Source organism: Aquarana catesbeiana, linkage group LG09, assembly GCF_042186555.1.
Source record: "Aquarana catesbeiana isolate 2022-GZ linkage group LG09, ASM4218655v1, whole genome shotgun sequence".
Lineage (NCBI taxonomy): Eukaryota > Metazoa > Chordata > Amphibia > Anura > Ranidae > Aquarana > Aquarana catesbeiana.
In genome coordinates, this window is record NC_133332.1 from 78,293,073 (window position 1) to 78,437,251 (window position 144,179).

The window sequence follows — 144,179 nt, forward strand, 5'->3', positions numbered from 1 at the left end:
AAACGAAATTTGCGTCCTTTTCTTCCCACAAATAGAGCTTTCTTTTGATGGTATTTGATCACTTCTGCAGTTTTTATTTTTTGCGCTATAAACGGAAAAAGACCGAAAATTTTGAAAAAAAATGATATTTTCTACTTTTTGTTATAAAAAAAATCCAATAAACTCAATTTTAGTCATACATTTAGGCCAAAATGTATTCGGCCACATGTCTTTGGTAAAAAAAATGTCAATAAGCGTATATTTATTGGTTTGCGCAAAAGTTATAGCGTCTACAAACTAGGGTACATTTTCTGGAATTTACACAGCTTTTAGTTTATGACTGCCTATGTCATTTCTTGAGGTGCTAAAATGGCAGGGCAGTACAAAACCCCCCCAAATGACCCCATTTTGGAAAGTAGACACCCCAAGGAAATTGCTGATAGGCATGTTGAACCCATTGAATATTTATTTTTTTTGTCCCAAGTGATTGAATAATGACAAAAAAAAAAAAAAAAAAAAATATTTACAAAAAGTTGTCACTAAATGATATATTGCTCACACAGGCCATGGGCCTATGTGGAATTGCACCCCAAAATATATTCAGCTACTTCTCCTGAGTACGGGGATACCACATGTGTGGGACTTTTTGGGAGCCTAGCCGCGTACGGGACCCCGAAAACCAATCACCGCCTTCAGGATTTCTAAGGGTGTAACTTTTTGATTTCACTCTTCACTGCCTATCACAGTTTCGGAGGCCATGGAATGCCCAGGTGGCACAACCCCCCCCCAAATGACCCCATTTTGGAAAGTAGACACCCCAAGCTATTTGCTGAGAGGCATATTGAGTCCATGGAATATTTTATATTTTGACACAAGTTGCGGGAAAGTGACACTTTTTTTTTTTTTTTTTTTTTTTTTGCACAAAGTTGTCACTAAATGATATATTGCTCACACAGGCCATGGGCCTATGTGGAATTGCACCCCAAAATACATTTAGCTGCTTCTCCTGAGTATGGGGATACCACATGTGTGGGACTTTTTGGGAGCCTAGCCGCGTACGGGGCCCCGAAAACCAATCACCGCCTTCAGCGTTTTTAAGGGCGTGAATTTTTGATTTTACTCTTCACTGCCTAACACCGTTTCGGAGGCCATGGAATGCCCAGGTGGCACAAACCCCCCCCCAAATGACCCCATTTTGGAAAGTAGACACCCCAAGCTATTTGCTGAGAGGCATGGTGAGTATTTTGCAGCTCTCATTTGTTTTTGAAAATGAAGAAAGACAAGAAAAAACTTTTTTTTTTTTTCTTTTTTCAAATTTCAAAACTTTGTGACAAAAAGTGAGGTCTGCAAAATACTCACTATACCTCTCAGCAAATAGCTTGGGGTGTCTACTTTCCAAAATGGGGTCATTTGGGGGGGTTTTGTGCCACCTGGGCATTCCATGGCCTCCGAAACTGTGATAGGCAGTGAAGAGTGAAATCAAAAATTCACGCCCCTTAGAAAGCCTGAAGGCGGTGCTTGGTTTTCGGGGTCCCGTACACGGCTAGGCTCCCAAAAAGTCTCACACATATGGTATCCCCGTACTCAGGAGAAGCAGCAGAATGTATTTTGGGGTGTAATTTCACATATTCCCATGGCATGTTTGAGCAATATATCATTTAGTGACAACTTTGTGCAAAAAAAAAAAAAAAAAAAAAAAAATTTGTCTCTTTCCCGCAACTTGTGTCGCAATATAAAATATTCCATGGACTCGACATGCCTCTCAGCAAATAGCTTGGGGTGTCTACTTTCCAAAATGGGGTCATTTGGGGGGGTTTTGAACTGTCCTGGCATTTTATGCACAACATTTAGAAGCTTATGTCACACATCACCCACTCTTCTAACCACTTGAAGACAAAGCCCTTTCTGACACTTATTTTTTACATGAAAAAGTTTTTTTTTTTTTGCAAGAAAATTACTTTGAACCCCCAAACATTATATATTTTTTTAAAGCAAATGCCCTACAGATTAAAATGGTGGGTGTTTCATTTTTTTTTTTCACACAGTATTTGCGCAGCGATTTTTCAAACGCATTTTTTGGGGAAAAAACACACTTTTTTAAATTTTAATGCACTAAAACACACTATATTGCCCAAATGTTTGATGAAATAAAAAAGATGATCTTAGACCGAGTACATGGATACCAAACATGACATGCTTTACAATTGCGCACAAACGTGCAGTGGCAACAAAATAAATACATTTTTAAAAGCCTTTAAAAGCCTTTACAGGTTACCACTTTAGATCTACAGAGGAGGTCTACTGCAAAAATTACTGCCCTCGATCTGACCTTCGCGGCGATACCTCACATGCATGGTGCAATTGCTGTTTACGTTTGACGACAGACCGCCGCTTGCGTTCGCCTTAGCGCAAGAGCAGGGGGCGACAGGGGTGCTTTTTTTTTTTTTTTTTTTTTTCTTTATTATTTTTTTGCTTTTTTATCTTATTTTTAAACTGTTCCTTTCATTTTTTTTTTTTTTAAATCATTTTTATTGTTATCTCGGGGAATGTAAATATCCCCTATGATAGCAATAGGTAGTGACAGGTACTCTTTTTTGAAAAAATTGGGGTCTATTAGACCCTAGATCTCTCCTCTGCCCTCAAAGCATCTGACCACACCAAGATCGGTGTGATAAAATGCTTCCCCAATTTCCCAATGGCGCTATTTACATCCGGCGAAATCTAAGTCATAAAATGCTCGTAGCTTCCGGTTTCTTAGGCCATAGAGATGTTTGGAGCCACTCTTGTCTCTGATCAGCTCTATGGTCAGCTGGCTGAATCACCGGCTGCATTCTCAGGTTCCCTGTTGAGACAGGAGAGCCAGAGAAAAACACGGAAGACGGTGGGGGGGGGGGGCATTCCCTCCCACGGGTTGTAAAGGCAGTCTAGAGGCTAATTAGCCGCTAGGATTGCTTTTACATGAAAGCCGACCGCTGGCTGAAAAGAATGATACCAAGATGATACCTAAACCTGCAGGCATCATTCTGGTATAACCACTCAAAGTTGTGAATGGCGTACCTGAAGACAAAAAAATGGTTAACAATAAAGCACAGTAAACAATAAAGTATAAATAATTACATACCTGAAAAACAAACATGATAAAACATAATAACAATAACAATAACAATAAAACACTGCAGAATAGAATACAGTAAAAAAAGAGCAGAACAATAGAGAGAGAGAATAGAGAGAGAGAACAATAAAACGACAACTATTTTTTTTTATTTTATATATATTTTTTTTTTTTTTACACTTTTTTTGTAACTAACTTTTATAACTGTAACCGGTTCCAGGTTCGGGTCTCTCAAAATGCGATGGCATCTTGGGAGACCCTGTGAAAGTGTGCCTAGTCTGTGCAATGCTGTACCCTACGCTAATACTCAACTAGTGTATGGTAGCGTTCAAAACATTCACCAATGCAAAGACCAGGATTGTCAGGACAGAAGGGACAATAATAGCGGGTGTCACGCCTATATCCGCGTTTGCTGCAGACACAACATCTTTTTGGGGGGGGTTCGTTGGGTAGGGGTACTCGGGAGCACATAAAAATGCCTCTCATGCAGCCGACTGCATTTCGTTGGGGGATGTGAATGGGGGAAGTACGGGCGCTGCAGAAGTGGTGGGTTCCCAATTAGGATTGGCGAATGCAGCAGGAAGGGCACTATGGGCACGACGGGCCTGTGTTTGTCTTTTTGGTGGCAGCGGGACACTACTTGTGCTTGTCACCTCACCAGCTTGAACTGCACTTATGGGACTCGCCACGTCACCAAGTGTTACTGCAGTGCTGGTTTGACTACGACCGGGGTGTACTAGGCCGCTGGTGCTTGCCAGTTCAATAAAAAGCTTCCAAAAAAACTGTTAGCGATCGCAGGGATCAGGCCTGACTCTGCAAACGCTGCAGTTATGCGTTTAGTGTTTTGTAAGTGACAGTGATCGATCGATACTGCACTTGGGTGGGCTGGACTGGGCCGGGCGGAGGGGCAAAACGCAGGTGCTAGCAGGTATCTGGGTTGATCCCGCTAACACTGCGTTTTTGGGAACCCTAAACTGCTGGGGACGCTAGTATAGATCTGATCTGATCGGATCAGATATTGATCCGTTCAGATACTATACCACTAAAGGAGGCGTATGCTGCGTGCGTGGGTGTTAGTGGTACTGGCGCTAACCTGACGCTGCCTGGGGCCGGTGCTTGCTAGTTCACCAAAATGCTACCAAAAAAACTGTTAGCGATCGCAGGGATCAGGCCTGACTCTGCGAACGCTGCAGTTATGCGTTTAGTGCCTTGTAAGTGTCAGTGATCGATCGATACTGCACTTGGGTGGGATGGGCTGGGCCGGGCGGAGGGGCACAACGCAGGTGCTAGCAGGTATCTGGGCTGATCCCGCTAACACTGCGTTTTTGGGAACCCTAAACTGCTGGGGACGCTAGTATAGATCTGATCGGATCAGATATTGATCCGATCAGATACTATACCACTAAGGGAGGTGTACGGTGCGTGCGTGGGTGTTAGCGGTACTGGCGCTAACCTGACGCTGCCTGGTGCTTGCTTGCCAGTTCACCAAAATGCTACCAAAAAAACTGTTAGCGATCGCAGGGATCAGGCCTGACTCTGTGAACGCTGCAGTTATGCGTTTAGTGTTTTGTAAGTGACAGTGATCGATCGATACTGCACTTGGGTGGGCTGGGCGGAGGGACAAAACGCAGGTGCTAGCGGGTATCTGGGCTGATCCCGCTAACACTGTGTTTTTGGGAACCCTAAACTGCTGGGGACGCTAGTATAGATCTGATCAGATCAGATATTGATCCGATCAGATACTATACCACTAAGGGAGGCGCATGCTGCGTGCGTGGGTGTTAGCGGTACTGGCGCTAATCTGACGCTGCCTGGGGCGACGCATATCACCGCCGGGCGATCAGGGGGCTAAACCTTTATTAGGTAATAAACGGCGGGTGCCCTGACACTATAAAAAATAAACGAACTAACCTGCGTCACCCGTAACGGTTATACGGTGATCAGTGGTGAAAGGGTTAACTAGGGGGCAATCAAGGGGTTAAAACATTTATTAGGTAGTATATGGGGGTCCCTGTCACTATAAAACGCTGACGGCGAACCTAAATATTTACCTCACTAACTAGCGTCACCAGCGACACTAATACAGCGATCAGAAAAATGATCGCTTAGCAACACTGGTGACAGGGGGTGATCAAGGGGTTAAAACTTTATTAGGGGGGGTTAGGGGGGTACCCTAGACCTAAAGGGGGGTGATACTCACTGTCCCAACACTGTAACTGTCACAAACTGACACTATGCAGTAATCAGAAAAAAAAAAAAAAAAAAAAAAAAAAAACCTGCTGGTGTCAGTTTGTGACAGGGGGGGGGGGTGATTGGGGGGGGATCGGGGGGCGATCGGGGGGGGGATCGGGGTGTTTTGTATGCCTGGCATGTTCTACTGTGTGTGTGTGTGTTGTGCACTCACATTGATGTCTTCTCCCCTCGGCGCTGGAACGGAAAATACCGAGCCGAGGGGAGATGACATCATTTCCTTTGCTGCTGTTTAGCATACAGCAGCAAAGGAGTGTTCCCATTGGCCGGCGGCGATCGCGAGGGGGGGGCCACGAACGGATGGCCTCCCCCTCATCTCGGATCGCCGGGGAACAGAACGGGACCGCTTCGGGCACCGGGGGGGGGTCCGATCGGACCCCCCACCCGCGAGAGGCAAATCACGTACATGTACGTGATTTTGCCTGCCCGTGCCGCCTTGCCGACGTAAATCGGCGTTAGGCGGTCCTTAAGTGGTTAAATACTTGTCACTGTAATTTCATATTTATCACATACCTGACGAAGGGGTCTTACGTGACTCCGAAACATTGCACTACTCTTTTGATGTGATCATGTATTAAATAATTTGCTTGAACGCTTCCTTGTTGATCCACGGTGTGCTGACAAACATTTTCCTTATTTCTTCAGTGTTGTCACATGAAAAGATATAATAAAATAACAAAAATGCAAGGGGTGTACTCACTTATGTGAGATACTGTATTTCTAAAGGTCCTATTGACATGAAATGGTCACCACATGTTGGCAACAATCCATGCAATCCATACATACAAAGAAACCAAAACAAATAAGTTCAGAAATTAAGTTATGTGTAATTTCTGAACATCAAATGTCCTCTATAAATGGCTCATGAACTAAGCATGATCTTCCAAGGCTTTCTGTAATGTCATTCTGCTTGTCATGTGTTTTCATTCAAAATTCTGGAAATTTACCTTTTTAAGCATTTTAGGTATGCCTGTCAGAACAATGTAGGATCCGGGTCTGGGCCTTCTAGGAGTAATGCAAAGCATGACAAAATCCAACTCAATAAAGCTACAAATTCATTAAAAGTTCCCAAGTCAATGAATTTAACACACCTGAACTTTTTTGACTACTTCATTATTGTGGGAATTTCAGATGTTCCAGAAATGCAGGTCCCAATCTTCCTTATAGTTCTCTTTATCTATCTTATCACTTTTGGTGGTAACATGACCATTTTATCATTGATTTGCCTGGACCAACGACTTCACATTCCTATGTATTTCTTTTTGGCCAACCTCTCCATTCTGGACATGGCTTCCTCCACTGTGACATTATTTAGGATTCTTGCTAGTTTCATTACAGGGAACGCCATGATTTCATACCAGGCTTGCATACTTCAGTTGTATATTTGGGCATCGTTAATTGGACTTGAACTCTTGATATTGACAGCCATGAGTTACGATCGATATGTGGCCATATGTAATCCACTGAACTACCACATGGTCATGAATCATAGAGTGTCGGTTCTTTTGGCTGCAGTCTGCTGGTTGTGGGCTTTTCTTGAATGTCTACCACACACTATTATTGTTTTTAACTTTTCTTGCTACAAATCTAACAGGATTAACCACTTCTTTTGTGACATTCTTCCATTAAAGAACCTTACTTGTAGTAGCACAACACTTTTGAGTCAACTGATTCTTGCTATTGTGCTCTTCCATTTGTTTTTCTCCTTCCCCTTCACTTTCATACCTTATGTTTTCATAATTACCACAATACTGAGGATCCCTTCCAGTGTTGGCAGACACAAAGCCTTCCACACATGTTCTTCACATCTGACAGTAGTCATCCTTCTCTATGTGGTCCTTCTCTGTCAGTATATGACACCAATCCAAGAAGCTCAATTGAACTCCAATAAACTTTTCTCTCTGTTCAACACAGCTGCTGTCCCAATGCTAAATCCATTGATATATAGCTTAAAAAATAAAGATGTGAAGTTAGCACTTAGACGAGAAGTAAAAAAAGTTAGAGCATTCTTTAACTATGATAAGCTAAAATGACATATTAAGGGGCTATTGTGAGGATAGAAGTATGGTAGCTGCAATTATGTTAACCAACTTTGTTTTAAATAATGTAAGTGACATTATTTTTTTATCCTTATCCTTCCCTCACTTCTTAGTGGGGCACTGACCAGAACATGCACTGAACTTGCAAACCAGAAATTTTACTTTCAGGACTTATTCTGAGTCAAATATTGACTACGCAATAAAAAAAGGGGCGTATGGAAGACTACACTAGAGCTTGCACTTCTTAGAAATAACAAAATATCTATGGCAACTCCATTATATTTACCTTTATAATTTAGCAGCCAAGATTAGAATACTGGCTACGTGCTATACTGTCACAGTTAATGGGGTGATCAATTTAATGAGAACCCTTTGAATATAGGAGACTGCTCATGAACATACACAAGAAGACCATCGCTAATTTCATACTTTTCTAAAAACTTTTTAAGCTCTGTACAATAGTACACACCACAGCATGTCCATGGTATTTGAGTTTGAAAGATTCTTCCACCGCATTGACAATAGCCATAGTAAGATATGGGTCATTCATATATTGACTGAACATTAGTTGTTATATAGATAACATCCTATGATTCACTGAAGCAAAATAATTAAATTCATGGTAGTCAACTATTAAGAAGGCATTCTGAGCCAACATAAAACCCATACTACATAAAATGTGCTAAAGTAGGTTTGAAAACGATTTTATAACATATCACGTGCAAACAATAAGTAAAAATTTTAGAGATGCAGTAAAATGCAAAAAAACAATGGATCTAGAAAACATTTTGACACCCAACTCCAGAGAAATTGTTTTTAAAATGTTGTTGTTTTTAGCGTGAAGTGGCTAAAATCTGATAACTTTATTTAGTTGTATATGTCATTACTTTGGAGATTTGTTCTTACTTCATACCTATTTTCATGGGAATCAGAGAGAACTGGAAGTGAGGGGGGATTTCCCTACATTCTGTTTGAAAGGTTTCAAACAGAATAGGAAGTGAAAAATAAAATATATGTGTTTTCTTGTAAAATTAGAAAGTTCAAAGCTTTTTTATTACTCTCTCTTTTCCAACAAAAGATATTTCCCCTCACTTCCTGTCCAGGGGATGAATATAAGACAGATCAGGAGCAGAAAAGAAATATCCTCTATGTGTACACAGACATTTTAAGGAGTGACACTGCCTGGGTTAAGTAGAATGGTGCAACTCCATCACAAATGTAAGCTGGCTAACGTGTATTCATTTAACACTGAATGTGAAAGCTATAATAATCTTAACATTTAAAGCTGAGCTACAGGCAGTTATTAAAAGAAAAAAATAACAGTAATGAATGCAGTTATGTATATATTTAAAAAGAAATCATGTATTTTAAATGGAACAAGTAAATATCTGAATTTGACTTGTGTCAAGCCTTTTATAATACCCTGTCAAGCAACACATTTGTGATCTTCCTCATTTTACTCGGAACTTGACTGCTGAATGTTCTCCTCCCCGGCCCCTTTTTTGCATCGCCATTTTTCAAAATTTAGGCGTGTGCAGATACACTGCTGGCCTCTGACATTTTTCTAGAACCTAGCAGAGACTGGTGGTGCAGGTTTTTTAAAAAGTAGTTAAAATACTAAGTAGTAGCCATTTTTAGAAGTACAAGTTTTATTCTATATTGTGTTATTCCTTATGTTAACCGATGTGTCATTCCCAATAATTTGATGTTACTATTCACTTCCCATTACCTAACAGTAATAATTAGTAGGCCATCTTGACATACAGTACAATGTTTATTTAATCATGTATACCAAAAATATACTAAATGTATACTATTACAGGTTGTATCATTTTTACTCATGTCATATCCTCATATGTATTCATACTTCAATGTTTATTAGATAACTATTTATTAAAATGCTTTGGAGACTTACATAATAGCCAGTGAAGAATAAAAATATGTTCATGAATACTTTGCTTAGGTGGAGTGCCTTTTGGTCTTAATGTAGTATTTTATTTTTGTAGATACACGGTATTGGAAATGTATATGCATCAGCAGTATCTTAAGAATTATAATTACGAATAGTCCTATCACCAAGGAAGGACTAGCCTGGAGAGGAATATAGCACTGGACCAGTACTAATAAGATATGCTGGTCTGGTGGCACTGAATGGAGATACATTATGATTCAGACATTGATTAGACCCGGAACTGTAGTATACCTGTTCCCTATTTAGGCCTGTGATCACATTGTCTGGCAGAGTGAAGTCTGTAGGCTCCAATTACCTTTGCAGTTGTCATATAACTGAACCAAAGAGACACAATATAAATAGATGCTGGAAGGTCTAAACAGGTTTGTTATAATAGACAATGTCTTTTAGGCGCACTCGCCTTTTACCAGCCCAGCAATTTATGAGGTTCTATGGCGCAATCTGCATGGTACACATTCTTTAACTAACAGAAATCCATCTCCCCCATTAAAGCGCTAAACCTGACCAAGAGTCACACATCACCAAAGTAAATCAAATGTTTTACAAATACAGTAAGAAATGCAAATTGCTTATCCAACTTTCAGTTATAGACATTTACTATTTCATAGAGAGGCTTAAGCATTAACCACTTCAGCCCCGGAAGGATTTACCCACTTCCTGACCAGGCCATTTTTTGCCATACAGCGATGCGTCGCTTTAACTGACAATTGTGCGATTGTGCGACGTTGTACCCAAACAAAATTGCTATCATTTTGTTCCCACAAATAGAGCTTTCTTTTGGTGGTATTTGATCCCCTCTGCGGTTTTTATTTTTTGCGCTATAAACAAAAATAGACCGACAATGTTGAAAAAAAAAGCAAGATATTTTACTTTTTGCTATAATAAATATCCCCAAAAACGATATAAAAAAACAAATTTCTTCCTCAGTTTAGACTGATATGTATTCTTCTACATATTTTTGGGGAAAAAAATCTCAATAAGCGTATATTGATTGGTTTGCGCAAAAGTTATAGCATCCCCAAAATAGGGGATAGATTTATGGCATTTTTATTACTAATTTTTTTTACTAGTAATGGCGGCGATCTGCGATTTTTATTGGGACTGTGACATTGAGGCGAATGGATCGGACACTTTTGACACTATTTTGGACCATTGACATATATACAGCGATCAGAGCTAAAAATAGCCACTGATTACTGTATAAATATCACTGGCAGGGAAGGGGTTAACACTAGGGAGGGCGATCAAGGGGTTAAATGTGTTCCCTCAGTGTGTTTCTAACTGTGGGGGGGTGGGACTGCCTGGGGGAGGAGACCGATCGCTGCTCCTAAGTACTAGGAGCAGACGATCTGTCTCTACTCCCCTGACAGACCGGAGATCTGTCTGTTTACATTGACAGATCTCCGTTCTGTCCTTCTCAGGAGCAATCGTGTGTAGCCAGCGGCCATCGTGGCCATCAGCCATGCGCATTGCGTCCTATGTCACGCGGTAGGCGCTCGCCCCCTATACTCCTCAAAGCGCCCGCTGTACAGCGGCGATTCATGCAGGAGTGTTATTCTGCCGCCGTCTAACAACGGTGCGTGGTCGGTAAGTGGTTAAGATAATGCAAAGATCATTAAGGACACATTTGAGCATAGATCATATAGGTAGGTCACCAAGGGCCATGGACTATTATGTCTGGATTGTAAATGTATATCATGCCTGCCATTCATCTGGGTCCTTAGTGTGACTTCCCAGCTGTTCCAAAATACAATAGGGTAGATTTACAAAGGGCATATAGACTGTGCACTTTGCAGGTGCAGTTGCACTCATTTTACCCAGAGCTTAGTGAATATTGTGAAGCTTCACTTTGTAAAGAATACCCAATGAAATGCAAGTAACACATAATTGGATGATGGAAATCAGCAGAGCTTTACCACATTTACTAAGCTCTGGGAAAAATTAGTGCAACAGTCTATTTGCCTTTAGTAACTCTACTCCATTGTTTGTGAAATTAATAAACTGCTGTGGGTTCATTCAGTTTGCACTGCTATTTTGAAAAAGCCAAATAAGCAGAAAAGTGATTCTTTAATCAGGTTTTTGAACAGAGAACAGTATCCAGCTAAAGGTTAAGTAGTGTGTATTTTTAGGAAGTATAGATTTTGTTATTATTGTAATGTTTACTTTCAATTAATCCTTCATTTGAATTTCATATGTTTTTATGGATTTGCATAAAATATACACATTTGTAGATTAACCACTAGAGGGAGGCCTTTTACTTTAATTCAGGGGTGTCAAATTCAATTTAATCACGGGTCGCATCAGCATTATGGGTGCCCTCAAAGGGCCAGTTGTATCTGTAGGACTATATAATTTTATCCAGAGCTTTTTTTTCAGAAATTGGGTGCAGGAACTCAACCATGCCTCCCTGCCGAACCACAACAAATGGTGGGTGTGGCCATTTCACAGTGTGATGAACAGTGTGAGGATGTTAAAGGGGCAATAAATAAGAAGAGTGCATTATGTGCAGCGTTCAGGGATGCGCTACATACTGAGTGCAGGATTCAGGGGTGCGCTATGTACTGAGTGCAATTTCAGAGGTGACCAATACACAGTGTAGAGTTCAGGGGCGTGCTGTGTACAGAGTGCAGGGTTGAGGAGTGCACTACATACAGAATGCAGGGTTTAAGGGTGTGCTATGCACAGTGTGCAGGTTTCAGCATTCTTTCACAGGCTGTCCATTTCTCACTTCAACCCCTCCTCGGTTCTGACCTCTGAACACAGAGAAAGTCTGTGTTTACAAGTGACAGTGGTGAGCAGGGAGCTGGGCCAGAGGTAGTGGAACAATAAAAAAAATCCCTGGGTGTGAGGGCCACATGAAATGGGCTGGTAGGCCTTGTGCTTGACACATGTGCTTTAGTTTGTCAGCTTGTTTCATTAAAGTGTTTGTAAAGTCTTGTTTAAATAACAAACATGGTATACTTACCTGCTCTGTGCAGTAGTTTTGCACAGAGCAGCCCAGATCCTCCTCTTCTCAGGTCCCTCACTGGCGCTCCTGGCTCCTCCCTCCTGCCGGGTCCCCCCAGAGCAAGTAGCTTGCAATGGTGGCACCCAAGCAGGTGAGCTCCCATTCTTGGGCTCTCTGTGTCCATATACACATGGACCTGCAACATGGCAATACCCCCTCCGTCTCCTGATTGGCTCACTGGCTTGCTTACTGGCTGTGATTAACCACCACCGTGTCATATATATATATATTTAATAATTGTTTATAAAAAATATATATATATGTTTTTATAAAAGAGTAGGAAGTGTACAGAGATAAAATTATTTATATGAAGGATTAATTCAATGTGCAGCAGCAAAGGAAGAAATGAGTTATTCTCCAGCATGGATCAAGGGCCTGCTCTGTTTGCCAATCTAGCAGCAATCAAACCTACATAGATATCAAGACCTACAGCAGAGATTTAAAGAGTAACTCCACTTTTGCTGAGAAGAAAGCTATCAACTCTGGGTGATCAATGCAAAATGAAGGTATTTGTACAAACGTTGTTACATGTTCCTGCATGCTTCTGCTCTGAAGAAAAAGCTGATTGTCTATTTTTTTTCCAAATGATTTTTACTAAAGTTTTTCAAAGATACATAGAGAATAGAAAGAAAATCATACATGGATAGAGCATAACACCAATCCACGTAGGTGCAAAATTAGTCACACATCATTACAATTTGCGTCAGTATTGCTTATAGTATCCAACATCAAATTAACAGGTTAAATACAATGCCTGCAGGTTACATAGAGAAAATGTGTGCTATAGGAATGTAATTCTGTATGGAATAGTTTTAACACACGTAGGCAGTCCACAATAATAAAACATTTAGCCTATATAAGAAATAGGAGGAAAGTGTATATCCTTAGATTGTTTTTATGTATTAACTATTTATTTAACCTTTAACCACTTGCCTACTGGGCACTCAAACCCCCTCCTGCCCAGATAAATTTTCAGCTTTCAGTGCTCTCAAACTTTGAATGACAATTACACAGTCATGTAATACTGTACCCAAATTAATTTTTTGTCCTTTTTCATACAAATAGACCTTTCTTTTGTTGGTATTTGATCACCTCTGGGTTTTTTATTTTTTGCGCTATAAATGAAAAAAGACCGAAAATTTTGAAAAAAAATTAATTTTTCTTTGTTTCTCTGATAAAATTTTGCAAATTATTAATTTTTCTTCATAAATTTTGGCCACAATTTATACTGCTACATATCTTTGGTAAAAATAACCCAAATTAGTGGATATTATTTGGTCTTTGTGAAAGTTATAGCGTCTACAAGCTGTGGTGCAAATCATAAAAAAATTGATCACACCTGATGTACTGGCGGCCTCTCATTTCTTTCGACCCTAACAAGCCAGGAAAGTACAAATACCCCCCAAATGACCCATTTTTTGAAAGTAGACATTCCAAGGTATTTAGTAAGATGCATGGTGAGGTTTTTGATGTTGTCATTTTTTCCCACAATTCTTTGCAAAATGAAGATTTTTTTTTTCACAAAATTGTCATTGTTATTTCTCTCACATGGCATGTGTATACCACAAATGACACCCCAAAATACATTCTGCTACTCCTCCTGAGTATAGCGATACCACATGTGTGGGACTTTTTCACAGCTCAGCCACATAGAGAGGCCCAACATGCAGGAAGCACCATCAGGTGTTCTTGTTGACTACCTATTACACATTTGAAGGCCTTGGAGCACCAGGACAATGACATGTGACACTAATGTGGCACTGATGACAGATGGCACTGATACATGGCACTGATGACACATGACACTGATGTGGCACTGATGACAGATGGCACTGATACATGGCACTGATGACACGTGACACTGATAACACTGATAACAGATGGCACGTGTCACTGACAGGTGGCACTGATGACAGATGGCACTGATACGTGGCACTGATGACATGTGACACTGATAACAGATGGCACGTGACACTGACAGGTGGCACTGGGGACAGGTGGCACTGGAGGCAGATGGCACTGGGGACAGATGGCACTGATAGGTGGCACTGGGGACAGATGGCACTGACAGGTGACACTGTGGACAGATGGCACTGACAGGTGACACTGTGGACAGATGGCACTGACAGGTGACACTGTGGACAGATGGCACTGATAGGTGGCACTGGGGACAGATGGCACTGACAGGTGGCACTGGGGACAGATGGCACTAATAGGTGGCACTGGGGACAGGTGGCACTGGGGACAGGTGGGCATGTGTGTTTTGTGCTAGTGTGGCACTGTGTTAGTGTTCAAACACTCATGCTGCAGCTGCAGGTGGGTCTCCCTCCTCACACGCGGTCTCTGTGTGAGGAGGGAGAGCTGGCAATGAGAGATGATCTCATATGTTTACATATGAGATCATCTCTCATTGAACACTTCGATCAAGTGCTAAATGGCCGCTGTGATTGGCCATTTAGCACAATCTGTGATTGGCTGTGTCCAAGGGACACGGCCAACACAGATTTTCCCCTGATGCGCGGCCACAGCGGTGCGCAGGGAGGAAGTAAACAGGAGGACGTCCAGGGCCGTCCTCCTGGCAATTGAGCGCTGTGATGTAGCCGTCTTTCGGCTATAGCGCGGGCGCGTAGTGGTTAAACATCAGTGTCTGGCACTTGATGCATATAGGGTTGTATATACTCAGAAGAAGTGAAGAAGAGTAAAATGAAAAAACAATTAATAGAATAAACAGAAATTCAGGTTTCCGCTGCACAGGGCTTAAGGGACTTTATAGTAAGCACGCCATAATTGCCAGCGGGTTTCAAACTGCTGGGACTTCCCATCTTTATATGACAGTAATTGTTCATATTTACCAACCTTATTGACCCGGGTAAACACCTCTCTTATGCTTGGGATTTCCTTAGTTTTCCATTTTTTTCAATATTGCTGCTCTAGCTGCAAAAAGTATGTACATAGCTATTGGACATAGGGAGCTAGGGATTGAAGTAGAGTTGATACTGAGAATCGCTTTTTCTATATTTGGATCAACAATGAAACCTGTGACTTGAGAGATCAGTTTGAATATCTCTGCCCAAAAACTGGGTAGGTGAAGGCATGACCATACCATATGTGTCAAGGTGCCTACCTGTCCACATTCAAACATTCATTAGTGGGGTAGGGGAAAATTTTGCCATTAGGTAGGGAGTAAGATACCATCTTAGATGGAGTTTCTGGGCCATTTCCCAGTAATTTGAGCATTTGGAGTATTGATAATTGCTTTTAATTGCTCTGCCATTGAAAGTCAGAAAAGGAACATCCCAGTTCTGTCTCCCATTTATCCAAATGGAGGTTTTTTGTCAATGTGGATTTAGCATTTAGCAGTTCATAGAACACAATAATACGTTTAAGTTTAGAGTCTGTTGAGTTCCAATAGGACCATGCCCTGACTGGCATTTCAACGGATGAGAGTTTATTAAGATTTAATATAGATCATAGTCTAATATAGGAAAATTATTCATTAGTGGGTAGGGAGTATTTTTGGGTCAAGATTTTAAATGAAATTAAGCGTCACATATCACATCTTCAATGGTATGTAGACCCTTGGCTATCCATTTAGAGAAGGAGATGTCTGGTGTTATAAACTTTAGCGAGTTGAGGGGGATAGGAATCCTTTTACTTTTTGAGGAGGGGTCATAATGTTTATAAACGTATCTCCAAGCTTGTAGCCCTGCTGGAATGGTAGGGTGATTTATGGATTTTTCTGTTTGCAATACCAGTCAAACCAAGAATCATTGGCTGTCTGCACGAATTCCGACTGAGTAAGCATGTCCACTGCTGTGGGTTTTCTAAAGGTGGAGTCATTAACTTTCCGTGCTTTTTTGTGATCAAATGTCAGCTTTATATTGCGATCGTTAATATTAAGTTCATCAACAAATATATGAAATTCTGCCTCGGTTCCCTTCCAGACCACCAAGATATCATCAATATTCCTAATCCAAGAATTATTATGTAGCACAAAGTTTAGCAAATCCAAAATAAATTTGTTTTGATGTTTTGATTGTTGGAGATTATCCACATAAGGTGGCACGCAGAGCCCCAAACCTTTCGGACATGCTCACTCAGTCAGGAATTCGTGCAGACAGCCAATGATTCTTGGTTGACTGGTTTTCCTAAAACCATTGGAATGTTTGCGTAAGATCACTGACAGATCTGCAAGTTTGTTGAGCGCACTGACACTTTTTCCAACACAAACAATGGCAAAGTTTATAAGATCAAAAGCTTAATTAATTGTGCAACCACGAAAGTGATCTATAGCCTACAATGCTCTTGCAATAAGATTTACATACTAAGTGCCAACTCCATGTACGCATTGGCGAACACCTGGGTGACATCCTACATAAAGAACCTAAGAGTCCCTTGGCCCAGCATTTTCTCCTTCACCACCAGTCCTACCCGGATGGACTGATGCTTAAGGGGATCTATGCCCTCAAGCTTAGCAAAAGGCGGGGTGATTTTGATAAGGTACTCCTTCAAAAAGAAAAATTCTGGATATATAAATTAGATACTTTGATGCCTTATGAACTTAACAAAGAGATGAATTTACAGGTATTTTTAGACTAATTATTGTTTCCCATATGACATTTGTTTTCAAATATTACACAAAAGAAAAAAACTTTTTTCCAATAAATTTCTTTCAATTTTTGTAATCAATCATTGTCTCCTCTAGCTTTTTCCAAACTTTGTGTCCTCGTGTGTATTAACACAGTTATGAACGTTTTTATATTATACACGATTGAAGCATATGTCAATTTATTTATGTCCTGTATATTGTGTTCTATTTGTTTACCTGATTAAGGCTTAGTGTTTTATGTTATTTTTATGTTATTTGTGTTTTGATTTCAACCAGCCACATCACTGATGGTTTATTTTGATATACATCCTTCTTTCTCTATGAATGGTACAATGTATTCATCGTCTCATATAAACAAACATGGTTAATTGATCTCCTTATGGGAAGACAGAAACTGAGTCATCACTGGTATTTATACCTGTCTCAGCCAGGGGTCGCTAGTCCTGAAGAAGCGGGAGTTTCCCTGTGAAACTAGTTGACGTCACTCCCCCTCCATGTGAACGTCTGTCTCGCAGAGCATTGTTCATCAGCGTTCAAGATCCATGGCACGGCTGTTTATTGGCATATAATACGGGACACGGTTTTCCTGGTAAATTCTATCCAGCTGACACTCTAAATGGCCATTTCATCATTCATCCTTTATCCACCTTGGATGTTTTAATTCACAAGTCTGGACATAAGTGAATACTGTGGCATAGAGATACTGATTGATACACAAAGTTTTTCCTCGCTCAGCTGTTTGATATCCAACTTTATGTGAACACCATTGCTTTTCCATCGTAAGTAGAATGGACTACTTAACACAGCAGACCGCGGCAAACTACCTGTAGCATATCACTATCTACATTTTGGGTAAGGTAGATTATAACATATACCTATCCGCTATACCTCTGTTACTTAGACTGTTTGGTTTCTGCTAATAACGATCGCTGTGCAGGCTATTTTCCTGTGTCCTATGGACTGCAATATATATATTCTTGTGCTCACCAAATGCATATCCATCTGCTATAATCTAATATGCCAATACTCTTTTGCCGTTTACCCTTAACAGCTTCATATAGCCCACTTTATTTACAATTTTCAATCGAACGATTTTGAATGACTCTGAGATATATTATTTTTTGCTGCCATTTTTTTATATAAGGATTACCTGGTTCCACGTTTCAGGCTGCCACATTGCTTAAATCTATTTAGCATTTCTATGGGCCATATATTTATGCACATGCAGTGAAGACATTCCCCCATATGTTTGTCAGTCTGTTAGTTTGTCTGTATTTGTCTGGTCATTTGACAGTGTTGTCATTGGAGAGGTAATGGTGGAAGTTATTGATTTTATACTTTATGTAGTAAATTACTGTGTATTTATACATACAATAAATTTCTATTTTTGTTATAATTCATTAGTTATTTTTTAAGACACTATGGGGGTTATTTACTAAAGGAAAATCCACTTTGCACTGCAAGTGCACTTGGAAGTAAAGTCGCTGTAGATCCGAGGGGGACATGCAAGGAAAATAAAAAACAGCATTTTTGCTTGCACATGATTGGATGATAAAATCAGCAGAGCTTCCACTCATTTCAGATCTACCCCTTAGATTTAGAGTGACTGCACTTCCAAGTGCACTTGCAGTGCAAAGTGGATTTGCCTTTCATAAATAACCCCCTATATCTCTGTGGTTCTCTATGTGGTATCTTTTCTACGCCTTTTGTCCTTTTGGCGTAGCTTCCCCTTTTTCATTGCATGGTTAGCCACTGAACCCCACCCATCATCAGGGTGAGTAGATGATTTTCTGTTCTTTTTCATTGTTTACTTTGGTTTCCAGACCCATTTTTTGTTTTTTCCTAAAACTAACCATACACTGATTGAAATCCAGTTGGTTCAGCTGACATTGTGTTATGCCGCGTACACACGATCGAACTTTACGGCATACTTGGTCCGGCATACCTGATTTCGTCAGACAATTCGATTGTGTGTGGGCTCCAGCGGACTTTGTTTTCTCAAAAGTTTGATGGACTTAGATTTGAAACATGTTTCAAATCTGTCCGACGGACTCGAGTCCGGTCGAAAAGTCCGCTTGTCTATATGCTAGTCCGATGGACAAAAACCGGCGCTAGGGCAGCTATTGGCTACTGGCTATGAACTTCCTTATTTTAGTCCGGTCGTACGTCATCACGTACGAATCCGTCAGACTTTGGTTGATTGTGTGTAGGCAAGTCCGTTCATTCGGAAAGTCCGTCGTAAAGTCCGTCGAAAAGTACGCCGGACAAAGTCTGCCATAAAGTCCGCTCGTGTGTATGCGGCATAAGGGATATGTTGGAAAAGTTTGCTCAGTCAATGGTTGCAGCCAATGAGCTGCAGCTGCTGATTGGTGTATTCTGACAGCGGCGAGTGCTACGGCCAGAATACAATGTCCCATCAGTGGGGATTCCTCCATCCACCTCATTTGTGCAGGTGGAGGAATCTGTTTTTTTTTTGTTTTACTCATTCAGCCCTCTTGCTGAAAAAAAATAAACTAACCATGTACGGTCAGACTAATACCCTTCCAAAACATTGCTCTAGTTACTTAAAACTGCAATCTTACCCAGCCCACTGGGATTATACTCCTCAGTGATTGAACAACTGTTAAATATGCAGTTAGCTCACTTCAAACTCTTGGCATGGCAAACTGGATACATCACAAAGGCTGACAGATAGTGAAACATGGGAAAACTAGAGCACAGCTAAATGGGCAAATATGGATGCTGACATGGCACTTATACTTAGAAAGTTATTAAAGAATAATAATTAATAATTACAGAAAAATTACATATTCCTGATATGTGCATGTTATACCATGTATTTGTATGAAAAAGTATCCAGTTCTCTTTGTATTGCTTCCTTTGTGTGAAATACCTGGGGGTTCTGCCAGTCCCTCTGCTTTCCTTTTAAAGTCTGACCACACTAGCCATGAGAGCTCAGCATGGTCAGTGTTATAGCTGTGCTGAGAACGCACTCTGCTCTCCTCCAATAATCAGACATGAGCTGACATGCCCCCTCCCTCCTTCCCCTGCACAGCAGTGTGCTGCTGCTTCTCCTCCCCTAGCTCTCTAAGCTCCTTATGCAGCTAAGAACAGAGATTATGTGATCACATTTTAAAATGAATGGGTTGTTTTACAAGGTAAGGGTTTACATATACTTTAACCCCTTCCCGCCGACCGCCCCTTTAAGGGTTCTAAAAGCTGGGAGGTGGGCTTTCGGGTCATGTGACCACTGTGATTGGCTGTCACAGCGGTCACAATATCGAAAAGCTTCTGATCGCTAGTATGCATTGGGAGCTCTCCAATACACGCCATTACCGTGCTGGGAGCTCACAGGGAGTGCGCTCTCAGCACGGTAAGTAGTATTAACAGGGCCGCATACATGCGGCGGCTCTGCGTTAAGGCTTACCCACCAAGCAGACACATATATGTGTGCGGTCAGCGTTTATGGGTTAAAGAAATTAGGCTTTTGAAACTTGAACAAATATTGATAGGTTTATTTACATTAAACATCACTTTAACATGCATAGCTAAAGAAAATCTTTGAAAACATTACAGCTCCTCTTTAAAGATAAAGTAAAAATTAATTGAAATGTACATTCATTCATGCCATTTGATGACTTAAAACTACTATTAATAACTTTAGAAAAGTATTTTTTTTGTTTGGATAAATCTGGATAAATCTTGGATAAATGAACAGATAAGTATTTTTATAGATGCAAGGACATACAAATATGCAGTAGAAAACAAGGTGATAACACAAATAAAAAAAAAGCTGTAGTTGCTTTTTTATGTCCATGACAACATTATAAAGAGGTGATATAAATAGAGATGTGTGGACATTTTTATGTGTACTTAATACATTGTTACTGTCTTGATGCAAACCTTTGCACCTGCCTTGATTACTTTCATTCCACCCACTCGGCAGCACATGCCTACTTTCCTTTTACTCTTTCTGCCATCCATTCAGCTGCAGAAACCAAGAAAAGGAAGAGCAGAATTACTGTAATTAGAGCTCACACAGGAGGGATGAAGGTTAATATGTTGTGCTGGGGTGGGGGGGAATTTAGGCAAACTTTTTGCTTGCCCTGAATAGACAAAGCACTAAATGTTTTCTATTGGCATCATACACATCTTGGCATCAAATTTACAAATATTACTTCCTCCTTCCCCATTTTGTGGTTTTACAGAATGCCAGCCTTCGTCTCATAGCTGATTTAACATCTTTGTTTTTTAAACTATAAATCAAAGGATTCAACATGGGAACGGCAGCAGTGTTAAACAGTGAGAACATCTTCTTTGCATCTAGTGAGCCATAAGTTTTCGGTGTCAAGTACTGAGAGACAAGCATGATATAAAGAAGAGTGACCACTGTTAAGTGGGAGGAGCATGTGTAGAATGCCTTTCGTTTGCCAGTGCTGGAATGAATCTTCAGTATTGCAGAAATTATGAAAATGTAGGAGATGAAGGTGAGAATAAAAGGGATTAATGTTACGAAAAAAGTCTTTGTATAAGTATCATCATCTCCAAGAACGAGGTGTCATTGCAAGTCATTTTCATTAATGGTACCATGTCACAGAGGAAGTGATTGAGTTCTTTTGTAATGTAGCAAGTGAAAGTTGAGTAAGTTAAGACAGGTGGTAGAACTTGTACAAAACCCATCAAATAACAGCCAGCAACAAGTAAAGTACAAACTCTACAGTTCATGATAACATGATAACGCAAAGGGTTACAGATGGCTAAATAGCGATCATAACTCATTGCGGCCAAAATTAACAGTTCATGACCCAATGTTGATGCAAAAATGTACATCTGAATTATGCATGCCAGGTATGAAACAGTGTGATCACCAGTTATGTACATGAGAAGGAGCTTATGTAATGTGATGGTGGAAGAAGACAAGTCCACGATGGACAGGTTGGCCAGGAAGAAGTACATAGGAGTATGTAGGTGATTATCCAAGCAGATCAGAGAAAGAATGGTCATATTACCGCCAATTGTGATCAGATAAATAAGTAGAACCAGAAAGAAAAAGACGGTCTGGAGCTCTGGTATGTCAGTGATCCCTTTAATAAAGAAAAATGTCAATGTGGTCTGATTAAACGGACCTGAAAACATGGCCATATTCTTTATTCTAGAACACAAGAAACATTAAAAGTTAATAACTGCTAAAGTTAAAAACTAAATTACATTACAGATGCATACAAAGGCTTACTCTATGGAGAATAATGACTGAAAGTGTCTGAGCAGTAGGAAGGGAGTCAATGCACACTGATTACATACTGATTTAAAATAGAAGAGGAGGAATTTTAAAATACTTTGGAAAAATAAAAATATATACTCTCCAAACCATCTTCTCCCCTCACCAGCTGACATAATTACTGATGAGTTCTTCTCATGAACAACCTCATTATTATTTTTTTTTTGGAGAAGCCCCGTTTACTGGAATTTTCAAACTCATATTAGATTGATATCCACATTTGTAATCTTTAAGCAGTAGCTTCTGCTATCCCATAGCCCATCTCTTCTACAACCATTACCATGTTCTCAATGAGCAGCAGTAGGCTGGTTGGCAAATATAGGGATTTTGGAAACTTCCTCAGTGAAGGAACAGGAATATTGTAGAAATCCAGGGCAAAACAAAAATATAAACATGAGTACAGTGCAGTCACACAGAAAGCAAGTACAGGTGCACAACAGATTAAAAGGAGACAGAAGGAGGCACCAGACTAATGCCCCGTACACACGATAGGATTTTCTGACGGAAAATGTGTGATAGGACCTTGTTGTCGGAAATTCCGACCGTGTGTGGGCTCCATCACACATTTTCCATAGGAATTTCCGACACACAAAGTTTGAGAGCTTGCTATAAAATTTTCCGACAACAAAATCTGTTGTCGGAAATTCCGATCGTGTGTACATAAATCCGACACACAAAGTGCCACGCATGCTCAGAATAAATTAAGAGACGAAAGCTATTGGCTACTGCCCCGTTTATAGTCCTGATGTATGTGTTTTACGTCACCACGTTCAGGACGATCGGATTTTCCGACAACGTTGTGTGACAGTGTGTATGCAAGACAAGTTTGAGCCAACATCCCTCAGAAAAAATCCATGGATTTTGTTGTTGGAATGTCCGATCAATGTCCGACCGTGTGTACGGGGCATAAGTGTAGCAGGTTAGCATAAAAGGGTTTATTAAATGCCAAATGGCAACTTACATCAATATAAAAAGAAGGCGACACATCAATATGTCTGTGGCAGAGGTATCTTATTTATCGATTTTAGACTAGTTTGATTAGTATGGTGTGTGCAATATTACTGGGCCCTTAAGTGTATATACTTGCATGTATCTTATTGCTTGATCTGATATACTGTATATCTATATATGTATTGCATTATATGCTGCCCCTATAAATTGCCAATCAGCATTTAATAAACCCTTTTATGCCAACCTGCTGCACTTAGTCTGGCGCTCATTTATGTCCCCTTTTGTTTCTGCAGAGTCATTGACTCACTCTATGGGGAGCTGCCACTGATGTTGCTTATCTTTCCCTGCTGACATGTCAATGGACTTATTATAAATGGACATTTAATAAGGATGTTTAGCCCTTTAGGTTCAATCAACCTTTCCTGCACCATTCGATTTACTGCCTATAGAGTCTACTCACACCACTACAGTGTGTTTACTTATATGCGTGTGACTGTTTTGATGCCATTCAAGTTGTGTGAATCTGGGGTAAAAACGTTGATAAATAGACCCCTTTAGTATTAATTATATTAAGTACATTTTATGTCTATGCCCAAGGATATGTTGATAAATGATCTTTGCTGTTATTATATCAATGCAATATTATTTTCTTTCTTATTTCTCATTTTTAACTGTATGCCACACAATTTGCTTTAACAAAAACTGCTCTTTGACCTTAAATCCATTAGAACTACACTATATTACAAAAAGTATTGGGACTGCCTTTACATGCACATGAACTTTAATGGCATCCCAGTCTTAGTCCGCAGGGTTCAATATTGAGTTGGCCCAACCTTTGCAGCTATAGCAGCTTCAACTCTTCTGGGAAGGCTCTCCACAAGGTTTAGGAGTGTGTCTATGGGAATGTTTGACCATTCTTCCAGAAGCGCATTTGTGAGGTCAGGCACTGATATTGAAGAGAAGGCCTGGCTCGCAGTCTGCGCAAGGTGTTCTATTGGGTTGTGGTCAGGACTCTGTGCAGGCCAGTCAAGTTCCCCCACCCCAAGCTTGTGCATCCATGTCTTTATGGACCTTGCACAAAGTCCTGACCTCAACCCAATAGAACACCTTTGAGATGATGATATAGAGCGCAGAATGCGAGGCAGGTCTTCTCTTCAACATAAGTGCCTGACCTCACAGATGTGGCATCATGTTATTCTTCCGCAGGGACAGGGAAGCTGGTCAGAGGTGATGGGAAGATGGATGGAGCCAAATACAGCGCAATCTTAGAAGAAAACCTTTTAGAGTCTGCAAAAGTCTTGAGACTGGGGCAGAGGCTCACCTTCCAGCAGGACAACGACCCTAAGCATACAGCCAGAGCTACAATGGAATGGTTTAGATCAAAGCATATTCATGTGTTAGAATGGCCCAGTCAAAGTCCAGACCTAAATCCAATTGAGAATCTGTGGCAAGACTTGAAAATTGCTGTTCACAGACGCTCTCCATCCAAACTGACAGAGCTTGAGCTATTTTGCAAAGAAGAATGGGCAAAAATGTCACTCTCTAGATTTGCAAAGCTGGTAGAGACATAACCAAAAAGACTTGCAGCTGTAATTGCAGCGAAAGGTGGTTCTACAAAGTATTGACTCAGGGGTCTGAATACAAATGCCACACTTTTCAGATATTTATTTGTAAAAAAATCTGAAAACCATTTATTATTTTCCTTTCAATTCCCAATTATGTGCCACTTTGTGTTGGTCTATCACATAAAATCCCAATAAAATGCATTTACATTTTTGGTTGTAACATGACAAAATGTGGAGAATTTCAAGGGGTATGAATACTTTTTCAAGGCACTGTAATTCCTGGTTTAGAGGTATGCATGTGCACGCCCTCTCCTGACCTTTGCTGTGATTGGACACCTTCCCTTCAGCTTGTGTTTGTCAGCAGGTTACAGACAATCATTTAGGTTGTATACCTGCTGATTGGCTGTGGCACAGATCTGTGTGTTTGTAAAGATAAGCTCTGGCTGGATTTCTCCCTGCCATTCAGAAATGAAAGCATAGAGATAAACCCAGCCAAATCAGCAAGTAAAAGCAGCACACCTACACTTGCATAAACTTGTTAGGCACACTTGATTGCCCTCTTGATCACCCCTGTCACCCAGCCAGTGCTATTAGTACAGTAACAGTGTACAGTATTATCACTGATCACTGTATTAGTGTCACTAGCGATATCAGTGTCAGTTAGTTAGTTAGTGTCCCTACCAGCCAGTGTCAGTTAGCATTAGATTGCCTGCCACACTATCACAGTCACACTATAAGTCACTGATCACTGCCATTACTAGCATAGTGTCAGTAGGGATCAATATCTTGATCACAATCAGAACTATACTAGTGTCCCCAATAATATACTGTCATCAAAAATGCAGTCTTAGCAGGATCAACCCCTGACCACTGCCAGCACTTGCGACATGTAGCAAAATACATTTTGGTCTACATTTATGAAGAAATTTGATTTTGTTGGATATATTGTATATCAGAAAGCAGAAAATATAGTTTTTTTTTTCAAAATTTTCAGTCTTTTTTCGTTTATATTATAAAAATTAAAAGACCCAGTGGTGATCAAGTACCACTAAAAGAAAGCTTTATTTGTGTGATAAAAATGATATAAATTTTATTTGTGTACAGTGTTGTATGACTGAGCAATTGCTAGTTAAATTAGCACAGTGTTGAATAGTAATAAATGCTGGTCAAGAAGGGGGTAAAACCCGCTGGAGGCAAAGTGATTCATTAACTAAGTTTACTTACTTATGATAACAATCTTCTTTTTAATGGTTTTGTACACTCTCGTTGGTCCGTCCTACCCATGATCCTACTGTATTTTCTTTTAAAAAAAGACGTCATTGGTGGTAGGCTCCTTTCTTCCCATTCTCTATTTCGGCCCACTGATGATTTCTGCACTGATGATTTCTGCAATGATGATTTCTGCACTGATGATTTCTGCAATGATGATTTCTTCACTAGATCTTGCACAATTTCCATTGTTTAAGAAGTGTTTGGTGGTGTGCTTTTTTACAGAATATAGGCAGTCTCTGGGTTACAAACAAGATAGGTTCTGTAGGCTTGTTCTTAAGTTGAGTTTGTACGTAAGTTCAAACAGGTACATTTTTTAAATGTGTAACCCCAGCCCCAAAAATAAATTTAAAGTTTATCAGAGCATAGGGAAGTGTTTACACCTCTGTAATGTTTGTTTTACTGTCCGCGCCCCTGTTCAGAAATTTTCACTTTACATTCTGTTCCTGTGACAATTGGATTTAGAAAATTTGGGGTTGTTGTGGAAACACAGATTGGCGATAAAGCTTCAGTGGAGACACCTTTTTCCCATGATAACTCTTACGGGAGTGAATTTCCCCTCCTAGGGGTAGATTTCCTCTCACTTCCTGTTTCCTCCCTTCATTTGTAAGTCGGATGTTTGTAACTCATGGACTGCCTGTAATAGGTATAATAGGAATAATAGGTCAGATCTGGTATAAACATGCTCTAACCTTAAACCTCAAGTAAATTTATGTGATAAAGGCAAAAACAAAAAACACATTGAAAATGGTATGTGATTTGAGTCCAGCAGATACATGAGAGTATGAAAGCTATACATTTGGGACTGCATAAGATCATAAAGCCATCCTCATTGAAGCTGTGCATATTGGGTAAGTGGCAACTACCTTTGACTTATAGAACAAGGGTTGAGGGTTCAACTCCCAGCTTGGACACAATCTGTTGAGAGTACATTCTCACAAAAAAAAAAAAAAATACTGAATATGGTGGATACTGTTCCTGACCTTGTTCTGTACACACCTGTACATGTTTGCTTGCTATTATGATTATTCAAGGGCTTCATTTATTTAGTAAGTATGCAGGTCGGGAGTGCAGGCTTTCCTCTGACCTCTCTAGCTGAATGCCCCCCCCCCCCCAGTCAAGGGGTTCCAGTAGATATTATAAAAAATGTGCAGCTTTGTAAAATGTTTATTGTTTTTATGAACCAGAAGCCCAGAATCCTGGCCAAAAAAACTCCCAGATAGGAACCCCTGTGTCCCAGCTTGTTACTAGGATATGAAAAACATTTATACTCACTCCCAGGAGCAACCACCAAGGTTTCACCATCCTAGCAACCAGGCAGGATGTGGGGGGGGGGGGGTCAATATGGCCTACAGGTATGGGGCCCCAGGGGTGGGACCCCTTGACTGTTTAGGATATTTTTGAAAAAGGTGAACTTAGCTTTTAAAGATCATGTTTTTTTGGAGCACACCTTTTCATATTATATATATGCCCAGGTGCTCTGCAGCAGAATCACATCAATAAATATTCATATATTTGTGGAGTCTCTCACAGACTTAAAGCAGGAGAATGTGTCCAAAGAAGAGAGAATATGTCATAGGAAGTGTTTATTATACCTTATGTTTCAGTGGACTGCAGGCAATCTTTGTCAAGTCCGCCTTGACAAGGAGGGACTGACCTCCATCAGAACGTACTTTTTGTATAACTATATGCTCATATATTTTATGCCATTGTAAACAATATTCCTTATCATCCATCTTTCTTTAACAAACAAGCACAGCACATTTCACAGTTCTGCATTGTTGAATCGTTCATTTCTTTTGTGGCTCTGCATTCGGTAAGAGGACGTTTCAGAGCTGCAATGGAAGTCAATGCTGGAAAACGTTCCTGTGCCAGGCACTGGGAAACAGAAAGCAACATAACAATCTGCAGCTATCACTGAATACATGTCATGGTCTGAAGGCTGAATGGAAGAGTATCTTCTCTCAGGATGAGTGCAACTTATAGTATTTGCACTGTCCTAGTGAGAAAATGCACCCATACCCCCACCCAGTCCTTACCTGATCATTCCCATTTTTTACCTTATTACATTATCCTAAAAGTTCTGTTGGAAAAGAAAGTCACATATGAATAAGTTATCATTCAGACTCACAAAGTACAAATAACTGATCCACTCACCTATTCAGTCAAGTGGCTGACTCCTTGTGTGTTTCTGATATAATTCTCCCTAGTGCTTTATAATCATTTAATCCTGGATATTGTACATACAGCCCCATGAAAACTCTGCAGCCCAGTATTACAGTCACTCTGAATATTCTCTCATCATTATATTTTCCTTCAAATGTTAGGGCACTGGTGTATTGTAAATTCTGCACTGATAAAGGATTTGTTAATACTGATCTTTTAAGTATATGGGACTGTCTTTATTTGGTTGCGTGTTTAAGTCATAATACCTTTATATTGCCATTGCTCTGAGATGCAGTACATATATATAGAGAGAGCTGGCTATATAATTAATCCTTTGAGTATTACGGTATCTGTAGAGGTTGGCAATCCCATGCACCTTTTTACTATTCAATTAAATGTTAGACAAAAGCTAATGATGGCAAAGGACAATTCACAACTAACATCCCAAGTAAAGCAAATCTGTATATGAATGAGATTTATCTGCCAATTTTTTTTTTTTTTTTTTTGCCCGTGATTGCTAAACAAAGGTATGCTGCACCATATTTTGTAGGGCAGCCCATTAATTTCACTGAGCTGCCCTACATGTGACAAATGTGGCAAGCAAGTTCATGCACCTTTTTGAGCTTTGAGCTTCTCACATTTATTTATCTTGCGTTTTTTTGCGCAAAAAAAAAACTCCTCTTGCTTGGTGCATTTGGGGAATTCACAAAGTTCTCTGTGAAGCACTTAGGACGTGGGCTGTGCCTGCAGTGCCACTTGCAGTAGGGCTAATATTGAGCAAAGTCTATAAATGAACCTTAACCAATATGCATGGAAGTATGTAAAAGTATTAAAAAACGTTTATTGGACCTACAAGGCCACATGAACAAAAACAAAATTGGCTAAAATGACATGACAACGCGTTTTGCTCATCTGAGCCATATCAATACCTTCCGCTGCAACTCCGTGATGTCATCTCTGGCTCCCCTCATCTGGAGACTGTGTCCTCATCCAGCACTCATTTCAGCCTTCCTTCTGACCCCTGCACAAGTGGCGCCACACCTGCAGCCGAGGGCTATTACAATCCATCGTACCAGCAGGTCCTGACACACTGCAGTGTTATAGTGCATGTTCCCACAGCCAAGGATTATTCCTCTCACATCTCCATCTGTGGGCAAATAGGCTGACACAGCCACCAGATTGTACTTTGGGGCAGTTGGGTTGCTATCAACATATGACCAGTTATTGAAAAGGAAAAAGGGGTTTTGGGACTTTGTATGAAGCAAGAACCAAAGGGGTACCTGCCTCCATCCCTGTCATTGATTTATAAAAAGGAAGAGAGTGAGAAGTGGGACTTTATATGAAGCACACAGCAGCAAACAAAGAAGTCAAGTGACTGGAAAGTTATGTTTATTTATATTCTATGATCTCTTATAGAACATTTTTGGGCATGAAACCTCTGAACAATAAACTTTTTATCACATTCAAGTTACATAATGATCCACAATCCAATAGACATTCATATATATCCCAATACGCTGACGACCAGGATGACTGTTGAATGCTAATGGGGTTCAATACATACTCTAAATAATCTATGTTTATGTTTATCTTAGGATCCATCTATGAGGTGTGATCCTGTATGGTGAGACTTATGACTGCTGATTATTGTTTTTATTATTGTTTAACCCATGCTGTAATGACCCGGCTGCTGTGTGTGCCTTGGTACAATCAGGGAGGTTTGTCCTCGTATGACTGTGCCTCTAGGCCGCACTTGCAGCCTCGCTATCTTCAATGTTTGAACTTATGTCTAAACACTTAATCATTGTTGTCGGGCTTGACCTGCCTTTGGATTCGGGTGGCCAGAGGTTTCTTTTTTCCCCTTAGCGGGGGACATGCGTCTCTCCATTGGGAGACGTGCCTTCAAACTCTGGATGGCCCCTGCTCTCTCTTCCCTCATTGGCAACATTGAGCCGCCCTGTATGCGGGTCACGGGTGCCGCGCGCGTGCGCTATTGTGCACGCATCGTGGGTAGGACGGATCAGGTGACGTAGGTCACCAACGCCAGCCGGAGCACCGACGTGCTCCTGATTGGAGGCTCTATAAGGACGCGTTCATGGCGGCCCTCAATTGCAGATGGCTACCACCCGGGGACACAACTCCATCCAGCACTTGCAAGGTAGAACTTTCAATCATGTCATCCTGTATTGATGCTTTTTCCCTCTGTTCATGATGGCATGTGCAGGAGTGCTCCTGCTTATATCTACTATATTCCTTTTTTAGGTTAAATCTGCAGGGGAATTACCACTTGGCAGTGTCCTCAGTGTCAGGTCTGCCTGGGGCATAGTCTACCTCCCTATCATTGGTGCAGTGTGTCTGGTTTGAACATTGTTCCGGATCCCCGGCTTTTTATTCTTTATACGCCATTTATTGGGTGGGTCCAATTTAAAATGTTTAAATGTTTCCTAATTGTTTTCCTCTTTCTGTCCTTCTTTTCCTTTTTCCCCCCACCCCCCCCCCTTCTCCCCTTTCGCTTTCCCTTCTTTTTGTCATGGGGCATTTTTGGAGTAGCTCCTAACATCCCCCACACCTTCATCACTCTAGACATTCATATATAATATACAAACACAATTGGCAACTGATACATTTATATACATAGCCATGATACGGTTGGGGCCTAAATGGCCTGAATGACCTTCCTAGATTCCTCTCAAAATAAAAGGAGGGGGGGAAGGGGTAAGACAACAGAATTAATGTGGTGAATTGTTATAGGCATGAGTTAGATCATAAGAAATCTTGTTAGTTCATAATTGAAATGATAGTGAGAGTTGAGGGCTCAACACATTTCACAGCCTTATAGCCGCTCATCAGGAGCACAAACATTGGAATAGATCTAGAAATAGAGAACATACATGTCTAGATAGTCTCGTAAATTATGATTTTGGAAAATAAAAACTAAAAAATGGGGGCAAAAAATAAAAATTATATATAGAAAAGATTCTAAAAGGTTGTAAAAATAGAGAAGATATATTCTGGGGTCAATAACCCCCCCCCCCCCCGTTGCATCCAACTCACATCTGCATCCATGCACAGGCGGTGCGGTATGGAAGATCGCAAATTCACTGCAAAGCATCACCTCCAGGTGCTGTGGTTGCTTTCGAGGGCAATGACAACCAGCACAGACAAGTCCAAGGTGGGTGGGTGTGGGTGGATGACACTAATGTAGGGTGGGAGTGGTAACCCCAAAAAGGGACCTATGTGAGGAAAATTAATATGGTATAGATATATATATATATATATATATATATATATATATAGTGTGTAAAAAATAACAGTGTAGGTGAAGTGCAAAAGTGAGTGGGTGGGGGATAGAGATGGATAAAGGAAATGGAATAGGAGTGGAGAAAAAAAAACAGGAACAAGGATGAAACAAAAATGCAAAGGCACACAAGGAAAACAACTGGGAAAGTGAATGGTGGAAAAGGATTAATACCTAATGTTGACAGATGGAAGCCGTGTGATCCATTGAAGTACACGTGGTCCAAGGTGGGGAGAGAGAAGTGATGTGTGAACCGACTATGGAGGATGCCTATATAGGTGCACTGCCACAACCCTGCCCCCAGCGTCACGCAGGCATACACAACAATGAAGAGAGGAACACTTTCACCTGGGAGGCTCAGCTGTCCAGCGATTAGCGTCTACCCAACACTCCAGTGTGTTAGCTGGTGTGTGACACTATGCCAGTGGTACAGCGCCACAAGGGCACTTTGCGCTCAGCGTAAACAGCGTGACGTCTATACGCAGGGATCGTGCGTCCACCCATCCCGCGTCACAAGGAGGCAGGGAAAGGGGGGAAACCCACAGTGTGCATCGCAGCTTCCAGATTGGAGGCAAAGACGGGTGGATCACCTAAACCAATCACACAGCCACCAATGTGCAGATGCAGAGCCAAGATGAAACAACCAAGGGGTGTAAAGGAAATTAAAATACATTAGCCTATATAATAGACTTGTGGCGGTGCACCTATATAGGCATCCTCCATAGTCGGTTCACGCATACATCTCTTCCCACCTTGAACTACGTGTACTTCAATGGATCACGGCTTCCATCTGTCAACATTAGGTATTAATCCTTTTCCACCATTCACTTTCCCAGTTGTTTTCCTTGTGTGCCTTTTGCATTTTTGTTTCATCCTTGTTCCTGTTTTTTTTCATCTCCACCCCTATCCCTTTTCTTTTATCCATCTCACTTTTGCACTTCACCTTCACTGTTATTTTTTACACACTATATATATATCTATATATATAGATCTATATATATATAGATATATATATATAGATCTATATATATATAGATCTATATATATATATATATATATATATATATAGATCTATATATATACAACATATTCATTTTCCTCACATAGGTCCCTTTTTGGGGTTACTACTCCCAGCCTACATTAGGGTCATCCGCCCACACCCACCCACCTTGGACTTGTCTGTGCCCGTTGTCATCGCCCTCGAAAAGCCACCACAGCACCCGGAGATGATGCTTTGTGATGAATTTGCAATCTTCGATACCGCACCGCTGGTGTGCGGATGCAGATGTGAGTTGGACGCAACTCACAGTATCTGCCACTGTGTCGCACTTTGGAAGCTGGATGATCCCTGCTATATTGGCAGTCCTCCAATCTATATACTATATATGCTGGGGTCATTGCTATATACACCAAGGAGGATCAATACATAGAGTAGGGTGGTGTGCTACACAGTGGCAGATACTGTGAATGCTTCATACCCCAAGAGGGGGAGAAAACTCCGGTGAGTGCAACCACAATCAGAGCACAGATAAGACACGCATGCTGTGATCACCCTTGGAAAAGTGGAAATTATCAACACTAATTTTTTCACCAGCACAGAAGCACTTTATTGTTATTTATCAAATGGGACTATATATAGTTATATTTGTCTAAACGCATGCTTTATGGGAGTGACTTGTCCCCCTTTGTTTTGGGATTTAAGTTTACAAATTTACTCTATTTCTAAGAATTAATTTCACCTAAGTCATGAATTTTGTATAATCAATTCTATCAAAATCACCACTTTTGTAATTTTTATGCACAAATTATATATTATTTATTATTCATTTAGTATTTATCACACATGGAATATTGTTAAGGTTTAGACATCACGTTCAACATAAGGGAGTTGATGCATGCTTAATGCATCAACGAATGGCCACTAGATTAACATTTTATTTTGTATATTTATGTTTATTAGCATGTATGTGATTAAGTGCACAACACATTAGAACAGTGCCACATCTACTTCACTTTCTTTTTATTCACTTACCCCACCTAGTGGTAGCAATCAGTAGAGGCAGCAGTTCTCTTAAAGTGGAGTTCCACCCACTTTTACAACTCTTCAGCATCCCTCACTAAACTGTGCACTGCAAACGAATTGGATATTTTAAAATTTTTTTTCTCAGCACCTACTGTATATCTGCTGTATTCATTTTTCACTTCCTCCTCCCTAGCCGTGGCTCATCGCATCATTTCCTGTTTGCATTGTCTTCTGGGAAGGGGCGGCAACTTCCTCTGACACTGCCGTTGCTATGGAAACCTGACCTGAAAAATATTACACTGCTTGTGCTGCACTGAGCATGTACGAGATCTGCAAGGATGAGATCCAGGAAGAAATACAGTCTGGCTTCAGATGCCCACACTTAAGATGGCCACGGCCTGCTGTAAGTTTATAAAATAACAAACTACTGCTATAAACAAACAAAACAGACCTTAGTTTACAGACTAACTTTAAAAGAATACATTAAGCTTGTGTATTATATGGGTATTTTTATTTAAAAAGTATAATTTTGGCCGGAACACCACTTTAAACCATTTATTTAACCCAATTTTTTCTGCTAGCACTTATTCCTTGCGCGAAATCACTTACACTCTCCTCCTGGTGGGACATTAAAAGCAGGCGGAAGATCCATAACTCCCGGTCATGGCCCTTTACAGACTCTTGGGGGAGGGGGGAGGCATGCTGGATGATGACGGTAACAGGGGGTGATTTAGCAGTACCTGGAGAGATCTCCACAGAATATGGCTATAACCCCCTAACATCCCCAGCGGTTGGAGATGGTCTGCTTATGCATAGTAGCAACTATCAGATGTATTCAGATCAGATGTATGTAGATGCATTTCACGTTAGCATCCACCTCTCGAATGCCCCATTCTCCATATAACCAGTGGTTCCATACAGTATCCCCCATTTCAAGGGCTAGGGGGGTGACGATAGCCTTTGGGAAAACGTGCCGCCTGACCTCTATGTCAGTACAAATGGACCCAGAAGGGTGGTTTCTACTCGTTAAGGGCATACTGCATGGACACTGGTATACGTTTGCCTCTATATATGCATTTTCACACAGTGTGTTTTATGGCCAAGACTTTGAAACTCTTGGAGAAATTTAGGGAGGGATTTGTGGTTCTGGGGGGAGATTTTAATGTTACCCTAGATCCCAGATTAGAAAAGACCATTATCCTTTAAAGCCATTAAATATGTATAACAACTTTTTCGTTCCATTCACCTGGTACATAGCTGGTGGGTATTACATGCAGAGAAGAAAGACTACAGCTATTACCCCAAAACTCATAATGTTTACTCCCGGCTTAACCTAAACCTAGTGAACCAATACTATCTGAATTATGTGATATCTGCCACTATTGAATCCATAACAGTCTCTGACCATGCCCACCATCACAATAATTTTTCTCCCGGTATCTGGGGATCATCGGGAGAGGACGTGGCGATTAAACAAGACTTTGCTGGATGATAGACAGATATCAGAGGATTTACTACATAAATTGATAGAGTATTTTGAAATAAATACATCTGAGGAAGTGTCAGAGCAGACGGTTTGGGAAGCCCATAAGGTGGTCATTAGGGGGGAACTAATAGCACATGGCTCATGTGTTAAAAGAGAAAAACTGATAGAAATTGAGGATCTATTGGAAAAAATAGAGGAGTTGGAGATAAAACATAAAGCTAATCTTGACCAAGATTATGCTACACATCTGGAGGCACTAAGAATAGAACTCTCAGGATGCCTGGTTCGAAGAGCCAAAGAAAAGCATAGACATTTTGCGCAACGTTTTTATGAACAAGGGAATAAATGTGGCCGATTGCTGGCCAGACAATTAAAAAAGCAACAGGAACTAGGTCATGTTCACAATTTATTAGTTACTGATAAACAGGTAGTGGATAGTGGATAAGTCTATAGCTGGGGAATTCCATTGATTTTATACAGATCTATATGACATACAATCAACCGCTTTGAGAGAGGAGGAAAAGAGGAGGGTGGAGGAGATTAGGGAATATCTTATGGACTCTGCCCTACCAGCTCTGAGAATCGGTTGTTGAGAATCTGGAACGACCAATTACCGTTGAGGAAGTGAACAAGGCAGTAGAAATCTTGCCAATGGGGAAAAGTCCAGGACCATATGGCATAACAAACGCATATTATAAGAAATTTATCTCAATATTGGTATCTCCTCTGTGTAATTACCTTAATAAAATCACGGCCACTAATCCCTTATCTTTGGAGGCACTGTTGGCATATGTGACAGTTCTTCCAAAAACTGGGAAAGACCCACAATATTTTGCTAACTATAGATCCATTTCACTTCTCAATTCAGATACCAAATTATTAGCAAAGATTCTAGCCCTCCGACTACAGGATCATATAGAACAACTAGTCCATTTTGACCAGACAGGTTTTATGAAGGGTCACGAAACTAGAGATAATACCATCTGGTCCCTCCATATCCTCCATTGTATGGAAAATGGACCTGATAAAATCCAGAGTGTAGTACTATCAATGGATGCAGAAAAGGCATTTGATAGAGTGAACTGGGGGTTCATGATGGAAGTATTGAAGGAGATAGGCTTGGGGGGAGCCCAAGGGCCAGAATCAAGGTAAATGGTACCCTCTCAGATTACTTCGATTTACGTAAAGGCACCAGGAAGGTGTGCCCTCTCTTAAATTGGTGCCATGATACCACAAGTAAGGCATGGGTCTCACTGGAGAAAATATTAGTGGGTAGAAATTTAGCAGGGGCACCCTGAATTCCAGCTGCATCCAGGGGCCTCTCAAGGTGGACATCCCCGCTAACACGGGGCTGTTTATCGGTGTGGGGCAGAATGAATAAAACTGGTAAATATTCTCCCCGTGTATCCCCATTGGCCCCACTGGAGGGATACCCTTGGTTTCCCCCCTGGAGAGGAGGTAGGAGTTTTAAGCCTGTGGGGATCAGAGGGGAATACAACGTGTGCCAGGTATGCCCCACGAGGAACCTTGTCTCCCTTTACGGAGCTGGTGTCATCCCAGGGGAGCATACCTATGGCGAAGTGGAGATATCTCCAAATGTCAATATTTTATATAAAATTAGAACCCCAACTAAGGCCCTTGAGCTCTCTTACTACATTTGAGACTTTGTGGATGAACATGTCAGAACCCAATGATTTGCTATCTCGAATGTATAAGATAGTTCTCAGTGGTCAAAACAGTCCAACCCCTTATTTTAATAAAGAATGGGAAAGAGAGCTAAACTACACATTTACTTCATTACAAGTTAAGAAATTGGTACAATCAACACACTTTACTTCTATAAATTCTTCCACACAAGAAATTTCATATAAGTTTATGGCCAGATGGTATCGAACTCCAGCAAGATTGCCACAGATATACTCAACAGCAAAGGGAGAGAAAACAAAAATAAATGAATTTCCTTTTTATTTTACACACATATATACAGTGGGGATGGAAAGTATTCAGACCCCCTTAAATTTTTCACTCTTTGTTATATTGCAACCATTTGCTAAAATCATTTAAGTTCATTGTTTTCCTCATTAATGTACACACAGCACCCTATATTGACAGAAAAACACAGAATTGTTGACATTTTTGCAGATGTATTAAAAAAGAAAAACTGGAATATCACATGGTCCTAAGTTTTCAGACCTTTTGCTCAGTATTTAGTAGAAGCACCCTTTTGATCTAATACAGCCATGAGTCTTTTTGGGAAAGATGCAACAAGTTTTTCACACCTGGATTTGGGGATCCTCTGCCATTCCTCCTTGCAGATCCTCTCCAGTTCTGTCAGGTTGGATGGTAAACGTTGGTGGACAGCCATTTTTAGGTCTCCCCAGAGATGCTCAATTGGGTTGACAGGTGCTTTCTTGATACCATTTATTGTTTTAATATTTACAAAAAGAAAAACTCTGAAGACCAGGGACTTAGATGGCAGACTTAGATGAGAATATCACGGCTTTAGGAGATAGGTAAAAAAAGGTTTGCATCGGTAAGAGGGTGGGAAGGGGTTTTATTTTTGTCCAGAAAAAAATCTTTTATCGTCCAATTTTATTTTGCAATGGCTTTTTCATTTTATACATAATTAAATATAAAGTCTTGGCACTACAGATTATGATTGTTCTGCATTGTTTAGCCAATGATGTTACAAAATCCCAGCCTACGCCTTACAGCTAATTTAACATCTTTATTTTTTAAACTATAAATTAAAGGATTTAACAAGGGAACAGCTGCTGTATTGAACAGAGAGAACATCTTCTTTGCATTCAATGTTCCCAATGATGTTGGTGTCAAGTACTGGGAGACAAGTGTGGTATAAAGAAGAATGACTACTGTTAGGTGTGAGGAGCATGTAAAAAAAGCTTTTTGCTTTCCAGTGTTGGAACGGATACTCATTATGGTAGATATGATAAAAATATATGAGACTGAGGTAAAAAGGAAAGGGAGTAACGTTATAACAAAGATTCCCTGGATTAGAAACACAATATCCAAGACAGATGTGTCATTACAAATGATTTTTATCAATGGTATCATGTCACAGAAGAAGTGGTTGATCTCATTAGAGGTGTAACATGAGAAGCCTGAGAAGATGACAACAGCAGGGAGGACTTGTATTAAGCCCATAAACCAGCAGCTGATGGCAAGCAAAGAGCAAACTCTACTGTTCATGACCATGTGGTAACGCAATGGGTTACAGATGGCAACATAACGATCATAACTCATTGCAGACAAAATTAGAAGCTCATGTCCAATCAAGGATGCAAAAATGTACATTTGAGTTATGCATGCTGGGTATGAAACCATGTGATCTCCAGTTATGAAGATGACTAGGACTTTATGCAAAGTGATGGTGGAAGAAGACACATCCACAATGGACAAGTTGGCCAGGAAGAAGTACATGGGGGTGTGAAGGTGACGATCCAAACAAATGAGTAGAAGAATGGTCATGTTGCCACCAAGGGTGATTAGATAAATAAGTAGGACTGTGATGAAGATTAAAATCTGAAGATCTGGTGCATCAGTGATCCCTTTAATATAGAAAAATGTCACCAAGGTGCGATTAAGTGGACTTGAAAACATTATTTTGCTCTTCGATCTAAAAAAAAAAAGAAATCATATGTATAATTATATATATACAGTATATACAGTGGGGACGGAAAGTATTCAGACCCCCTTAAATATTTCACTCTTTGTTATATAGCAGCCATTTGCTAAAATCATTTAAGTTATTTTTTTTCCTCATTAATGTACACACAGCACCCCATATTGATAGAAAAACACAGAATTGTTGACATTTTTGCAGATTTATTAAAAAAAAACTGAAATATCACATGGTCCTAAGTATTCAGACCCTTTGCTCAGTACTTAGTAGAAGCACCCTTTTGATCTAATACAGCCATGAGTCTTTTTGGGAAAGATGCAACAAGTTTCTCACACCTGGATTTAGGGATCCTCTGCCATTCCTCCTTGCAGATCCTCTCCAGTTCTGTCAGGTTGGATGGTAAACGTTGGTGGACAGCCATTTTTAGGCCTCTCCAGAGATGCTCAATTGGGTTTAAGTCAGGGCTCTGGCTGGGCCATTCAAGAACAGTCACAGAGTTGTTGTGAAGTCACTCCTTCGTTATTTTAGCTGCTTAGGGTCATTGTCTTGTTGGAAGGTAAACCTTCCACCCAGTCCGAGGTCCTGAGCACTCTGGAGAAGGTTTTCTTCCAGGATATCCCTGTACTTGGCCGCATTCATCTTTCCCTCGATTGCAACCAGTCGTCCTGTCCCTGCAGCTGAAAAACACCCCCACAGCATGATGCTGCCACCACCATGCTTCACTGTTGGGACTGTATTGGACAGGTGATGAGCAGTGCCTGGTTTTCTCCACACATACCGCTTAGAATTAAGGCCAAAAAATTCTATCTTGGTCTCATCAGACCAAAGAATCTTATTTCTCACCATCTTGGAGTCCTTCAGGTGTTTTTTTAGCAAACTCCATGCGGGCTTTCATGTGTCTTGCACTGAGGAGAGGCTTCCGTCGGGCCACTCTGCCATAAAGCCCCGACTGGTGGAGGGCTGCAGTGATGGTTGACCTTCTACAACTTTCTCCCATCTCCCGACTGTATCTCTGGAGCTTAGCCACAGTGATCTTTTGGTTCTTCTTTACCTCTCTCACCAAGGCTCTTCTCCCCTGATAGCTCAGTTTGGCCAGACGGCCAGCTCTAGGAAGGGTTCTGGTCGCCCCAAACGTCTTCCATTTGAGGATTATGGAGGCCACTGTGCTCTTAGGAACCTTAAGTGCAGAAGAAATTTTTTTGTAACCTTGGCCAGATCTGTGCCTTGCCACAATTCTGTCTCTGAGCTCTTCAGGCAGTTCCTTTGACCTCATGATTCTCATTTGCTCTGACATGCACTGTGAGCTGTAAGGTCTTATATAGACAGGTGTGTGGCTTTCCTAATCAAATCCAATCAGTAAATTCAAACACAGCTGGACTCAAATGAAGGTGTAGAACCATCTCAAGGATGATCAGAAGAAATGGACAGCACCTGAGTTAAATATATGAGTGTCATCGCAAAGGGTCTGAATACTTAGGATCATGTGATATTTCAGTTTTTCTTTTTTATTAAATCTGCAGAAATGTCAACAATTCTGTGTTTTCTGTCAATATGGGGTGCTGTGTGTACATTAATGAGGAAAAAAAATGAACTTAAATGATTTTAGCAAATAGCTGCAAAATAAAAGAAAGAGTGAAAAATTTAAGGGGGTCTGAATACTTTCCGTCCCCACTGTGTGTGTGTATATGTGTATATATATATATATATATATATATATATATATATATATATATATATATATATATATATATACATATATGATTGTCTGCCCAAGAGGGTTAAGGCAGTGCTGGAAAATAATGGTGGCCACACAAAATATTGACACTTTGGGCCCCAGTTGGACATTTTCACTTAGGGGTGTACTCACTTTTGTTGCCAGCGGTGTAGACATTAATGGCTGTGTGTTGAGTTATTTTGAGGAGACAGCACATTTACACTGTTATACCGTATATATATATGCAAAAGTTTTAGGCAGGTGTGAACAAAATGCTGTAAAGTAAAAATGCTTTCAAAAATATATAGTTTGATTGTCTATTTTTATCAATTTACAAAATGCTAAGTGAGCAAACAGAAGAAAAATCTAAATCAAATCAATATTTGGTGTGACTACACTTTGGCTTCAAACCAGCATCAATTGCAGACTTTGCACACTTGCACAGTCAGGGATTTTCTAGAATTAGAGAGGTGAATGATTAATCAATTATACCAAGCGGCAGGGCCATCTTAACAGCATCATGGGCCCCTGAGCAAAGTAATGCAATGGGGTCCCTACAAGCCTGTCCCAATTTTCGCACCTACTCTCAAGAATTAAAGTATAAATCCTCACTGTGCACTACATCGCAGCCTCACTGTGCCCAACATCGCAGCCTCACTGTGCCCAACATCGCAGCCTCACTGTGCCAACATTGCAGCCTCACTGTGCCAACATTGCAGCCTCACCGTGCCCAACATTGCAGCCTCACTGTCATTGCAGCCTCACCGTGCCCAACATTGCATCCTCACTCTGCCCATCATTGCAGCATCCCCATGCCTAACATTGCAGCCCCACTGTGCCCAACATTGCAGCCTCACAGCCTCACTGTGCCCAACATTGCAGCCTCACCATGCCCCCATTGGAGCCTCACTGTGCCCCTTGCAGCCTCACTGTGCCCAACATTGCAGCCTCACTGTGCCCAACATTGCAGCCTCACCATGCCCAACATTGCAGCCTCACTGTGCCCACCATTGCACCCTCACCGTGCCCAACTTTGCAGCCTCACTGAGCCCAACATTGCAGCCTCACCGTGCCCAACATTGCAGCCTCACTGTGCCCAAAATTGCAGCCTCACCGTGCCCAACATTGCAGCCTCACCGTGCCCCTATTGCAGCCTCACTGTGCCCCTTGCAGCCTCACTGTGCCCCTTGCAGCCTCACTGTGCCCAACATTGCAGCCTCACTGTGCCCAACATTGCAGCCTCACTGTGCCCAATATTGCAGCCTCACTGTCATTGCAGCCTTACCGTGCACAATATTGCAGCCTCACTGTGCCCAACATTGCAGCCTCACTGTGCCCAACATTGCAGCCTCACTGTGCCAACATTGCAGCCTCACCGTGCCCCCACTGCAGCCTCACTGTGCCCCTTGCAGCCTCACTGTGCCCCCATTGCGGCCTCACTGTGCCCCCATTGCGGCCTCACTGTGCCCCCATTGCGGCCTCACTGTGCCCCTATTGCAGCCTCACTGTGCCCCCATTGCAGCCTCACTGTGCCTCTTTCAGCCTCATTGTGCCCCCATTGCAGCCTCACTGTCCCCAACATTGCAGCCTTGCCAGGGATGGAGGAAGAGAGAGGGTGACTGGAGGAAGAGGAGAGTTGGGGATCACAGAGCATGAATAGCATGCTGTTACAGCTTACATGAAATTGCCTCTGCTCTGCTCGCCATCACACACATCCCTGCCTCCTCCTGACCCTGTGCCTGTGATAGACAGAACACTTCCCAGTATTGAACCTGCATTCTCTCTATCACAGGCATGTGGTCAGAGGAGGCGTGGCTGTGTGTGACAGCGACCAGAGTGGAGGCAATTCTAATAGCCAGAATATTCCAGAAACTGGCAGGATCAGCCATGTTTTTTACAGCTTCCAGAGGGGCAGGATAGACAGCACAAGCACTGTGCTGTTTAAACTTCTATAAGGGAAAAGGTTTTCTCTTTTTTTTTTTAAGGGTTACAAACACTTTAAACTTTACTAAGATGCTGGTGGGCTGATTCTCCCGAATGCTAAATACTACTTCTTTGCATCTTCGATTATGCATATAGCATGTTGTGGAAAACTAGATCTCACTGTATTTATACTGAACCTCCTCATCTTAGTGTTTTCCCATAACTCAGGGCTCAGCAGCCTTGATAAACCGTGGTCAGTTTACAGGGGGAGGGTAGATATTGTCAGGATCAGCCAGGTATTTTACAGCTTCCAGAGGGGCTGGTTAGACAGCACAAGCACTGTGCTGTTTAACCTTCTATAAGGAAAAAGGCTATCTCTTTTTTTTTAAGGGTTACAAACACTTTAACCGCTTGCCGACCGGCTCACGCCGATATACGTTGGCAGAAGGGCACGTACAGGCAGATTAAAGTACCTGTATGTTGCCCTTTAAGAAGCGGTCTGCGGGCGCACACGCCGACCGCGACCTCTGTGAGTGTGATCGCGGGCCCAGCGGACTCGATGTCCGTGGGGATACCCACGATGGAGAAGCAAAATGATACCCCAGCTCCACTGCCAATATGATGATCTATGAACTGTGAACAGATGCTCTAGCCAGGACGTTCAGGCCCCAAAATGCAGTACTTGAATCAGAAAAGGGCTGGCGACTTGGATGCTCTTGAATAAAAGTCCTTTATTGGGTTACATGGGTACACGGGTACAGGCTACGCTGACACGTTTAAGCTAAGAAGCCTTCATCAAAGGCCTTTGATGAAGGCTTCTTAGCAGAAGCGCATCAGCGTAGCCTGTACCCGTGTACCCATGTAACCCAATAAAGGACATTTATTCAAGAGCATCCGAGTCACCAGCCCTTTTCTGATTCAGATACCCACGATCGTCTCACGGAGAGGAAAAATGGGGAAATGCTGATGTAAACAAGCATTTCCCAGTTCTGCCTAATGACACTGACACTGATCACAGCTCCCTGTAATGGGGAGCAGTGATCAGTGTCGAGGCACACATAGCCCCTCACCCCACAGTTAGAATCACTCCCTAGGATACACTTAACCCCTACAACGCCACCTAGTGGTTAACCCCTTCATTTCCAGTCACATTTACACAGTAAATGCATTTTTAATTGCACTGATCACTGTATAAATGTGAATGGTCCAAAAACCGCACCAAAAGTGTCCGATCTGTCCACCATAATGTCACAGTCATGATAAAAATTGCTGATTGCTGACATTACTAGTAAGAAAAAAATTATTAATAAAAATGCCATAAAACTATCCCCTATTTTGTAGACGCTATCACTTTTGCGTAAATCAATCAATAAACGCTTATTGCGATTTTTTTTACCAAAAGTATGTAGAAGAATACGTATTGGCCTAAGCTGAGGAACAAAAATGTTTTTTTATATATTTTTTGGAGATATTTATTATAGCAAAAAGTAAAAAAAAGCGTTTTTTTTAAATTGTCGCTATTTTTTTGTTTATAGCGCAAAAAATCAAAACCGTACAGGTGATCAAATACCACCAAAAGAAAGCTCTATTTGTGGGGAAAAAAGGACGTCAATTTTGTTTTGGAGCCACATCGCACGACTGCTCAGTTGTCAGTTAAAACGACGCAGTGCCGAATCGCAAAAAGTGCTCTGGTCTTTGGGTAGCCAAATGGTCCGAGGCTTATGTGGTTAAGCTTTACTAAGGTGCTGGAGGGCTGACTGTCCTGAATGCTAAATACTACTTCTTTGCATCTTAAATTATGCATATGGCATGTTGTGGAAAACTAGATCTCACTGTATTTATACTGAACCTCCTCATCTTGGTGTTTCCCCATAACTCCCCTGTACTGAAGCATGAAGCAGGTTGATTTCATCCAAACACAACACACCCACTTTACATATGCAGGAACAGACCGTGCATGATGAAGGTTTTACTTACTACTCAACATTGTAGGAAAAAAACACTTAGGCCCCTTTCACATGAGCTTTCCGATCAGGTCTGCTTGTCAGTTTTTAGACGGACCTGATTGGATGCTCCATTCACTCCTATGGAGCGGCGGATGTCAGCGGCGACATGTCCGCTGACACCCACTGCTATCCGATCTCGTCTGTGAAATCCAGATGGATGGAGACCCTATTTTCCATATGCCTGGAGGATCGTATGGGACCCATAAAGGAGCTCTATCCCTCAGCGGATTGATCACCTGCTGAACAAAGCGGAGTCCGACAGGTGAACCCCCCGTGTGAAAGGACCCTTACCCTAGGGTCCAGAAATTGGTGGGTTTTGGATTATAGTATCAGCATGGCATTATATATGTGTTCCAAATCTATTTTTTTCAACTCTTTAAGAAGAATATGGGATTAAATTTTTTTTTCAGTACTTACAGTTACTCTACTGGTGCAATGTAAACTTTGAAAGTCCTTAAAGTCTTTGTTTCCTCAACTCAGAATCTCACTCAACTTTTAATTCTGCACAAAACCTATTGAACCCCACAAAATCAACACCAATGAGCTAGATGTGAGGTAGAGCCAGCTACCCTGCTACATATGCAGTGGAAATGTCCTAAACGATTTAGGTACTAGAGAGACATACTTGATACCATCAATAATGTATTTTAAATGAACCTATCCAATGACCCTACAGGATATATATTGAGTAGATGACAAAGACTTTACTACACAAATACACACTACTATTACCCAACTACTATTTATTGTACAGAAACCTATAGTTAAAAATAAATATCTCCCACTCCTCCTACATTTAACCTATGGTAACAATCTAACAACACTTACACTCAAATGGAAAAACTTTTAAACCAAAATAGGGGTAACCCATCACAATTTGGGAAATATGGTTGGGAGCTCCAGGTCTTGTACCTTCACGCTTAATTTTTCAAAGACTTATGTCAAGTGCTGTTAACAATACCCTATCCACTAGCACATGAATATTACTACTGCACATTAAATGAGGTAATAAAGATATGTGGTTTTATACAATTTGTGTACAATATTTCCAAACCTGTGGAAAGTTTTACATCTTAGATGTACATGGCAAGAAAACCTATATTGTCACTATGTAAGAGTATATCCAAATCTGAATGGAACTGATCTGTCATTAGTTTTTTAGTTTAACATGTTGTAGAGGGAGAGCTATGTGGTGTGGGGGTTGGGGGATTTGATTTATTTATATGTATAATGTAAAACTTGTAAAACATCAATAAAAGAAACTACCAGATATAAAAAAAAAATCACTGAGCATTTAATCACTTTCAAAATTTTGGATATAATTGTAAATATACGTAAGCTTGACATGATTTAATTATGAGTCATGTAACACTTTAAGATTGAGCACTTTATGCAATTCGAACTTTAAAGAGGCATTATATAAATGTAGATAGGATAACTTTTCTATGGTGAGCAAACATGTATTTTTCATCTTCATTTTTAAATCTTCACTCTTTCTCAATACCTCAGTTAGAAGATTACAGGCCCGAGGGCACAATTCTAAATTGCCTCCCAAAATACGTACAGGAAAAAAAAATTGTTAGTGAGATAAGGATTAATTGGGTAGCATAGGGAGCGATTTACTAAAACCTAGTGCACACAGAATCTAGTGCAGCTGTGCATAGTAACCAATCAGCTTCTAACTTTAACTTGTTCAGTTCAGCTTTGACAATAAAACCTAGAAGCTGATTGGTTACTGTGCACATCTGCACCAGATTCTGTGTGCACCAATTTTAGTAAATATCCCCCATAGTGTACAGTAATGTATGTTTTATGTAGTTATATCTCTTATCTTTTTCTTTACTAAACAGAAATTCATCAATGAGGTATTATACCAAAACACATCAAAGCATTTACCAATGATTCCAACTTATTTAATATACCCAGTGAGGTTTTGGGACACATATATTTGTAAACCTTTCTATAGTGACCAGCTCATGCATCCTGACCATCCTGCTTACAGCATTTTGTGTGGCAAAAGAGCGCTGAAATGCTTACTTATTCTGAAACACATGTTGTTCTTGACTCCCACACTTGAATGAGCTCGGAAGACTGATGTTCAGGCAAATTACTCACTTCAAACTTTATTCTTTTTCTAACTATAAGCTTAGAGATGCAGCAGTGTATATGTGTATAGTGTGAGAAGTTGGTCAGGATGGAGGGGGTGACTAATAAGTATCCTTACTCAATTGCTAATTTAAACAGAAATTGTGTAGACAACATCATAAATACCATAAAAACTATAAGTTTGATTTACTAAACGAGTAGAGGCTGTTTATTTAGGGAGATGTAATCTAAATAGACTGTCTTCTTAGCTGGGTAAATAAGTTGAAGCTATGATCACCAGGAATCTATGATGATCATCACGAACCATCCAATCATGTGCAAACTAGAACCATATTTTCCTTCTTGCACATTCTTGGGTCTTGTGAGCAAAGCTGAGCTGAGCTAAGTGAAAATTAACTTTGCAAAGTGAACAGCCTCTACTTTTTTAAGTAATTCAGCCCTAATGTTTGAAAGGAAAATACAATATTATGTTAGTTGCAGAGAGTTTTTGCATAAATTATACTGATTCACTTACCTGCTACGTCAGGTAGCTGATTCATTAAAATTTTCGGCTTTTTTTTGTACCTTTTCTTCTAATGTTGAATATTGTACCAACAGCCCCATGAGAACAACTAAGATCAGTATTAAAGTCAGACTGGATATCCTTAGCTCTATCCCTGGTTTTTATATAATCTAATTACTATTATTTGAATGTGTTTTAAATATTAGCCTTTCACTATCATTGAAAGAGCAATTTTGCTGTTTGAAATCAATCTACACCCAAGAAATCCATACTTGCTTGTTACTATGTGATTGATGTGCCTCCTTATATACTGTATGTATGTATGTATATACATCTGTATACCTTTAATTAATCCATTGAGTATTTGAGTGTTGTTGCATATTGATCCCACAGGACATATCAGAAAAATAAAAATGGCAACTCTTTTATTTTCAATTTTTTTTAGCAAAACATATTTCTTTATTTTTATTTTGCCTTTATTATTTCATAAACACAATGTACAGTATATAAATGTATTTATTCATGTAGAAAGCCATTTTAGCCTTCTTTAGATGCAAAAAATACATCTTATTAAAGATTTCTGTACTTAAGCCTCACTTCCTAGAGACTACAGGCAGCCATACCAACACTAATTGTGCAGGCACAAAACTAGTCCAGAGCAATGGTGTGCCACAGATGATGGATCGAGTGCATGTAGACACAACGTAGTTCTGAGAGGGTTGGGGAGATCAGCCGCAGTTAGCTGAAAAATAATGGATGGTAAAAAAGGGGAAACAAATGGCGGAATCAGTGCTGATCAGATTCTTGCTCAAAACAGAAAAAGAGAATAACAAATACAATGTCATGGCTGACTTTTTGGGATGCTATACAACATGGTTGCCTGTTGGGGTTGCCCATTCCGCATAATCATCACAACAAAATTTTTATAAAGGAGTACTAGGAGTGTACAGAGATACAATTATTAATATGCAGGGATGATGACTCAGGTATGACATTTATCTCTTATACTCTCCTCTTTCATCACAATGTATTGTTTTTTACTTGCCAGCTTATGGAGTTAAAGCTCAACTCCAAGCATATACAAAATGCATAAATTAATGTAGCTCCATATTTGTTAATACATCATTAATCACATTTTTAAAACAAAAAAGCAGCATACGTACAAAATTTAACTTGTGTTCAACCTCTTACAGTCCCTGAACAGCAGAACTCAGAGGAGAGAGGGAGAAGCAGCACAATCAGTTGTGCTACAATGCTCAGGTGGTAAGAAGGAACATACATAGAAAGAAAGAGCAAGGATACAAACTTGAGTTCAGCAGAGTGCAACTTCTCTTTTCATGGTCTAGTCATAGGCTAGGGAAAGGTGAAGACCTGTATGTGTCATTTAACTACAGCAGAGAAAAATGAAGTCTCCTGTCCTGTCTGATAGGGCTGTGTGACTGAGCTGTGTAAATCATAGGAGTAGATGGACAAAAACATAAATCCTTTAGCAGGTGAAACAGCTGCTATGCATATGTTTCATTTTTATTTTTTCTGTTTGCCCAGCGTTCAGCTTTAGTTATTGGATAATTACAGCTGTAAGAAATGGGGACATGAAAACCTGATTTAAATTAAAACAAATAAGATCTGTGTCAACAAAAGACTAATAGCTTGCTAGCACATTAAGTGGAACTGAATGCAAGAAGCTGTGCCCAAAGGTAGGTAGGATACAAAGGACTAGCCACCAGTATTGCCTTGTTCTGCACTGCACCATGCCTTGTTCTGCACTGTCTCTGTGCTGAAGCGGCCATCCTGGTAAAGGCAGGGCTTTGGTTCCTCACATCAGAGCTTGCAGCAAGGAGAATGGTGAGCAGCACAATGGCGTTATTACCAAATCTCACTTTATCTTGAGACTAGCGCTAGAGGATGCAGTGCCCTAAGCTGGCCATAAATTATACATTTCTCTTATTCAATTTCCTTTGGATTAAAGCGGAGTTCCACCCATTTAAAAGTCAGCAGCTACAAAAAGTGTAACTGCTGACTTTTAATAATCGGACACTCACCTGTCCCAAGATCCAGTGATGCGGGCAAACAAAGCCTCCCTTCTTTCCCCCTCCTCTCTGCGGTGCCGGCATCACTACTGTGGGCGCCTGGGGTGGCTTTACAGCCAGGCATGCATTGCACATGCTCTGCGCGCAGTGATTGGCCGGGCACTCTCCTGGGACCCGTGACATGTCCCAGAAGATTGCAGGGAGGGAGGGTGAAGAGGTGAACTTCCTTTAGGCGCCGCGGAGCCCCGGGAGGAAGTGGGAGCAGGATGCCTCTAAAAAGAGGGTATCTACCCCCCCCAAAAAAAATGACATGCCAAATGTGGCATGTCAGGGGGTCACCGTCACTTAAAGCGGAAGTTCAATTTTTGGGTGGAACTCCACTTTAACTTATAACTATGTAGAGCAAGGGCCTGCCTGATTGCAAGTTACAAGTTGAAAGTGTTTAGATTTTACCTCATATTATATGCTTTTGGTAAATCTAAAGGAAAATTGTACAAGAAAATTGCATAATATATGGCCAGCCTTAATCACACAGTGCAGTTATACAGCTTTGAGACTGTAGACACAAAAGTGCCTAGGCACCACATCAGAAAGGGCTCTGCTTTTTCAAGAGGATTTCCAGAAAAAAAGTAATTTTTAGGGGTACCACCTAGGCCCAATATCAATTTTTGGCTGCTCCTTATAATATAGCAAATTTTCACTTTTTGAGCTCAGGACAGCTCTAGCACATGTAGCACAGCATTGATTATAATTGCATTATGTGACATCACAGTCAGCACAATTCCCAAATACATACATACAACTCTTTAACTTTAAACATTGTTCAGCCAATGATTTTACAAAATCCCAGCATACGCCTTACAGCTAATTTAACATCTTTATTTTTCAAGCTATAAATTAAAGGATTTAACAAGGGAACAGCTGCAGTATTGAACAGAGAGATCATCTTCTTTGCATTCAATGTTCCCAATGATGTTGGTGTCAAGTACTGGGAGACAAGTGTGGTATAAAGAAGAGTGACTACTGTTAGGTGTGAGGAGCATGTAAAAAAGGCTTTTTGCTTTCCAGTGTTTGAAGGGATCCTCATTATGGTAGATATGATAAAAATATAAGAGACTGAGGTGAAAAGAAAAGGGGGTAATGCTATAACAAAGATTCCATGGAATAGAAATAAAATATCCAAGACAGAAGTGTCATTACAGATGATTTTTATCAAAGGTATCATGTCACAGAAAAAGTGGTTGATCTTATTAGAGGTGTAGCATGAGAAGCCTGAGAAGATGACAACGGCAGGGAGGACTTGTATGAAGCCCATAAACCAGCAGCTGATGGCAAGCAAAGAGCCAATGCTACTGTTCATGACCATGTGGTAACGCAGTGGATTACAGATGGCAACATATCGATCATAACTCATTGCAGACAAAATTAGAAGCTCATGTCCAATCAAGGATGCAAAAAAGTACATCTGAGTTATGCATGCTGGGTATGAAACCATGTGATCTCCAGTTATGAAGATGACTAGGACTTTATGCAAAGTGATGGTGGCAGAAGACACATCCACAATGGACAAGTTGGCCAGGAAAAAGTACACGGGGGTGTGAAGGTGACTATCCAAACAAATGAGCAGAAGAATAGCCATGTTGCCACCAAGGGTGATTAGATAAATAAGCAGGACTTGGATAAAGATTAAAATCTGAAGATCTGACACATCAGTGATCCCTTGAATGTAGAAAAATGTCACCATGGTGTGATTAAATTTACTTGAAAACATGACTTTGTTCTTTGAGCTGGAAAAAAAAACATTTGCATAATTTCTCGCGTTTTAAAATCAAATCTATGACAACAAGGAAATCCATGTGATTTGGAATACTTATTGCAAAATTGTGCCCCTCCACCTTGGATGATTGCCATGTACTTAGACTTATATTTCTTATAACAGTTGCAAGTTTTTACCATTTTAATTATATATATGATTGTCTGCACTTTTCCCCAGTTTGACCCAGCTTGAAAAAAAAATGTGCAAAAAGACCTAAAACACACCTTGGTGAGTGAACCTTAAAAGTTCCCAATTTAGAACAGACTCGTTACAATATGTACAGTATGTCAGAAAAGTGAGTACACCCCTCATGCTTTTGTAAATATTTTATTATATGTTTTCATGTGACAACACTGAAGAAACAACACTTTGCTACAATGTAAAGTAGTGAGTGTACAGCTTGTATAACAGCATAAATTTGCTGTCCCCTCAAAATAACTCAACACACAGCCATTAATGTCTAAACCGCTGGCAACAAAAGTGAGTACACCCCTAAGTGAAAATGTCCAAATTGGGCCCAAAGTGTCAATATTTTGTGTGGCCACCATTATTTTCCAGCACTGCCTTAACCCTTTTGGGCATAGAGTTCACCAGAGCTTCACAGGTTGCCACTGGAGTCCTCTTTCACTACTTCTACATGACGACATCACAGAGCTGGTGGATGTTAGAGACCTTGCACTCTTCCACCTTCCGTTTGAGGATGCTCAATAGGGTTTAGGTCTGGAGACATGCTTGGCCAGTCCATCACCTTTACCCTCAGCTTCTTTAGCAAGGCAGTGGCCATCTTGGAGGTGTGTTTGGGGTCATTATCATGTTGTAATACTTCCCTGTGGCCCAGTTTTCGGGGGGGGGGGGGGATCATGCTCTGCTTCAGTATGTCATAGTACATGTTGGCATGTTCCCTCAATGAACTGTAGATCCACAGGGCCGGCAGCACTCATGCAGCCCCAGACCGTGACACTCCCATCACCATGCTTGACTGTAGGCAAGACACACTTGTCTTTGTACTCCTCACCTGGTTGCCGCCACACATGTTTGACACCATCTGAGCCAAATAAGTTTATCTTGGTCTCATTAGACCATAGGACATGGTTCCAGTAATCCATGTCCTTAGTCTGCTTGTCTTCAGCAAACTGTTCGCAGGCTTTCTTGTGCATAATCTAGAAGAGGCTTCCTTCTGGGACGACAGGCATGCAGACCAATTTAATGCAGTGTGCGGCGTATGGTCTGAGCACTGACAGGCTGACCCCCCCCCACCCTTTCAACCTCTGCTGCAATGCTGGCAGCACTCATATGTCTATTTCCCAAAGACAACCACTCAACATCTTTGGTCGACCATAGCGAGGCTTGTTCTAAATGGAACCTGTCCTATTAAACCACTGTATGGTCTTGGCCACCGTGCTGCAGCTCAGTTTCAGGGTCCTGGCAATCTTCTTATAGTCTAGGCCATCTTTATGTAGAGCAACAATTCTTTTTTTCAGATCCTCAGAGAGTTCTTTGCCATGAGGTGCCATGTTGAACTTCCAGTGACCAGTAAGAGAGAGTGAGAGCGATAACACCAAATTTAACACACCTGCTCCCCATTCACACCTGAGACCTTGTAACACTAACGAGTCACATGACAACGGGGAGGGAAAATTGCTAATTGGGCTCAATTTGGACATTTTCACTTAGGGGTGTACTCACTTTTGTTGCCAACGATTTAGACATTAATGGCTGTGTGTTGAGTTATTTTGAGAGGACAGCAAATTTACACTGTTATACAAGGTGTACACTCACTACTTTACATTGTGACAGAGTGTCATTTCTTCAGTGTTGTCACATGAAAAGATATAATAAAATATTCACAAAAATGTGAGGGGTGAACTCACTTTTGTGAGATACTGTTTATATTGTAGATAATTGAGCTTCCAACTGCTAACCATGGTTCTCATGAAATCCTGTCCTGCTGTTGAGGCATTTCATATTCTAGAATGACAACACCTGTGGCAAGTTCTACACATTGTACATAACGTTAGCATAGGCCAGTGATGGCGAACCATGGCACCCCAGATCTTTTGGAACTACATTTCCTATGATGCTCAACTACAATGCAGAGTGCATGAGCAATATGGGAAATGTAGTTCCAAAACATCTGGAGTGCCAAGGTTTGCCATCACTGGCATAGGCCATAACTATTTTTACCTGGGTCAAATTATTGTATTCAATAACCAATGTTAGGGTGACTAATCTCCTTTCAGAACCACTGTCCTTAAAGCGGGGTTCCACCCAAATTTTGAACAATATCTGTATGTATTCTCTTCCTTGCCTAGATGCTGACATGCCGTTTAAAAAAATTTAAATCGCCGTAATTACCTTTTATTTTTCTATTCTTCTTTGCACTTCCTGGTTCTCCTCCCGTGGGAGTAGGCGTGTTTCTAGCCTCTCCCAGACTCCTGGGAGCTAGTCTCAGGCTTCCCAGGATGCCACTGAGCATGCGCGGGAACGAGCGGTGAATGCTGGGAGCACAGCATTCACCAGATCCAGGAAATAAATGCTTGTGGGCTTCAAATGCCCACAATGAAGATGGAAACCGCCTGCAGTGAATAATATAAGTTATTCTTTCTGACAAAATCTGACACAGGCGGACATATTACACACAATATGTGAGTATGTAATGCTGAGAAGAAAAGTTTTTGAATGAACTAAAAAAAAAAAAAAAAAACGACAGATAGGTGGACCCCCGCTTTAAAGTAATTTTAAAGTCTTTTCTTGGCTAAAATAAAAAAGATGGCCCCTGCGCCCCTTATGGACCGGCCTCCACTCAGATATCACAGTTAAGAGATTACAGACCCTAGGGCACAATTCTATACTGCATCCCAAAATATGTAAGGGGAATAATTATGTTAGTGTGAGAAGCATTAAATGGGTGGCATAGTGTACAATAATGTTTTTATGTAGTTACATTTCTCTTGTCCTTCTCTCTAAAAAAACAGCAATTAATCAAAGTGGAATTATCACAAAATACATGACAACATTTACCAATGATTCCAATTTACTTAATATAGCCAATGAGGTTTTGGGAATCTATTTGTGGACCTTTCTATATTGACCAACTCATGCATCCTGACCATCCTGCCAACAGCATTTTTGGGTGACAAAATTCTTACTTATCCTGAAACAAATGTTGCTCTTGACTCCTGCTGTGGTTTTTGTTCACACCTGAAACAGCTTGGAAGACTGATGTTCAGGCAAATGATTCAGTTTGAACGTTATTCTTTTTCCTACTATAAGCTGATATTAAGTAACTGACCTTGGAGATGCAGCAGTGTATATGTGTATATTGTGAGAAGATGGGTAGGATGGAGTGGGAGTGTGTGTGGGGGGGGGGGTTAATACGTAACCTTACTTGATTGCTAACCTAAACATGTAGAAAATGTTTAGACAACTTCAAAATTAACATAAAAAAACAATAAGTTTGATTTACGAAAGGAGTAAAGGATGTTAATTTACGGAGGTGAATGGGCCAAATAGACTGTATTCTTAGCTGGGTAAATAAGGTGAAGCTATGATCACCAGGAAGCTATGATCATCATGAACCACCCAATCACGTGCAAGCTAGAACCATATTTTCCTTCTTTGCACATTGTTGGGTTTTGTGAGCAAAGCTTCAGCTTTTGTACCGAGTTAAGTCAAAATTCACTTTGCAAAGTGAACAGCCTCTACTTTAGTAAATCAACTTCAATGTTTTTAAGGAAAATACAATATTATTTTAGTTTCAGAGAGTATTAGCATAAATTATACTGATTTACTTACCTGCTCAGTCAGTTAGCTGACGTGTTAGAATGTTCACCTTTTTTGACTATTTGTACATTATAATCTTCTAATGCTGAATATTGTACCAACAGCCCCATGAGAACAACAAAGATCAGTATTAGAGACAGCCTAGATATCCTTAGCTATCCCTAGTTTAAATATAATCTACTTACTATAATTTGAATGTGTTTTAAATATTAGTCTTTAATTAGCATTGAAAGAGCAAGTTTTTCTGTTTGAAATCAATCTACACCCAAGAAATTCATTGCTTGTTACTAAGTGATTGATGTACCTCCTTATATACTGTATGTATACATATACATCTGTATATCTTAAATTAATCCATTGAGTATTTGAGTGTCATTGTGTATTGATCCCACAGGAGATATCAGAAAAAGTATAACTAGCAACACTTTTATTCACATTTTTATTAGCAAAACATGGCTTTTTTAAGTTTGCCTTAATTATTTCATAAATACAATGTATACTAATTTATTTATTCATGTAGAAAGCCATTTTAGCACTTTTTAAATTTAAAAAAATAACATATAAAGCCTCGCTTCCAAGAGTTTTCAATTTTTTTAAATAATAATTCTAAAAGGAACACAAAACCAATATCTTTGTAGAGATCCATGCAAAAATATGTGTGTGAAAAAATAAGGTTAACTCATATTAAACCATAATAAACAATGTGCATCAAATAAAATAAATGATGAAATAGCAGTCCTATAATATCTAAATCACTTCTGCATAACAAAAAAGTAAACTTCAAAGATAAATAAATAAGAGTCCAAATGTGAAATCTGGAGATCATTACTGTTTGGTAAGAGAACTGGTACACCTGTCTGTGAGGTGGTTTAGGATTCTTACACGTGGACTTTCATCATTTTCAAGATTTTACATTTGGACTTATAAATATTTCTCTTTGAAGTTTACTTCTTTGTTATGCAGAAGTGATGTATGTGTTATGGGACTGCTATTCCATCATTTATTTGATGCACATGGTTTATTATGGTTTAATATGAATTAACCTTATTTTTTCACATACATATTTTTGTATTAATCACTACAGATATATTGGTTTGGTGCACCTTTTAGAGCAATTATTTTTGTAATTCCTTTGTGTCTGGAATATTGTTTGCTGCGTTACCTCCTTTTGTACTAAGCACACAGTTTTTTTCTGTGTTTATAATTTTATTTTTAAATCTGTAGCTTTCATTAAAATAATACTCAGTGATTTTGAAAGGACTTTGTTTATGCTATTCCCACTTCCAGGTGACAGCCATCTCTGAAGTATGCAAAAATGAAACAGCTTTCCATTAATTCTATACAGACTTACCTCACTCTCTTCATAGCTAATTAAACACACTACTTGATTACTTCTGCCTTACTTCCTTGTCAGACTATAGGTCATGACACAGTAAAGAGTTGACCAGCTGATCTCATTAACACTCACCCTGCATCATTTACCCTCAGCTGGTCAACTACTTCCTGTGTCATGGCCTAAAGTCTGATCAGGAAGGAAGGCAGAAGTATCGGAGCAGTGTTTTTAAACTGCTATGAAGAGAGTTAGGTAAGCCAGTGTAGAATTAATGAAAAGAAGTTTTATTTTTGCAAAATAAGTACATTAATGCTATATTGGTACAAAGGGGAGCTGGAATTTAGAAGAAAAAAAAAGGCGAACAAAGGTGAACTTAGCCTTTAAGAAACCTGAAGGCACCATGGTTGAAAAAGACTGCTCCAGAAGATAAGATACAAATAAATGCAGTTGTGTAATAATTAATACATCAAATAAATACAACTATTTAATAATTAATACATCAATAAATGTATTTTTAAAATATAAGCAGTTTAAGTACCGCTGACAAAGTCCCGCCCCTTGGGACGTAACGCATACGTAACTGAAAGGAATCACGTGACGTCACCAGCGGCCATCTCTGTTTTGTTTACAATGAACGCTCATACACCAGGCACTAGCTTTTAGTGCCATGTTTGTAAGTTTTAATCTTGGTTTTTATACAATAAACTAGTATTTGCAGAGAGCACTATATAGCTTTGTTACATGTAACATATTCAATTGGAATTCCGGCTCCCATATCGAGGACAATTGGATTGGTTTAACATCTGTTAGTGCTGACTGCTTCATCATTCGGCTTGAGTATCCAGTTCTGTGAGATATAAATGGGATCAATAAAGACTCCTGGTGTTTGTCCCTGTAAGGGAATGCGCATGTGACCCATTTGTTAAGTCAGGGGTCCACGTCATGAGGTGAGTTGCTAGCGCTATCTGTGGTGGAGGCTTTGCACGATGTCACCTCCCTGACCTTTGACTCACGAGTGAACACAATTTGGGAACTTGGTATGAACTTTATATGAACATTATATTGAAACTTAGTTCTACCATTTAGTTTAAAGCGAAGATATAAAGCGGAACTTCCACTTTAAGCACTCCTCGCCCTCTTACATGCCACATTTGGCATGAAATTTTTTAAGGGGGAAGTGGGTGCTTAGTTTTGAGTGGGCCCCTCCCTCTCGGCAATCCTCTGGGACACATCGCGTTCTTGACGTTTGGAATTTCCAACAACATTTGTGCGACCGTGTGTATGCAAGACAAGTTTGAGCCAACATCCATTGGAAATAAATCCAGGATTTTGTTGTCGGAATGTCCAATCGTGTGTACACGGCATTAGAAGATTTGGTTATTAGCTGAAGGCAGGACAGGCTTCCCTGAAGAGATGAGTCTCAAGGGATCGCCTAAATGTGGACAGAGTAGGAGATAAAACAATGCAAGTACCCATGGAGCTTGCCAGAAGTTCTGTGAGCTCCTATTTTTTTTATTGTAGGCCAACAATGCTGCCTTCTGCACGCATGAGTGCCCTGAGTGAGAGCGGCTCTCCAACGGGGCAATCCAGAACAGGAGTAGCCAAGAGTGCTGCTGAGGGACCCCAGAAGAGGAGGATTGGGGCCACTCTGTGCAAAACCAACTGCACAGAGGGGGTAAGTATGACATGTTTATTTAAAAAAAAAACTTTACATAGTTACAGTACATCAAGTCCAACCTATGTGTGTGATTATATGCCAGTATTACATTGTATATCCCTGTATGCTGTGCTCATTCAGGTGCTTATCTAATAGTTTTTTGAAACTATCGATGTCCCCCGCTAAAACCACCATCTGTGGAAGGGAATTCCACATCCTTGCCACTCTTACAGTAAAGCACCCTCTACGCTTATTGAACTCCCTTCCGCAAAAAACTTTTATCCCTATTGCGGGGTCACCAGTATGGTATTTGTAAACTGAAATCATATCCCCTCTTCTCCAGAGAGAATAAGTTCACTGCTTGCAACCTTTGTTCATAACTAATATCCTCCAGACCCTTTATTAGCTTTGTTGCCCTTGTTTGTACTTGCTCCATTTCCAGTACATCCTTCCTGAGGACTGGTACCCAGAACTGGACAGCATACGCCAGGTGAGGCCGGATCAAAGTCTTGTAGAGTGGCAGAATTATCGCTTTATCCCTGGAGTTAATCCCCTTCCTAATGCATGCCAATATTCTATTTGCTTTGTTAGCAGCAGCTTGGCATTGCATGCCATTGCTGAGCCTATCATCTACTAGGTCTTTTCCATCCTAGATTCCCTCAGAGGTTCTCCCCCTAGTGAGCAGATTGCATTCATATTTTTGCCACCTAAATGCATTTTTTAAATTTTTCTACATTAAACCTCATTTGCCATGTAGTTGCCCACCCCATTAATTTGTTCCAATCTTCTTTCAAGGTTTCTACATCCTGCGGAGTAGTTACTTCCCTGCTTAGCTTAGTATTGTGCGCAAATACAGACATTGAACTGTTTATCCCATCCTCCAGGTCATTTATGAACAAATTAAATAGGATTGGTCCCAGCACAGAACCCTGGGGGACCCCACTCCTCACCCCTGACCATTCCAAGTATTCCCCTTTTATCACCACCCTCTGAACTTGCCCTTGTAGCCAGTTTTCAATCCATGTACTCACCCTATGGTCCATGCCAACAGACCTTACTTTATACAGTAGTTAGTTACCCATTAATTAGTAGTAGTTACCCTTTAATGCCACTGCCAGCATGTGAAGTTCAGCCTCCCTGCTTGCTCACTCCTCACTCCCTGCCTGCAGAAGGCAGCATTGTTGGAATACGATAAAAAATAGGAGCTCACAGAACTTCTGGCAAGCTCCATGGGTACTTGCATTGTTTTATCTCCTACTCTGTCCACATTTAGGCAATCCCTTGAGACTCATCTCTTCAGGGAAGCCTGTCCTGCTTTCAGCTAATAACCAAATCTTCTAATGCCACGTACACACGATCGGGCATTCCGACAACAAAATCCTGGATTTATTTCCGACGGATGTTGGCTCAAACTGGTCTTGCATACACACAGTCGCACAAATGTTGTCGGAAATTCCAAACATCAAGAACGCGGTGACGTACAACACGTACAACGAGCCAAGAAAAATGAAGTTCAATAGCCAGTGCGGCTCTTCTGCTTGATTCCGAGCATGCATGGAATTTTGTGCGTTGGAATTGTGTACACACCATTGGAATTTCCGACAATGGATTTTGTTGTCGGAAAATTTGAGAACCAGCTCTGAATTTTTTGTTGTCCGACAACAAATGTCCGATGGAGCCTACACATGGTCGGAATTTCCAACAACAATCTCACATCGAATATTTGTTGTCGGAAATTCCGACCGTGTGTATGCGGCCTAACTCTCCCATCAGTTCATCCCTTACAGCCCCTCCCTTAAGATTGTAAGCTCGCAGGAACAGGGCCCTCCTAACCCTCTTGTATTGATGTATTGTCTTCCTTTATATTATAAAGTGCTGTACAAACTGTTGGTGCTATATAAATCCTGCATCATAATAATAATAATATAACAATAATAATCAAATTGAATATTAATGAACAAATTTCTATTTGGTAAATTGGCTCCCAGATGAGAAAAATCATAACTTGTTATGCGAGTACACTCATCAAAGTTAATTTAGATCATCAATCAAAAATCAAGATATTGGCATGGTACTCAAATGAAAAGTTGTTCTGCATTAGTTGAGTCTGTGAAAGCACCATCGATTGCTCCGATGAACTATTTTGATCCAGTCTCATCCAAATGCTCAAATGGAAATCTACTGGTTAAGGCCAGCATTAGACATGTTCTAGAGAGGAGAGGGATGCTAGGAGGTAAATTTGGATCATGCTTGGAGCTAAAACATAAAAAATGGATTTTTAAAACAGATTACCTGTAAAATCCTTTTCTTGGAGTACATCACGGGACACAGAGCACCATAGTAATGACTATGTGGGTTTATATGCTACCTTTAGGTGATTGGACACTGGCAGCCAATAGTAAGAAGGTTCCTCCCATATAACCCCTCCCATACAGGAAGTACCTTTAGTTTTTTAGCAAGCAATGAAGATCCCAGAAAAAGAGGGGAGGGACCTCTGTGTCCCGTGATGTACTTCAAGAAAAGGATTTTACAGGTAAGCTGTTTTAAAAATCCATTTTTCTTTATCGTACAACACGGGACACAGAGCACCATAGTAATGACTATGTGGGATGTCCTAAAGCAATGCCTTTGAGTGGAGGGAACACACCTAAATCCCCTTTATTTTAGGCTCCAAATTATAAAGCTGCTTGCAGCACGCTCTGGCCAAAAACAGTCTCCTTTTGGGATCTAACATCCAGTCGGTAAAACCTGGTGAATGTATGAACCGAAGACCAAGCGGCCGCTTTGCAAACCTGAGCCATCGACACCTGTTGGCGCACTGCCCAAGATGTACTAACTCCTCTGGTAGAGTGAGCTTTAAGATATCGAGGTGGAACCTTGTCTTTCAACTCATAGGCCTGGATAATGACCTGACGAATCCACCTAGAGATTGTAGAACTAGTTGCTGCCTGTCCCTTCCTAGGACCCTCAGGCAGAACAAAAAAGGAGTCAGACTTCCGAAAAGGGGCTGACATATCCAAGTAAACCTTAATAGCTCTCACCACATCCAGTGAATGGAGCAATCTTTCCTCCTTAGATTTAGGGTTAGGAAAGAAGGAAGGTAAAATGATATCCTGATTTAAGTGAAAACTGTAAACCACTTTGGGTAAAAATTCCAGACGAGGCCGCATTACCACCTTATCCTGATGAACAAACAGAAAGGGTTTCTTGCAAGAAAGGGCGGCCAACTCCAAGACCCTTCTTGCTGAGGTTATAGCCACCAAAAAAACAATTTCCTTTTCAATAGGATCAAAGGAATATGCTTAATAGACTCAAAGGGTTGACTCTGTAGCGCTGAAAGCCAAGTCCAAGTGCCATGGGCACAAGGGTGGTCTAATTGGTGGCTGTAAATGAAGTACTCCCTTGATAAAGGTTCGTACCAATGAATGAGATGCAGTTTGCCTTTGGAAAAAAAAGCGATAAGGCCGAAATCTGTCCTTTAATGGTTCCTAAGGACAAGTTTAAATCAATTCCTGTTTGCAAAAAGGCAAGAACCCTCCCAATTGTATACTTGCGAGGGTGCCATCTTCTCTTCTCACACCATGAGATGTATGCCTTCCAGACTCTATGGTAAATTTTCCTAGACACTGGCTTTCTAGCATTTATCAAAGTAGCCAGAACAGAACCACTGACACCACGGTCTTTTAGCACTCTGGTCTCAATAGCCATGCCATCAAATTCAGCGACCGTAAAGAAGGATGGTATATTGGACCTTGGGACAGTAGGTCTGGGCGGAATGGAAGACACAATGGGTCCCCTACTGCCATCTTCACAATCTGTGAATACCAAGACCTCCTTGGCCACCGTGGGGCCACCAGAATTACTGTTTTCTGCTCCATCTGTATCCTGCTTAACAGGTGCGGCAGCATCTGGATTGGAGGAAAGGCGTAAATTAGAGAATACTGATCGCAGGGAACCACTAACGCATCCGTCCCCACAGCAAGTGGATCTCTGGTTCTGGACACAAAGCTGTCCAGCTTGGTATTGAACCTGGATGCCAGAAGATCCACCTCTGGCATCCCCCAATGCTGGCATATTAGAAGGAAAACCTCTGGGTGGAGGGACCATTCCCCTGGAAGTAACTGCTGACGACTTAGGTAGTCTGCCTGCCAATTGTCCACCCCCAGAATATAGACTGCCGACAGATATGGCACATGTTTCTCTGCCCACGCAAGTATATGATTTATCTCTTTCTGGGCTGCCCAGCTCCGGGTACCCCCTTGGTGGTTGATGTATGCCACCACTGTGGAATTGTCGGACTGGACTCTGACCGGAGACCCCCGCAGCCTGGCCTTCCAGAATATGAGGGCCAAACGAGCCGCTCGAATTTCCAACAGATTGATCGGTAAGGTTTTTCCTACCTGGGACCATTTTCCCTGAATGGAGGCCTCTTCCAATACTGCTCCCCAGCCGAGATGACTGGCGTCTGAGGTTACCACCTTCCAAATTACTGGTGGAAAGGACTTCCCATTTTTTAAGTTGCTGGTCTTTGACCACCAAGAGAGGTCCTGTTTTACCTTTGGAGATAGAGATATTGGATGATCCAGGGCTAGGACAGACTTGTCCCAAGCCTCCAGGATTGTTCTCTGGAACAATCTGGAGTGAAACTGCACATAAGGAACTGCGCTGAAAGATGACACCATCTTCCCCAGCAGTCTCATGCATAATCGAATTGAGGGTCTTTCTACCCTTTTGACTTTCCTGACCAGCTCCACTATTGAGCTGACCTTTAGGGGGGTAAAAACACCCTTTCCTGGGTCGTATCCAGGATCAAGCCTAGATATGTCAAGATTGAACTGGACGAAGAGCTGATTTGTCCATATTCAGAATCCAACCTAGGCATCTCAGAACATGAACTGTAGTTGAAACGTTCTCTATCATGGTGGAATAGGACTGGTCCTTCACCAGAAGGTTGTCCAGATATCCCATCACCGATATCTTCTGAGCCCTTAGAAAGGCCAATACCAGAGCCAACACCTTTGTGAAGACTCGAGGGGCTGTAGCCAGACCGAACTGGAAATGACGCTTTTTCTACTGAGAAGCGTAGAAACCTTTGATGTTGTCCGAAAATCGGTACATGCAGGTATGCATCCTTGATGTCTATGGATGCTAAATAGTCCCCTTTTCTTAGGGAAGCTATCACTGAGCGAACCGATTCCATCCAGAAGGTTTGGACTTTTAGAAAGGAATTAAGGGATTTGAGGTCCAGAATGGGCCTTACTTCCCCATTTGGCTTCGGCACTGTGAATAGGTTTGAATAAAACCCTTTGAACTTTTCTTTGTGTGGAACCTTGATAATCACCCCTTGCCTTTTTAGCTGTTCTAAGGCTAGGAATAGGCTTTTCTTCTTTTCTAGATCCAAAGGAACTCTTGATCTCAGAAATTGATTTGGGGGAAAATCGCAGAACTCTATTTTGTAGCCCTGCGTTATAGTGGAGATAACCCACTTGTCCTGCACCCACCCTGCCCAAGCATCTGAGAACTGCCGCAGTCTGCCCCCCACTTGTAAGAGTGGGGGCATGCCTTCACAAGGAGGACTTGGCATTGGCCTTATTCGGCTTCTGAGTCCAAGTTCTTTTCTGACCCTGAGGTCTTTTAAAGGCAGGTGGTTGAGGCCGTCGAAACTTCTTGGGAGAAGATGCGCCTGGCCCAGGAGCGTACGGAATCTTAAAGGAAGGCTGCTTATTCCTTCTTTTCACAGGCAGCAAGGAGCTCTTTATCCTTTTTTGGATATACTTATCCAGATTGTCTCCAAACAGACGTTCCCCATGAAAGGGAAAAGCCGCAAGTAGCCTCTTGCAAGGCGTCCAGATCTTTAACCACAAAACTCTGGGCATATGCACTGAGAGTAGCACAAAGCGAGACATCTGCTGGATTGAGTCTTTTAATGCGTCTATTGCAAAACACAAAGCACGAGGAAGTTCTTTCAATTCATCAGAATATTCCTCTTGAACAGGTAGGTTCCTGACCAGACTTTTAAAACGGTCCTTCAGGGATTGACAGATCCCAATCACCGCAACAGCTGGTTGTACTGCTGACCCGGCCACTGCAAAAGAGGCCTTAAGCAAAGATTCCAGCTTTTTATCTGCTGAGTCTTTAAACCCTTGGGCATTATCCACTGGACAGGTTAAGCTTTTATTTACTGAAGAAATAGCAGCATCCACTAAAGGTGTATCCCACCTTTTTTTGAACTTTTCCTCTATTGGGTACAAAAAAGAAAACCTTTTAAGAGGTAATTATATTCTGTCCAGATGTTCCCAATCAGCGTAAATCAATTGCTCCAATAATGGATGCACAGGAAATGCCTGAGAACCTTGCAAAGGTCGCAAGGATCCTAATGTAGAATAGGACATTTCTGGCCCCTGTACAGGGGGCAACTTAAAACCTGTTCTTACCATTTCGGTTAAAGACTGGATGAACAGCTTTTGGGATTGCGAAGCCGTCAACGGTTCCTCTGAACCTGAGTCCCCTGCAGAGGACTCCTCTGCTTCGGTATCTTCATCCCCTATTGCCACCTCCTCCACATCCTCTGCCCATTCAGGATCCAAATCACGAGGACCCAATTGGCTAAGAGAGTCCTGGTGCTCAAGTGACTCAGCACTGGGACCAAGCTCAGGAGAGGGAGATCTATTTCGTTTCTTCCCTCCCTGCGTTACTGAGGCAATCATACCTGCTATTTTGCCTTCAAGACCAGCAAGAGCTGACGTTAAGTCATCCTTAGTAACATAAGCCGAAGCAGGGACGTTGGTGGTGGCCACGATGCCTGACAAATGCAATGGCTCAGCTAAGTCAAATGCCACGGGTCTTTCAGGGGAGACAGGTGCTGCAACAGCCTGAGGTTGATCTCCTGTTTTTGAAGGAGTAACTTTACCCTCTGGATTAATCCTACTCCCTGCACCTCGTTTTCTGGAAGACATGCTTACAGGATTAGAGGAAACTTACTGTGCTATATGGCTGTATACAAGCCTACTATAGCCTCCTTACAAAGTTTGCTAATGCCCGACTCACGTGCCCTGCTCTGTGTCCCACTGCTCCCAGCTCCTTTGAGCTCTAGTGAACAGTACTGACACACGCAGGCGCTTGACTTCCCTATGCGTGCGTCGTCACGTGACATATGCATGCCCCGGGTCCTACTGCGCATGCGCACGCCCACGGGAAACACGCGGCCGCGATGCCGCCCTGCCGCACGCTAGAGCATGTGCAGGAGGGAGCAGGTTGCGCATGAATGCGCCGTCTACACGTGCGCGCTACCCACATGCATGTGCCTGTGACCCCACGCGTGGTCCCTAACAGGGAACCAATATGTGCAACTGCTCCGGAACCCCCAGTAGACACAAAAGGTACTACACCTTGGCATAAACATAACATTACTTATATATATATATATATATATATATATATATATATATATATATATATATATGTAAAAAAATGGGGCCTCCAAAGGAAGCACTCACCGGTCCTCGCAGCAGAGCCTGAGATAGGCTCAATCTTCCCCCATCACCGCGGGTAACGCCACTGAGGACCTTCAGAGACCGGGTCCCCTTTTATTTTAGGGTCCACACCCCTGGACCTGTAAAGCACCCTTTAGGTTTCCTTGGGCAAATAAAAGACCAGGAATACCATATCACAAGGGTCCAGCTCTATAAGGAAACATTACAGGCAAGACCCCGTTCTTGAACCAGGGCTCGGGTACCATCCACTTTAGCATGATATGCCATCCGAATGGATCCGATTATAACATCCTCACTGGGACATTATCTGAAGCAAGAGCTTTCACAGCCGTGACCATCACCTTCAAGGCACTGACAAAAAACTAAAGGTACTTCCTGTATGGGAGGGGTTATATGGGAGGAACCTTCTTACTATTGGTTGCCAGTGTCCAATCACCTAAAGGTAGCATATAAACCCACATAGTCATTACTATGGTGCTCTGTGTCCCGTGATGTACGATAAAGAAAATATTAACTATATCGTACCAGAAAAATATGTACAGAAAACACCATAAAAAAATTAAATAACATCCAGTAATTACACAAGGTATATTTATTTTAAAGTAATCAATTGGAAATTTATTTTATGCCTTTACAGTAGCTTTGAATATCAAATACACATAAAAACAATTAGTTTTATCATAAAGAATATACTTCTATCAGAAGGTAAAGCCATTAGAAACGTTAAATATCTGATATTTGTATAATTTTTTGCTTATTCTATATTTAAATGTTCTTATTTTAGAAAAACGTCTTCATGTTCACTAAATCTCAACAATGAAAACAAATAGTAACATTACTTATTTTCCAACAACCTTGCTAAACAGTTTGTGCTAAATAAAATATGTTTGTTTTTACCACAAGATACCAATGAGATTAAATCTTTTATTTAATAGAAAAAAGCAGTTAGACAACAAAAACTTTCATCTGCTTTGTCTATGAGTTACAAATGTACTCCTATGTAGTTTAATTTGCTTAGTGAGGCTGAATATCTTTTGTACTTTATAACATTTATTTATTTATTTAGCTTCCATGACATACATCTGCCATTTTTGCAAACGTATGTCATGAAAGCTAAATATTTCTTCTTAGCTCATGTGTTTTGCCATACTTGACCCTACACCATCTGACACATCTTCGAAGAGCTGACATCACATCTTTATTCTTTAAACTGTAGATCAATGGATTCAGCATTGGGACTGCAACTGTGTTAAAGAGCGAGAAAAACTTTTTTGAGTCTGTAGAAGTTGTTGGTACGATATACTGACAAGTTAGAATCACGTAGAGAAGTACAACGACAGTGAGATGGGAGGAACATGTGTAGAAGGCTTTACGCCTACCAGTACTGGATGAAATTCTTAATATGGTAGATATAATGAATATGTAGGGGATAAAAGTCAGGAGGAAAGGTAGGAGTGTTGAGACAATTAGTCCTTCGGTGAGGTTCAGAAGTTCCAGAACGGAAGTGTCACTGCAAGTTAGCATTGTAAGTGACGCCATCTCACAAAAGAAATGGTTGATTTTGTTGTAGGTATAGCATATAAATCCTGAAACAGTGATAGTTGGTGGAATGACCACTACAAAACCCAACACCCAACAGCACATTGCCAGCAGAACACAGGTTTTATTGCTCATGATAGTGTGATAACGCAATGGGTTGCAGATTGCCACATAACGATCATAGCTCATAGCTGTCAGTATAAAAAGTTCATGTCCTGTTAGTGATGCAAACATATACATTTGAGCCAAGCAACTAGAATAAGAAATTATTTTGTTTCCTGTAATATGGATAACAAGACTCTTATGCAATGTGATGGTGGAGGAGGACATGTCTGAAATAGACAAGTTGGCCAAGAAAAAGTACATTGGTGTGTGGAGATGACGATCAAAGCAGACCAAGAGCAAAATGGTCATGTTACCACCAAGGGTGAGGACATAAATAAACAAAACGAGAATGAAGATCGGATTCTGCAACTCTTCAATGTCTGAAATTCCCGTTATAATGAAGAAGATGAAGGTGGTGTGATTTGAAGGACTTGTGTACATAGCTGCTTTCTGAAAAATTTAACCTAAAAAAGTTGTGCATGAAAGAATGATAATCACTGAACTAATTTACCATCAGTTTAATGCATATTTATAGGCAACATAAAGAAAAAAAAAACATAGGACATCTCTATAATGCATATACATTTCCATGTTTTCCCATGTTTTGTTCCCGAGTTCATGTATGTGGGCTACAGAACATCCCTTCCCTCCAAGTTATTGAGCTAATTTGAGGGGGAGGTGTACTCCAAATTTTGAGCCTAGGGTGACAAAGCTGATGATCCATAGACACAGTACAGTGAAAAGAGTGTCAATTTCTTAGCTCCCATATTGGTTAACAACAGTCTTACCTATTTGGCGGAATGCTGTTTTGTGCTCTTGTTCTTTGGGAAGGCTTATCTTTTCATGCCAATTTTGTCAGTCACCCAAAGACAGGAAAAATGTTATTGTATGTTGTATAGTTTTTTAGTTATAGTTGTATGATTTAAAATAGGAATAAAACACTTAATTAAACGCAAATCAAAAATAAATTAAAAGATGGCAATAAAAACGATATTGAAAAGAGAAAAGTGATAATAACAGTGTAAAAATTTGACACAGTGCACACATTTTCAATGACGTTCACTTAACTACAGAAATTAGCTATTAATGCAAAACTCGGATTACCTTTTTTCAGTTAAGCTTTGCACATAGGGAAGAAAATTCAAATTATAATATTATGTTCCATTGGAAATCAATAGAAATAGGATCAGAAAAAAAAAATCAGAACTCTAGAAACTGATTTGACTTGAAATCTGTGAATACATTTAGCCAAACTCAATATCATGCTCAAAGCAGTATTAAACTACAAATCACGTAATTTATTGAATCTTACCAATTCTTAGATGTGTTGGCTGCTCTAGTTTTCTTTGTTTTAGGCTGTTGTACCGTTATTTTCACCTGATGATCCAGCAAATAACATACTTCATGTCCTAGGGTGTCTCCACTGTACATGGAAGAGCAACAGAGATTCTCTTTAGACAGAGAGTAGTATTCGATTCACTAGCAGATTTAAATGGACTTGAGTAAAAATTAAAGCTGGTGCAGCAACATACAGTAAATTAATAAAAGCTGGCCATTGTAAACACCCCTCTTGGAGGTAAATTGTTTATCTCAACTCTCTAACTTCCACTTTTGCTGGATAGCTTGTTCTGTTAAAAGAAATAAAAGACTTACCAGGTAAAAATAAAGGAAAAAAGACAAAAAAATAATGCAGCCACTACATTTATGGATTGGTAAACTGCAATATAAGTATATACGTTTTTGATTCTGGGTTTAAATGTTAATTTATTACCTATAACAGATAGATAGATAGATAGATAGATAGATAGATAGATAGATAGATAGATAGATAGATAGATAGATAGATAGATACGTGTTATCCTGTTAATTTATTTTTTTTAGCTGGAGGGTGAAACTTATACACTAAACACAAACCCAGGTAGACAGAATACATAGAAACTGCATGCACATAGGGGATGATTTACTAAAGGCAAATTCACTGTGCACTTCAAGTGCACTGTAAGTGCACTTGAAAGTACATTTGTAGGGGGCGCATGCGCGGCGCGAACCGAGAAGGAAGCAAGGGCTGAGAGCTCCGTGAGCCACGAAGGAGAACGGCACTTCCCCGGGGCCTTACACGCAGGATTCTGACCCAATTCTTCCTAACACCCCCGGCGGAACTTCCAGCGCATGCCGGGACCCAAAAATCGCCGCTCCAAACCGGCTCAGAGATCCCTAACTACATATTTACTGAGAGTGAGAGAGCGGAGCATGCAGGCCCAAGATGGCGCCCGGAGGACACAGCCACAGGCAAGCCCTCCTGCTGCAGCTACTTCACCGGCACACTCCCAAGGAGAATGTGAGTACTCACTACAATTAACCAAGGCGGACTTAGATGCCAGTCTAACCCTGATGTATGACAAAATTGCCCAAAAGTTTCAATCTGAGCTGCATAAGTCCACTAATACCCTGTCTCTAGAGATTGCAGCTCTGGGCAACAGAACGGACTTGCTTGAGACTAAACATGATGAGCTGTCCCTGGGGTACTCTGATCTCAGGAAAGAGCATGAATCTTTATCAGAAACGGTCCTGCAATTGCAAGCACACATAGAGGACCTCGACAACAGAAATAGGCGTAACAATCTTAGGGTGCGTGGGGTCCCCGAATCAGTGACAGAGTTGCTGCCAGCCATTCAAAGGCTATTTCAAACTCTCCTGCCTGACTCCCCATTGACTGCCTTTTCCTGTGACAGGATTCACAGGGCCTTACGCCCTCCTCCACCCCCAGAGAAGCCTCCTAGGGACATTGTGCTATGCCTCAAGGACTTCCTGATTAAAGAGGATATCCTCAGGGCCGCAAGAAACACTCCTAGCATTCGGTTGGATGGGACCCCGGTCCAAATTTACCCGGATATCTCCCCCACCACCCTGGACAAACGCAGGAAGATGAAGGAGGTTACATCAGTGCTGCAGTCGGCAAGTATTCGTTACCGATGGGGCTTCCCTTTCAAGCTACAGGTGCCTCACAATGGCACGACATACACTGTTACCACGCTGGCTGAAGGCAAGGAGATGCTTGTGAAACTGGGCCTCCTTGATGCTGCTTCTCTGCCTAGGCTACCATCCACACCAAGACACTCAGCAATTTGGGCTACCCCTCCACCCAGAAGAGACCGCCGGGATCAACGTCGGGACTGACGGAAGCAGCGGCACTTAATTTTTGGTTTTGCTTTTTATCCTCTTTCCCCCTTCTTATTTTTAAGTTCTACTCTCGCTGCTATGTTTGGTTTTTCTCACAGAAGGCTGAGAACTTTGATCATCTCCTGCTATGCTTTGAATGCACCTAAAATCTCCAGGCTCCACGCGGATTCCAGGTCGCGCCCGCTTGTGAGACCCCACACTCACCATTATTGGGGACTGGTCGGCTCTTCATCTGTTTAGTGATGTTGGAGCTGACAGACCCATCACAGGTAAACCCTCCGGATATATCTGCATACGTGCAGATCACACGGACACTACGGCATAGAGTGTTGGACCCTAGGGTCCGAATGGACACCATCTTTTGGGTATATGGGATGTCTTTCCCCATTGCCCCCCAGGACTATTGTTGGCCATTTTTCGGCCGAGTTTTCAAGTTTTTGAAATTGATTACTATCTTATTTTATCTTTTTATTTTTTTTGCTTTTTTTACTTATTTTGTGCTACCCATCTCAGAAGGTACTATCATTATGATGCATACACTGCCATCTCAGATAATGCAAGTTTATATTATGCGGGGGATGTACTTCCTGGCTGGATCTCACCTTGGGGATCTATATGCTGATGGGGAGCCCACTCTCGACCTGGACCTGATTCTAATCTTAAAGCTACCCCTTTGGACCCGCTATGGGTATCAAGATTATATCTCATAATGTGAAAGGGTTTAATACCCCTCATAAACGAAGGAAAGCATTTAAAGCCTATAAGTCACTTGGCGCGGACATTGTACTGCTCCAGGAGACACATTTCTCCAGGGATAACCACCCATCATACTTTGATAAAACATTTAAACAATGCTTTTTTACAACCTATGGGTCCAGGTCTAGAGGGGCTGCTATCTTTATCAGGAATTCAGTATTATTTCAGGTCCAACAGTCATACAAAGATCCAGACAGTCGGTTTGTGATCATTCAGGGCACCATCCAACACAAACAATTGACCCTAGCTTCATTATATGCCCCTAATGCCACACAGGCTACATTTTTTAAAGAATTTTTCCAGATCCTGGAAAGGTTTCATTCCCCCCATCTGTTAATTGGAGGGGATTTTAACCTGGTAGCCCACTCAGGACTGGACAGAAGTAGAACATGCCCAACCTCTAAAGCGTTCCCCAAATCTCTTCAGTACTCCTTGCGCTCCTCTCAATTGATAGATATATGGAGGGCCCATAATGTAGGTTCGAAAGAATACACCTTTTATTCCCACCCCCACGATAGTTACTCTCGTCTGGACTATGTTTTTTGCACTCCTTCTCTGGCAGTTAATTCCACCTCAGCCAATATACACATATGCCCTTGGTCGGACCATCACATGGTTTCCACAAATATTTCTTGTTTAGGCCTCCCCCACACGTCTAGGTCTTGGCGTTTAAACGAGTCACTTCTTACAGATCCTGTGATTTTGGCCCAACTGGTAGGTCGCCTGAAAGAGTATTTTAGAACCAACAATGTGGAGGATATCTCCCCAATCACCCTATGGGCTGCTCATAAGGCTGTTATGAGAGGCCACCTAATAGAAATCTCTACAACACAAAAACGCCAAAGACAACAGGACACACATAAACTTACATTAGAACTAGAACGTTTATACCACAATCACACTCAGACACCTTCCACAGAGTTGCTCCAGCAGATTACTGAAAAGAGAAGGGCCCTTGATGATATTCTTTCTGGTCACATAGAGAAATCCCTTCGGTGGTCCAAAGCTCGTTTTCTCCTCCACAGTAACTCCGCCTCCACGATGTTTGCCCGTAAGCTAAAACAATCTTCCCAACCAACCCACCTCTATAAGCTGAAAGATAAAAATGGCAACATTACCTCCCACCCTAAACAGGTTTTGAATATCTTTTCCTCCTTCTATCAGAAACTATTTTCAGGCCCAGATCCCTCCCGTTCCCCACCAGTGCAATCATGGTTAGACACTCTCTTGCTTCCCCAGTTGACTGAGGAGCATCTTGATATCCTCAATGCTCCTTGTTCTTCAGAGGAAGTGGCATCAATCATATCCTCCCTTAAGCTATCTAAGGCCCCAGGCCCAGACGGGTTTTCAGCAGTCTATTATAAAAAATTGGCGGACTCTCTACTCCCTACACTAACTAACATGTACAATCAGATCCTCGAAGGAAAGCTATTCCCTGAGGAAATGCTGTTGGCCAACATGTCCCTCATACCCAAACCGAACAAAGACCATACTCTCCCTCAAAACTTTCGCCCCATATCGGTTATAAACAATGACCTTAAAATATTTGGAAAGCTCTTGGCAGATAGACTAGCTAGGGTGATACAGTCTCTGATCTCTCCCGACCAAACCGGTTTCATCCCATCGAGACAGATCACAGATAATATTCGCTTAGCCACCAACATTGTGCAGGACGCTCATGTGCGCTCAAATCAGGTACTACTCCTAAGTTTAGATATAAACAAAGCATTTGACAGCGTTATGTGGTCATATCTAGACACAGTATTGCTAAAATTTGGATTTAGGGGGGCATTTCTAAAAGGCTTTAAAGCCCTTTACCATCATCCTAAGACCCGCATAAAGCTGCCGGGGTGTAATTCAGACTATTTTTCGCTGCAGTGTGGTACAAGACAGGGGTGTCCTCTCTCCCCTTTATTATTTGCACTCGCCATGGAGCCCCTGTCTAGGTCCATCTCCACAAACCAAAACATTAAAGGGTACATAAAAGGGAACCAAGAATTTAAACTAAGCCTCTATGCGGACGATGTACTTTTATTTATCACGGACCCATTGATCTCCCTCCCCAACCTCCTATCCACTCTGAATTCCTTCCAAAACTTAACAGGCCTTGGAATCAATCCCAGCAAATGTACTGCGATGCCCATCCACCTTCCACATCATTTATTATCTACACTCCAAGACAAATTCAAATTCACATGGAACTACACCTCCTTACAATATCTAGGCATCAAACTGGCCCCCTCTCTCAAACAAATGTACTCCTTAAATTATCCCCCGGCTTTCACTAAAATTAAATTTCTCTTAAATCAGTGGTCTTCATACCGTATATCATTTCTAGGTAGGATTCAAGCAATTAAAATGAATATCCTTCCAAAGCTATTATTCCTATTTAGATCACTACCTCTATATGTTTCTCGCTCCTGCCTGTTGATGGTGCAGTCGACTCTGCTCAAGTTTATATGGCAAAACAAAAAACCCCGAATTGGACGACTAATGATGTATAGAACACAGACGAGAGGGGGATTGGGTTGCCCAGACCTTTGGAAGTACTATCTGGCATCTCGCCTTACTCAACTGGCACAATGGCATACCCCCCCCACCTCTATACCATGGCTGCAGTTTGAGCAGATCTCGATTGCACCGTTCCATCTTCCAGGTATATTATGGTCTCGCTCTATAACCCCAAAGGACATCACCCCACTCAACTCTATAGTAGGTCAGTCATTGTACCTTTGGTCCCTTTACTCCAAGAAATTTAAGTTACAATCAGATAGACCCCTATTGTCCTCCTTTCTAGGAGAGCCATCCTTCCCCCCAGCCTTCTCGTCCAAATTATCATTCTGTGGTTGGATCGCTAGGGGCTTGGTGAACCTTGAATCCTTGCTGCAAAACGCCTCCTTTTGCTCTTATACTCACCTGCAGCAAACCCATGATATGGGACGATTTGAGTTCCACCAATACCTACAGATAAGACACTTTTACTCAGCACTAATCTCAGGTGGAGTGGACTTGTCTAAGACCACGTTTGAGTCGCTGTGTGGAGAGGCATCAAGAGATAGAGGGACTATTTCCATTCTATATAGACACCTTAATGACCTTAACTCTCCTCAAAAATCTAAGGCAATGGAGGAGTGGGAAACAGAGATGGCCCAAGAGTTCTCTGCGGAGGACTGGCGGGATATGATAGCTAATATGCACAAATGCACGAGATCTATATCTATTAAAGAGACAACTCTTAAAATTCACACCAGGTGGTATTACACTCCTGATCGTCTCCACAGATTCTATCCCCTGGTGCCTGGCACATGTTTTAGAGGATGCCAGGACAGGGGAACGATGTTGCACACTTTCTGGAGTTGTAAGGCCCTGGACACCATATGGCAAAAGACTACGTCTCTCATATCACTTATCTCCGGTATCTCGATTACACTAACCTCTCCAATGTGTCTGCTTTTCGCAGAACTCCCAGAGGTCCCCATCCCATTACAGAAATTATTTCACACTCTTTTTAGTGCTATTCAATGGGCAATAGCCTTGAATTGGAAAAGACCTCAGGTGCCTTGGTCGCAGGTGATCTCGCGTATGGAGTCCATCAGGACTATGGAATTAGTGCACCATACTCTCCTGGACTCCATGCACATATTCGATCGTAAATGGAACATTTGGACGGCTCACCTGCTAAGTGACAGACTAAATGATCCTTCCGCCCCAATAACTGACTCACAATAAAAGCGTCTACGTTCTCCAAAAGATAGACTCAGAATGAGAATGTACCATTAATAGCGACATAGCCTCCTGATTTCAGGTATAGGATCTCACAACACCCACATGGATTTTAGGCTATGATAATATATATGGGATGCACGTTTATCACATTATTGTGTTTCTATTTCTTTTCCCTTTTCTTTTTTCTTTTTTTTGTATGATTTCTCTCATTATGTTTCTTATTGCTATGATTTATTGGGTGCTCTATGATTGAATTGTACAATGAGATATAGTTGCTAGTATTATATTGTGGAGCTGTTACTGACTGTATTACCATTATACCTCATGTACCCTCAACACTTGTTCACCCTGATACTATATTTTCCTGCAATAAAAACGTTTGTAAACGAAAGTACATTTGTAGTTCAGTCGCTGTAGATCTGAGGGAATGCTCTGAAATTAGGGGGAGCTCTGCAGATTTTATCATCCAATCATGTGCAAGCAAAAATGCTGTTTTTTATTTTCCTTGCATGTTCCCCTCAGATCTACAGCAACTGCAATTCCAAGTGCACTTGCAGTGCACTTCCAACGTACTTGCAGTGCACTTGTAGTGCAAAGTGGATTTGCCTTTAGTAAATAAACCCCATAGTTTTCTTAGTTGGACCTAAACCCAACAATCCAGCCCTACAAGACAACAGTGTCAATTTCTTAGCCCCCATATTGGTTAACAACAGTCTTACCTATTTGGTGGGATGTTGTTTTGTGCTCTTGTTCTTTGGGAAGGCTTATCTTTTTATGCCAATTTTAACAAATTGTCAGATACAGTGTCCAAAAACATGCATAGTAAAATTGTTCACATGCTAAAATTTATGGTGATGTAAATCAGAATTTTAGTAATGTTCCTGGATTCATAACACATGGTATGTATGTATTTACCATACTGAGGACAGAAATACATTATTTTACCCCTGGTCCTATTTATATACTGTACACCACCTATATCTGTGTACATTGAAGCTTTGTTAGTACTAATTAGCACATTTGTTACAAACATAACTCCCTTGGCACTCTGCAGCAAATGTTTACCTTTAAGGATGTGGGTTTGAAGTAATAATTAGCGGTGAAATGTATATATACATCAATTTAATTAGTTTGTTACTAACAGTAAAAAATGAGTGGTTGGGCCTAAAGTACATGGTTTGTTGTCTGATGTTACTGACTGATTTTGTTGTAAATCTTTTTTTGATTTTGCTGTAAACCCATTTTTTACATTCTCTATAAGGAAAAAAAAAACCCCAGAACCTTTAGAGCTCCAACCCTAATCTGCCATAATAACCCTCTGAAAAATCCAGACTTCAAGTTTTAAGGGAAAGGTACCAACAGCCCTTTCTGTAACTACCCACACCAACATTGTATTACCATGGGATTTTTTAGGTACCAATAAATTGAAAACATATAAAAATCATAAATGTATTTATTTGTTTATAACATTCTTTAAAAAAAATACCCTAAAATCTTTCAAACATTTGAACATATAACTGCAGATGTTAATATATCCCCATTGCCCATTAAACCCCCTTGTATAATGTTATTCTACTTGAAATGCATGAAAATATCCAAGGAGATCTTCCATATGAAGGATGATGAAAGTAGGAGATAATCTCAATGTGTTTCTTGAAATAAATTAATCACTTCCTCAGGAGATTAGTGGAGTACATCTAGTTGACAATGTAGTATCAAAATGAAGAAACCAAAGTATATATGGCATCTATTCAAGGAAAGCATGCCTCAAGTATCTTAGGCAAGTCAAAAAAGCTTCAGGGATTATCAAGAACAAGTACAGTATTGTCAACATTTGTAGAGAGGTGATGGTAGATACATCTAAATCTTGGTATAGCTCAACACTAATACACATCTGCCATGGTAAGTGGTTATCATAGAGTGCAAATGATAAAGCCTAGTAGCATGGCATCCTTGAGGATGCACAAAATCCTCCTTTGTTTTTGCCTCACATGCTCTCCTTCTCAGACCTGCAGCTCAGAATGGGAGGACTTTAGCAACAGGGGTAGTGCTGTAAATCTAGAAAGCAGGGCCAGGTGTGGCCAGATGGTAATTGATAATCTACAAGCTTGTGAATCAGCAATACTGATAGCCATACTGTTCGCAATGCCTTCTCTTACTGTAGCACCAGCAGGTATATCATACATGAGAGTACCAATATCGCTTTAAACTCAAGAGCAGTGCAGCAGTGTTGACACCTTGTTACAGGAAGCTGCATGTCGTAGATTTCACTGGCAGGATTGAAAGGTATTTGTGAGTAGGGATGGTTCCGATGTTCGAATCAAATGCCAACCAAAAGAACATATGGGGCGTTTGTGCCAAATTTGAGCACCGCGGAGGGCCCCATAATGCACTGCAACATCGCAGTGCATTGACGGCTGCTGATTGGCCAAAGCATGGACCTGACCTGCATGCTTTGGCCAACCACAGTGTGATCTGCTCTGAAATCCATGATTGGCCAAAGGCAGGGTGCCTTTGGCCAATCATGAATCAGGGGGCTAAGTCCACGCCCCACACTATATAAGGCTGCTTACACAGCGGCTATGTATAGTGTGATAATAACATGGAGAGGAAAACTTGAGCTAGATTAGGCAGGTTCCATGCATAAAAATTCAAATCCAGCACATTGGAACCCCTCATCAGACCACAACATCCGTGGGATTTCCGTCACATAAAAAAATCTCCCAATGGTCACTTCAGAATTAGGCATTCAGGCATGTAGTCATCATATATCCGAGAAAAGAAAATGAAGGACCCATAGTGAAGCCCGTAATGATAGATAAAAAAACTTTTATTGTAGTAACTTACAGTTGAAGCTTAAAACAGCATGCATCAATGATAGGAACAAACGGCTGCAGCAATCAGCGTACGGATGTCAGCCTGCCTGACATGTTTCATCATAACAGATGTCTTCAGAGGCATGAGGCTGACACATACATTTGCTCCACCATCCCACACTGTAGTGCTTAATACCTTTCTGCAGTCCCAAATTCTAATGAGTAGGAGGCAAGGTTGTACTTAGCCATATGCCAAAACAGACTATTAAGATACCATACCAAGGATACAGTGGAGCATTAATAATACTGTATATGTAAATAATCCAATTTCTTATTTTATTAGTTCAATATTTTTTAGGCACCTAATGCCGCGTACACACGGTCGGACTTTACGGCGGACTTTGCCCGGCGGATTTTTCGACGTACTTTCCGACGGACTTTGTGAATGAACGGACTTGCCTACACACAATCCACCAAAGTCCGTCGAATTCGTACGTGATGACGTACGACCGGACTAAAACAAGGAAGTTCATAGCCAGTAGCCAATAGCTGCCCTAGCGTGCCTTTTTGTCCGTCGAACTAGCATACAGACGAGCGGACTTTTCGACCGGACTCGATTTCAACGGATAAATTTTAAACAAGTTTAAAATCTAAGTCCGTCCAACTTTTGAGAAAACAAAGTCCGCTGGAGCCCACACACATCGAATTGTCCGACGAAATCCAGTCCGCCGGGCAAAGTCCGCCGTAAAGTCCGCTCGTGTGTACGCGGCATTAGACATTATTCGGTTTGTTGAAGACTGGCAGGTAAGTTGAGCAGGGAATTTTTCTTTGTTTTTGTTTGACATGCGTCATCCTTCCATGTGCTCCTTGCTGTTAAGGCCAGTTATAGGTTGGGGTGGTTGCCATTTGTTCATGCCAAGGATACAGTGGAGCATTAATAATATATGCAAATAATCAATTTTCTTGTTAAATTTGTTCAATATTTTCTAGGTTTCCAGAACAGTTAAGTTTCTCCACCGAAAACTCGCTCATCCATGTCTTTATGGACCTTGCTTTGGGCACTGCTGCGCAATCATATTGGAACAGGAAGAGGCCAGCAAAAAAAGAGCGACAATTTTGAAAAAAACACAATATTTTGTACTTTTTGCTATAATAAATATCCCCATTTTTTTTTTAAAAAAAGCACATTTTTTCTAAGTTTAGGCTGATATGTATTCTACTTATTTTTGATAAAAAAAAATCACAATAAGCGTATATTTATTGGTTTGCATAAAAGTTAAAGCGTCTACAAAATAGGGGATAGATTTATAGCATTTTTATTATTTTTTTTTTTTTTACTGCGACATTATGGAGGACGCATCGGAAATTTTGACACCTTTTTGGGACCATTGGCATTTATACAGTGATCAGTGCTATAAAAATGCACTGATTACTGTAAAAATGTCACTGGCAGGGAAGGGCTTAACACTAGTGGGCGATCAAGGGGTTAACGTTGTTCCCTCGGATGTGTTTCTAACTGTAGGGGGAGGGAACTGACTAGAGGAAATGACAGATCGTGGTTCCGAGCTACTAGGAACACGAGATCTGTCTCTCCTCACAAGCAGAACAGGGATTTGTGTCTTAACACACACTTCCTTGTTCTGCCTCTCGTGCCCGCAATCACTCGTGGCCGGCGGTCAGCGTGACCGTCGGCCACCAGCATCGGCACCCCCGCATTACAGCAGGCATGTGCGCGCCTGCTATCCCGATCCCACGAGCTGACGTATGGCTACGACAGCTCGCAGGATCGTGCCAACCTGCCGCAGTAAAATGACGGCGGCTGGTCGGCAAGTGGTTAAAGTCCAACTCCAGGCAACTTAAAAATGATCGCTTGCAGTGTGACTGAGCCTGCACTACCTGAGCTAATTACTCATTTAAAGCAGCATTAAACCCAAAACTTTTTTTCCCCTCTGTTTTCATCCAGTGATCTAGCCAGTAACACACCTCCTGTATTAGAGCCCTTTTCACACTGGGGCCGCCCGTGCGTTAGCTCATTTAGTGCTTTACCACTTTTTAAGCAGCGCTTTTTGCCCGCTAGCGGGGCACTTTCAACCCCAAAGAAGGGGTTAAAAATGCCCATGTTGCGGCACTTCCGAATTGCTTTTCAGGCATTTTAAAAGCGCTGCTCATTCATTGCAAACCTCCCCAAAGATGCTGCTTGCAGGATTTTTTCTAACGTCCCGTAAGCATACCGCCCCAGTGTGAAAGCACTCAGGTTTTCACATCTGGGCGACATGAGAGGCAGTTTTCAGGTGCTTTACAGGTGCTATTTCTAGTGCTAAGCCTCCTAAAAACTGCCTCAGCTTGAAAGGGCTCTTAGTGAGACACAACTATGCATGAATGAGCACAGAAGGCACAGCAGATAGCAGCATTGTAAGTCTAGGGGGGAAGCGGAGTGTTGAATGTATGAACAGATTTAAATACACTAACAAAATGAAGCCAAATTCCAGCTCACACTTAATAACCAGTTACAGCAAACAGTTTTTTTTCCTTTTGGTGATAAAGGTTTTACATGAATAAATAAAAGATGATCATTTTAACCAATCCTGCCAGTGTTAAATGCTCTGTCTCATCCAATTGATATATTCTGCTGGAGAGCTTGTGCTTTTGAAAAACAACAGACTTGCTGGTTGGATCACCAGATGAAAACAGAAGAAAGAAAGCCTAAAAAAAGGAAACTAATTCAGCCTTCATATCTAAGTATTGGTAAGCTGCAATATAATAAATATTTGCTTTTGGGTTTAATACCACCTTAAGTCTAGGAGAAAAAATAAAATTATATTTTATACTCAAACCTCCATTCCTCCCTGCAACTATACCGGCCCCTACAGCATCTTCTCCCCCCAACTCCAGACATCTAAGGTGCTGATGCAATCAATACCAAAGCACGGCCCATCACTCTGCCATTGATGTATTTACTCAGTGGGACAGTCCATCGCTGGAGCGTGGGGGAGCATGAGCTGCTGAGGGAGTAAAGGATCTGGTAAGTAAAAATGATTCTCCTCTCCCCTAGACGAAATGAGAACTCTTTCCCTGTGTTGGACCTCAATGACTTACCATGTACATAAAAAACCTATAAACCATGCGCTTACTCCAAAAAAGTCATAGATGTAAGCAGCTAACACAACAAATAGAAAATTTGTAATAAATCATATGTAACCAAGTGTAGCGCTAAAAAATGAGAAAGAGAATATTGCTATACCACATATAATAGCAAAATGAATTGTAACAAGATAGTGTTTTGTATACTTTGTGAACATTCATACATATAGAACACTTATGTTATAAAGCCTTAGGGTCACTAAAAGTGATAACAGGATGTAAAAATGGCAATAAAGTCCAAAACTGAATGTGCAGGTATGATGAACATAAATTTTGCAATGGTGATAAATTCCAAAACATATACTCGTGAGAGATTTCTGTATGTAATCCAACATGTGCTGACAAACACTTGTGCGAAACCGCCACCTAGGATGACTGGAGGCTTACTAGAAAGTTGGGACCCACCTAGCATACGCTATATGGGTCAAACAGGCTTGGATTGCTCACTGGCAATGAAGGTAGGGAACCAAGGGCTGGTGAATGGTGAAGTTGTAACGTTGCTATCCCAAAGAGGTCTTCTTCATATGGAAGCTCGGACACCAACGGACATTACCCACATGTAATGAAGAAGGGGCTCATAGCGTAATTCCGTAAACCATAAAAAATTTATTAAAAGGAAAAACACTTAAATTTCAGAATAAAAAGGGCTTGCAAGTAAAATGGTGGCAGTGGAGTCCTCCCGACGCGTTTCATCATACAAGACTTCATCTGGGGTACTTGCCCACTGCAGCCAGACTCCTTTATATAGGGACAAGGACCCCTCTGATGAGAATCCAGCTCCCAGGCTTGTTTGCATTGGCACTTCCGGGGTCATCCAAAATGGCAGACCCGAGTGCTTTCCAAGCCTCTCTTTCATGTAATTCAATTCCCATAGGTCTAATGGTGTCATGTGTTTCAAGAGAAGACGTGGTGCTGAGTGCCTTCCAAGCCTCTCTTTCACATGATTCCATTCCCATAGGTCTAATGATGTCATGTGCTTCAGGAGGAGACATGATGCTGAATGCCTTCCAAACCTCTCTTTCAAATAATTCCATTCCCATAGGTCTAATGGTGTCATGTGCTTCAGGAGGAGACATGATGCAGAGTCCATTCCCATAGGTCTAATGGTGTCATGTGCTTCAGGAGGAGACATGATGCTGAGTGCCTTCCAAGCCTCTCTTTCAAATGATTCCATTCCCATAGGTCTAATGGTGTCATGTGCTTCAGGAGGAGACATGATGCAGAGTCCCGGCGTCCAGAACCTCCCACTTCCACTTGTTACTACCCCTTATGACCTCTTAGTGGGTGTATGGAGGGGGAGGCCGTGACTCTGCGTCACCACATCAGTGACATCCCCCCTAACGTATATTACGATAAAAAACCACGCTCGCGCATGCGCGCGGCGTAGTTCAGCGCGGTGACATCAATGAAGGGCGTGGCCGCAACTGTGCGTCTCAACCTCAATCATATCCCCCATAGTCTAATAGAGACCGCGCTCGCGCATGCGCTCGGCATGGTCCAGCGCGGTGACGTCATCAAAAAACGACGCATGCGTACATCACCTCCGGTCTCTGTTCGATCACACCAGGAAGTGACCTGCAGAGAGGGGAAAAGGGCCGGAAATGATGTTGTAATCCCCAGACCGGCCTTCAAAGTGTACGCAATGAGTGTGCATTAATGGGTGACCTAAACACGATCAGGACTTCATTCAAAGATGATAGATGAGTCCATGAAAACGAAAAAATGAAAAAATATGAAGAAGATGGATTCTCAGCAGGAGAGAGAAGAGATGGACAATTAATTATTCCATCTCTTGACTCACTCATTGTCCCCATATAGCTCATATTATATTACTTCAAAAAAGACAATACTTTAATAACAACTACCCAATTGTCAAAATAAAGTAAACATAATCATAATAATAATAAAATAATGTGTAACAGATGGAAAGGCACATGCATGTAAAAAGTATCAGACATAATATACACCCTAGGTATTAGTACTCCTAAACGGAAGTTGATGTTTCTTATCTCATGATAAATCTGTCAAGACTCGTTTATAAAGGCATTAACATCTACTTCCACGTTCATGCCTTGAGGAAAAAAGGTCTGTAGTTCATACGCCCAGAACATTTCAAGGCAAGAGACCCCTCTGATTTTGCCCCCCCCCCCTCCACGGCGGGACGTATTTGTCTATAATGACAAATTGTGAACCAGTGGGGTTACTATTATGATATTGCTTGTAATGTCTGGGTACCGTATGCTTAGAGTCCCTGCCTTTGATTAGAGCAATATGTTCCCCTACCCTTGTTGTAAACGTTCTGGTGGTACGACCAATGTATTGTCTACGACAAGGGCATGTGATAAGATATACTATGTATTTGGTACTACACGTGCAAAAAGATTTCACTGTATATCTTTTCCCCGTGACTGTGGATGTGAATTCTGTGACTTTACGTCCTTCCAGGTTATTGTGCAAACATACCACACATTTTCTACAAGGGTAAAAGCCTGTCATGTTATGGAAAAAAGAAGGCCGGGATGGTGGATTTATAACATTGGGGGCTATCTGACCCTGTAAAGATGGTGCTCCCTTAAATATAATCTTGGCCTCTTCTGGCAATGACCCGCCCAGAATGTTATCATGTCTCAAGACATCCCAGTGTTTTTTTACAATGCTTTTAATTTGTTTGTGCTGGGTTGAGAAAGATGTTATCATTGCCCATTTAAACTTTTCATCCGGATCTTTTTTTGGCTTTACCTCGAGTAAAGTTTTCCTTTCAATATTCATGGCTCTCTGGATCTCAAAATCCAGGTTGGCGTTGTCATACCCTTTGTCTATAAATTTTTGTTTAAGGACACCTGCTTGTGTGATAAATAATTCTGTGTCCGTGCAGTTCCTATGGAGCCTGAGAAATTGGCTGCGAGGAACAGCACTTAACCAGGATCTATGATGGCAACTGGTGGTGGGAATAAAACCATTACCATTACCTTTCTGGTAAGCCTCCAGTCATCCTAGGTGGCGGTTTCGCACAAGTGTTTGTCAGCACATGTTGGATTACATACAGAAATCTCTCACGAGTATATGTTTTGGAATTTATCACCATTGCAAAATTTATGTTCATCGTACCTGCACATTCAGTTTTGGACTTTATTGCCATTTTTACATCCTGTTATCACTTTTGGTGACCTCAATGACTTACCATGCCTTGGATAGACTAGGAAAGGTTTAAACTCACTCAGATTTTCCATAGACAAGGAAACAAGAACACATTTTTAGTAGAATAAGGAAAGGTTAGAACTTTTGACTAAGTTTTTATTGCTCTCTGTGACTTTTTGTTCTGGTGATGCATCATCTACTTCTTGTATGCATGTCATAGGGACAGTAAGTGAGGATAAACCTCCCTTATGGGGTCACAGAGAGTTAATAGACATTTAACTCTCACTCTATGCAAAGCTAGAAGAGCTCCTGATAAGGTCACCTTGATGCTGAAACAAGTAGAGTAGTGAGTGATTACATCTTCAAGCTACCACTTGCCAGTCTGATTAGTCAAGCAAGGGTGGCCTGTATGTAATAACTATTCTCTATTTTACTATTATATTCATTTTTGTTAAGTTTATTTTAATTTAATTCTCTTTTTTATTACATTACTTTTCTTTACGATTTTTTTTTTTAACACACTGTAACCACCACAATACAGTGTTACCATAGTATCACTGTATTACTCTGTTGAAGTGATCAGGTTTTTTTTTTTTTGTTACACATTATAATTGCTTATACCAATGAATTTCATTGGTATAAGCAACCATTTTTACTGAATGAAAGTGATTAATTCAGTGTCTTTTGTTCTGATGAGCCTTGATTGGCCAAAGCTAATCACATGGAATAGATGGGCTGCGATTGGCCCTGTCTGTACCATGTGATCACTTTGACCAATCACAGCTAGCAACACAATTGTATACAATGAATGGCATGAAAGGAAGCCATCCATTGTTTACAATTGTCATGTGACCGGTGGCTTTTTTGACAGATTGCGTCGCTGTGCAGCCCCGTGGGGACTTCATATGACATCCACTCAGAAGGAGGAAAGTTAAATATTCTTAGTCTATAGATGTGGTGACTGCCTATTCTGTTTGTGTGAATGAGGTCTTGGGGCTCATTCACATGGGTGCTGTGGCCTTATACAGTGTGAATCAACATTTGTTTTATGTTGCTGGGCAGGTGTATGGCCCTGAATACAGACAGTGTGCATTTGGGGCCACTCAACCACACCTGCACACCTGTCATAATAAGAACCTATGGCTGTGTTTGTACTGCTGCTGTGTCCCCATGGAGTAAAGCCTCGCACACACCAGTAGTTTTTTTTTGTTCAACCCAGCAGGCTGAGTGGTACAAAATCTGACAGTTTAGGAGGAATCCCTGTACTAACTATCTGATGTTAATACAGCGATCTCCCCTGCTGTGCTATTGTGTTCTGACAGGGGGGTCGCCCCCTGCCAGAACACTCCGGTCAGCGCTCTCTGCCATTGGCTGAGAGTGCTGATCAGGAGCCGATCGGCAGACCTTTTTTCAGTCATGCCCCTTAGACAGAAGTCGACCGAATGGACAGCTTCTGTCGGACTGTCTCCAGTACACACGGGCTGAATGTCGGCAGGTTTCTATTGAACCGGCAGATAGCGTCTGACATTCAGCCCATGTGTACTAGGCTTTACAGGCGGCTCCAGCTGCACAAACAAACCGCTCATTCACACTGTATGGGCCAGAGAACATGAGCCCTTAATTATGTGTTTTTCATTTTTATTATTATTTTTAACAATTTTATTTTTTTGTCATGTTTTACAATTTCTAGTTTTTATAATATTTGCACTATCATTGCATGCATGTGAAAAGGCCTAATACAGACCATTTGGATGTCGGATGCTATGCGGTAACTTTATGTGGCACGTAAGTTTTGACGTACCCCCCTGGGGGCTAGTCAAATCTGTCAGCACTGCAGGTCATATGTAATTCCTTTTTTGGTTAATAAATTTCTTGTTTACTGATATTGTATTTTGTTAATTTTAGAAATGGCAAATTGTCCCTGATGAAGAAGATAATTGTTTACATTTTTGAAACGCGTCGGACTGTTTTTGCCTCAATTGTCAATCCTTGATCATGTTACCTTTGTGATTATCTTGCTGTATACCATATATTATTATCTATTTTTAACTTTGTACAAATAAATTTAATGTTTTATTTATTCTTTCTTAAAGATTTCTTTCAAAGTTTTTTCAATTGCCTTTAAAATCCCACTATTGAGGTTCATTTCTGTCTACAGAGGGTTAAGGCAGTGCTGGAAAATAATGGTGGCCACACAAAATATTGACACTTTGGACACAATTTGGACATTTTCACTTAGGGGTATACTGACTTTTGTTGCCAGCGGTTTAGACAATAATGGCTGTGTGTTGAGTTATTTTGTGGGGACAGAAAATTTACACTGTTATTCAAGCTGTACACTCACTACTTTATATTGTAGCAAAGTATCATTTCTTCAGTGTTCTCACATGAAAAGATATAATACATTTTTTTTCCAAAATGTGAGGGGTGTACTCACTTTTGTGAGATACTGTATATACATATATAGGGCTCAGGAGGGGGGCGCTCACTCGTCCTCACCCCTTTTCCTGACTGGCCGGGATGCATGCTCGGATAAGGGGCTGGTATGGATTTTGGGGGGACCCCATGCCATTTTTTCGGCGTAGGGGGTTTCCCTTAAAATCCATTTTAGACCGAAGGGCCTGGTATGCTCTTTGAGGGGGAACCCATGCCCGTTTTTTATTTAAAATTTGGCGTGGAGTTCCCCCTCAAGATCATCAGAGCACAAGTCTCATGCCAAAGTCAGATCATGCAAGATGGCAATCCGACTTTGATCCAACTTCAGTGATAGTCAATGGTCTGAAGTAGGATCAAAGTCGGACCAAAGTAGTACAGGGAGCATTTTCAAAGTCGGACCGACTTGTGTCGGACCAGTTAAGACGGCTCCCATAGGGAAATATTGATTTTCACACGTCATGCGACATAAGCTCCCAATGTTGGAGCGTTTGTCGCATCAGTGTAAACCCAGCCTCAATCTCTATCTCTGCAGCCTCAGCTGCACATAATCAAACAAATTGCCCCTGCCCACCTATAACTGGCCTTCACAGCAAGGAGCACATGGAAGGGCAAACGCATAGAAGACAAAAACAGAGAACATTCTCAGATGCACAGAATGACTGAACAGGAAGAGCTCTGCACAGCCTTCCTGTTCATTCACACTGTTTACTATGCTTCAGTTATGATTGAACACAGTGAGTGGTCGGTACTGATCACTCACTGTGTTCATTCAGAAAAAGGAAGGGGCCGGTAAAGGGCATAATTACCTGCCCTCTCCCCTGATCTCCATCCTGAAACATCCCACACAGCAGCCAATGAGAGGGAGAGGAGGGAAAACCGGCAGTGCTGCGGAGGGAAGGAGGGACCATGGGAGCACACAGCCTGCAAATTAAAAGCATAATGGGCTAGTATGCATCGCATACTAGCCCATTATATGACACTTACCTGCAAAACGAAGCGCGCGCTGTCCCCTGTGCAGGCCGCGTCCATCTTCGCCCCTCTTCCTTCTGGGGCCACGGACTTTGGCTCTGTGACTGGCCCGAGTCGCGTGACGTCACTCCCGCGCATGCGCGCAGGAGCTGTCAGTCAAGGCGCAGGCTGGGGGAAGAAAATTTGAAAAATCTTCTTTTAACTCTCTGCGTTACAGTTGACATTTATGTTTCAGAATGTTGTTAGCATTCAAAATATCTATGATATTTAATTTTAAATTTTTGACCCAGGTAGAGAAAATACTCAATTTTCTTTAATAAAACAGATGTCACACAAATATCACAAATGTATTAAATTTATTTTTAAAAGAGTAAGTTACAGTAAAGAAAATGGTTTCAGCATGCCCATAATTTTTCTCCTAAAGGCTGCTTTTACATCTTTGTTTTTCAGGCTGTAGATCAGTGGATTCAACATAGGTACAGCAGCAGTGTTAAACATAGAGAAGAGCTTATTGGAGTTCATGTTATTGGAGGTTGGCCTTAAATACTGGCAAATCAAAGTAACATAGAGTAAAAGGACCACTGTAAGGTGTGAGGAACAGGTGTAGAAGGCTTTCTGTCTACCAGCGCTGTTACGGATATTTAATATAGTTACAATTATAAAACAGTAAGTAAGGAAAGTAAGAAAAGGTGGACAGGTTGCATCAAAAAGCCCACCAAAATAAATTGACAGATCTAAGTAATAAGAGTAGACACATATATGTTTTTCAAGAAGCAGAGGGTCACAGAAGAAGTGATCTATCTCTATAGACAGGTGACAATTGACCAACAAAAAGTTAACAAGAACGGGGAGAACTTGAATGAACCCTAACAGCCAAAAAATGGTGGCCAAAAGAGCACAGGTTCTATGATTCATAATCACATGATAATTTAAGGGATTACATATGGCTACATAACGATCATAACTCATGGCTGTCAATATAAAAAGTTCATCACATGTGAGTGAGGCAAAAACATACATCTGTGCGAGGCAGCCAACGAAAGAGATTGTTCTATCTCCCAAAATAAAATTAGTGATCACTCTGTGTAGAGTGGTTGTAGAGGAACACATGTCCAGTATGGACAAATTGGCCAGAAAGAAGTACATGGGAGTGTGGAGATGATTGTCTATGCAGACCAGGAGAAAAATGGTCATGTTAGCAGCAAGAGTGATGAGAAAAATAAGTAAAACTAGAAGAAAAACTATAACTTGCAGTTCTGGAATATTTGAAATTCCTTTAATAATTAAATATTTGTTACTGGAATCATTTAAATACATGACATAGTTCTCTGAATAAAATATCTTTAGAAATAACATCATGCGTTATACTTAAAAAGTCAAAATCGTTTAAAGTGAGACACTTGACCCTTAGATACAAAAAGAGCAATGGGCAAAGAGAACAGTCGATACATTAAATCAATTATCTGTCATTTTCATTTTTCTAGCTGTACCCAATAGGTGAGATTTGATTGGTTGCTATGGATAACTGTTCATCATTGTTTAATTAGGATTACTGATGTCTTCTAAGGTGGCCTCTACAGTGTTATCACTGCAAATACATATTATGACACACATGCTTAGCTCATAAAAACATTTCATATTGTTTCACAGTTTTTTCGTCAGTTGCAAGATTGTTATGGCATGGATATATCCAATATAGACAAAAGAGGAGATATCCAAATTTTGCTCTGTAGCTCCAGAGTTGCTGACATATAGAAGCTGGTTTATTAAATAAATTGTAGCTTTTTGAATGCCAAATTACATGCAGATAAAAAAATAAACATAAAATTGCTTTTCATGTGATTATAATTTACAATTCTTTAAGTGAAGATTATGTAAGCCTTTAGTAAATCATCCCCAAAGTGTCTGCATTATGAAAGTTTCTATATGTGCCATAGAAACAGCTGGACTCATCAGTAACTAACTACTACAAAGAAAGTGCAGTGCAGTAGGAAGTGCAAACAGTTGGGGTCTATTTATAATAAAAAAAACTGCATTCATCCAGCAAAACTGCAATAAATCAACATTTTTAAATTATTTTCTTTTTTTTTTTGTATAATTTATAAAGTTGTGGCTTTTGGGTAAAGTGAATGTTCTATGGCGAACTTTGATTCGAGTGATGGTGTAAGTTTGAAAGTTTAATGTGAATATTACCTCATCCGTCAATGAAAAATGAATGTTGTTGATCAAATGTTCTTAGGGTAGTTTCTCTTCTGAGCCAGGGTTCTAAACCACTTACGGACTGCCTGCCCTCGTTATACGGTGGCTGTTTGAAGGAGGACATCGTTGTTATGGCAGCAGCTAGCTGCCATAACCCCGGTATCCTCATTTTCAGCGGGCGGTCCGCTACAAGATAAAAGTGGTCTCTGCGGCAGACTCGCCGCAAGATCACTTTTATCGGTGGTGGGAGAAGGGACCCCCTCCCACCGCGATCCGGTGCCCTCCGCCGCTTACCAGAGCCGTCGGCAGCGGCGGAGGTGATTGCGTCCTCTTGCTGTGCATGGAGACGAGTGAGGGTAAGATGGCCTCCACCCATCTCCATACAATTGCTGGGCGGAAGCGATGTCAAAAGTCACTTCCGCCCACAGCTCTTAAAGGGCCATTTTTTTTTAATAATTTTTTTAAATGACAATTTTTTTTTTATTATTGCATTTTAGTCTAAATATGAGCTCTGAGGTCTTTTTGACCCCAGATCTCATATTTAAGAGGTCCTGTCATGCTTTTTTCTATTACAAGGGATGTTTACATCCCTTGTAATAGGAATAAAAGTGATTTTTTTTTTAAACAGTGTAAAAATAAAAATTAAAGAGTAAAATAAACAATTAAAAAAAAAGTTTTTTTTAAATGCGCCCCGTCCAGACGAGCTCATGTGCAGAAGCGAGCGCATACGTGAGTAGCGCCCGCATATGAAAACAATGCTTAAACCACACATGTGAGGTATCGCCACTATCGGTAGAGCGAGAGCAATAATTCTAGCCCTAGACCTCCTCTGTAACTTAAAACATGCAACCTGTAGAATTTTTTAAACGTTGCCTATGGAGATTTTTAAGGGTAAAAGTTTGTCGTCATTCCACGAGCGGGGGCAATTTTGAAGCGTGACATGTTGGGTATCAATTTACTCGGCGTAACATTATTTTTCACAATATAAAAAAAAATTGGACTAACTTTACTGTTGTCTTAATTTTTAATTTTAAAAAAGTGTATTATTTCCAAAAAAAGCATGCTTGTAAGACCGCTGCACGAATATGGTGTGACAGAAAGTATTGCAACGACCGCCATTTTATTCTCTAGGGTGTTAGAAAAAAAATGTATAATGTTTGGGGGTTCTAAGTCATTTTCTAACAAAAAAAACTTTTTTTTAAACTTGTAAACAACAAATCTCAGAAAGAGGCTTGGTCCTTAAGTGGTTAAGGAATTATTTTTAGAATGGAATGTACTTACAGTATGTTGCATCCGATATTGATTGTATTTGCCAGAAATTGATACATATAAAATAGTTAACATATTCTAGAAATAATTTGACAACAAAAACAAGACAAACAGGATTCATGAAGCGAATGTTACATTCCACCTGCATAAGACAACATAAACATCAGAAAATAACACTTTGTACATGTTAGAAAACTTTGCAAGAGTGCTATTTTCATAATTGAGGGAATACATTTGCACCAAAAATGTGTTAAAAATAGACCCCCTAGTGTTACTCTGGACTTCCTCCTATTGTCATTAAATTCAGTGGTCTAGGAGGCATGGAAAGAAAGAAATCAGGAGCTGGACAGAAGCTAAAGTGATCGCCCTTTATGTTATGATTACTGAGCAAACTAGATTTATGCAATTATTTAGCCATTTGAAATATATATTTTTCCTTTTTAGTAATTTTAAGTATTCTGTTTGTAATGTTAAATCTGTTTGCTAGTCCCACCTGTGTTTTTCTTTTTCTGTCTCAAGGCCCTTACACACCATCAGAAAATCGTATGAAAAATACTGCTTTTGAAGCGATCGTGCAATAATCTGATCGTTAGTACACAGCTTTCAAGAGCCAATCACGAAAATTCATGCAAAATTATCTGATGGGACAAGCACGAAAGTTTTTCTCATATGTTACCAGATGGGACGATTTTCATTTAATCAGTACAGTTGTCATTCAAAAATACAATACAAATATACTACAACATATTACATCACTTCCGAATTTTTATTCTGTCGTATGAGAATTTTTATAACTTTAGTAACCTTTTCATTTTCAATATGGGACACATACAAAGAAAAAAATGGATGGTCATTAATCCGATAATCTCATTGTGTGTACCAGGCATTAGGCATGTTGTTTTACAGAGATCCTGACTTCTAATTTGAGGACTGAGATCTTGTTATGTCCTTTGACATATTGTGAATAAGTCTCTTTACTATAGATTTATACAGCAAAAACCCTTTATGGGTGGTCAGTTTGTATCACAGTGTCTTGTTGTTGACGTTACATGACTGTGCCAATGAAAAATGGGGTTGATTTACTAAAACTGGAGAGTGCAAAATCTGGTGCAGCTCTGCATAGAAACTAATCAGATTCCATGTTTTATTGTGAAAGCTTAACTGAACAAGCTGAAGTTAGAAGCTGATTTTTCACCCTCCGGTTTTAGTAAATCCGCCCCAAAGTACCTGTGTCTCTGCGGTCAGTTCAACCACCACAACCTCCGCTCAATCCTGCTGTTTTGATTGACAGTAACTCCCAGCCTTGCTGTCAAACTGCATTCTGGAGTGCAATGTACACAGAAGGGGAAAGTATCTACCTTTGCTTTATGGAAGAGGTGATTAAAAACAGGCTGTGTGGTCACGTGACTGAAGATTAAAACCTGAGAAATAGGTAAAAAAAAAAAGTATTTTGGACTGAAATAATTGTGACTGCGGTAGTCATTTAACTTTTACTGTTTTCCAATTAGTAGGACGTGCAATTTGTTTGCATTTAAGTTAAAAGAGAAGTATGGATTTACTTTTTATTTCAGAATCATACTGATACAGATGCTGCATCTGTCCCCCGGCACCTCTAAGATTGAGAACTGAGCAATCTAACCCCGGCGGATCACTCAGAGGCCCATAAGCAGAGAGCTGCTGACTGTCAGTCAGCAGCTCTCTGCTATGCCCCCCCTCATGGGTGGGAGCAGCTGGCTCAGGCTCTCAGCGGCTCGCTGAGAGGCTGAGCTGGGTGCTGTTCCAGGTATGTGGGCAGATCTCAACCATATGGTCAGGATCCTTCCCTAGCCAGGACCAGCTCTGTGACGTCAGCCGACGGCAGGCTTTAGCCCGCTCTCTGCTGAACAGTGCTGGTCAATCAATTAGGGGCAAAAACATATGGGTAAGTAGCACTGTTGCTATTAAATGCAATAGTTCCAATGCAAATGTCCTCTGAAGAAATAAATGGTTGGTAAACAATGACCCAATAGGATAAAGAGAAAGAGAATGAACAAAAAACCTTTTGCATAGGCTAAAAACAGTCTGTATTCCAGGGCAAGCTGTCCAGGGAAGCATGAAGCAGGCTCCAAACATGTAAGAAAAAAAGCAGAAGAGAAGCACCTCCAGGTCAGAATCAGTTTAAAAGCTTTATTATACAAAACGAATATGTCCACTTACATGGAAAAAAGGCAAGTTGAGCACAAATCCCTCTGGTAGTGTTGTCACTGCGTGTATGCCTGCAATTCGACTCAAATCCAGGGGAGAGAGGGGAGACAATCCCGTCCAGCAGGTTGTATGTATTCCGTCCCTAGGATGAGGCTTGGCCCGTGTGAGTGATGGAACGCAGGCCTCCAGCGCAGTGACGTCACAAATAGTGTGACGATGTTTCGGCGCATGCGCACTGTATGTCACAGGCGCGCGCCTTCCTCAAGCATTGAGGATAAAGGCTCATAGGAGCCTTATATGTGCCCAGTGCAGGGAGCCATCTAGTGGAAATTGCGTGTTATGACGCAACCCCAATAGAAAAGCTACACCGACAATGACGTGAACTATTAAAAACTATATGGGAAAGGGAAATAAGGAATGGAGCGAAAAAATTATTATGGAAAAAGGGAAAAATGAGGGGGGGCCAAAGGGAGAAAATTTGGGGAGGGGAGGGGGGGAGCCCTGGGGAAATAAAAATGAGGATTAAAAATTATTGTACTTGTTTTATAAAAAAACGGTAAAAAATGTGTAAATATATACACTGACTTCTGCAGGGTCATTATATGCAGACGGCAGTATATAAATGATTAATGGACATTATGATAAAAACAATGAATGAGGGACATGGCAGAATGGATGAGTAAGAAATATAAACCATTTTTGCATCAAGCAATATGGAACATAGTGAGCATAAACCATGACTCTTGCTAGGTAAAAATAATAATTATAAAAGGGGAATAGGGAGGGGAAAAAAAGGTGGGGAAGGAATTAATGTGGATCTAAGGTGAATCATGTTCCATATATATGTGTGTGTTGACACAAAGGATTTTTAACATGAATTGGGTTATTTGTAAGAATATATATCTCTGTCTTTCTTTGGAATATAACTGAAAAACCGCAGGATAAAAAAGGAGGACTACAAAGGAGAGAAATCAATGAATAATCATGATAGAATCTTAGTTAGCTCCAAGGTCTCATTGATTACCCCTGGAGACAAAGTGTCGAGGGAATATATCCAGTATGTTTCTCGTTCACACAGCCTAAAAAACCTTTCTGCTTCAGAAAGGATTTTCGGCATTTGTTCCAAAACCTAACCCACACTTTTAGGCCATGAGTGGAAACTTGCCGCCCCCTCTGTCCTCGCCACCCCCTATATGCAGTGGATAGATTCATGCATAGCATGAATCTATCCATGGCCTCCGCAGCTGCCCCCTATTCATGTGTCCGGCTCCTTTCAGGGCACCGGGTGCATGAATTACAGCGGGCAGTTTTTGTTTTTTAAGCACCTGATTAGAGCTAGAGGCTCTAATAGGCTTCAAAATAGGGTGAGCCTGTGTCACAGAGGATGCGACCAGAGCTCACCTAGGTGTGTTGCAACAGCGAAAGGATATTCGCTGTTGCAACACTGATCCTCCTCCTGGCCAATCGGCAAGCAGGTATGTTTACATTTAATTTAAAAGAGAAGTATGAGTTTTCTTTTTATTTCGGAATCATACTGATACAGATGCTGCATCTGTCCCCCGGCACCTCTAAGACTGAGAACTGAGTGCTCTAACCCCAGCGGATCACTCAGTTCTCAGAGGCCCTTAAGCAGAGAGCTACTGACTGTCAGTCAGCAGCTCTCTGCCATGCCCCCCCTCATGCCCTCACTGGAGCGCTGGGCTGTGCAGGGGTGGGAGCAGCTGGCTCAGGCTCTCAGCGGCTCGCTGAGAGGCTGAGCTGGGTGCTCGTCCAGGTATGTGGGCGGATCTCAACCATATGGTCAGGATCCTTCCCTAACCAGGACCAGCTCTGTGACGTCAGCCGATAGCAGGCTTTAGCCCACTGTCTGCTGAACAGTTGTGGCCAATCCATTAGGGGCACCCAGGCACCGCCCCCTCTCTCCTCGCCACCCCCTATATGCAGTGGATAGATTCATGCATAGCATGAATCTATCCGCGGCCGCCCCCTGTTAATGTGTCTGGCTCCTTTCAGGGCACCGGGCGCATGAATTACAGCGGGCAGTTTTTTTTTTTTTTAAGCACCTGATTAGAGCTAGAGGCTCTATTAGGCTTCAAAATAGGGTGGGCTTGTGTCACAGAGGATGGGACCGGAGCCCACCCAGGTGTGTTGCAACAGCAAATGGATATTCACTGTTGCAACACTGATCCTCCTCCCGGCCAATCGGCAAGCAGGTATGAAACCCGTTTCCCGGTTGGTCAAAATGTCAGGCAATCCTATTGGACGCCTAGCAGAGAGAAGACGCACCGCAGAAGCTGCTCCAGGAGAGGACACCAGATCAGCTTTCCCCAAGCCTGCCATGCTTAAGGACAAGGCTGGAAGATGGCTGCATCAGCTCCGACCACTGCTCTCACTGCCCGCATCCAGGGTAAGGACAGTGGGTGGTGGGGGGTTTGCTGGGGGTGTTAGTGCCATGCTACACCGTGAGGGGGGGTGAGGGCAGTTGTGCTAGTGCTGTTCTACTGGCAGGGCAGGGGGGTTGTTTGCTGCCCCCCCAAAAAAAAACCACCAGCCGCCAATGCTGCGCAAAATGGATCAAATTGCACTCCGGTGATCCACAGAAGAAGTACAGCCAAATGAGCTTTGGCTGTACTTCTTCTTTAAGGGCTGTAGGGAGCACAAATGTGAAAGCATTCAGTTGTAAGGAGGCTTTAAATTTGGTGTCCTCAGCCTGTAAGCCTCTAACAAATCCTATAGCATGTCTGCAGTGTCTGACCATCTCTTATAGCATACCCAAAATCTCTGACTGTCTCCTTCTGCATGTCTGCAATCTCTGACAACTTTCTCTAAAATTACACTCACTGAATAATAGCTTGACCACAACTGTTGTAAAAGATTGGTTTCAGATGAAAACTGTTTAAAATAAAATTTCCATTACTACAATATACTCGAGTATAAGTCGAGTTTTTCAGCACTTTTTTTTGTGCTGAAAGTGCCCCCCTCGATACTCGAGTCAAGCACTTTTCTGCAGCAAAAAATTTCATTTTCCGAACCGAATTTGGGGCCTCGTATCTCAGGGCCACTTGGTGCTATGAACCCCAAATTTGGTGTACAAACCCAGTGGAACTGGTACCATAACATATCAAAAGATGGAGTTGCTAGCACTAAGTGGCCCCAAGATACGGGGCCCCAAAATCGGTTCGGAAAATGTCATTTTCTGCTGCAGAAAAGTGCTTGACATTTTCTGAACCGATTTTTGGGGCCCCGTATCTCAGGGCCACTTAGTGCTAGGAACCCAAAATTTGGTGTTCAAACCCAATGGAACTGGTACCATAACATATCCAAAGATGGAGTTCCTAGCACCAAGTGGCCCCGATATACGGGGCCCCAAAACCGGTTCGGAAAATGTCATTCTCTGCTACAGAAAAGTGCTTGACATTTTATGAACCGATTTTTGGGGCCCTGTATCTCGGGGCCACTTGGTGCTAAAAACCCCAGCTTTGGATATTTTATGGTGCTAGTTCCACTGGGTTAGCACACCAAATTTGGTGTTCTTAGCACTAAGTGGCCCCAAGATACGGGGCCCCAAATTCGGTCAACTGTGTCCATCTGCAGCAATGTCATTTTGGGACCCTTTGGGTTCAGAGACCCCAAATTTTGGCTGCAGCTAGGGGGCATCTAGGAACCCTTAACTACCGAGTTTAAGTTCGGGGGACCTATGGCTGCAAATGGGCACAGTGAGGCATGCAAATGGGCACAGTGAGGCATGCAAATGGGCATTGTTGACCCTCTTTTCCACTTACAGTAGCTGTGCATTTCTCACCCTCGTCTTATACTCGGGTCAATAAGTTTTTCCCATTTTTTTGTGGTAAATTAGGGCCTCGTCTTATACTCGGAACGACTTTTACTTGAGTATATACGGTAATACTATATTATACTATATTACCAAAGAAGTTAATAATCTTCACTAAAAAAAATGTGTGAATAGTTACATCAATTATCCCGTCACGTGAAAGACACATTCCTGTTCATTTTATCTTACATGCATAAGTAATTGTATTGAATATTTAAACATTTTCTTTTAAGTAAAGATCATCAACCCCCTTAGTAAATTGGTCTCCTTATCTCTACTCACTTCAAAAAATGATAGAGCTAAATTCTTGTCTCATGAGTAGAGTAGCAATATGAATAGGGCGGAATCTAATAATTTTCAACTGTCTATTTAGCTGTCTGACTTGAAAAAAAGCAAACATTTTCAAAACTCACCTTGAACTTTGGTTATACTACAAATGTTGTAGCCAAAATGCAGTGATTTGCATTCATTTACCATTCTTTTCTATGTGTACCCACAAATAACCTCATATAACACTGGCTGAGTCGTGTTATGAATGCCAGGCTTTTATTCATCTCTGTACCTGTACAGTCTGCTGTCTCTAGAGATCATTACAACACAATTTCAAAGTTATTCAGCAAAGTAAAGTTTGTTTCTGTGAAAGTAAACTTCCATATGTGTTTTTCTGCCAATATTTTTATTAATATTATATATTAATAAGACATTAAAGTGATGCAAGGGGCAATACTAGGACTGCAGTAAAATGAAACATATTTAGAGGGGAATTCCGGTTGTTTTTTTTAAAAACTAAAAGTGAACAGCTACAAAGATTGTAGCTGATGTTTAATTAACAGACAGTAACCAGCTGAGGACTCCAGCACTGTCTTCACTGGGGTCAGTTCTTTGCCGGTCTACAGATCCCCCAGTGCAGCCATCTTGGATATGGGAGTCAACTGTGACTTCCTGCTGTTTCTCAGTCAGCTCCCCACTGCAGACATGTGAGATTGCCATGTGCCGCCAGATCCCAGGTCCTGCAGCCTCCTAGGATATGCCATGTGTCCCAAATAGCTGTGGATGGGGGGGGGAGCTGATGTATTTTCCCAGAAAAAAGACAGCAACAACCCGAGTGTGGCTCTGGGTTCATTTTCAGTGCCAAAAGCGGTAACCCCGAGCCACACTTGGGGCTGCATCGCAGTATCCTGGTAGAGGTTACTTACCTTGTCCCCAGGATCCTGCGATGTCCCCCCCGCTGTGTCCCGCCCGATGCTCTGTGTTTCGGGCTCCATTCCCTGCGAGAGCTGCAACGCATGGGAACGGAGCCTGCAGGAATTTCAAAAAGGGAAAAAACATAACACATATAATACACTGTGATCTTACAGATTACATTACTGTATCAAATCATTCCACCTCCCTTTGTCCCTAATGCTTTGTCTAGTGCCCTGCATGCAGTTTTACAATATAAAGACTGTTCTTTCTGCCTGGAAACTTGAGAATGTCCAACGGCTGCCTCGGTGGGGAAGGAGGTCACGAGCGGAGCTGAATCTCCTATGTACTCGACTCTGCTTGCAGTCATGCCCAGTCCTGCCTCCTAGCACTAACGTCCCATCATTGTGACGGTGTTATGTCCATCATAAGAGCCGGGCCAAGGGCTGGGACTTGGCGGGACTGTGAGCCAAGCCGAGTACAAAGGAGATCCAGCTCTGTTTATTTCGGCAATAATAAGGCTGCAGATGGGCACTGATCATGCTGCAATGATGGGCAAGGCTGCAGATGGGCACTGATTAGACTGCAATGATTGGCAAGGCTGCGGATGGGCACTGATCAGACTGCAATGATTGGCAAGGCTACAGATGGGCACTGATCGGACTTCAATGACTGGCAAGGCTGCAGATGGGCACTGATCATGCTGCAATAATGGGCAAGGCTGCAGATGGGCACTGATCACACTGCAATGATTGGCAAGGCTGCAGATGGGTACTGATCAGACTGCAATGATTGGCAAGGCTGCAGATGGGCACTGATCATGCTGCAATGATGGGCAAGGCTGCAGATGGGCACTTATCATGCTGCAATGATGGGCAAGGCTGCAGATGGGCACTGATCAGACTGCAATGATGGGGAAGGCTGCAGATGGGCACTGATCAGGCTGCAATGATGGGCAAGGCTGCAATGATGGGCAAGGATGCAATGATGGGCACTGATCAGGCTGCAACAATGGGCAATGGCAAGGCTGCAGATGGGCACTGATAAAGCTGCATTGATGGGCACTGACTCTTATTTTGCTTCAAAATTCTTTCTTTAAAATTAAATTTTTTTTTCCTTAAACTTCCCTCTTAAAATTAAGGTGCATGTTATACGCCTGTGCGTGTTATATGCCGATAAATACGGTAATTAGACTGCCACAGCAATTGCAAATCTTGGTAGTAAATTCTGCAGTGACATCTTAATTAACCTCCCTGGCGGCAATCCCGAGTGTGGCTCTGGGTTCATTTTCAGTGCCAAAAGCGGTAACCCCGAGCCACACTTGGGGCTGCATCGCAGTATCCTGGTAGAGGTTACTTACCTTGTCCCCAGGATCCTGCGATGTCCCCCCCGCTGTGTCCCGCCCGATGCTCTATGTTTCGGGCTCCATTCCCTGTGAGCGCTGCGACGCATGGGAAAGGAGCCTGCAGGAATTTCAAAAAGTGAAAAAAACATAACACATATAATACACTGTGATCTTACAGATTACATTACTGTATCAAATCATTCCACCTCCCTTTGTCCCTAATGCTTTGTCCAGTGCCCTGCATGCAGTTTTACATTATAAATACTGTTCTTTCTGCCTGGAAACTTGAGAATGGCCATGGCATCCAAAACGCATCCCTTTACATCAAAAGCCGTTTTAAATAGCGATAGTAACAATCACTTACAGAACTGAGCGTTAGTGATTTGTGGGGAAATTCGTCATCAAACACTGAAAGTGACGACAGCGACAATTCTGCAACTGAGCAAATTTTAGTGTTTTTGATTTAAATAAGTTATTGAATAAATTGTATTATTATTATTTGTTATCATTATTTATAGTTATTTATTACACTGAGCAAAATTATAAACGCAACACTTTTGTGTTTGCCCCTATTTATCATGAGCTGAACTGAAAGATCTATGACATTTTCTATGTACACAAAAGGCCTATTTCTCTCAAATATTGTTCACAAATCTGTCTAAATCTGTGTTAGTGAGCACTTCTCCTTTCCTGAGATAATTCCATCCACCTCACAGGTATGGCATATCAAGATGCTAATTAGACAGCATGATTATTGCACAGGTGTACCTTAGGCTGGCCACAATAAAAGGCCACTCTAAAATGTGCAGTTTTACTGTATTGGGGGGGTCCAGTGCACAGTTTATCACACAGCACAATGCCACAGATGTCGCAAGTTTTGAGGGAGTGTGCAATTGGCATGCTAACTGCAGGAATGTCCACCAGAGCTGTTGCCCTTGAATTGAATGTTCATTTCTCCACCATAAGCCGTCTCCAAACGCGTTTCAGAGAATTTGGCAGTACATCCAACCGGTCATTAAACAGCAGACCACTGGTAACCACACCAGCCCAGGACCTCCACATCCAGTATCTTCACCTCCAAGATCGTCTGAGACCACCCACCCGGACAGCTGCTGCAACAATCGGTTTGCATAACCAAAGAATTTCAGCACAAACTGTCAGAAACCATCTCAGGGAAGCTCATCTGCATGTTCGTCATCCTCATCAGGGTCTCAACCTGACTGCAGTTCGTCATCGTAACCGACTTGAGTGGGCAAATGCTCACATTCAACGGTGTCTGTCACTTTGGAGAGGTGTTCTCTTCACGGATGAATCCCGGTTTTCACTGTACAGGGCAGATGGCAGACAGCGTGTATGGCGTCCGTCATGTGGGTGAGCGGTTTGCTGATCTCAACGTTGTGGATCGAGTGGCCCATGGTGGCGGTGGGGTTATGGTATGGGCAGGCGTATACTATGGACAACGAACACAGATCCATTTTATTGATGGCATTTTGAATGCACAAAGATACCGAGATGAGATCCCAGGGCCCATTGTTGTGCCATTCATCCTCGACCATCAGCTCATGTTGGAGCATGATAATGCACGGCCCCATGTTGCAAGGATGTGTACACAATTCCTGGAAGCTGAAAACATCCCAGTTCTTGCATGGCCAGCATATTCACCTGATATGTCACCCATTGAGTATGTTTGGGATGCTCTGGATCGGCGTATACGACAGCATGTTCCAGTTCCTGCCAATATCCAGCAACTTTGCAGAGCTATTGAAGAGGAATGTACCAACATTCCACAGGCCACAATCAACAGCCTGATCAACTCTATGTGAAGGAGATGTGCTGCACTGCGTGAGGCAAATGGTGGTCACACCAGATACTGGCTGGTTTTTGGATCCCCTGGACCCCCCCCCCAATACAGTAAAACTGCACATTTTACAGTGGCCTTTCATTGTGCCCACACCTGTGCAATAATCATGCCATCTAATCAGCATCTTGATAGGTGTGAGGTGAGGTGAGGCATATCCACCATCCACCTTTGAGGTGGATGGATTATCTCGGTAAAGGAGAAGTGCTCACTAAAGCTGCATACACATCTGTTTGTATGCTCCATCGGACAATTGTCAGATTTTCCGCAGACAAATGTTGGATGGCAGGCTTTATTTTCATTTTCTGAGGACAAATGTCTGTTTTTGGATTTTCTGAGCGTGTGTACACAAGTCTGTGGGACAAAAGTCCAAAGTACAAACACGCATGCTCGGAAGCAAGGACCAGCTGGAAGTGGTCGGTCTTGTAAACTAGCGTTCGTAATGGAGAATTAACATTCGTGATGTGGAAAATTATGAAATCTCGAAATGCAGCGCACAATTCTCTTCTTCTTTATTTAATGGGATAATAATGAAGCTGCTTTGCTAGTGATATTGATAGAGTTATGGCAAACATATTTTAAAAGGCTTTTATTTTCTAGTGATATCAAGAATAATATTATTATGCTTTTTTTTGGGGGGGGGGGGGGCAAGTTACCACAACACCATTATCCCGTAGTTTTTACGATCAAAGATACAACTATGTTGGTGTCCCTTGTCAATTTTACATTGTATTTGTTTTTTAAACGTAAATGCCTACTCCCAAACTGTCATTTGAAGTAAAACACATAGCCATTCTACACAATTTTTTTATTGTGCATTAAAAAAAGAAAACAAATAAAATTAGACATGTTATCTGCCAATAGAAATTAACCAAAAAGTGCATTCTATGCATCCAAAAATATAGAAAATATACCAAACCAAATAATTATTCAACCAAAAAATAAAATAAAAGCCTCATGCATGTGTCCTGCTTCTTAATATAGGGGGTCAACAATGCCAGGAGTTAGTGAAAGCAGGGGTCCGTCATCTGGAGATAATTCCGAAAATCATCCGGATTATTCTCCTGGAGCTCTCGCAGCAAAGGCATATGACATAATTGGTCACGATTAATAAAGCAACCAATTTTTGGTCCAAGAAATCCTCCTCCTCCTGTTGCTAGACTGGACTTGGGTCAAAGCAATAACTCCAAGGCCAATAATAAATAACACATTATCTCCTCCGATTCCGCAACATGTCTGGTTTACGAACGGCCATTCAGAAGCACGAAATGAAAAGCGCAAACTGAAAAGCACTAAATAAAAAGCGTGAAATTCAAAGAGCGAATCAACACTCACCAAACTTCTTCTAACACGAAATTATCAGAAGAAGCCCAAAGGGTGGCGCTAAAGAGCTGAAAACCCATGTAGTTCGTCACTACGTTCGTGTTTGTTGGCCGACAATTCCTTCTCGTTTGTATGCAAGACAAAATCCAGGCACACGCCTTCAGACAAAAGTCCGAGGTTTTGTCTGCGGAAAATCCAATCGTGTGTACGAGGCTTAACACAGATTTAGACAGATTTGTGAACAATATTTGAGAGAAATAGGCCTTTTGTGTACATAGAAAAAGTCGTAGATCTTTCAGTTCAGTTTTTCCACTGAATCTGATCTTTTTGCAGCCTGATTTACTAGTTTTGGTAAGAATCAAATTGTACTACTACTTCCCTTCAAGGATATGGGGTGGCTCAACAATGGACCGATGATTGGGTAAACCTTTTTTTATAATCAAGATGTTAATGTTTACAGATCACCAAGGGTATAGTTAAAAGTGAAAATGTTATTGAAATCACCATTAACCACTTAAAGACCAGCCGCCACAGTTGCACTGCGGCAGGTTGGCTCTCCTGGGCGAACCGCCGTCATTGTACGTCAGCTGCTTTAAGACCACTAGGGGGGGCTTGCGCGCGCCCACAGCGGGACGCCGGAATCGATGCGTGTGGCCGGCAGCCGTGATGTCCTCCGGCCACCCGCGATCGCTCCTGAGAGACAGAACGGGATCTGTCAATGTAAACAGACAGATCCCCATTCTGTCAGGGGAGGATAGACAGATCTGCTGTTCCTAGTGATTAGGAACATCGATCTGTCTCCTCCTCCAGTCACTACAGTGCCCCCACAGTTAGAAACACATCCCTAGGGAACACTTAGCCCCTTGATCGCTCCCTAGTGTTAACCCCTTCCCTAACAGTGACATTTATACAGTAATCAGTGGCTATTGTTAGCACTGATCGCTGTATAAATGTCACTGGTCCCAAAAAAGTGTCAGAAGTGTTTGATCTGTCTGCCGCAATGTCACAGTCCAGCCAAAAATCGCTGATCACCGCCATTACTATTAAAAATTTTTTTTATAAAAATGCCATAAATCTATCTCCTGTTTTGTAGACGCTATAACTTTTGCGCAAACCAATCAATATATTATTGCGATTATTTCCCAAAAATATGTAGAAGAATACATATCGGCCTAAACTGATGAAGAAATCGGGTTTTTTTTATTTTTTGGGAGATATTTAATATAAAAAAAGTAAAAAATATTGTTTTTTTTCAAAATTGTCAGACCTTTTTTGTTTATAGCGCAAAAAAAAAAAAAGGCGATGAAAGGAGGTTTGCAAGCATTCAAAAAGCAATAGCTCACAGTTACGGCACAATGTATTCACTTACATGGGGAAGTTTGACAGAAGGTGTTGCCTTTCAAACTCTCTATGTAGTGTTAAAATTGCTGCACCGTGATGCAAGGCATTGTGGCTGGGGAAATGTGTACTCCCCAATGGTATCATTTCTGCATGTAGGTGGGCAAGAATTTGGATTAACTGCTCCCTGGCCGTTCATGTGCATGAATCATTAGTAATACAGACAGAATATTTTTAACATATATGTGTGTTTAAATTGATTCTAAAGTTATTTTTTTCAAAATAACAAACATTTTATACTTACCTGCTCTGTGTAATGGTTTTGCATAGAGAGCAGCCCCAATCTTCCTCTTCTTGGCTCCCAAATCAGCACTCCTGGCTCCTTCCTCCTGCCGGGTGCCCCCATAGTGGAGGCACTTGTGCATGCTTACTCCTGAGCCGGCTCTGTGTGTCCATTGACACACATAGTATGCCTCGGTCCCGCCCTCCGCTTCCTCCTCAATGGCGCCAATGGCTCCCACTGCTAGGAGGGCTGGGGGGGGGAAGTTGCATTGAGAAGGTTTTTTACCTTAAGGTACAGAATGCATTAAGGTAAAAATCTTTCTACCTTTAGAACCACTTTAAGTGCACAATCCTTTACTTATTGAGGATGAAATATGTGCAATAGGAAACATGTCCCAAGAGAACTGGACAAATAAACTAAATGTCAAACAGAAACTCCTTATTGTTTTCAACCTCAGTGTGCACTAAATTAAATATTCATATGAGGAAATACAATAGTAGTTTAGGAAACTTCTCATGTGTCATATAATAATATTAAAGTCAAATTTGAAAAGTGAGTCCAATGTTAAGTTATGACTATGAAAGTCTTGTAAATACAATACAAGCATTGTTCTTTATATTATACATTATACATTATTATTATATTATATTATACATTACACAATTACGCACAATTATATTATACATTACACAATATACATACATTATACAATAATTATATTATTATACATTACAATATATTTGGTGTGAGGGGGCGCTCAAGTGAGGACCTTGGTCCAATATTACAGTGCAAAATACTAGTGTATATGAAAAATTTATAAATTATGAGTGATAAGGATACGCTTCCTAATGACGTAGTAATACAAAATGTACGTTGAGGTACTTCTTGGTCACGTTACATCTGGGTCTCGTGTTGGTTGGTGGAACGCACGCCGAACAACCAGCGTGAACCGGGAGGCACCATTGATTAAGCAGGCACGCGAGTAGCCTCAGTGCGGGGCTAAGGCACTTATCCATGTAAGCAGGAATTTTGCTTTGTATTTTACTTAAGCTTTAATAAACGGGATTACACTATTAGTTCCCCTTTCATATACCTCACTTATGGATTTGCGAAGGAGGGACTCATATCAAGAACAAGTCTCCAGTATGGAGCAAGTTTATACTTTGCTAAAAGCGTCCGACCTTCTTTTTAAGTAAAGAGGTCACATCCATCTGGTAAGCGGAATCAACTTAAGGAGCACTTTGGGTGTATGATTCACAGTTGGTGACGTATACTTACCTTTGATGTTACATTGAAGATAATAAGCACTCACAAAGTTTATTTAAAAGGACTTTAATTGATTTACAGTTGTTTTCATTTATTCTGCATTTCACATGAAGATATTTCATATACATTGAAGACTTTTTTCACAAAATGGCACATTGCACTTTAATACTGGTATAGTGGCTATTCTTATCACTCATAATTTATACATTTTTCGTATACACTAGTATTTTGCACTATAATATTGGACCAAGGTCCTCACTTGAGCGCCCCCTCACACCGAATATATTTTGTCACCTAAAGTAGTACACCCTACCTTAGCTAGGGGAGCAGCAGTTGTTTTAGTTTTTTTTTTTTTATTTAATAATTGGTGCGAGGTACCAATAAATGTTTTTATTGTCCTTTACATACCCAATTATTAATGTGTTGTGCCTTGATAGCTGCAATTTCACTATATAAAAGTTTTACGCATTCATGGATTCTGAGACAAATCTACGGTAATTATGTGAAAAAATTGAAGTATTTTATTCTAAACAACAAAAGAAGAAGCATCAAATTATTTTTTTGGCTACTCCCTCTGCAAATGAAAAAATAATAGTTGCAAACGCTAACATTTATCTCAGGCTCTTCTTTAAAGCTGACTTCACATCTTTATTGTTTAGGCTGTAAATCAAAGGGTTTAGTATAGGAAGAGCAGCTGTATTAAACAATGAGAAAAGTTTATTGGAGTCCTCATTGTCCATCGATGTTGGTCTTAGATACTGGCAGACCAAGGCAGAATAGAGAAGAATGACTACAGAGAGGTGCGAGGAACAGGTGTAGAAGGCTTTACGTCTACCTGTGCTGGAACGGATCCTCAGTATGGTTGTTATAATAGGTATGTATGGGGAAAAAGTAAAGAAGAATGGAAAGCTTGCATTAAATACTGCATTTATAAAAATGAAAAGTTCTATAAAGGAAACATCACATAAAAGTTTGATCAAAGGCATCATGTCACAGAAGAAGTGATTGATCTCATTAGATTTGTAACAGGAAGAAACTGAGAGTACAACAGAAATAGGAAGAACTTGTATTAGACCTACTGACCAACATATGGCAGCCAACAGTAAACAGATTTTAGGATTCATCTTCATGTTGTAGCGTAAAGGATTACAAATGGCAACATAACGATCATAACTCATGGCTGACAATAAAAGTAATTCATTGCTTGTTAGACCTGAGAATATATACATTTGTGCCATACAACAAAAGAAGGAAATTCTTTTATCTCCTAATAGGAAGCTAATAAGCACCCTATGAAGAGTGGTTGTGGAGCACGATATGTCAAATATAGACAGGTTGGCCAGGAAGAAGTACATGGGAGTGTGGAGATGATGGTGCAGGCAGATCAAAAGAACAATGATCATGTTACCACCAAGAGTAAGTAGATAAATAACCAGGACCAAAAAAAACAATGGAACCTGCAGTTCAGTGTCATCTGAAATTCCTCTTAGAATAAAATAGCTGATCATGGTTTGATTTAGAGAATTCATAGAAGTAATGGATAAGTTGCAATTCTGAAATGGAAAGAACAAGGCAGTATTTTGACACTTGATTGTCACCGAGTATAACCGCATTTGAAATTAAAGCTTGATGTATATCTTACACCTACAAAAAAATAACCATGACTTGAGTTTATTCTATTAGACCTTAAAACATGAGTAACAGTCAGAATCATGGCCAAATAAAACATTGTTGTTAAAAAAAAAAAAAAAAAAAAAAAGATTGTTGAGTTATACTGTAGCCATGTTTGGGGTCATTGTCCTGTTGCAGAATAGATTTGGGGCCACTCACACACCTCCCTGATGGTATTGCATAATGGATAAGTATCATGACATGATGCAATAGTTTGGGCCTTTTGTTAATGTTTGAAGCAGCTGAAATAACATAAGGACATAATGAATGGTCAGAATTAAGTCATTTTTATTTTGCATTAACATTTTTCATTATTATAAAAATTTGCACTACATATGAAATGGAAACATACTGCAATAAATACAGTAATGTCTAAAAGTGAAATAAGATGGTGATTCCTCTTCCTATTGTATTTGGGTTGGATGGAGGTAGATCAATCAGAATCTGTGAATTATAAGATAACGAATTAATCCAAATTAATCCAAAATTAAATTTAGTTCCATTCTTTCTTTTGGATGTGTCAGAGTGCATAAGTAATCTTCCGAAATAACGAAGAATGTTAAAACAAATATAGCCAATATTCCGAAATAACTTCAGAAAATACAAATCGATATGGAACAACGAATATACGAAGGAATCTGAATATATTAAACAAATTCCAAATAAAAATCATTCTAACATAACAAATATGACAAAACTAAATTATTAGCTTAACAAATAAATCTAAAATGGAAACAAAAATTGTTTGTGCACAGCTCTACAGCCAAATATTTCCTATGTTTTCGTGCATGAGTCACAGCCTTATTTCCTTGTCAAAAGAAGTTTATTGAGTATACAATGTTATAAAGATACATAAAGTAAGTTTACAAGGATCTATAAAGTAAGCTCATTGTTTTACAGTAGGGTTTATATAGGTAAATATCATGAAATTTCAAATATTAAACATTGGGTTCACGTAAACCTAAATTAAAGATATATATCATTTCCTTAGTTACTTTTGTAGGTATTTAAATGATTTATACCTACTATACATATTGTTTACAAGTAGAGTGTATATAGGTCAAATAAATTCTGATAATGAGCTTTAATCGTAAGGTGGAGAAAAGGAAAGAGAAAGAAGAAAAAGGGTTGAAAGGTAGAGGTATGGTCCACAAGGTTGTCCCGCTCGTCAGTTTATTATTCTTTTTAGTTCTCTTTGAAGCCTTAGAATGGGTGTCTCTGTAAGTCATTTAATCTGTTACCATGGCAACAGGACAGAGTCATTGAAGTTTGACAGGAACTGTTGTTTTATCCAAGGATGCCAAAGTTTTTCAAATTTTGGAATTTGATTTTGATCGATGGCTACCATCTTAGCATGGGACATTGTATTATTAATTCTATGAATTGTTTCTGCTAGTACCAATGTAGAAGATTTCCATGCCTTGGCCACTGTTTGTTTTGCAGCCGTTATTAGTTGGATCATAAGTTTGAATTGAGAGAGTGTTAACCATTCCGGTTTTAGATTAAGTAAAGTTAAATATGGATCTGGTTGTATTATTTTTTTAAATATTTTAGATGCAATCATGAAGACTTCCTTCCAGAAGGTTTGGATTACTGGGCACGTCCACCATATGTGTAAATATGTGCCTATTTCTGGGCATCCTCGAAAACAAAGAGCTGAGGTATTAGGTGAATATTTTGCCACTCTAGCGGGTACAAGGTACCAGCGAGTTAGGACTTTATAATTTGTCTCCAGTGCTAAGATGTTGGGTGAAGATGACTTAGATGTGAGCCATATGTTAGACCAGTCCGTGTCTTCTAAAGTTCGTCCCAGGTCCTCCTCCCACCTCTGAACGTAAAAGGGTCTATTAAGATTTGCTACTCCATATAATTGATTATAAAGTGATGAAATTGTACCTTTAGCAAATGGATCTTTTGTACAGATTGATTCAAAAATGGATAATTGGGATAATGGTGTATCCCCCTTTAGGAATGGTGTATAGAAATTTTTGATTTGGAGATATCTAAATATCTCAGAGTTTGGTAGATCATATTTTTCTCTAAGCGATGGGAATGAAAGGAATGATTTAGATGCTATGAAGTCATTTAGTGTCTGAATGCCTGATGTTGTCCAAGCTTTAAAAGAATTTGGGTAGATCCATGCCGGATAAAAGGCCGGATTTCTGATAAAAGAAAGGAGAGGATTGTGTGGAGATTGTAACTGATATTTGGTTTTTAGTTTATCCCAGAGAGATAAGAAGTGTTTAGTTATGGGATTATGAATTTTAAAGCGGTCTTTAGGATCAAGCCATAATAAATTTGATATTAATAGAGGGTCATTTTCTGAAGCCTCTATAAATACCCATAATGGGATTTCCTGTTTTGCATGGTATTTGGACAGACTGGCCAAATGTGCTGCTCTGTAGTAGTTAGTAAAATTAGGGTATCCCAGGCCTCCTTTATTTTTGGGAAGATGTAGTGTGTGTATAGGTATACGTAGTTTAGAAGAGCCCCATATAAACGAAGTTGCTCTTTTTTGTACTATTCTCAAAAAATAGGAAGGAATTGGAATAGGGAGGACTCTGAATAGATAAAGCAATTTGGGTAGAATAGTCATTTTGATTGCATTAATCTTCCCTATCCAGGATAAAGGAAGTTGCGACCATTGTTTTATTAGATTTGTGATCTGTCTTAATACAGGAGGATAATTGGTTGAGAATAAGTCAGAATGAGATGCTGTTAAATGAATTCCAAGATATGGGATTGATTTTTCTGCCCATGTGAATGGGAGTGCAGCCCTAGCCGGGATCAATTCCATGTTTGTGAGTGAAATATTAAGCACTAGGCATTTCTTAGGATTAATCATAAGGCCGGATAGGGCTGCAAACCCATCAAGAGCTGGTATTAAGTCAGGACCAGAGACCTGTGGTGATGATAGAAAAAGTAATATATCGTCTGCAAATATACATAATTTGTGTGTAATACCTCCTATTTCAATGCCAGTTATAGTTTGGTTTGTTCTGATGTATTGGGCCATGGGTTCGAGTATAAGGGCAAATAATAAGGGAGATAATGGGCAACCCTGTCGGGTACCTCTTTCGATATTAAAGGCTTCAGATTTGTATCCAGCATATTTTATATAGGCTTTGGGTTTATTATATAATGCTTTGATCCATGTTAAAAAGTGGGGTCCAAAACCCCATTTTTGTAATGAATATTGCATATATTGCCAGGATACTGTGTCAAATGCCCTCTTAATATCGAGAGATAGAAAACATAAAGGGATTTTCCGTTTTTTAGCAATATGTGCCAATAACACTGCCCTGCATATATTATCGCCTGCCTGTCTATTTGGCATGAAGCCTACTTGATCTCTATGTATTAATTTTCCTATAATGCTATTGAGGCGTTTTGCTATTATTTTTGCTAATAATTTAATATCGAGGTTTAACAGAGAGATAGGCCGATAATTCACACAGGAAGTATCATCAGAAAGGGGTTTTGGGATCATACAAACAATTGCCATTAGTGTTTCTTGCCGAAAAGAATGTCCATCTAGAAGTTTGTTAAAAGTTTCAGTGAGAATGGGAGAGAGTATTTCTGAGAATGTTTTATAGTATAAAGCCGAGTAGCCGTCTGGCCCTGGTCTTTTGTTAAGTTTTAGGTCTTTTATGGCGTTAGCAACTTCATCTATAGTTATAGGCTCATCCAAACTGCTTTTTTGATTCTGAGATAACTCAGGTAAGGTTATTTTTGAGAAGAAGGATTCAGCCTCTGTAGGATTAAATTCATTGTTTGTCTTGTATAAAGTTGCGAGATGTGAGTGAAATTTATGGACTATTTTAACTGGATTACAAGTGTAAACATTTTTTGATAATTTCAAATGTATTGGTTTGAAAGATTTGTTAGTTGAATTTAATGCCCGAGCCAAATATGTACCTGGTTTGTTTGTATTCATGTAGAAATTGTGTTTGGAGCGTTTGAGGGATTTATCAACTGAGAAATAGATCGTATTCCAATCTAGATTTTTCCAGATGAGATTTTGTACTCTGAGATGGATTATCTTGAAATGATATGTAGGCTGCATTAAAATTGAGTTCTAGTTTTTTTGCTAGATTTTTGCGTTCCCGTTTAAATAGTGTCATTTGTCTTTGTATTGTACCACGCAAGACAGGCTTATGAGCTTCCCACAGTGTTATTGGGGAGATGTCTGTTGTATTATTAATTGATATGTATTCCTTTAAAGCTTGTTCAATGGCCATCTGATGTAGTGGGAGTTTGAGCATTATGTTCGGTAAGTACCACGTTGGGTCATGCGCTTTTGGTATGGCTGAGGCTATAGTAGTGTATACTGCATTATGGTCAGACCACGGAATCGGAATTATATCTGATGCAATAATTTCTGGTATCATTCCTATTGTTAGAAAAATATGATCTATTCTGGTGAAGGTTTGATGAGGGTGCGAGAAATAAGTGAATTTCTTTTTCATTGGGTTACTTTCTCTCCATGAATCTACCAGATTGTATTTGGAAAGAAGTTGAGAAAAAGGTAATCTAGAGGTTATTTTGGATGGTGTAAAAGGTGATTTATCTAGAAATGGGAGGAGGACCTGGTTCGAACCCCCACACATTATCACTGTTCCTATTTTGTGTGTATTAATCACTTGTAATATATGTGAGAGGAATAGTGTAGGTTGTTTGTTAGGAGCGTAGTAGGAAATCACTGTGATTGCTGTATCCATTATATAACCCATGAGTATCAGGTATCTACCTTCTGGGTCTTTAATTTCTGATGATAAGGTGAATGGTGTGGATCGGTGAAATGCAATTAGAGTTCCCCTTTGCTTGGTACAGGCAGAAGCCGTGTAAATTTGTTGATAAAAAGGAGAAATATATTTTGGAGTAGAATCTTTGGTGAAGTGTGTTTCTTGGAGGCATACTATGTGAACCTTCTTGTTATGGAAAGTACGGAAGGCTTTGGTCCTTTTTTGAGGGACATTTATTCCCTGAACATTCAGGGAAAGTATATTCAGTGGTGCCATGGCAATAGATCAAATAGTTTTGACTTACTTTTTGTTATGCAGAGCTGACTGCGCAGATCAACCTGTGTGGACTGAAGAGATGAATAGATAGAAAAGAAACCAGTGAATTCTGGAGTAAAGAGTAAACAAAAAACATATGAGATTAGATGATACATTGTATAAATTATTTTTTGCAAGTAATCACAATTTACCTGTGAAAGAGAATAAATATCTCTCTCAGGGGAATAAGTGCCTTCGTCACACTCCCACATAATATGGTTGGGAGAATGAGGAGGGCTAATGGGGGTACACGGATCTTCCGCTTACAGGAGAGAAGTGCTATGTCAAAAGACATCAAAATGATGTTTCATTAAATGGAGTGCAGAATATAGTTTTTGTTGAAATTATTTATTCCAGGGTTGTTGTATATGGTTAGTCTTGCCCTAGGCTAAATAATTCAGTTAGAAAGGTACTGTTAATAACTTTGGTATTGATGAAGATAGTTTGAATTATTTTGGGATTTTAACCCTTTTAGAGTAAACAATTACATATTTTATTCATATGTAACTGTTTAGATATGTTAACTCATAAAATTGAGGTTGTATTGCTTCAGATTAGAATAAACAAAAACATAATTCTAGGAACTAGTTAGGTAATAATATATTTGTTTTAAGAAAAGAAAGAAAAAGCTTCCATTACTTCTGGTATATTGAACATATTTGTCCTAAAAAGTAATAAATCTATTGTTATTACCTGATAATATATAACTGAACAAGAATTTCCTTATTTCACTTATATATTCTAAGGCTATATGAATCAGAAGTAATAAGAAATATAACTGGAATGTAACATGATCCCACACAGTGTGTGACTATCAGAATGCAGTTACATTCAGTTATAAATATAGGTTTTTTATAGAGAACCATCTCTTAGTATAATAAATGAAGCAATATCAGGAATTAGGATGTCAGTCCATTGAATCTTTTTGGTCCATGGATGATGTGGCATAACGGCCTCTTTTGTGAGAATGATGATTCCCATTTTGTTCTGAAATTTTCTGGGTGCTGCCTGAAGGTGAAGATGATGCCATTCTTCTGCGTGTGGGAGAGTTGCTGCTTGTGGGTTCTGTCAGATTTAATTTTAAAAGGGTTTGTTGTAGTTCATCTGCTGATCTGCTTCTGTAAATTGTACCTTGGTAGTTAAATCTGACTGAAAAGGGGAAGCCCCATTGATACATAATGTTGTGGCGTTGCAGTTCCATTAGTTGGGGTTTCATGGATCGTCTTTTAGTAATAGTAAGTTGGGATAGGTCAGCAAAAACGTGATAATTGTGTCCTTGAAAATTAAGTTCCTTTTTTTCTCTTGCAGCAATTAGTATTTGTTCTTTCGTTCTGTAATAATGAAATTTTGTGATTATATCACGTGGGGGTCCATCTTTCTTTTTGGCTGTGAGGGCTCTGTGTACTCTGTCCAGTTCTAAACTTTCAATAGGGATATCTGGCTTTAGTTCTTGTAATAGAGCAGTAATAGTAGATTGCAGGTCTGTCACAGTTTCAGGTATTCCCCTTATGCGTAAGTTTGAACGTCTGGCTCTATTTTCGTAATCTTCGAGCTTAGTTTGAAGTATTAAATTCTCTTTTTTTAATTGTTCCAATTCTGTTATATTTTCTTGGGTTGTAATTTCAATTTCATCCATTTTTATTTCTAAGGCTGCGGTGCGGTTTCCCAGCTCTCTTATTTCTTTGGTTAGGCTTTTTGTTATTTGGTCTGAGGTTTGTTTTAAAGCCTTATGAAGCATCTTTTCAAATTGTAATAATATTACTGGGGATACTGAGGAGGCTTGTGGAGAAGTTTGTGAGAGGATTTGTTCTGTATCTGACTCAAATGGAGAGTCTTGCTGTGACATTTTCTGTCTGTGAGATCGCCCTGATGCTGTATCTTGTGAGGTGACTGGAGCTGCTTCAGCTGCAGTGAGTGCCTGTGAGCTCTTTGTGAGGTGATTTTTATTTCTGCCACGGTTTCCTCCCAGTACCATATTTCCTGCCCAAACTTTCACAGTTTGTTCCCGGGGCAAAAAGGTTCAAATGGATACCTTTTGAACCTGCAGGCTCCGCTTTGTCCTTCTCTTCTCTCCTCAGCGGTGTGGAGCTCTAACAATGCATGTCTGCTCCGCTAGGCTCCGCCTCCTGCCCCCCCACAGCCTTATTTCCAAGCATGAAAACATAAGAACCAGGGTGCAGACAAATGGAAGCAGGTGCTCTGGACTGATGAGTCAAAAGTAGGAGGCAGTTTGTTTGCTGAAGGGCTGGAGAGTGGTACAATAATGAATGTCTGCAGACAACAATGAAGCATGGTGGAGGTTCCTTGTAAGTTTAGGGTTGCATTTCTGCAAACAGAGTTGGAGATTTGGTCAGGATTAATGGTGTCCTCAATGCTGAGAAATACAGACAGATACTTATCCATCATGCCATACCATCAGAAAGGTGTGTGAGTGGCCCCAAAATTACTCTGCAACAGGAAAATTAGCCAAATTATGCAGCCAATGTCATTAGGAACTATCTTCATTATAAAGAAGAACAAGGAGTCCTGGAAGTGATGGTTTGTCACCCACAGAGCCCTGATCTCAACATCACCGAGTCTGTCTGGGATTACATAAAGAGACAGAAGTATTTGAGGCAGTCTACATCCACAGAAGATCTGTGGTTAGTTCTTCAAGATGTTTGGAATAACCTACCTACCGATTTCCTTCAAAAGCTGTGTTCAAGTGTAGCACACAGACCATATTAGTCTGGGGATTGATCCCAGGCTCTATTCCCTAAAAAGGCACACAGCAGCTAGGCACACAACATTTCCCAATCTCTCGACTCAGAAAACAGGCTGTGCATATCTTTTTTTTGTTTTGTTTCTTTGGATAGAGTTTTAATGGGATGAGGGTAAACCCAAGTATACTCTAGTAACTGTAACTTGACAATGAGGATCCTAATTCTGCACTAAGACTTCAGGGTGAATGCACTCCCTGTGAAGCTGTAAAACTGAACAGCAACAAACAGAAATCCCTCAACAGGCATAAAGTCCTGAATGTAGAGAGTGGAAGATACTGATTTCCCAGGAGAGCTAAAGAAAATCTTTAGATCCAGAAGGCTGGTACTCACTGTTTCCTGATTTCCAGGCAGCCATGTGCAGGTTCAGTAAACTTCAGTACTCCAGCAGCCTATGTCCTGGATCTTTGAGAGGCTTTCTGAGAATGGTCCAGGAGGATAGAACAGCCAAACTGTATCTGGAACCCCACAAAAGTGCTTGCAGTTCCAGGTGAGTTTCTCAGGGAGGCCACAGCACTGGAATAAGAGCTTTCTGCTCTGGACTCTGGCCTATTTATACTTCCCTCAGCCCCCTGCTGGTCACCTGACATATTGACCAGGAATTGGCTGGGGAGATATTAACCTGCAGGCTGGGTCATCATTCTCCCACCCACTATGTCCCAGAGTCCCCTGGGAGACAAAGGGATGTAAATGAACCCATACCTATAAAGCCCAGAGCAGACCTAACTAATCAAATAATGCTCTCCCTGGTTACAAGGAAGCCAAAAACTAAATTTAGCAAAACAGTAGCTGGGTACTACATGAATGTACCTAGAAGAATTAAAGAATTGATGCTGTTTTAATTTGGATTTCTCTTCTTTTCATTTACTTTACATTTTGTTAATTGCTAAAAATAAACTATCACTTCTATTTCTGACAGCATTCTTAATTTACAGCATTTTTTCACACCTGCCTAAAATTTTTGCACAGTACTGTATATGACTTTACAAGTCTGAGTGAGTAAATTCCTGACATGTCACAATATAGAGCAACCAATTTTTGTTTTAGAAAAGCTTTACCTTTACCTATAAATCACCACCCTTGAACTTCAGTTGAGTAGATTTGCCTAGGCTGAAATGAATACTACAACATTAAAACTTTACAGCAAGTCACAAAGTAAGAGGCTACAGCAGAGTTTGATATATGTCGCGATGACCACCAGCTATCGCGGGCACGAGAGGCAGAACAGGGATGTGTGTGTGTAAACACACACATCCTAGTTCTGTGAGGAGAGAGAGATTGTGAGTTCCTAGAGCTGGGAACCACGATCTCTCATCTCCTATAGTCAGTCCCATCCCCCACAGTTAGAACACACACATAGGGAACACAGTTAACGCCTTAATTGCCCCCTATTGTTATCCCCTTCCCTGCCAGTGACATTTATACAGTAATCAGTGCATTTTTATAGCATTGATCAATGTATAATTGTCAATCGACCCAAAAATGTGTCAAAAGTGTCCGATGTGTATGCCATAATTTCGCAGTCTCGATGAAAATCGCATATCGCTGCCATTACTAGTAAAAAAAAAAAAAAGAATAATAATAAAAATGCCATAAATCTATCCCCTATTTTGTAGACACTATAACTTGTGCAAACCAATATATGCTTTTTTGCGATTTTTATTATCAAAAATATGTAGAAGAATAAACTGAGGAAAAAATTTGCTTTTTAAAAAAAAATGGGGCTATTTATTACAGCAAAAAGTACAAAATATTGTTTTTTTCAAAATTGTCGCTCCTTTTTTGCTTATAGCGCAAAGAATAAAAACCGAAGAGATGATCAAATACCACCAAAAGAAAGTTCTATTTGTGGGGAAAAAAAGGATGTCAATTTTGTTTGGGTACAGCGTCGCACAACCGCGCAATTGTCAGTTAAAGCTTTGCAGTGCCGTATCGCAAAAAATGGCCTAGCTATTGAGCAGCCAATTCTTCCAGGGCTGAAGTGGTTAATTAGCACAGAATGAATGTACATGCAGTTTTACTTGACGAATAGCTGTGCAATTTTTTTTTAAATAGACCCCTTTGTGTGCTGTAAATGAGACAAGCCACCAGATAACTTTTTTGTTCCCAAATTATTGTCTTTAAGAAAAATTATAAAATATGCCTTATCTGAAAAATATTAAATGCTTTCGCTGTTTTTATATCTCAAATATTTTAAGAGATTAAAAACGAATGTACAAACAGGGGTAAATAGTTCAGGATGTCTGTAAACTCCTTTTATTAATATACAGTATGCTTAATTGTTTTTTTTTCCAGGTGTCATTTGTTTTCCCTGCTCTTTCTTTACCTGCTCAGGTAGACGTCGCTCTGTACTCCACATGTCCTTCTCTTATATAATAATGATACAGTATCATGAGATTTACACACCCAAGAGGCATTGAGGAATGAATCCAATGGAGAACACGTAGAATATTTTCTCAACTGTAAACTTAATAATATGTGTGTGTTGTGTAGTTTATGTGTGTGTGTGTTTAGAAGCAAATACAGAATATCCAAACAAGTTGCAGACAGTAACACTACTTACATAAGTTAGGGCTCGTTTAGACTTGCAGTTGAGAACATTTAGACTTGCATTTTACCCCCCTCCTTAAAGTGGTTCTAAAGCCTAAACATGTTTTACCTTAATGCATTCCTTGCATTACGGTTAAAAATATTTAGGCATCAGAATCCCCCCTCACCCCCCCCCCCCATTTACTTACCTGACCATTCATTCGCTCCAAGGCTGTGCACATCTGTCTCTTCTCTCCCCTCACTTCTGGGTCTCAATGGCACTGGGAGCTTGTGGCTCCCAGTTCTGTTGATCAAAGCCAGTGACAAGGGAGTGAGGGGTGGGGCCGAATCCCGGTGTCTAGGTCTATGGACGCAGCAGCGGGGCTCAGGAGCGAGCACGCACATGTGCCCCATTGGAAGTGACTTCCCACTGGACAGAGAGGAGGGGCCAGCAGTGCCAGAGGGGGGCCCAAGAAGAGGGGGCTGCAAAGAGCAGGTAAGTATAGACGTGTTTCAAATTTTACCTTTACAATCACTTTAAGCTGAAAAGGCAGTGGCTGGGGGTGCTCAAATGCCACGGTTACGATGCTTTGCAGCTGTGTAAGAAATGATCCCTCCTGCCACTTTCGACAGCTAGTCAAGTGAACTGTGCTGCATCTGCCCTGCGACCTCGCACAATGCACAAGGTTGTGGCTTGGCAATGCTTTAAAACAGGTCAATGCCTCTGAAAACAATCTGAACACAGACCACTTTTTAGAGGTTCAGCAATCTTGCTTCACATTTAAGCTTAGCCTTACAGCGAACCAGTCAGGCATTTTAACCAAAAATGAGCAAAAAAGGAGGATTTTCTAACCAACAAGTCATGTTGTGCCAGGTTTTGAAGCTGAACTTCAAGATAGGCATATATTGTCTACATAGAAGAGGTAAGTGTATTATTACTTAAACCTTGGTGCCCTTTGTGATGTCCTTTGCATATTTGTGCAGTAATGTGAAGTAAAAGTTTTACTCTGTGCAGGAGCTTCCTGTGATAAAGACCAGCCACTGCTGCATTATCCTTGTGCAGGATGACTAGTCTTGTCTCTACCACCCTTCTCTAATTTTCTGCTGAAACCCTGTAGTGGGTGGAGCTACTGGGTTCCTTCCACAGCTCTGATCTGTGTAGAAGCTATGTACAACATAGTGATGATGTCACTACTATTTTTAGAAGGTAATATCTGGTTTTGTAAAGGCATTTTAAGGACACAAAGTTCACACATGCACTTCGCTTTGTATAATTCTTATGGTGGACCTTGGCAGACTTCTCTCCGTTACACTCCATCCCCCTTTATTTTTATTCTTGCAGCCTGGCCATACAGGCCTGTGCTGGCCATCGGGACTACCGGGAGATTCCCGGTGGGCCGATTGGCAGCGGGCCACTACACCAATGACTCTCTCTCTCTGACTGTCAGACAGTGACTGTGTCACTGTCTCTCTCCGTCCGAGCGTCGCCGGGCGCCGGGCGGCTCCGCTCCTGCACCCGCCCGCCGGCGTCACAAAAGAACAGGCATTGACACTCCCCCAGGCACTCCCCCTAACAGCTAACAATATAGCCATTTGGGCAGCCTCTTTGTCCCGGCGCCGTGACCTCACTCACGGACGGAGGGCGGAGGCGGCCCGGGGACATAGGAGGAGGCGGAGCCAGGGCGTAGCAAAGCAAGCCTGGCTGCAAGTCTGCAACCTAGAGGAGCCGAAGCCGAGGAGGAGAATTCGGAATCGGATCAGAACCACCAGCAAGTACAGTGACAGAGAGACCAAGGCTATAGTGTCACTGTCATCATTCAAGTAAGCAGCAGTGCAGCACTATAGTAATAACTTTTCTAATAATAATAGTAATTAGTAAGTAACTGAATATGCAGCATGGGGGGGGGAGGGGTAAATCTGTACTGTATAAATGTACTGCCACTGGTCATGGTTAAATTATTCATCAGTTACCATGGCCAGTGGCATTAAATTAATAATTGACCAGTGGCATTAAATTAATATTAAGGCATTAATATTAATTTAATGCCACTGGTCAATTATTAATTTAATGCCACTGGCCATGGTAACTGATGAATAATTTAACCATGACCAGTGGCAGTACATTTACAGTACAGATTTACCCCTCCCCCCCTCCTCCCGCCATGCTGCATATTCAGTTACTTTAAGTAACCGAATATGCAGCATGGCGGGGGGAGGGGGGGAGGGGTAAATCTGTATTGTAAATGTACTGCCATTGGTCATGGTTAAATTATAAAGTAACTGAATATGCAGCATGGCGGGGGGAGGGGGGGAGGGGATAATCTGTACTGTAAATGTACTGCCACTGGTCATGGTTAAATTATTCATCCATCAGTTACCATGGCCAGTGGCATTAAATTAATAATTGACCAGTGGCATTAAATTAATATTAATGCTACAGTGGCATTAATATTAATTTAATGCCACTGGTCAATTATTAATTTAATGCCGCTGACCATGGTAACTGATGAATAATTTATTGCCACTGGTCAATTATTAATTTAATGCCACTGGTCAATTAGTAATTTAATGTCACTGGTCATGGTAATTGATGAATAATTTAATGTCACTGGTCACGGTAATTGATGAATAGGGATGAGCTTCGTGTTCGAGTCGAACCCATGTTCGACTCGAACATCGGCTGTTCGATCGTTCGCCGAATTGCGAACGTTATGGGCCGTTCGCGCTGAATTCGTGTGGCGCGTCACGGCCCATAATTCACTGCGGCATCGCAGTGCATTGCTGGCTGATAATTGGCCTAGCATGCACTATGACCTGCATGCTTGGCCAATCACAGCGCCGTCAGTAGAGAGAGCTGTAATTGGCCAAAGCCAGGGTGGCTTTGGCCAATTATGGCTCAGGGGATTTAGTACACACCCCACACTATATAAGGCCGCCTGCACGGCGGCCCTGTGTAGTGTGTGTTCCGGTGTGCTGAGAGATAGAGAGAGAGAGAGACAGTGTCATTTGATTTGAGTTAGATAGATTAGGCAGAACAGTCAGTCAGTTAGCTGCACTTACAGTGTATTGTGTATATATATGCATCCCAGGTGTTGCATATATATATATACACTGTATTCAGTTTAGCTAGATCCGTTCCTGTTATCTTCTATCTAGACTATTTACATTTAATGCAGTGCGTCCTGCTCACAGTGTTCAGCTAGATCCGTTCCTGTTATCTTCTAGACTATTTACATTTAGTGCAGTGCGTCCTGCTCACAGTGTTCAGCTAGATCCGTTCCTGTTATCTTCTAGACTATTTACATTTAGTGCAGTGCGTCCTGCTCACAGTGTTCAGCTAGATCCGTTCCTGTTAAATTCCTACTGACAGGCAGGCTTGTCTGGTTACAGTATATAAAGCTACCTGAAGAAAATTACAGGTGTTCTATTTGATCCTATTAGTACCACGGTCAGGCAGCTAGACTATTTACATTTAGTACAGTGCGTCCTGTTCACAGTGTTCAGCTAGATCCGTTCCTGTTATCTTCCTACTGACAGGCAGGCTTGTCTGGTTACAGTATATAAAGCTACTTGAAGAAAATTACAGGTGTTCTATTTGATCCTATTAGTACCACGGTCAGGCAGCTAGACTATTTACATTTAGTACAGTGCGTCCTGCTCACAGTGTTCAGCTAGATCCGTTCCTGTTATCTTCCTACTGACAGGCAGGCTTGTCTGGTTACAGTATATAAAGCTACCTGAAGAAAATTACAGGTGTTCTATTTGATCCTATTAGTACCACGGTCAGGCAGCTAGACTATTTACATTTAGTACAGTGCGTCCTGCTCACAGTGTTCAGCTAGATCCGTTCCTGTTATCTTCCTACTGACAGGCAGGCTTGTCTGGTTACAGTATATAAAGCTACCTGAAGAAAATTACAGGTGTTCTATTTGATCCTATTAGTACCACGGTCAGGCAGCTAGACTATTTACATTTAGTACAGTGCGTCCTGCTCACAGTGTACAGCTAGATCCGTTCCTGTTATCTTCCTACTGACAGGCAGGCTTGTCTGGTTACAGTATATAAAGCTACCTGAAGAAAATTACAGGTGTTCTATTTGATCCTATTAGTACCACGGTCAGGCAGCTAGACTATTTACATTTAGTACAGTGCGTCCTGCTCACAGTGTTCAGCTAGATCCGTTCCTGTTATCTTCCTACTGACAGGCAGGCTTGTCTGGTTACAGTATACAGGGGGTCCCCGGGTTACAAACAAGATAGGGACTGTAGGTTTGTTCTTAAGTTGAATCTGTTTGTAAGTCGGAACATGTACATTTTTTAAGTGTAGCTCCAGCCAAAAAAAATATTTTTAAGCTTTTTGGATAGCATAGGGAAAGGTTAACACCCCTGTAATGTTTGTTTTGCTGTCTGTGCCCCTATTCAGAAGATTTCACCTCACTTTCTGTCCCAATGACAATTGGATTTTGAAAATTTTGAGTTGTTGTGGAAACAAGGATTGGTGATAAAGCATCAGTGGAGGTACCTTTTCCCCATAATAGCTCTTACAGGAGTGAATTTCCCTTCCTAGGGGTAGATTTCCTCTCACTTCCTGTTGTCTCCCTCCGTTTGTAAGTAGGAGTCGTTTGTAAGTCGGATGTTTGTAACTAGGGGACCCCCTGTATAAAGCTACTTGAAGAAAATTACAGGTGTTCTATTTGATCCTATTAGTACCACGGTCAGGCAGCTAGACTATTTACATTTAGTACAGTGCGTCCTGCTCACAGTGTACAGCTAGATCCGTTCCTGTTATCTTCCTACTGACAGGCAGGCTTGTCTGGTTACAGTATATAAAGCTACCTGAAGAAAATTACAGGTGTTCTATTTGATCCTATTAGTACCACGGTCAGGCAGCTAGACTATTTACATTTAGTACAGTGCGTCCTGCTCACAGTGTTCAGCTAGATCCGTTCCTGTTATCTTCCTACTGACAGGCAGGCTTGTCTGGTTACAGTATATAAAGCTACCTGAAGAAAATTACAGGTGTTCTATTTGATCCTATTAGTACCACGGTCAGGCAGCTAGACTATTTACATTTAGTACAGTGCGTCCTGCTCACAGTGTTCAGCTAGATCCGTTCCTGTTATCTTCCTACTGACAGGCAGGCTTGTCTGGTTACAGTATATAAAGCTACCTGAAGAAAATTACAGGTGTTCTATTTGATCCTATTAGTACCACGGTCAGGCAGCTAGACTATTTACATTTAGTACAGTGCGTCCTGCTCACAGTGTTCAGCTAGATCCGTTCCTGTTATCTTCCTACTGACAGGCAGGCTTGTCTGGTTACAGTATATAAAGCTACTTGAAGAAAATTACAGGTGTTCTATCCCAGCTTAGTGCAGCTACAGGCCATTAGTATGTCTGGAAGGCCAAGAAGGAGAGGCAGACAGTCACAAGCCAATAAGAGAGGGCAAGCAGGCTCTGTGTCTAGTGCTGGTCGTGGAGACGGTGCATCCTCATCAGCACGTGGCCATGGGACACGCTTGGCCTTTTTTTCGGCAGCTGGCCGTGTTGAGCCGCAACATGCGGAAGACTTGGTCGAGTGGATGACCAAGCCGTCCTCATCCTCCTCATCCTCTCTCACCCATGCCCAGGGTGCTTTGTCTGGCAAAGCAGCGGCCTCTTCCCTCAGCTCAATGTCATCAGTGACTCCTTCCCTAGCTCCACCATGTCCTCATGAGGATTCCCTCGAACTGTTTGACCACAGTGTTGGGTACATGTTCCAGGAGGATGCCCAGCGTTTGGAAGGCTCTGATGACGATACTGAGCTCGATGAAGGCAGTAACATGAGCACGGACAGAGGGGGTGCCCAAGAAGCACAGCAATCTGGCAGTCATGCTCCCCCTGCTGCAGCATACTGCCAGGTTTGCTCCAGTGATGAGGAGGGAGGGGATGATGAGGTCACTGACTCAACGTGGGTGCCTGATAGGAGAGAGGAGGAGGAGGAGGAGGAGGAGGAGGCGGCAGCACATCACCAACGAGGCAGGATGCCCTCCAGGGGCCAGCCTAAGGGCAGCACATTGACTGCATCACACCCCAAAGCTCCACATGTGCAGGGCGCTGCAGTCTCTGCGCGTTATTCAAAAAGTTCTTTGGTGTGGGCCTTTTTTGAGACGAGTGCATCAGATCGCACCGCTGCTATTTGCAACATATGTCTCAAGCGTATCTCGCGTGGCCAAAACATCTCCCGCTTGGGTACCACATGCTTGACCAGACATATGTTGACCTGCCATGCAGTTCGTTGGCAAGCGTATCTAAAAGACCCACACCAAAGAACAAAGAGGATCTCTCCTTGCTCCTCATCAGCTGAGATTTCCAACCCCACTAGACCTTCAGTCCTCTCTGAGACCTGCAGTGAGAGGAATGAAGGTGTAGAATTAGGTGTGTCACAGCCAAGTACTTGTGGGCAATCTGCTTTTGGTACACCGACGTCAGATTGTACCAGGCAAATTTCCCTGCCCCAGCTGCTGCACCGCCGAAAGAAGTTTGCTCCCAGCCATCCACATGCCCAGCGGTTGAATGCTAGCTTGGCAAAATTGCTAGCACTTCAACTGCTGCCTTTTCAGTTGGTAGACTCTGCCCCCTTCCGTGAGTTTGTGGAATGTGCGGTTCCTCAGTGGCAGGTACCCAAACGCCACTTTTTCTCACGGAAGGCAATTCCGGCTCTCTACCGGCATGTGGAAGGCAATGTCCATGCCTCGCTGGACAGGGCGGTCAGCGGTAAGGTGCATATTACCGCTGACTCATGGTCCAGCAGGCATGGACAGGGACGTTACCTAAGTTTCACGGCGCATTGGGTGACTCTGCTGGCAGCTGGGAAGGATGCAGGACAAGGTGCAGTAGTGTTGGAGGTTGTTCCGCCACCACGCCTCCAAAATGCTGATTGTGACACACCTCTCTCCTCCACCCCCTCCTCTTCTTCTTCCTCCATGGCCTCTTCCTCGGAACCAGCGGTGCTCCGTAGGCGTTCAAGGGGCTACGCAAGTACGCAGGCCAAAAGATGCCATGCGGTGCTTGAGCTGGTGTGCTTGGGGGACAGGAGCCACACTGGGGCAGAGGTTTTGTCAGCTCTGCAGGGGCAGGTTCAGAGGTGGTTGACGCCACGCCAACTTAAGGCAGGAATGGTGGTTTGCGACAATGGCACCAACCTCCTCTCTGCCCTCCGACAGGGACAAATGACCCATGTGCCCTGTTTGGCTCACGTCCTTAACTTGGTGGTGCAGCGGTTCTTGGGCAGGTACCCGGGCTTACAGGATGTCCTGAGGCAGGCCAGGAAAGTCTGTGTGCATTTCCGCCGGTCATATAATGCCAGTGCTCGGCTGACGGACCTCCAAAAGGAGTTTAACCTGCCCAAGAACCGCCTAATCTGTGACATGCCCACCAGGTGGAACTCAACGTTGGCCATGCTGCAGCGGCTGCACACGCAGCAGAGGGCCATCAATGAGTACCTGTGCGACTATGGCACCAGGACAGGGTCAGGGGAGCTTGGTTTTTTTCCCCACGCCAGTGGGCCATGATCAGGGATGCATGCACTGTCCTGTCACCATTCGAGGAGGTCACGAGGATGGTGAGCAGTGACAGTGCATGCATCAGTGACACTGTTCCCCTTGTCCACCTGTTGGAGCACACGCTGCGTGGAATAATGGACAGGGCACTTGAGGCAGAACAGAGGCAGGAAGAGGAGGACTTCCTTAGCTCTCAAGGCCCCCTTTATCCAGACAGTGTTCCTGCGTGCCCGCCGATCACACAGGAAGAGGACGAGGAGGAAGAGGAGGAGGAGGAAGATTGTGTCAGTATGGAGGTGGAGCCTGGCACTCAGCATCAGCAGCAGTCTTTAAGGGATCAGTCCCAAGAAACACATGGACTTGTACGTGGCTGGGAGGAGGTGGCTGCGGACCATGTCGTTCTTAGTGACCCAGAGGACTCCGGACCGAATGCCTCAGCAAACCTACGCTGCATGGCCTCCCTGATCCTGCAAAGCCTGCGTAAGGATCCTCGTATTCGTGGTATCAAGGAGAAGGACAAATACTGGCTGACAACCCTCCTTGATCCACGTTACAAGGGTAAGGTTGCGGACCTTATCTTGCCATCGCAGAGGGAGCAGAGGATGAAACATCTTCGGGAGGCCTTGCAGAAAGGTCTGTGCAACGCGTTCCCAGAGACTGGGAGGTTACAAACTCCTGTTTCTGGACAACGTGTTGCTGAGGCTTCGGTCAGTCAAAGAAGGAGCGGTGGAGAAGGTGGCCGTCTGACCGATGCGCTCAGACAATTTTTTGGTCCGCAGTTACAAGGGTAAGGTTGCGGACCTTATCTTGCCATCGCAGAGGGAGCAGAGGATGAAACATCTTCGGGAGGCCTTGCAGAAAGGTCTGTGCAACGCGTTCCCAGAGACTGGGAGGTTACAAACTCCTGTTTCTGGACAACGTGTTGCTGAGGCTTCGGTCAGTCAAAGAAGGAGCGGTGGAGAAGGTGGCCGTCTGACCGATGCGTTCAGACAATTTTTTGGTCCGCAGCCCCAAGGTATGATCGGTTCCAGCAACCATCGCCAGCGTCTGTTTTACATGGTGCAGGAATACCTAGGGGCAAGATCAGACTTGGACACCTTTCCCACCGAAAATCCTCTGGGTTACTGGGTCTTGAGGATGGATCACTGGCCAGAGCTTGCACAGTATGCAATTGAGCTACTGGCCTGTCCTGCATCCAGCGTTCTTTCGGAACGCACATTCAGTGCTGCTGGAGGCGTGGTAACCGATCACAGGGTGCGTCTGTCCACCGACTCGGTCGATCGGCTGACCTTCATAAAAATGAATGAGTCTTGGATCACCACGAGCTACCAAGCACCTGATGCTGATGTAACCGAATAATTTTTTTTGAAATCTCAGATCCCTTCAAAGACTGCCTATGCTGATGCTGAGTGACTATCCCTGAGTAATTATCCTCTTCCTCCTCAATCATCATGCTGATAGCTTGTAAGAACATTTTTGGTTCTGGGCGCCACCACCAGTGCCTAAGGCACAATTTTTCAGCCCCTGTTTAACAGGGGCATGTAATTACAATTTTTGATGTAATACTTTGCAGCAGGGCTTGTTCCTGCATTCCAACTAGAGTGTCTGTGAGGGGTTGCAGTGTTGTGGCACCAGCACCAGTGCCTAAGGCCCAATTTTTCTGCCCCTGTCTAACAGGGGCGTGTAATTACAATTTTTGATGCAATACTTTGCAGCAGGGCTCGTTCCTGCGTTCCAACTAGAGTGTCTGTGAGGGGTTGCAGTGTTGTGGCACCAGCACCAGTGCCTAAGGCCCAATTTTTCTGCCCCTGTCTAACAGGGGCGTGTAATTACAATTTTTGATGCAATACTTTGCAGCAGGGCTCGTTCCTGCGTTCCAACTAGAGTGTCTGTGAGGGGTTGCAGTGTTGTGGCACCAGCACCAGTGCCTAAGGCCCAATTTTTCTGCCCCTGTCTAACAGGGGCGTGTAATTACAATTTTTGAAGCAATACTTTGCAGCAGGGCTCGTTCCTGCGTTCCAACTAGAGTGTCTGTGAGGGGTTGCAGTGTTGTGGCACCAGCACCAGTGCCTAAGGCCTAATTTTTCAGCTCCTGTTCAACAGGGGCATGTAATTACAATTCTTGATCTAATATTTCACAGCAGGGCCCTGTGAGGGCTTACAGTGTTGTGGCCACAGCAACACCTAAGGCCCAAATTTCTGCTGAGTATATAGGGCAGGACCCTACTTTCAAACATCTAACTTACAAACGACTCCTACTTGCAAACGGAAGGAGACAACAGGAAGTGAGATGAAATCTACCCCTAGGAAGGGAAATTCTTTCCTGTAAGAGTTAATATGGGAAAACAATTTCTCCTTTCCACTGATGCTTTCCAATCCTTGTTCCACAAAAAAACCCAAATTTTCAAAAAACATTTTTCATTGGGACAAAAAAGTGAGGTGAAATCTTCTGAAGAGGAGGAAAGACAGCAAAACAAATGTCACAGGGGTGATAACCCTTCCCTATGTTTTCCAAAAAGCTTAGAAAAGATTTTTTGGCTGGAGCTAAACACGTTAAAAATGTTCAAAATTACAAACAGATTCTACTTAACAACAAACCTACAGTCCCTGTCTTGTTTGCACCGCCTGTATACTGCTGTTCAGAGTATATAGGGCCTGGTGGCCCCACACCTTTCCTTATTTTAATTTGGGTGCGGGGTTCCCCTTAATATCCATACAAGACCCAAAGGGCCTGGTAATGGACTGGGGGGTACCCATGCCGTTTGTCTCACTGATTTTCATCCATATTGCCATGACCCGACATGACATTAAACCCGCAAGCAGTTTTAAATGAGATTTTTTCCTTTAAAAATGACATTTGGTGCAGGGACTGTTCTAAACATGGGAAACACGCGTCACTTTACAGGCATACTATAGACACCCCCCAGGTACGATATTTAAAGGAATATTTCACTTTTTTTTTTTTTACTTTAAGCATCATTAAAATCACTGCTCCCGAAAAAACGTCCGTTTTTAAAAGTTTTTTTTGCATTGATACATGTCCCCTGGGGTAGGACCCGGGTCCCCAAACCCTTTTTAGGACAATACCATGCAAATTAGCCTTTAAAATGAGCACTTTTGATTTCGAACGTTCGAGTCCCATAGACGTCAATGGGGTTCCAACGTTCGTGCGAACTTTCGGTCCGTTCGCGGGTTCTGGTGCGAACCGAACCGGGGGGTGTTCGGCTCATCCCTATTGATGAATAATTTAATGCCACTGGTCACGATAACTGATTAGTAATTTAATGTCACTGGTCATGGTAATTGATGGATAATTTAATGTCACTGGTCACGGTAATTGATGAATAATTTAATGCCACTGGTCACGATAACTGATTAGTAATTTATTGTCACTGGTCATGGTAATTGATGGATAATTTAATGTCACTGGTCACGGTAATTGATGAATAATTTAATGCCACTGGTCACGATAACTGATTAGTAATTTAATGTCACTGGTCATGGTAATTGATGAATAATTTAATGTCACTGGTCACGGTAATTGATGAATAATTTAATGCCACTGGTCACGATAACTGATTAGTAATTTAATGTCACTGGTCATGGTAATTGATGGATAATTTAATGTCACTGGTCACGGTAATTGATGAATAATTTAATGCCACTGGTCACGATAACTGATTAGTAATTTAATGAAACTGGTCATGGTAATTGATGGATAATTTAATGTCACTGGTCACAGTAATTGATGAATAATTTAATGCCACTGGTCACGATAACTGATTAGTAATTTAATGTCACTGGTCATGGTAATTGATGAATAATTTAATGTCACCGGTCACGGTAATTGATGAATAATTTTATGTCACTGGTCACGGTAATTGATGAATAATTTAATGCCACTGGTCACGATAACTTATTAGTAATTTAATGTCACTGGTCATGGTAATTGATGAATAATTTAATGCCACTGGTCACGGTAACTGCGGTAACTGATTAGTAATGTTATGTCACTGGTGATGGTAACTGATTAATAATTTAATATCACTAGTCATGGTAACTGATTAATAATTTAATGTCACTGGTCACAGTAACTGATTAATAATTTAATGTCACTGGTCACGGTAAATGATTAATTTAATGCCACTGGTCTGTTTATACATACAGTGGAATGTTTTTTGCGCAATTGCGTATAGTTTATATACTGTTTTTGTGTGTGTTTGCAAAATTAAAGTGGGCTGGTCTGAATGAAGTCCAGGGCCAAATTTTTGTCCCAGTCCAGCCCTGTGGCCATACAATTATCTTTTCAAATTTCTTCACAAGTCAATCCAAATCAGTTGTACTGATTATATTGTACTGTATGTGAGCCCATAAAAAACCCTAGCATTCTATAAAAATTGACAGATTGGAGCCACCTTTCAGAAGACATATTCACAATATTAACCCCTTGGTGCTGACCACCTCCCAGCCATTTAAGAGTTCTAAAAGCCTGGAGGTGGAGGTGAGCATTTGGGTAATTTGACCGCTGTGATTGGATGTCACAGTGGTCAAATGATCAGAAAGCTCTAAATCGCAAATATGCATTGGGAGCTTATCGATCCCCAATGGCTACCATGCTGGGAGGGCGCAGGGAGCGCGCTCTCAGCACACTAAGTTGTTTACACAGGACTGCTCATTTTTGGCTGCTTGGCGTTAAGGCCACCCGCTGAGAGGTCACATATATGCATACTGTTGGTGGTAAGAGGTTAATTTATAATTACCTATCATAATTGATCTTTAATTTTAAAACATTTTAGGTTAGAATTGATATGTATTGTTGATGCAAGCACACCTGGTTGGAAACAAAAAGTATCAGTAGTCAATTAAGCCATTAATAGTTTTATTTTTAGAAACAACAAATGTCATAGTTTTTTTTTAAACATATAAACCATTCACATACTGTATATTTCTGCCCCTGATGGTGCTTACAGTCTATTGTCTAATGTCCCTTTCATAGACAACCAGACTCCCACCAACTCAAGACCAAAGACCAGTATGATTTTAAAAAATAGGGGGAGGATACGCAAAATCCATTCAGGCTCTGTGATGATGGCAATTGAAGCCTTTTTAGTGCTGGCGGGTAGTAGTGTAAAAGAGAGATGGGGTAATAAATATATGCAAGTAAGAATTTGCTGCAAACTCGGCTATGGTGACATTACTACCCAAGCATTTTACTTAGGATAACACCTAAAAAGCCAGCGTTCAAGATCTGTATTTATAATAAATGAAAATTGTACAATCAAATCAAACATCAAAGTGATTCATCATTGAGTTTTTGTTATTTCAGGAGTGGAAAATTGTCACTTTTCAAAGTAAATGTTAACTAAACTTAGTAAATAAGGTGAGAATGTACTAGGAAGGCTGAAAGCTTTGAGCCTGACAAGCATGGGCATGCGGTCGTACCTCCCTTTATAAAACATAGGATAGATTTAAATAATAAGATAATGTTAGGAAGTTATGCGCAGGTTAATGTATTAAGGGACAGGGCCCCTTTAAGAGGTTTTCAAATAGGTATGGGGGCGGGATTAAGGTGAACAGGCTGATTGGGTAATTCCCAGATAGTTACGTGACCCCTGTGGAGTGTTCTGGAAAAGGGGCTTATTATATATAGGACCCTTCTCACAGGCATTCCCGCCAGTGCCCACCTAGTCAGTGTAGGTGCAACAAGCTCCTGGGAAGGGCTGTATACCTGGGATATAAAATCCCTCATGAGGCAAGTGCTGCAAAGAGCTGGTGAAAACGGCGGAGAAGACTGGCTCAGGAGATGTCTTGTGCTGACTGAAGAAACTAATGAGCAGAGGGGGGGATGAAGAACAGCTGGTACAGCGAGCAGTGGAAGTGCCCTCCATTCCACAATGTAGCAGAGGCAGAACAGCGGTAAGCAGCTTGCAACAACGCTGGACACTTCGGCATGGCTCTTTGCCTCAGTAGCCTGTGTCACAGGTAGGAGGAGAGAGCAGCACAGCGCAGCAAGAAGAGACTGTTTCTATTATGCAGCGGCGTGTCAGCCTGAGGGAGAAGAAGAAGAGGAGGGTTCAGACGCCATCGCCGCCTAGTAATCATGGTGGGCGGGCGGGAGGAGCGTCAGCCATGCAGAGGACAGAGGCAGTGTCTGAGGTAGGAGGTTTGGAGAGACAAGCCCTGCCTAGTACATCAATATCACACAGTGCAGCGTCAGGAAGTGTGAGTGTCGCGGACGTACCGCTGACGGCCACTGGAGACAACAGAGAGCAGCCTAATGTTGCTTCAGCTATTCCTAATGTCGAAGCGCCACCTGGTGGTATAGGTGAGTTAGCACACACACTGTATAACATTATGGAATTCATTAATAGAGTAGCTGACAGTATTAATACATCAGTGAATGATAGAAGTAATTATGGAAGTGTTTGGTCCACTGATAGTAGAAATTCTGTCAGCGTCAGCAATATGCATAATAGCAAAATTGCTATGGAATTCATTAATAGAGTAGCTGACAGTATTAATACACCAGTGAATGATAGAAGTAATTATGGAAGTGTTTGGTCCACTGATAGTAGAAATTCTGTCAGCGTCAGCAATATGCGTAATAGCAAAATTGCTCAGTCAAATAATGTTGAGCCTCATAACATGTTACCAGCTGAGATTAATGTGGCAAACACATTAGTCCCAGAAGTATGTTTTAAGGAGACATTGCCATGTGAGATCTCGCCATTAGGATATCATCTTTCTCCTCAGACCAAAGAGAAAATTTGGAAAGGCCAATTTGTTGATATTTTGTCACTTCTTCCATCTACAAAAGAGTTCATCAACAGAACTGACAAAAAAATTGGATGATAAATCTGAGGAGGACAGGAGAAGGCCAGTGGCGAGGTCTTTTAATAATTGGCTTCAGTCATTTGCTATGTACACCAGTGTATTAGGTGAAAAACATCCTGGATATTGCAGTGGGCTCCTTTAACATATGGAACGTGTGCTAGAAGCTTATAAAAGTTTTGGAGGTCTGGGATGGTTCCAATATGATGAAACATTTAGGCAGAAGTTGTCATCATTGAAGTGGGGTAATAAAGATGTGGGCTTGTGGCTTAACCTAATGGTACCACAGAAAGCAGGTTATAACAGGCAGTCAATGCCACAAGCTACAGTGTCCCCTTATAAAAAGGGGTACTGCTTCGCTTATAATGAGAACCAGTGTAAATGGGGGGGGTCTTGCAAATATAAGCATGAGTGTTTACACTGTTCAGGACCCCACCCTTTACTCCGGTGTTTCAAAAGAGATAATTACGCGAAAAGCTTACACTCCAGTGAAGCTAACAAACATGCAACAATGGTTGGAATATATCCAGACCAGGAGACAGCCAAGTTCCTAACTGAAGGTTTCTCAATAGGTTTTCCTTTGCCAGTATTTCAAGGAGAAGGATGTGAACTGGTTGAAAATTTAAAGTCAGTTCCTAGTTATGCACATATAGTTAAGGAAAAATTAAATAAAGAGATTAAGGAAGGTAGGATAGCGGGTCCATTTGCTTTCCCTCCTTTTACGCATTTTAGGCATCATACCCAAGAAGGAGCCAAACTCATTTTGTTTAATACACCATCTGTCATTCCCTAAGGGTGGCTCTTTAAATGATGAAAAAGGTGACATTTGGGAATGTCATCAGTATCCTATTGCACGTTTGAAGACGCTATTCAGCAGATTAGGAAATTTGGCAGAGGTGCTGTCAGGAAATGTTCCATCCACTGATAATATCTGTTATTTGGCATGCAGTACTGAGGTCCACCAGCAGGTGTCTCCTGGCAGTTTGGAACTGTCAAGAGAGATTTTCTCTGTTAATGTTATATCATCTTTTGGCCGCAGTACTGGCATCCACCAGCGGATGGATCCTGGCAGTATGGAGCAGGTATTCCCCTCTTCAGACAGGTGTCACCTGACGTTAATTAGCAGAGCTGCAGTATAAATACCCAGCAATTGTAGAATTATGTTGCCCTGGTATTGTCCTTGAGCCCTGACCTTTATCTCTGATTCCTGATCCTGTAGCCTGAACCCTGATTCCTGGGACCTGTTGATCCTGTTTCCTGTCTGTTACCTGAACCCTGGACTCTGGACTCTGAGCCTTGTACCTGACCCATCCCCCCTGTGATCCATCCATCCTCTCTTGTCCAGTTTATCTCCCTTCCCAGCTACTGATTCCCTGTTTATGACCCCGGCCTGGCTTGACTACGATTCTGATACTCCCTCTTGCAACATATGCTGGTTGGTTTATTATCACTGTTTGTTTGGTTGTTCACTCTGTATTGGTGGTGTGTTCACATATTCATTTTGCTTAATAAACTAACTTTCACCTATTTATGTCTGGTTCACTCTGTCGCAGTCACACAGTTCTGGTCACATCTGGTTTATGACAGGTGCGCTGCTAGCAAAAGCAGATATAAAGGCTGCTTTCAGGCTGCTACCTATTAAGCCGTTGGCCTTCAACTCCTTAGGTATGTATTATGAAGGCAGCTATTACTTTGATAAGTGCCTCCCTATGGGATGTGCAATATCTTGTGCGTATTTTGAAAAATTTTCAACCTTTTTACAATGGGTGGTTGAGTTTGAGTCTGGTTATCCAGGTATATTTCATTACCTTGACGACTTCTTGTTTATTGGCCCAGCTCAGTCCCCTATTTGCTATTATTGCCAGGGATGTAGAATCAAATTGCGGACGCATTGGCTCGATTTCAGGTATTCAGATTTCGTCAACTCCTGCCAAATGCAGAAAAGGAAGGTTGTGAGTGTCCGGAACATCTGTGGAGCCTGATTTAGAAGTTCTTACAAACGCAATAAGACATTCTGTGGCGGAAAGTACATGGGTTGAGTATTCAGCCGCATGGCACAGGTGGTTCAATTTTGCTAGGGAACTTGAGATACAATTTGATTCTCCTTTCAAAACAGATATTCAGATGTTTCTTTGTAGTTTAATGAAGTTAGAACTATCCCACAGTCAGATTTCAAGAACCTTGGCAGGGGTATCCTTTTTCTTTAAGTTAAAAAACTTACCACCATGCACAGCATTCTTTTCTATCAGGCAGGCCCTTAAAGGATACAAGAAGAGTCATTCCTTTCCAGATGATAAGAGACCTATTTCAATTCAGTTATTAAAAAAGTTGTGTGTTACAACACAGTTAGTGTGTTCATCAAGTTTTGAGGCTGTGTTATTTAACGCTGCATTTGTTCTGGCTTTTTTTGGTGCTCTCAGAATATCAGAACTGTTGCCAAAAAACAAAGAGGGAGTTTTGGGTTTAATGAAGCAGCATGTGATTGTCTATGAAGCAGGGATAAGATTGTTCATCCCGGACTCAAAGACAGATAGGTTAGGTAAAGGTAGTTGGGTATCTCTAAACAAATGTGGGGATGGGGAGATATGTCCAATTAGAGCTGTGGTAGATTATCTAGAAATCACGCCATTAAAGGATGGAAATTTTTTGATCCACGCAGATGGGTCCCCTATGACTCAGTATCAGTTTACATGCATATTGAAGGCATGCATGAAAAAGTTGAATTCAAATCATTTTAAGTTTACATCTCATTCTTTCAGGATCGGGGCAGCTACGGAGGCTACTAGGATGGGATTGGATGATTCAATTATCAAAAGGTTGGGTAGATGGGAGTCTCAGTGTTTCCAGATTTATGTTAGACCTGATCTTTTTATTTTATTCCAGGCAATAGAAGATATGTTTGGATCCTGAGACATTCTTTTGTTTACTGGGCCAATAAAAGAGCCAAGAAGCGCTGCTATTCGTCCAATTTGTCTATGGATCTGGAAAAATTTCAAATATTATGGAAAGGAATTAGAGGTCTACAATGGTCTGATTTGTTTTTCTATCTTTCCAGGTTGATTTAGTTATGGCCAGCTCCTGATGTGTTAATTGTCCACCTAAGGGGAAACGATGTCGGTAAAATGAGAACTCTGGATCTCATGTTTATGATGAGACGGGATTTTCATAGATTAAAGTTAGCATTCCTGAATACCAGAATTATATTTTCAGAGTTATTTCCTCATCTAATTTGGCTTCAGGAAGCCCATTTAAGGAATTATGAGTAGATTAGGAAACGTTTGAACAAATTTATGGAGAAATTTATGCCATCCATTGGAGGCTTTTCATATAGACATAAAGAGTTAGAGGGTGGTTTCAACGGTTTATATAGCTAGGGTTGCAGAATTGCATTGAATTGGCTGTGGTTGTAGGGTAGGCCGGGCTTGAAATTTCAAAAATGGCAAGTGGGGACTATGGTTTTAAAATATTCTGTATGCTCGAGTCCTTTAAGACTGAGCTATTTTAAGTTTATTGTTGAAATTGATGGATTTTATGAATTAATAAAATTAACAGAATATTGTTATTATTATTTATTGATCTGAATACACCAATAAACGTGCCGTGGCCAATCTTTGCCAAAAAGTAGTTTGTTTTATTTAAACAGGTATCATAAGTTTGGTATTCGGGGAGGGTAGGTGCGGCCTGCATTCCCATGTACTAGGAAGGCTTAAAGCTTTGAGCCTGACAAGCATGGGCAGTACCTCCCTTTATAAATCATAGGATAGATTTAAATAATAAGATAATGTTAGGAAGTTATGCACAGGTTGATGTGTTAAGGAACAGGGCCCCTTTACGAGGTTTTCAAATAGATATGGGGCGGGATTAAGGTGAACAGGCTAATTGGGTAATTCCCAGATAGTCACGTGACCCCTGTGGAGTGTTCTGGAAAAGGGGCTTATTATGTATAGGACCCTTCTCACAGGTATTCCCGCAAGTGCCCACCTAGTCAGTGTAGGTGCAACAAGCTCCCCACCCCCCCTCCCTAGTCGCTAAGTACGTTATGTGGTCTGTCACCCTGCATAAGTGTAGGGGGGGAAAAAAAACAAAAAACGGTTTAACGCTGCGCTTGAAAACAGTGTATGATAAAGAAATTTGAAATAAATAAAAAATATATATTAAGCTGCCAGCACTAAAAAGTTCTATATACAAAACTCAAACCTATAAAAAACAGCCAATCCCCCGACGATGTCCTATCGTGACAAAACGCGTAGGGTGGGCTTGTGACACCTACGTCATCACGTTTTTGTCTCTTCGGAGATAGTGGTTTGGCGAGCGGCAGGCAGAGGAAGCCCAAGACGATGCCGCAATCTTGATGTTTTAATATACTGCGCATAATTGAGCTTCACATTGTAAGTGCAATTCCTTTTGATTTTTATAAACATCCCTATACATACTTCACCATGGGCGGAATTTCTTTATGTCTTTGAGTGCTAAGGAGTGATAAGGATTCAGCTGGCTGGGACGCCCACATAGGTTTTTGGGAGACAGAATTCCCTATGCTTGATGATTGTCTGGTAAGGAGACTACATATCCACCTTGGGTGATCAGCTTGTTTGGAAGAAGGGTCCCTTATTTCTTCACAGCTTTGTGCTCTCATCAAATTTCTTTGCTTGCATGGATTCTTTTTGAATACACTGGGACTTTACGGGTTCACTACATAATGTCACAGAATTTTTAATTTATGGTTTCTCACTATTATTTATTGTGTACTTTTATAGATCATTGATACTCATTATTTATTGTGAATTTAATTTTTGACATCACAACATTTCAATTGAATTGCTTGTCATTTTTATAGTCTTATTTTGTATCCACAAGTTTTTTATATTTCACATATATCAATGCTTTGCAGTTTCAATCATTGAGACCTTGCTTTAGTTTTCCATTATTTCAATGAATTTTCACCATTTATGAACATTTGAAATGCACTTTTAATTTTAGAAATTCTTTTTGCATTTTTTCATACATTGTCATTAGCGCTGCACCCACTCCATGTTTTTTATAAGTGTAGGGGGGACTTTGGTTTTAAAATATTCTGTATGCTCGAGTCCTTTAATACTGAGCTGTTTTAAGTTTATTGTTGAAATTGATGAATTTTATGAATTAATAAAATTTTCAGAATATTGTTATAATTATTTATTGATCTGAATACAGAACCTATGCTTTTGGTAAAATTACCATTAGGCTGCATGCCTGGGCAAAATTAAAAAAAAACATATTCAGCAATGATTACCAATACATGCACATTTCAACCTGGTATGTCTCTTTAAAAACACTGCGGCTTATAGTGCTCCATGCATCCATTATGATTGGACACTCGAGTTTGATTTTTTTTATATAAAACAAAGATTAGTATTATGTTAATTCATAATGCCTATATCTATATTTCTCTCCAAATATACATGCAAATATACATACACCCAAGCCCTCCCCCAAATGTATCAGTGACAGCAGATGGAAGAAACTATCAAGGGCGCTTACAATGAACACATTTTTTGTTGGATAAATATAAAATATTGCATATCAACATTTTGTATTTTACTTTCCAGCCAGCAAGTAGAGATATTGGATCTATTTTGCAGAGTCTTCTTAGGCTTTGTTAAAGAAAAGTTTTTAATAGCTTTGGGAGGTGGTGCTTCTTCTAAATATTTGCATAACAAACACTGTGGGGTTGATTTACTAAAACTGGAGAGCGCAAAATCTGGGGCAGCTCTGCAAAGAAACCAATCAGCCTCCAGGTTTTTTGTCAAAGCTTAAAGCGTAACTCCACTTTTGTTGAGAAAAAAAAAATCCCCTCTGGGTGATCTATGTACACTGCAAGGATAATAACAATCTTTGTTGCAGATTCCTACCTTTTGTTATTTTGAAGAAATCCCTGTATGTTCCTCTGTGCCCCTGTGCTAAGAGGGTCTAATGGGAGTGGTTTCATAAATATCAATCAGATGTGCACCTGTACAGCACTAATGAGGAAATCTGCTGTGCCTGCATCCCTTTAGACATGTTCCTATTGGGAGTACCTCACCAAAAATGACATTTTTGTTGCAGAGGATGCCTGAAATCTGACTTGTATCTTAAGCAGACTTCTGGGAAAAATGGTGAGCCAATCACACAAGCAGGAAATGATGTTTCTGGGGGGTGGTTAGTACACACTCTGTGTACAGGACTCCTGGCAGAGATATTGCACTGCATTTATAAAAAAATACAGTGGCTGCAGATTGAAAAGGAAAGGTAATTTATAATAACATTCAATTACAATATAACTTGTGTCGCAATTGTATACGCTCTATAATTTTTTCTTTATGTGCCATTTTTTTGTCCCACAAAAGTGGAGTTACCCTTTAATTGAATAAACTGAAGTTAGAAGCTGACTGTCTACCATGCACAGCTGCGCCAGATTTTGCACTCTCCAATTTTGGTAACTCAACCCCTGTTCAATATATATATATATATATATATATATATATATATATATATATATATATATATATATATGTATGCTTCTTTGTTTCAACTGTGACATTATCGTTTAATATGGCACACTGTGACAATCAACAAGGATCTACTACCAATAATTATGTAAACACAGACCTTGCCCGAGGGACCTAATTAACACAAGTAAATCAGATCCGAGTTTGTGTATATATATATAGATTGTCACATGTAGTGAAAAATACATTTTACTGGAGAAAAAGAAGAGATAACTGGAGAGACATCTTATTAATACGTGTAAAGAACTTGCTTTTTTTAGGCTGAATTTGCCTGATCAGGTACAGTAAATAGTATATGTTTATAAGAAGTGATACAGCACAGTTTTTAATGCAGCCAAATATTTATAGAATGGCACACAGAAAAACAGAGTTGAATTAACATTTGTAAATGCAACACAAATGTGTTGCAGAAACGAGTATGGAGCAGCATGCGCCTTGTGAGCTAAATAAATTGTTTGACTAATGCATTAATTTCTAAAAGTGTCCTGTGGGTGAAATTAACTATAGTATGTAAATTCTAAGTACAAACACTTCTTAACATACACCCAATGCAAACAGGTGTACAAAAATGAGAAGTTGGGAGTTTCATCTGATAAAAAACGTGCAATGTTTGTCAAGGTGTGCTCATTTTGCATAAGAGTTTTATATTGTGAGATATTCGTGATTTTCCATTTAGAAGAAACAAATGAAATACAGTAAATATTGAATAAAGAAGCTCAATCTAAATGTTCAATATGAACATAAAAATGATTCATACAGTATGTCACATGAAAACATTTTAAGAATAGATAGACTTTTCTTCCACTTTAAGGGCAGATAAAACTAGGTATAGTTATAATTTTTATCAGATAACTGGCATTTGAGTTGTTAGGTAACCATCAGAGTTTTTCTTCACAACTGCTTCACAGAAATGTAAAAAATATATATTTATTCAAATAAGGTTGATCATCCATGGAGATATTGACATTAATTGCCTGTACCACCAAAATACAGAAATGCTTACCAAATTATATCAACAAAGTGATATAACATATCAATAACTATCTAAATATATTTAGATCTGTTTGCAAATTACTGTATGTTTTTTTTTTTTTGTTAAACCAATTAGCTATTGTGGATTCACATAATCAACCATATATAAATCTTTTTAAATCTGTAAAAGATCTCTTGGGAAGATCAAGATTTTTTTTGTTTATGGTTTGGATTATATGTATGTGATTATTTGTTTCTTTAAAGATATATAAAGCTACAACGTTTTTCTTTTGAATTTTTCAGAACCCGTAAAAATGAATACCAATCGTACAACCATTGCATACTTTATTGTTACTGGTATCTCAGAAAAACCAGAGCTTCAAGTGCCAATCTTCTTACTGGTTATCTTCATTTATTTAATCACTCTTGGAGGTAACACAACCATCCTTCTTCTCATCTGCCTGGACCATCATCTGCACATGCCCATGTATTTCTTTGTGGCCAACTTGTCTGTAGTAGACATCTCATGCTCCACCATCACTCTTCATAAAATACTCCTAAGTTTCCTTACAGGAGATAAAAAAGTTCCTTTCCTTGAATGTATGTTTCAGACATATATGTTTGGGTCACTGGCAGGTCATGAGCTGTTTATTTTAACAGCAATGAGTTTTGACCGATATGTGGCCATCTGTAACCCCTTAAATTACCATAAGGTAATGAATCGCAGGACTTCCATCATTTTAGCTTCATTTTGTTGGTTATTGGGTTTTGTCCAAACTGTTTCTCTAGTAGCAATAATGGGTAGCTTCACCTGCTACTCTTCCAATGAAATCAACCACTTTTTCTGTGACATTTTGCCGATGATGAAACTGGTCTGCAGTGATATCTCAGTGTTGGAAAGATTGTTCTTTTTCCAAGGCCTTTTCCTGATGACCATTGCTCCATTTGTTCTGACTTTTGTCCCTTATATTTTCATAATTGTTACCATATTGAGAATCCGTTCTAATTCTGGCAGGCGTAAAGCCTTCTACACGTGTTCCTCACATCTGACTGTGGTAGTTCTGCTTTATACTACTTTGGTCAATCAGTATCTTACACCAAGCTCAATCAGCAGCTTGGATTCCAAAAAAATGTTTTCTTTGTTTAACACAGCTATTGTCCCTATGCTCAATCCATTGATTTATAGTTTAAAAAATAAAGATGTGAAACTGTCTATGAAGAGAAGGTTTGGAGGTTGCAAAATTACAAATTAAAGGTTATAAAGAGTTTTATTCATGTGCTGAAAACAGTTAAGGTCCAGCTACAGTGGCCTTCACCATACCCAATTCAGTCCTACCCCTATATGCCTGCACCCTGGTCCAATGATGTCATGGGTCCTTCTTCCTTGTCTTCTGTTCTCAGTGGTGGGGGGGGTCCTGAATGCTGCAGGGTTCTGTGAACACAGGATGGCTGGATGACATACCTCCTGGGAGCAAGCAGTAAGTGCCCTGGGCTCACAGAAAATAGGTTGAATTGTGCAGGACATCTTTCAATAGTGAAGAAGAGAGCCATCTAGTGATGGAGCTTTCTGAGAGGGACAGGGCTGAAGATAGGGTGGGTATAGCACAGAGAGCTGATTTTTTTACTTTTTATGAGTAGTTTTTTTTTTTTTTTTTTTTTTTTTTTTTTTATCAAACCCAAGTTAGGTTTTTTATCAAAACCCAAGTTGTGATACTTTTTTTTTTTACCAACTTTTTGTCTTACAGAAACCATGTACAAATCTATACATGTAAAGATTTAATTTTTCTATGTTAACCTTACAATATCAGTTCCCTTTTTTGACTAACACAAGCTTTAAAATGGTGAGGCTAAAGCAACTGCAGCTGAAGTTTAACATGGCTTGACTTCTGGGCAGATTTACAAGCTAGAATTACCATATCTCTGATATCCAAAGTCCAGAACTCAGCCCAGGGCTGCAACAGTGTGCTCTAAATTATCGTCTTACCACAGTGATTCTGATTTGTGGTTATCTGGAAAGTCCTGACAATTAAAAATGATTGAACCTTTAAAGTGGAACACCAACCAAACTATTTGTTTGTCTCCTCAATGTCCCTATGTTGAAGATTTCCTCTCATTTTCTGTGTGGTTTGGGTACAGAAAGTGAGCAGAATTTCTACAACAGGGACACTTGACATAAAGGATGCAGATTTATAGTCAATGTAGGAATCTTTCCCAATTTCTTCCTCTTGAGGTTTACTTGATGCAACACATCCTGGATCATTGCTGGTTACAGCTACAGCAAGAGACCTCATCTGCGTTAGGCAAAAGCAAAGATTATCTGCTCAGGTAGCCATTTGATGTTCCTACTATACTCAAACCCTGCCCCACATTGTGACTATAACCAGAGGAGGCAGCCAAAAAGGATCAGACAGAAGTACATCTTCGCCAGCACACCATGGATCAGCAAACAAAATTGTCCAGAAAACGTTTTTTAATCGAAAACACATCACAAGGGAGGTGCAATGTTTCGGGGCCGCGCAGGACCCCTTCGTCAGGCAAGTGATGGAGGTGCAAGGCATCACTTGCCTGACGAAGGGGACCTACGCGGCCCCGAAATGTTGCACCTCCCTTGTGATGTGACCGTTTTCGATTAAAAAACCTTTTTTGGACAATTTTGTTTGCTGATCCATGGTGTGCTGGTGAAGATGTACTTCTGTCTGATGCTTCCAGAACCGAACTGGTAATCGTTACAGCACCCATTAATGTTCTTTGCCATTTGTCCGGGAACGTGTGCAACTGGAATATCGAATTGATTAGCCAAAAAGGATCAGACTACTGGAGAACAGAGAGCTGCTGCTTGTAGGTATCTGAATAATGAGCAGAAAGTGGGGGCAATAGTTTAAGGTAAAAAAAAATGCACATATATATATATATACCAGGGTTAGACAAAAAAAGGAAAGACTTCATGATTTGCAGGTGTGAAAGTGAGGACATGTTTCGCGTTGAAAGCAGAAGTGATGGAGGCACAAGGGCGGAGCCTGACTGAGCAGACATGCCAGCTTAGAGCTCTGCTCCTGAAGGGATGTTTCTGCCATATTATACCATGTCCCGGCTCAGCTTCAGCCAGTAAAAATTGTTACTCGGTCTGCTAATAACCCCTGCCACTTAGTGTAATGGTTCTTGGGAGTTCTTGCCTGAAAATGAAGCCAAAAAACAACAAAGAAGTGTTGCCTCAAGCTTCAGTCAGAAGGGCACTAGCTGCATCCCCTCCCCATGTTACCTCACACTCAGTGAAATGTTCTCAGCGCTTTAAAGTATCTGTGGCAAGACAGGGGGAATATGACTCAGATTTATCTATACAAACTTCACAAATTACATCGTTTACAGACTCTGCTCATTCTTCTGTTCTGAGGCAATTTGAAAAAATGCTTCACAAAGCCCTGAAACAGACCTCAGACCATATAACAAACAGTCTGACTAGGGAAATCAGAGAACTGGCCCAACGCACTGAAAATCCTGAACTTTGGGTTGTTGAACTTGAAAATAACACCCAGGCTTATGCAGTTGAATTTGAAAACCTCAAAGAGGAAAACTTCAGTTCTTCAATCTTGTTTAAAAGATTATGAAAATAGGGGCCCGGCGTTCCAATATCCTTATATGTGGAATACCTGAATCTGTCACTGATTTGCAAGCCACTATGCTTTCCCTATTTCAAGAAATACAGCCTTCCATACCAGTCAAACAAATGGAGGTAGACAGGGTTCATAGAGCCCTCACACCTTGCCAAGCTGATGAACCACCGCGTGAAATTATCGACAAATTTCACTATTTCCGTACCAAGGAACAACTTCTAGCTGCAGCTAGAGCAAAAGATTTGCTGATTTTCCAGGGACATACCTATCAACTTTTTGCTGATCTATCTCAACTCACCATCTCTAAGCGTCAGCTTTGAAGCCACTTCTTCAAGTTTTACAGTGACATCAAAGCACCAATCAATAGGGCTTTCGATTTTCAATTCACTTCACTTACCAAGGATCTAAATATGTCTGCCTTTCTCCAGAAGAACTCCAATCTTTTTTACAAAACATCCAAGTCTAGAATGCCCTCCCAATCAAAGCAATGCACAAAATCAAATGGTTACGGTTCAATGCAAAAATCAGCTGGTGCTGAAGGAAATAAAAGTCGCCAGGGGCAATCAAAACGTGATAGTTTTTCTTCTCCTACGCTAACTCCTGAGGACTCTATGGACTGACTTTTTTTTTTGTTTGACTCGTCAGGTATTTTTATAGCTTTAACTTCCAACTAACTAGATGTTTGTTAATTTTTTTTTTTTGTCTTACCAGTTTAGAACCCACTCGATGCAAACTTTTTCTATTGTTTAACTCCTTAATTTTCTGCTGGTCTATTTTTTTTTTATTTTTTTTTTTACTGACAGCTGCGAGTTGTTCGTTATATTTCTTTACATAGCCTCAAGCTATTATTCAATTTTTGAATGTTTTCTGTGATGTTTTTTGTTACTTGTATACATCTTCCCCCATCCCTTCCATTCCATTTCATATGCTTTTTCATGACACATTGATGGGTATGGAACTTTTTGGGACAATGGTATCATTTCTTTTTATGTATTACTTTTCATTGTTGGCAGTGTTCCCTTTGGTGTTTTTGCGCCTCAGTTTTCTATCCTCGGATCCCCATTACTATGTGTGCTTATGACGGTAGCTCTTTGGCCTCTGGTGGACCACTTGTTACTCCCCCCAGTATGCCATTCTGTTGAGCTATTAGCTTTCTATATTATTTTAAAAATCTTAGTAATATCTGCTTGACAAGAACCAATTCCTTTCCTTTTCTTCCAGCCTTACCTTTTCCTACCCCCTATACTGAATTGCATGTGATCCTACTGTCAGAACTTAACATTTCTATTATGCAACTCCTTATATTACCAATATGGCCCACTTAAACATTTTTACCCTAAATGTCTAAGGTCTTAATATAACACAAAAATGCACTAAAGCATTCCGTTCATTTGCCGCAGCTAAAATCCACATTCTTTGCCTACAGGAGACCCATTTTACTGAACAACCTACTCCTTATTTTTAGCTCCTCTTATCCACAGGTATATACAGCCTCAGCAGCTACTAAACAATGAGGTGTTCTTATAGCTATGCACCGTACAACCCGTTTGTACTTTCATCTGAAATTAAAGATCCTGAAGGCTGCTACCTCATTCTTATTGGGCACATTTCTGATGTTGCTGTACCCATTTTATCATATTATGCTCCTAATAAACATACATTATCGTTTCTTTCCCATCTTTTTCATGTAATAGATTCACACAAAGTTAGGTACAGTGATATTATTTGGAGACTCAAACAAGTTATTTTTCCCTTCTTGGATAAATCTCCCCCTCCTCATGTTCC

The 144,179-nt window shown here is 41.0% G+C and overlaps 6 protein-coding genes, 1 long non-coding RNA gene and 1 pseudogene across 7 annotated transcripts; 3 read left to right on the forward strand and 5 right to left on the reverse strand.

Moving 5' to 3' along the window:
- The first annotated feature begins 6,417 nt into the window (after positions 1 to 6,417).
- LOC141107190 (olfactory receptor 5B12-like) lies at positions 6,418 to 7,374 on the forward strand. Its single transcript, XM_073597930.1, has one exon. It carries the CDS (start codon positions 6,418 to 6,420, stop codon positions 7,372 to 7,374), a length of 957 nt encoding a protein of 318 aa, XP_073454031.1.
- Positions 7,375 to 12,937: 5,563 nt separating this feature from the next.
- On the reverse strand, positions 12,938 to 32,021 carry LOC141107823 (olfactory receptor 8K5-like; annotated as a pseudogene).
- On the forward strand, positions 30,713 to 47,152 carry LOC141107825 (uncharacterized). Its single transcript, XR_012235970.1, has 3 exons — positions 30,713 to 32,298; positions 33,712 to 33,921; positions 43,820 to 47,152. It is a non-coding gene; the product is annotated as an uncharacterized lncRNA (long non-coding RNA).
- On the reverse strand, positions 37,678 to 38,625 carry LOC141107824 (olfactory receptor 5AR1-like). Its single transcript, XM_073598820.1, has one exon. It carries the CDS (start codon positions 38,623 to 38,625, stop codon positions 37,678 to 37,680), a length of 948 nt encoding a protein of 315 aa, XP_073454921.1.
- Positions 47,153 to 49,751: 2,599 nt separating the features above from the next.
- Positions 49,752 to 50,699, reverse strand: LOC141107191 (olfactory receptor 5AR1-like). The gene has a single exon (XM_073597931.1). The coding sequence runs from the start codon at positions 50,697 to 50,699 to the stop codon at positions 49,752 to 49,754; it is 948 nt and encodes a 315-aa protein (XP_073454032.1).
- Positions 50,700 to 66,123: 15,424 nt separating this feature from the next.
- LOC141107192 (olfactory receptor 6C74-like) lies at positions 66,124 to 67,095 on the reverse strand. Its single transcript, XM_073597932.1, has one exon. It carries the CDS (start codon positions 67,093 to 67,095, stop codon positions 66,124 to 66,126), a length of 972 nt encoding a protein of 323 aa, XP_073454033.1.
- Positions 67,096 to 105,050: 37,955 nt separating this feature from the next.
- LOC141107193 (olfactory receptor 8J2-like) lies at positions 105,051 to 106,424 on the reverse strand. The gene has a single exon (XM_073597933.1). The coding sequence runs from the start codon at positions 106,422 to 106,424 to the stop codon at positions 105,507 to 105,509; it is 918 nt and encodes a 305-aa protein (XP_073454034.1). The 3' UTR covers positions 105,051 to 105,506.
- Positions 106,425 to 139,097: 32,673 nt separating this feature from the next.
- On the forward strand, positions 139,098 to 140,036 carry LOC141108939 (olfactory receptor 5G9-like). The gene has a single exon (XM_073600901.1). The coding sequence runs from the start codon at positions 139,098 to 139,100 to the stop codon at positions 140,034 to 140,036; it is 939 nt and encodes a 312-aa protein (XP_073457002.1).
- The last annotated feature ends 4,143 nt before the right edge of the window (positions 140,037 to 144,179 follow it).

Excerpts from the sequence above, each read along its gene's own strand:
- LOC141107824 (XM_073598820.1), bottom strand. The coding sequence starts at position 38,625 with ATGTTTTCAAGTCCACTTAATCGCACCTTGGTGACATTTTTCTATATT.
- LOC141107191 (XM_073597931.1), bottom strand. The coding sequence starts at position 50,699 with ATGTTTTCAAGTAAATTTAATCACACCATGGTGACATTTTTCTACATT.
- LOC141107192 (XM_073597932.1), bottom strand. The coding sequence starts at position 67,095 with ATGTACACAAGTCCTTCAAATCACACCACCTTCATCTTCTTCATTATA.
- LOC141108939 (XM_073600901.1), top strand. The coding sequence starts at position 139,098 with ATGAATACCAATCGTACAACCATTGCATACTTTATTGTTACTGGTATC.
- LOC141107190 (XM_073597930.1), top strand. The coding sequence starts at position 6,418 with ATGAATTTAACACACCTGAACTTTTTTGACTACTTCATTATTGTGGGA.
- LOC141107193 (XM_073597933.1), bottom strand. The coding sequence starts at position 106,424 with ATGAATTCTCTAAATCAAACCATGATCAGCTATTTTATTCTAAGAGGA.